This window comes from Pinus tabuliformis, chromosome J (assembly GCF_031772625.1).
Source record: "Pinus tabuliformis cultivar Carrire ecotype Pingquan chromosome J, CPIR1, whole genome shotgun sequence".
NCBI classification, from domain to species: Eukaryota; Viridiplantae; Streptophyta; class Pinopsida; order Pinales; family Pinaceae; genus Pinus; species Pinus tabuliformis.
In genome coordinates, this window is record NC_142295.1 from 1,279,792,486 (window position 1) to 1,279,936,664 (window position 144,179).

Genomic DNA, 144,179 nt, shown 5'->3' on the forward strand with positions numbered 1-144,179 from the left:
GAAGCAACAGGACAAATTCTCTACAACAGGGTAGAGAACTTATTTTTTATCATGAATGAGATCAAACATTTGTTTGATGTGCCTCCAAATTTCTATAAATACACAGAGGCAGATGAGACTTTAGAGGAAATTATGAGACATCAATTGCCCACACAGGAATGGTGGACTAAGATCATACAGATTATATTATAGACAAGAAGCCATTCACTAAGTTTTGCATAAGAAAATATAAGTTATCATGCACAGGAAACTTTTGACAAAATCAGCATGTATGAAGAAGAATGGGCTGAGCCAACTCAGCAAAACTATTCGGCCACCAAGGCAACACTGACAGTCACAGGTGACAGGGCCAAAAAGCTACAGGAGGACAGAGCTACAAAGACACGTCATTCGTTATTTATAACAGAGCGTTCAACCGACTCAGTGACTTCCAAAGGTCAAAAAGTCTTCTGACAAAATTGAAGAGCATTTATGTTGTATTCAAGGCTGTAATAACTTCTTATCTGTTGTTTTGTACAAGTTGGTGAAGATATTTATTTCTCAGATGACTCAACGCTTCAGATATTTTTGTATCACCGTTTGTATATATTCCCCCCTCGCATAAGTTTGCAGGGGTGGTTGTTGATTTCTCTTCCAGATTTCTTATGCTGTAAAATTTCAGAGAATTAAGACAAAGCTGATGGAATTTCTAAAGCTCTGTGTTATTTGATGCATTGTGGTGTTTAGCTAAATGTTACAGGATTCCTGCGTATCTCATGGCTCAATAAGTTTTCTTTAAACTCTTTGTTATGTGTTTTGTCACTTTCTCATAGCTCATTCATGTTTTGTGTTTCACAGTTAATGGCAAGGAAAAAGAATAGTTCTAGGATTTAATCACAGATTACCCTGAACTCAATCTATGCTATTATAAATGTTTTCTTCAGTTACAGTAATAAAGGTGTAATTCTTAATTGCTGCACCTCTACACTATATCTTTCACAGTGATTATTGTTTCAGGAAATTCAAGTTTGCTTCCTGTGCAGTGTATCTCTTTCCCACACTCCCATCACACTTCACCATCACAATCTCAAGTTTGCTTCATGAAATATCTAAATGGCCCTGTAATTTCAGCAACTCAACTCAATATTTCAAACAACCTGCAGCCACAGACTCCATAACCCAATGGATTAGAAATATCTGAAGGTTTCCACATTAGGTACAGAAAGATATCCCTCAACCAAAACATAAAACCAAACCCTGAACTCATAACTAGCCTAAAATCTTCACAAACAGAGACAAACCTTAAAGAGAGAGCCCTCTCTGATTACAGTTTGGCTAGAAGCTGTAATCCAAAGATTGGTTAGTGGTTACCCCGGCCGTATTCCCTTGGGAGTCAAAGGGAACAACCTGGGTATAACATAATTGGCGACTCCACTGGGTACTTCCTCAAGATTTTCTAATTTATGTATATTTCTTGAAGCTGCTTCAGTCACTTTTGTGCTAGCTTTGAGATATACACAGTAACTCCAAAATCTTGTCTGGCCCTTATAGACACATAAATATTCCAAAAAACATACTCAAAAATAAGTTCAGAAGCTGGCTCCCAAGAAGAATCTGCGATATACAAGGTCAAATCCTGACCCCAACCCACCAACTGCTTTTGAAAATCCTAACACAATCCCTAAGATCATTAGGAAGCAACAAGGACAGGAAACTCTTGCTGATTCAAGTCCTGAGACAACTTATCCAAATCCTGTTCCCACTCCAATCAAGGTGCTATTTCGATCTACCCTTGATTCCCCCAGTTCACCTTCCACATCTAAAAGCCCTCCTTTCACACCTCCATCCACTGCACATTGTCCCTTGACCAACACTCTAGTTTCTACCGTTCCCACTACCCCTGTTGTACCAGTCATTCATGTCATCCCAGTTATCCCTCTCAACCCTATAAACCCTGCTAATATGGCTAATAGATATGCACCCTTGCAGTTGCCTGCTAATGCTGCAGCTCTACCTCATGACTACCAATCCAAGATCTCATATTTTGACTCCACTGGCCCTTTCACAGCAATTCAGCATGCCAAGAGGATGCAAGACCATTTTGAGAACTATGAAATAGATGATGATAGTGTGAGAATGAGAATCTTTGTTCAGAGCTTGACAGGGGATGTAAGAACTTGGTTTAGATCACTGGCTGTAAATACCATCACAACTCCTGATGAGCTTTATCAAGCCTTTACTAATAGATGGGAGAAAAAGAAAGATCCCCTGCACATACTTGGTGAATATGATACAATCAAACGAGGTCCTCAAGAGACCGTTTTGGAGTATTGTGCAAGATTCAACAATGTATATAACGCAATACCACAGAATTTAAGACCTCCTCCTGATTTAGCCTTCTACAAATTTCCTGATGGTTTTGACCCTGATATGGCATATCAATTGAAGGAAAGAGCCCATGAAACCCTTGAAGATGCCCAAAAGGTTGTTGTCACAGTAGAGGCTAACCTGGTTGCCAAAATAAACAGGGAAAGATTGGAAAAGAGAACCACCTTCAAAGAAGAACCCTCAGCCTTTGATAAAAAATTGGATGCAATACTCACTGGTATGAAGAGATTGGGGGACAGAGTAGAATCAGTTGAGAGAAAATCATCATGGGAAGCACCACAAAATAACCCTATCAGGAATCCCAATTTTAGGAGAAATCAAAACCCAAACGCTGGCAAGCCCGTTTCTGATCTAGACATAAGACCTCCTTTCCAGGAAAATTATACTGAGGCATCCACTTCGGATGAACAAACAGATGACACCCACATTAACCTGACGGGCCTGAATGATGAGCAGCAAGTTTTTCTAAGTCATGAGGAACATAAGGATGATGACATTCAGCAATTCCAAACCAGATCAGGTGAGTCATTTGACTTTAAACAAGGCTATGACACAGCTGTTTATGAAGTTCATAAACAATATAAGCTAAGAAGCAGAACTATAAATGTAACACAGCCTGAAAAAACAAAGGATAGCCAGCAGCCCAAAAGAGCCATAGTCACAGAACCAAATGACACAACTGATACAGTTACAAATGAAATAACCGTTCAAGAAATCACTGAACCATTGCCTTCAAAACAGAAGCCTATGGCTACATCACCCTTGCAGCCCAATCCAAGTAACACTTCTCAAGAGATGAGTAAGAAGGACAAGCCTCAAGATCAAGATAAGAATCAAGAAGAAAACCTAGTGAACAAGGAAAAGGCTGCCACCCACAACACCAAGATCCAATCTGAAAGACCCTTTGACTTAGAAGCTGAAATTGGAAAATTGAAGGTAGCTATTCCTCTTTCAGAACTAGCCAAGCATGACATTTATAGACAACAAATCAAGAAGTCCCTTCAACTGACTCGTAATAAAGATAATGTAAATGTGTTAGATGACACCCCAGAATTGCTTTTCGGTCCAAAAGTTGATGGAAAGACAGCTGTTACAGGTATCTTACCTTTTTATGTCAGTGTGCATGTTCATGACAAGGTATTACACAATGCAATGTTTGACTCAGGTGCCTCTCACAACTTGATGCCTAAATCAGTCATGGAAAGATTGAATCTAGATATTACAAGACCATATAAGGACCTATTCTCATTTGACTCCAGCCAAGTTAAGTGTTTAGGTCTCATAAAAGATCTTTGTGTTTCACTCGTCCAATATCCCAATAAGACAATCCTGATGGATGTTGTAGTTGCTGATATCCCACCTAAATATGGGATGTTGTTATCAAGATCATGGGGGGCTAAACTCCAAGGTTCCCTACAATTAGACATGTCGTATGCAACCATCTCAGTCTTTGGTCAACCCAAGAGGTTATATATGGAGTCACTTATGAAATACATGGTCAGCAGTGAAGAAAAACCTCAAAACTTTCCCATATATGTTGTCCATTCTGATATAGATTCATATATTCTCTTCAATGATAATTCAGGTCTTATAAACAATGATGAGGTCAAAACACTCAAACAAAATCAGGACATTAATGAACAAGCTGCTGCCCCAGGAATAAAGCTGATCCAATCAAGTGATGAGAATGTCCTAAAAGACAAACTAAATGAAAAACCAGAACTTCAACTCACAATCCCAGATCACAGAGAAGTTATTAGGTCTCCCCTAGAACAAGAGATCTCATGGTTCCTTGAATTTGATGGGTCAGTCAACAAATTAGGGGCAGGAGCTGGAGTTTGGATACATAATAAACAAAACAGTCATGCAGAAGGCCGAGCCTATAGGTTAAACTTCAGATGCACCAACAATATGGCAGAATATGAAGCTCTCTTGCTAGGCCTTAAGCTAGTAAAATCCTTACAAGCCATAAAAGTTTCAATTCTAGGAGACTCAGACCTAGTTATCCAACAAGTAAAGGGTAATTTTGTCACCAATGACAAAAGACTGAGATCTTATAGATCTGCTGCTGCTGAACTACTACAGTCCTTCACTGAATTTCAAATTACCAAGATTCCTAGAACCCATAACCTGCATGCTCATAGCCTGGCTACATTTGCAAGCACTTGTAAACTTCCTTTTGAACCCCAGCATTGCTTTACAGCCGAGGTAAAACATAGACCTTCTATCCCAAATAATGTCAAGGACTGGCAAGTATTTGAAGATGATACACAAATAAATAATTTCTTGACCTTACAACAAGAGTTTGCAGGACTAAATATTGACACTGAGGGAGCAAGTCAATCAAAAATACTTGAAAGAGCAAGTCAATCACAAATACCTGATCAACAGAACCACAAGCCAATATCACCTAAAACAGCCAACCAAATCCTACATCCAACAATTTTTAACAAAGACAACATACAAGAAATTCAACAAATCAATTGTGAAGAAGTGGTTGATGCTGAGGCTGAAGTTATACAATTGAAAGACAATTTTCTTCCAACAGGCCTAACTCCATTGGAGGACATGTTTGACTCAAATGATGTCCCTGGAAAACCAAAAATGCAGCCCCTTAACTCTACCATTGAAGAATGCAACATTGGAACCATTGAGAAACCCAAGATAATAAAATTATCTGCATCCCTACCCCCTGATAAGAAGCCTAAATACATTGACCTTTTCAAAGAGTTTCAAGATGTCTTTGCATGGAGTTATGAGGACTTAAAATCCTATGACACCTCTGTTATCCAACATACCATCCCTCTCAAGCCAAATCAAAAGCCATTTAAGCAAAAATTGAGAAGAATAAACCCTATGCTTCTCCCTGCAATTGAGAAAGAAGTACAAAAAATGTTTAAAGCTGGTATCATAGCACCAATCAGGTTTTCTGATTGGATCTCAAATTTGGTGCCCACAAGAAAGAAAACTGGTGAAATAAGACTTTGTGTTGATCTTAGAAACCTAAATCAAGTGTCCCTCAAAGACAACTATCCCTTACCTAAGATGGATCACATTCTCCAAAGAGTGGTAGGAGCATCAAGGATTTCATTACTAGATGGATTCTCAGGCTTTAATCAGATCCTAGTACACCCTGATGATCAAGACAAAACTGCATTTACAACCCCTTGGGGAACTTTCAAATATGTAAAAATGCCTTTTGGATTGAAAAATGCAGGGGCAACATTTCAAAGAGCAATGGATATTGCTTTTGCTAAAGAGATTCATGACTTTCTTGTCATTTATTTAGATGACCTCACACCTTTCTCAAAATCAGACCAAGAACATTTGAAGCATTTGAGACAGATCTTCCTAACATGTAGGAAATATGGAATTTCCTTGAACCCAAAGAAGTCTCTATTTGGTTTGGAAGAAGGTAAGCTGTTAGGACATATCATTTCAAAGGATGGCATCAGAATTGACCCAGACAGGATACAAGCTACCTTACAAATGCCCCACCCAAGAAACATCAAAGAATTGCAAGCCTTTTTGGGAAAGATCAATTTCTTAAGAAGGTTTATCCCAAACTTAGCAGAACTGATCAGATTATTGAACAACATGCTAAAAAAGGATTCAAAAGTAAAGTGGACAGTAGAAGCAAATCAAGCCTTTGAAGGTATAAAATTGGCCCTTACCTAAACTCCAGTCCTAACAAATCCTCAATTTGACAGAGAATTTATCATTTTCTCTTTTGCCTCCCAGCATACTATTGCTGCTGTTTTATTACAGAAAGATGACCAAGGAAATGAGAAACCCATTGCTTTCTTTAGTAGAGCTCTTAGAGATGCACCTCTGAAATATCAGATCATGGAAAAGCAAGCTTATGCTTTGATCAAGGCCATTAAAGACTTTAGGATTTACATCCTTTATTCCCATGTTATAGCTTATGTGCCAAGTCCTATTGTAAAAGACATACTCACTCAAGAAAACTTAGAGGGCAGAAGAGGAAAATGGATTGCCAACATTTTGGAATTTGATATTGAGATAAAACCTACAAAACTAATAAAAGGGCAAGGTTTGGCCAAACTAATGACAGAAGCAAACTTCCAAGCCTTAGACATAAACCAGCTGGACAATGAACCGGAGCTGGCGACTCCAAAGATCAATGTAGCCTTTGAACAATCCCCTTGGTATTCTGATATCTGTTATGTGTTGCAAAACCTGTGTGCTCCACCAGGATTGTCCAGAACTAAGTGTAGGTTCCTAAAAATGAAAGCTTCAAAATTTTGTGTCATGGATGGCAATTTGCTTTGGAAAAACCATGAGGGTATACTGTTAAACTGCTTGATTGAGAATGAGACTAACAGTGTCACCAAAGAATTTCATGCAGGTGACTGTGGTGGACATCTGTATTGGAAGTCCACTGTGGATAAAATACTGAGGGCTGGTTACTATTGGCCCACTGTTTTCTCTGATGTCAAGAAATTCACCACCTCATGTCATAAATGTCAAGTGTTTGAGGGAAAGAGAAAGTTACTGCCACTTCCTTTGAAGCCTATTGTAACAGAGAGACCTTTTCAACAATGGGGCTTGGATTTCATTGGGGAAATTCATCCCTCATCTTCAGGCCAACATAGATGGATTCTAACAGCTACAGACTACTTTACTAAATGGCTTGAAGCTGTTCCATGTAGACAAGCAAATGATTCCACTATCATTCAGTTCCTTGAGACCAATATCCTTGCTAGATTTGGCTGTCCTGATAAGATAATAACAAACAATGCTGCTGCCTTTAGATCTAAGAAGATGGTGAATTTCTGCCACAAATTTCACATCACCTTGGGCCATTCTACTACATACTATCCCCAAGGAAATGCCCTTGCTGAATCATCAAATAAAAGCCTTGTAAACATCATAAAGAAGGTGTTGGAAGAAAATAAGAAGAATTGGCACAAGAAACTTGTGAATGCCTTATGGGCAGATAGACTAACAACCAAGAGATCAATTGGGATCAGCTCATATGAGTTAGTTTATGGATTAGAAGCCAAATTTCCTTCATCACTAGGGGTCCCTGTTATGAAATTACTTCAAGAAAGTCAAGCTGAGCCAAATGATATGCAAAGAAGGATCAATCAAATAATATGTTTGCAGCAAACTAGAGACCAAGTTTACAGCAGAGTTCAAGTTTTACAAGAAAAGTTAAAGAAAGCTTTTGATAGAAGGACCAAGGCAGAAGATTTCAACGTTGGTGAGAAAGTCCTCAAGTGGGATTCAAGAAGAGAAGATAAGGGAAAACATGGAAAATTTGATTCCCTTTGGAGAGGACCATTTGCTGTCCAAGCAATACAAGGAAACAATACTTACTTCCTTAAAAGTCTTGATGAAGCTGATTTGGATGAAGGTCCTGTGAATGGCAGGATGTTGAAGCACTATTTTGACTACTATCCATAAGTACAGCCTGAATTTCCCTTGTACATATTCAGGTGTTTATATTACTTTCTGTTAAAATGTAAAAATGCAGTTTCTCAAGTTTTATTAGTTATCAACAAAAGGCAAATAAGTTCATAGATTTACCAAGATCGGAAGAGTACAATTTGGCATTTCAAAGCAGCATACTTCAAGTTTTGGTAAAAGAAGTCAAGGGCCAAGGCATTCTGACCTGCTGTTCTTGGCCTTTCAAATGGAAAAGCCATCCCCATGTGGAGCCACTGTTAGCTACCTATACCAATAGGTTTCATATTTCATGATTGGCAAAGAAAGTTCCAAATATGCTCTGCTTTGGTGATACAAAGATCCCATATTTCCAAAAGGAGACAATGTGTGTATATAGCTTCATGTTGATTAAGTTTTGATGGGTGGTCCAACAGCCTAATCTGGATCATGCCATGTTTCAATTTTTTGTTGTAGAATAGAGAAAGAAGTCTGTCCAAACTATTTAATCTTGGCAGACCAGTAGCTTAGGTAGAGAAGTAAGGTTCCCAACTGCTTAATCTAGGACCTTGGAAGCAATAAGGGTAGTTCTAGATAGAAAATCAAAAGAAAAAGCCAAGAGAAAAGAAAAGGCAAAGAAGGGTCTGCAAGTCTAAATGCACCCTCCAAGAAGAAACAAAAAATGCTAGGCAAGTAGATGGGTAGGCAGATGGGGTTGCCGAAATGGCATTTCTTTCAAATGAATCTTGCTGGTCTAATACACAGCAAACATCAGTGAATAGAGCAACTCCTTTCACCATCATGTTGCAGTAAAGCAAAGGAGCATGACTAACTTCCTTTCCCCCCTTTTTCACATTTATTACAAACATCCCTTCATCAGTTGTGTTCATGAAAGAATTTAAGGTTTTATGCTGGTTCTTATTCCTTTAAAAGCCACATTTCTTGTCTAAATTTCTTTTCATTTTGATCTACTCCCTAAGCTAAGTTGTTTTCATATAAACTTAGTGACTTCATCCCTCATCCACTTCTTCCATTCATATTAACCCCTGACTTCTTATTATTTAAATCCCCTATGTTACCCTTTCCCTATTATTATAAACACTATGGTGTATAAACCCCAAGCATTTTATAAATATCCCTTCCCCTTGGCATTATAGCCATATGTTTACAATCAGGGATTAAATTGACATCCAGTCAGTCTAAGAATCCAAACCCTACCCCTTCTCCCCTTTCAGAAGTCATATTAAACCACTTCACCCTTCATTTGCTAAAAAAACCTTGCAAAAAACCCATTTTCACACCTAACCCGCTTCATTTGCAAAATATACATAAAAACCCACTTTTCCCCTTTATCCTAAGTTCTGGGCGCTATGCGCGTTTTTACAAAATACATTGAAAAATCATGCAAATCCGCCAAAGTTCTAAGGTCCCCGCCGGGCGCTTTTACCAAAGAAAATATTATTTTATTCCCCGCCCATATCCGTATTGACCTGGCAGCTTAACGATCCGTCGACCGTCGGATCTGGCCCTTTTCATCCAACGGCCCTCATCAATATCGGAACGGGCCCGACGTCCGTAAGATAGCTTCCGATATTTGTCAGAGGGTGACGTCAGGCCTCTGCCACGCGTCACCCCCACATCGTATCGGAGCCCCCTCTGACAATTCAACTTCCGTATAGAGGGCGGTGCGATATCAAACCGCTTACCGCTTCCGGTTTCCGTTAACCCGCTATGCTAGCGTCACTGCTACGTCATCGCCGCCTCAGCGCCCCCGTTCGCCATTTGCTCCACCTTTCCGCCACCTCATCATCCCCGTGGACCACTCTTAAGCCGCCACGTCAACTGATGACGTCATGCTGACGTCATCCGACCTTGACCCCACCTGATGACGTCATGCTGACGTCATCCAAAAAAAGCACCAATGTTCCAAAAATCCATATTTTGGCCAAAAAACCGAGTTTTTTGCACTTTTTACAAAAACGACTGTTGTTTCTTCTGCATGCATTTTACGTCCAAGCTCTCACCAACCTGCTGAATTCGACCTGGAGACTATTGGCGCACCAAACCCACCTTCATTTGTCACCATTGCCGCAGTGTACCAGGTATTTATTTGAATTATCCTCCCTGCGCCTAAGTTTGTCCATAATTCTCCAAGGATAACTTAAAACACTGAAAAACACATAATTACCGGCAGATCCTCTCTGCCTAGTCTCCATTTACAACTGTAAGGTCGAAATTCAACTGCTAAGCCTTGTTTACCCGAGGTTTCACAAAACCTGCATGCTGTTCGCGTAATCGTGAACGGAGAACCCGAGTTGCACTAATTCACTATGAAAACAGAGTTGTGAAGGCCAAGCATTATCCCTATCAGTTCTTATGCAGTATTTCAAATTGCTGCCATTGCCATTTTACCCTCTGTTCCTTGCAATTCACCTCTCTATTGCAAAAATACCCTTTTGGTATTGATTCTGTTCATTAACACCAGTGCACATACAAACAGAGCCCTAAAGCAACCATGGATGCACCAGTAGCTCCTGTAGCCCTGAATATTGCCCCATTAAACGCCCCTCAGAAGGAATTGGAATGGAAGCCATTAGCAGACCTGAATTATCAGATATCAGAAGAAATGCTAATGCACAACAAGTACCGCATTCACTTGTTGAATGAGTTGAAGATTAAACATGAGTGCGGAACAGATGTATTGGGCATTTGGGATTCTTTCCTCCCTATCTTCAAGCTCCCTCAAGTCACACAGTTCCTTGACCTAATCCACCTCTGTGCTGACTGCTATGATGCCACTCAGAGGGCTGTGATTGACCCTTCAGGCTCAACAGTTTTCTATGTCACCCCTGAAGCCATCAGAGAGATGCTGCACTTCAAAACTGAGAAGAAATTAGTCCCTCTATCACTGATGGATCTGATTAAGCAAGGAGCTAAATTGACAAAGGTTCAGATCACCAAACTAAATCAGTTGTACATTGGGTCTGACACCGTGAAGTACCCTCCCATTTCTCATGTTTACCTCAACCAATTGGGCAGGGACCTTATAGATATGATCAGTCCCATTCTGGGCTATAATTCTATTGATTTTGTCGATGAAACTGTGTTGGTGATGATGCTCATGTTTGCCCCGGGCAAGTCTCCAATCTGCTATGACTATGCCACCTACATATCTGACAAAATACATGAGCAACTAATGAACTTATCAAGAGAAAGGGTGTTCAGATACACGTCCTACATCTACCACCTAATTTTGTATTATCAACATGAGAAATTCCACTTTGCTATGAAGAAAGTGGACGCACGAGGAAATCCAAGGTCAGTGGTTTATTGGTCTTCTGTCTTCCACCACAGATCTTGTTCTCCATATACTTACTGTGAGTTTATAGACCTCTTCATCCACCCAGCAATGTCTTTGCTTATGAGCTCACCTCCTCCAAGACTAACTGATGAGATGCAGAGAATCCTTTAGTTATCTAAGGTATACAGCATTGGGGATTGGTATTATTACCAAAACCACACAGTCATCAGGATATATGGGTGCGAGTTGCCCCCATACAGATTGCCCAAATATGTGCCTATGAGATTGTTTGCCCTTGAATATTTCAGGCAGTTTGGGAATGCTGATGTGCTACATTTTTCAGGCAAGGGCAAGAAGGCACAGCTCAAGGTAAGAAACCAATTACGCCACTTCATCTACAACAAAAGTGAAGAAGGTTGGCAAGAAGCAGACAGAATGCTAGAATCCCTTGACCTACAGACCAGTTTCCTTTGGAAACCTTATGACCCCAATCACTTCATAACTTTAAGAAGGGTCAAATATAGGCTGTCCGGTTATGACCATGTATGGTTGCCTCACATAGAAAAGTATGCAAATCAAATAAAGTGGAGGAGAGGAACCTTAGAGGAGGCTGCCACACAAGAAGAATTAAATCAAAGAGCAGTTAAAAATCTCCAAAAGATGGCTGACTTGGAGCTTTGTTCACAGGTATTTGCTCTTCCAAGCACTCTAGTGGGAGCAGCTGCCTCATCCTCCACAGCACATCAACAAGCAGCCAAAGCTACTAATCAAATATCTAGCAAAGGCAAAGAGAAAGAGATGGAGCCAGAGCAGCCACCTAATGAAGAGGTGCAGCATGAGTAGGAAATGCAGCGGCAGGAGGGGCAGCAACAACAACAGGAAGGGCAGCAAGAAAATATATCACAGGCCCCAATTTCCACTGAGCAGCAGCCACAACAAATTGTGCCTCCTAGGCAGGAGACAACAGTGGAGGCCTCAGTCCTTCAAACCCCACAGAAAGAAGATATCAGTAGAAAGAGGGACAGAGAGACTCCCCTCACAACAACAACAACTCAAGGGGAGAAAAGACACAGAATGAATCCCCTTTGAGAAGAAGAAATGCCCATAGGGAAATCTTCGGGCATGGGCCCACCAAGTATGGAAGCCTCAGCAAGTTCCTTTCAGCAGGAACAAGAGAGGATAGTGGGAGGAGAAGTCAGCTCCTCAAGCCAGCAGAGAGAAGGTGAACTAGGCATCAAACAGCAGTTCATTGACATAAAGAGGAAGAATGAGCCAATAAAAATACAGCTATATAATCATTTGTTGAAAATGGCTCCCACTAACCAGCAAAGACTAATGTCTGCATATGATTTCAATGAAGGCAAAATGATCATGAGCCACTTCATGCCAACTGCATTGCAACCACAGTCCCCTGCAGACTACTTAAGGACCAACCTTGAGGTCCTTGCCAAGGACATCCACCCGATGGATCAAATTGAACTACATAAGCAAACGGGTGAGATGGTGTATGCCTCCTTGGCAGACAGGACTTTGGTGAACTACAGGCTAGAAAATAGCCTAAACAACACCACTACCCAACTTGAGTTGGAGAGAGCATCCTCTCAAGCAAAGGGCAACAGGATCAGGGCCTTAGAAGATATAATCATAGAAATTGGGCATGATCCCAAGGACATCAAGGGCATACAAGCATTACTGAAATTGAGGGATGCAGACATGGCAGCATTGAGGAAAATGATCAAAGTCCCAGCAACTATTCGCCCTCAAACTGAAGAAGTTGCCCAGCTGAGACATGACCAAGATGCATTAGCTTTGCTGGTCTCATTATACAAACAGCTGATCCTAACACAGGAGAAATTAGGAGAATCAGAGGCTGCACAGGCTGCACTGCAGGCAGCATTACAACAAAAAGAGGGAGGACAAACATCTCAGCCTCCTCCAGAGATAATCAACCTGGAGGAACCTCCTAAGACTACTGCACCATCTACATCAACGCCAGCACCAACAACAGAGCAGGCTCCAAGCCTGGATATGCAGAAACTAAGGAATGAAATCCAAGCCCTGGAAGCCCAAATGACAGAACTAAATGAGGCCAGGGAGAATTAAGCCAAGGTAAATGAAAAATATGATAAATCAAAACAAAATGTGGCTGAGAAAGGAAGAGAGATAAAGGCTCTCAAAGAGAGGATAAAGGAGCTGGAGAAGGAGCTCACACTTGATAAGGTGACAGCTGAGCTCAAGACAGTCCTATGGGCCAACATTGGCCAATCCATCACTGATTAATGGCAATATATTGAGACTATTCATGAGCAAATAGAGCTCATAGGGAAAGCACATAGAGAAATCCAGAGAGCAAAGGCATCTCTAGGCAATATGCCTGAGGTTGCCAACAGAATGATCAATGTGCTTAACAACAGAACAAGTGCTCAGCTGGCGACAATGGGAATTACAAGCAAAACCGAGACCATCCAGCTGATAAAGAGGGTCCTGACATTGAAAAGCCTAGTGCAGACATTGGAAAGAAGAAGCCAGGACATGCAGACAGAGGTTAATAAGTTTATGGACAGATTTGCAGCATTGCAAAGCAGAGGTCTTCCTGGCTTACTGAACAGGGCAGGAAGGCTACTTTCACATGAGCAGTATGCCAAGAGGGTCAACACATTTGCCACAAATCAAATCACTGAAAGGCCCAGTACCTCTGAAGCAACAGGACAAATTCTCTACAACAGGGTAGAGAACTTATTTTTTATCATGAATGAGATCAAACATTTGTTTGATGTGCCTCCAAATTTCTATAAATACACAGAGGTAGATGAGACTTTAGAGGCAATTCTGAGACATCAATTGCCCACACAGGAATGGTGGACTAAGATCATACAGATTATATTATAGACAAGAAGCCATTCACTAAGTTTTGCATCAGAAAATATAAGTTATCATGCACAGGAAACTTTTGACAAAATCAGCATCTATGAAGAAGAATGGGCTGAGCCAACTCAGCAAAAATATTCGGCCACCAAGGCAACACTGACGGTCACAGGTGACAGGGCCGAAAATCTACAGGAGGACAGAGCTACAAAGACACGTCATTCGTTATTTATAACAGAGCGTTCAACCGACTCAGTGACTTCCAAAGGTCAAAAAGTCTTCTGACAAAATTGAAGAGCATTTATGTTGTATTCAAGGCTGTAATAACTTCTTATCTGTTGTTCTGTACAAGTTGGTGAAGATATTTATTTCTCAGATGACTCAACGCTTCAGATATTTTTGTATCACCGTTTGTATATATTCCCCCCTCGCATAAGTTTGCAGGGGTGGTTGTTGATTTCTCTTCCAGATTTCTTATGCTGTAAACTTTCAGAGAATTAATACAAAGCTGATGGAATTTCTAAAGCTCTGCGTTATTTGATGCATTGTGGTGTTTAGCTGAATGTTACAGGATTCCTGCGTATCTCATGGCTCAATAAGTTTTCTTTAAACTCTTTGTTATGTGTTTTGTCACTTTCTCATAGCTCATTCATGTTTTGTGTTTCACAGTTAATGGCAAGGAAAAAGAATAGTTCTAGGATTTAATCACAGATTACCATGAACTCAATCTATGCTATTATAAATGTTTTCTTCAGTTACAGTAATAAAGGTGTAATTCTTAATTGCTGCACCTCTACACTATATCTTTCACAGTGATTATTGTTTCAGGAAATTGAAGTTTGCTTCCTGTGCAGTGTATCTCTTTCCCACACTCCCAGCACACTTCACCATCACAATCTCAAGTTTGTTTCATGAAATATCTAAATGGCCCTGTAATTTCAGCAACTCAACTCAATATTTCAAAAAACCTGCAGCCCCAGACTCCATAGCCCAATGGATTAGAAATATCTGAAGGTTTCCACATTAGGTACAGAAAGATATCCCTCAACCAAAACATAAAACCAAACCCTGAACTCATAACTAGCCTAAAATCTTCACAAACAGAGACAAACCTTAAAGAGAGAGCCCTCTCTGATTACAGTTTGGCTAGAAGCTGTAATCCAAAGATTGGTTAGTGGTTACCCCGGCCGTATTCCCTTGGGAGTCAAAGGGAACAACCTGGGTATAACATAATTGGCGACTCCACTGGGGACTTCCTCAGGATTTTCTAATTTATGTATATTTCTTGAAGCTGCTTCAGTCACTTTTGTGCTAGCTTTGAGATATACACAGTAACTCCAAAATCTTGTCTGGCCCTTATAGACACATAAATATTCCAAAAAACATACTCAAAAATAAGTTCAGAAGCTGGCTCCCAAGAAGAATCCGCGATATACAAGGTCAAATCCTGACCCCAACCCACCAACTGCTTTTGAAAATCCTAACACAATCCCTAAGATCATTAGGAAGCAGCAAGGACAGGAAACTCTTGCTGATTCAAGTCCTGAGACAGCTTATCCAAATCCTGTTCCCACTCCAATCAAGGTGCTATTTCGATCTACCCTTGATTCCCCCAGTTCACCTTCCACATCTAAAAGCCCTCCTTTCACACCTCCATCCACTGCACATAGTCCCTTGACCAACACTCTAGTTTCTACCATTCCCATTACCCCTGTTGTACCAGTCATTCATGTCATCCCAGTTATCCCTCTCAACCCTATAAACCCTGCTAATATGGCTAATAGATATGCACCCCTGCAGTTGCCTGCTAATGCTGCAGCTCTACCTCATGACTACCAATCCAAGATCTCATATTTTGACTCCACTGGCCCTTTCACAGCAATTCAACATGCCAAGAGGATGCAAGACCATTTTGAGAACTATGAAATAGATGATGATAGTGTGAGAATGAGAATCTTTGTTCAGAGCTTGACAGGGGATGTAAGAACCTGGTTTAGATCACTGGCTGTAAATACCATCACAACTCCTGATGAGCTTTATCAAGCCTTTACTAATAGATGGGAGAAAAAGAAAGATCCCCTGCACATACTTGGTGAATATGATACAATCAAACGAGGTCCTCAAGAGACCGTTTTGGAGTATTGTGGAAGATTCAACAATGTATATAACACAATACCACAGAATTTAAGACCTCCTCCTGATTTATTCTTCTACAAATTTCCTGATGGTTTTGACCCTGATATGGCATATCAATTGAAGGAAAGAGCCCCTGAAAGCCTTGAACATGCCCAAAAGGTTGTTGTCACAGTAGAGGCTAACCTGGTTGCCAAAAGAAACAGGGCAAGATTGGAAAAGAGAACCACCTTCAAAGAAGAACCCTCAGCCTTTGATCAAAAATTGGATGTAATACTCACTGGTATGAAGAGATTGGGGGATAGAGTAGAATCAGTTGAGAGAAAATCATCATGGGAAGCACCACAAAATAACCCTATCAGGAATACCAATTTTAGGAGAAATCAAAACCCAAACGCTGGCAAGCCCGTTTCTGATCCAGACATAAGACCTCCTTTCCAGGAAAACTATACTGAGGCATCCACTTCGGATGAACAAACAGATGACACCCACATTAACCTGATGGGCCTGAATGATGAGCAGCAAGTTTTTCTAAGTCAAGAGGATCATAAGGATGATGACATTCAGCAATTCCAAACCAGATCAGGTGAGTCATTTGACTTTAAACAAGGCTATGACACAGCTGTTTATGAAGTTCATAAACAATATAAGCTAAGAAGCAGAACTATAAATGTAACACAGCCTAAAAAAACAAAGGATAGCCAGCAGCCCACAAGAGCCATAGTCACAGAACCAAATGACACAACTGATACAGTTACAAATGAAATAACCGTTCAAGAAATCACTGAACCATTGCCTTCAAAACAGCAGCCTGTGGCTACATCACCCTTGCAGCCCAATCCAAGTAACACTTCTCAAGAGATGAGTAAGAAGGACAAGCCTCAAGATCAAGATAAGAATCAAGAAGAAAACCTAGTGAACAAGGAAAAGGCTGCCACCCACAACACCAAGATCCAATCTGAAAGACCCTTTGACTTAGAAGCTGAAATTGGCAAATTGAAGGTAGCTATTCCTCTTTCAGAACTAGCCAAGCATGACATTTATAGACAACAAATCAAGAAGTCCCTTCAACTGACTCGTAATAAAGATAATGTAAATGTGTTAGATGACACCCCAGAATTGCTTTTCGGTCCAGAAGTTGATGGAAAGACAGCTGTTACAGGTATCTTACCTTTTTATGTCAGTCTGCATGTTCATGACAAGGTATTACACAATGCAATGTTTGACTCAGGTGCCTCTCACAACTTGATGCCTAAATCAGCCATGGAAAGATTGAATCTAGATATTACAAGACCATATAAGGACCTATTCTCATTTGACTCCAGCCAAGTTAAGTGTTTAGGTCTCATAAAAGATCTTTGTGTTTCACTCGTCCAATATCCCAATAAGACAATCCTGATGGATGTTGTAGTTGCTGATATCCCACCTAAATATGGGATGTTGTTATCAAGATTATGGGGGGCTAAACTCCAAGGTTCCCTACAATTAGACATGTCGTACGCAACCATCTCAGTCTTTGGTCAACCCAAGAGGTTATATAGGGAGTCACTTATGAAATACATGGTCAGGAGTGAAGAAAAACCTCAAAACTTTCCCATATATGTTGTCCATTCTGATATAGATTCATATATTCTCTTCAATGATAATTCAGGTCTTATAAATGATGATGAGGTCAAAACACTCAAACAAAATCAGGACATTAATGAACAAGCTGCTGCCCCAGGAATAAAGCTGATCCAATCAAGTGATGAGAATGTCCTAAAAGACAAACTAAATGAAAAACCAGAACTTCAACTCACAATCCCAGATCACAGAGAAGTTATTAGGTTTCCCCTAGAACAAGAGATCTCATGGTTCCTTGAATTTGATGGGTCAGTCAACAAATTAGGGGCAGGAGTGGGAGTTTGGATACATAATAAACAACACAGTCATGCAGAAGGCCGAGCCTATAGGTTAAACTTCAGATGCACCAACACTATGGCAGAATATGAAGCTCTCTTGCTAGGCCTTAAGCTAGTAAAATCCTTACAAGCCATAAAAGTTTCAATTCTAGGAGACTCAGACCTAGTTATCCAACAAGTAAAGGGTAATTTTTTCACCAATGACAAAAGACTGAGATCTTATAGATCTGCTGCTGTTGAACTACTACATTCCTTCACTGAATTTCAAATTACCAAGATTCCTAGAACCCATAACCTGCATGCTCATAGCCTGGCTACATTTGCAAGCACTTGTAAACTTCCTTTTGAACCCTAGCATTGCTTTACAGCCGAGGTAAAACATAGACCTTCTGTCCCAAATAATGTCAAGGACTGGCAAGTATTTGAAGATGATACACAAATAAATAATTTCTTGACCTTACAACAAGAGTTTGCAGGACTAAATATTGACACTGAGGGAGCAAGTCAATCACAAATACTTGAAAGAGCAAGTCAATCACAAATACCTGATCAACAGAACCACAAGCCAATATCACCTAAAACAGCCAACCAAATCCTACATCCAACAATTTTTAACAAAGACAACATACAAGAAATTCAACAAATCAGTTGTGAAGAAGTGGTTGATGCTGAGGCTGAAGTTATACAATTGAAAGACAATTTTCTTCCAACAGGCCTAACTCCATTAGAGGACATGTTTGACTCAAATGATGTCCCTAGAAAACCAAAAATGCAGCCCCTTAACTCTGCCATTGAAGAATGCAACATTGGAACCATTGAGAAACCCAAGATAATAAAATTATCTGCATCCCTACCCCCTGATCAGAAGCCTAAATACATTGACCTTTTCAAAGAGTTTCAAGATGTCTTTGCATGGAGTTATGAGGACTTAAAATCCTATGACACCTCTGTTATCCAACATACCATCCCTCTCAAGCCAAATCAAAAGCCATTTAAGCAAAAATTGAGAAGAATAAACCCTATGCTTCTCCCTGCAATTGAGAAAGAAGTACAAAAAATGTTTAAAGCTGGTATCATAGCACCAATCAGGTTTTCTAATTGGATCTCAAATTTGGTGCCCACAAGAAAGAAAACTGGTGAAATAAGACTTTGTGTTGATCTTAGAAACCTAAATCAAGTGTCCCTCAAAGACAACTATCCCTTACCTAAGATGGATCACATTCTCCAAAGAGTGGTAGGAGCATCAAGGATTTCATTACTAGATGGATTCTCAGGCTTTAATCAGATCCTAGTACACCCTGATGATCAAGACAAAACTGCATTTACAACCCCTTGGGGAACTTTCAAATATGTAAAAATGCCTTTTGGATTGAAAAATGCAGGGGCAACATTTCAAAGAGCAATGGATATTGCTTTTGCTAAAGAGATTCATGACTTTCTTGTCATTTATTTAGATGACCTCACACCTTTCTCAAAATCAGACCAAGAACATTTGAAGCATTTGAGACAGATCTTCCTAACATGTAGGAAATATGGAATTTCCTTCAACCCAAAGAAGTCTCTATTTGGTTTGGAAGAAGGTAAGATGTTAGGACATATCATTTCAAAGGATGGCATCAGAATTGACCCAGACAGGATACAAGCTACCTTACAAATGCCCCACCCAAGAAACATCAAAGAATTGCAAGCCTTTTTGGGAAAGATCAATTTCTTAAGAAGGTTTATCCCAAACTTAGCAGAACTGATCAGATTATTGAACAACATGCTAAAAAAGGATTCAAAAGTAAAGTGGACAGTAGAAGCAAATCAAGCCTTTGAAGGTATAAAATTGGCCCTTACCCAAACTCCAGTCCTAACAAATCCTCAATTTGACAGAGAATTTATCATTTTCTCTTTTGCCTCCCAGCATACTATTGCTGCTGTTTTATTACAGAAAGATGACCAAGGAAATGAGAAACCCATTTCTTTCTTTAGTAGAGCTCTTAGAGATGCACCTCTGAAATATCAGATCATGGAAAAGCAAGCTTATGCTTTGATCAAGGCCATTAAATACTTTAGGATTTACATCCTTTATTCCCATGTTATAGCTTATGTGCCAAGTCCTATTGTAAAAGACATACTCACTCAAGAAAACTTAGAGGGCAGAAGAGGAAAATGGATTGCCAACATTTTGGAATTTGATATTGAGATAAAACCTACAAAACTAATAAAAGGGCAAGGTTTGGCCAAACTAATGACATAAGCAAACTTCCAAGCCTTAGACATAAACCAGCTGGACAATGAACCGGAGCTGACGACTCCAAAGATCAATGTAGCCTTTGAACAATCCCCTTAGTATTCTGATATCTGTTATGTGTTGCAAAACCTGTGTGCTCCACCAGGATTGTCCAGAACTAAGTGTAGGTTCCTAAAAATGAAAGCTTCAAAATTTTGTGTCATGGATGGCAATTTGCTTTGGAAAAACCATGAGGGTATACTGTTAAACTGCTTGATTGAGAATGAGACTAACAGTGTCACCAAAGAATTTCATGCAGGTGACTGTGGTGGACATCTGTATTGGAAGTCTACTGTGGATAAAATACTGAGGGCTGGTTACTATTGGCCCACTGTTTTATTGGTCTTCTGTCTTCCACCGCAGATCTTGTTCTCCATATACTTATTGTGAGTTTATAGACCTCTTCATCCACCCAGCAATGTCTTTGCTTATGAGCTCACCTCCTCCAAGACTAACTGATGAGATGCAGAAAATCCTTTAGTTATCTAAGGTATACAGCATTGGGGATTGGTATTATTACCAAAACCACACAGTCATCAGGATATATGGGTGCGAGTTGCCCCCATACAGATTGCCCAAATATGTGCCTATGAGATTGTTTGCCCTTGAATATTTCAGGCAGTTTGGGAATGCTGATGTGCTACATTTTTCAGGCAAGGGCAAGAAAGCACAGCTCAAGGTAAGAAACCAATTACGCCACTTCATCTACAACAAAAGGGAAGAAGGTTGGCTAGAAGCAGACAGAATGCTAGAATCCCTTGACCTACAGACCAGTTTCCTTTGGAAACCTTATGACCCCAATCACTTCATAACTTTAAGAAGGGTCAAATATAGGCTGTCCGGTTATGACCATGTATGGTTGCCTCACATAGAAAAGTATGCAAATCAAATAAAGTGGAGGAGAGGAACCTTAGAGGAGGCTGCCACACAAGAAGAATTAAATCAAAGAGCAGTTAAAAATCTCCAAAAGATGGCTGACTTGGAGCTTTGTTCACAGGTATTTGCTCTTCCAAGCACTCTAGTGGGAGCAGCTGCCTCATCCTCCACAGCACATCAACAAGCAGCCAAAGCTACTGATCAAATATCTAGCAAAGGCAAAGAGAAAGAGATGGAGCCAGAGCAGCCACCTAATGAAGAGGTGCAGCATGAGCAGGAAATGCAGCGGCAGGAGGGGCAGCAACAACAACAGGAAGGGCAGCAAGAAAATATATCACAGGCCCCAATTTCCACTGAGCAGCAGCCACAACAAATTGTGCCTCCTAGGCAGGAGACAACAGTGGAGGCCTCAGTCCTTCAAACTCCACAGAAAGAAGATATCAGTAGAAAGAGGGACAGAGAGACTCCCCTCACAACAACAACAACGCAAGGGGAGAAAAGACACAGAATGAATCCCCTTTCAGAAGAAGAAATGCCCATAGGGCAAACTTTGGGCATGGGCCCGCCAAGTATGGAAGCCTCAGCAAGTTCCTTCCAGCAGGAACAAGAGAGGATAGTGGGAGGAGAAGTCAGCTCCTCAAGCCAGCAGAGAGAAGGTGAACTGGGCATCAAACAACAGTTCATTGACATAAAGAGGAGGAATGAGCCAATAAAAATACAGCTATATAATCATTTGTTGAAAATGGCTCCCACTAACCAGCAAAGACTAATGTCTGCATATGATGTCAATGAAGGCAAAATGATCATGAGCCACTTCATGCCAACTGCATTGCAACCACAGTCCCCTGTAGACTACTTAAGGACCAATCTTGAGGTCCTTCCCAAGGACATCCACCCGATGGATCAAATTGAACTACATAAGCAAACGGGTGAGATGGTGTATGCCTCCTTGGCAGACAAGACTTTGGTGAACTACAGGCTAGAAAATAGCCTAAACAACACCACTACCCAACTTGAGTTGGAGAGAGCATCCTCTCAAGCAAAGGGCAACAGGATCAAGGCCTTAGAAGATATAATTATAGAAATTGGGCATGATCCCAAGGACATCAAGGGCATACAAGCATTATTGAAATTGAGGGATGCAGACATGGCAGCATTGAGGAAAATGATCAAAGTCCCAACAACTATTCACCCTCAAACTGAAGAAGTTGCCCAGCTGAGACATGACCAAGATGCATTAGCTTTGCTGGTCTCATTATACAAACAGCTGATCCTAACACAGGAGAAATTAGGAGAATCAGAGGCTTCACAGGCTGCACTGCAGGCAGCATTACAACAGAAAGAGGGAGGACAAACATCTCAGCCTCCTCCAGAGATAATCAACCTGGAGGAACCTCCTAAGACTACTGCACCATCTACATCAACGCCAGCACCAACAACAGAGCAGGCTCCAAGCCTGGATATGCAGAAACTAAGGAATGAAATCCAAGCCCTGGAAGCCCAAATGACAGAACTAAATGAGGCCAGGGAGAATTTAGCCAAGGTAAATGAAAAATATGATAAATCAAAACAAAATGTGGCTGAGAAAGGAAGAGAGATAAAGGCTCTCAAAGAGAGGATAAAGGAGCTGGAGAAGGAGCTCACACTTGATAAAGTGACAGATGAGCTCAAGACAGTCCTATGGGCCAACATTGGCCAATCCATAACTGATTAATGGCAATATATTGAGACTATTCATGAGCAAATAGAGCTCATAGGGAAAGCACATAGAGAAATCCAGAGAGCAAAGGCATCTCTAGGCAATATGCCTGAGGTTGCCAACAGAATGATCAATGTGCTTAACAACAGAACAAGTGCTCAGCTGGCGACAATGGGAATTACAAGAAAAACCGAGACCATCCAGCTGATAAAGAGGGTCCTGACATTGAAAAGCCTGGTGCAGACATTGGAAAGAAGAAGCCAGGACATGCAGACAGAGGTTAATAAGTTTATGGACAGATTTGCAGCATTGCAAAGCAGAGGTCTTCCTGGCTTACTGAACAGCGTAGGAAGGCTACTTTCACATGAGCAGTATGCCAAGAGGGTCAACACATTCGCCACAAATCAGATCACTGAAAGGCCTAGTACCTCTGAAGCAACAGGACAAATTCTCTACAACAGGGTAGAGAACTTATTTTTTATCATGAATGAGATCAAACATTTGTTTGATGTGCCTCCAAATTTCTATAAATACACAGAGGCAGATGAGACTTTAGAGGCAATTCTGAGACATCAATTGCCCACACAGGAATGGTGGACTAAGATCATACAGATTATATTATAGACAAGAAGCCATTCACTAAGTTTTGCATCAGAAAATATAAGTTATCATGCACAGGAAACTTTTGACAAAATCAGCATGTATGAAGAAGAATGGGCTGAGCCAACTCAGCAAAACTATTCGGCCACCAAGGCAACACTGACAGTCACAGGTGACAGGGCCGAAAAGCTACAGGAGGACAGAGCTACAAAGACACGTCATTATTTATTTATAACAGAGCGTTCAACTGACTCAGTGACTTCCAAAGGTCAAAAAGTCTTCTGACAAAATTGAAGAGCATTTATGTTGTATTCAAGGCTGTAATAACTTCTTATCTGTTGTTCTGTACAAGTTGGTGAAGATATTTATTTCTCAGATGACTCAACGCTTCAGATATTTTTGTATCACCGTTTGTATATATTCCCCCCTCGCATAAGTTTGCAGGGTGGTTGTTGATTTCTCTTCCAGATTTCTTATGCTGTAAACTTTCAGAGAATTAATACAAAGCTGATGGAATTTCTAAAGCTCTGCGTTATTTGATGCATTGTGGTGTTTAGCTGAATGTTACAGGATTCCTGCGTATCTCATGGCTCAATAAGTTTTCTTTAAACTCTTTGTTATGTGTTTTATCACTTTCTCATGGCTCATTCATGTTTTGTGTTTCACAGTTAATGGCAAGGAAAAAGAATAGTTCTAGGATTTAATCACAGATTACCCTGAACTCAATCTATGCTATTATAAATGTTTTCTTCAGTTACAGTAATAAAGGTGTAATTCTTAATTGCTGCACCTCTACACTATATCTTTCACAGTGATTATTGTTTCAGGAAATTGAAGTTTGCTTCCTGTGCAGTGTATCTCTTTCCCACACTCCCAGCACACTTCACCATCACAATCTCAACTTTGTTTCATGAAATATCTAAATGGCCCTGTAATTTCAGCAACTCAACTCAATATTTCAAACAACCTGCAGCCACAGACTCCATAGCCCAATGGATTAGAAATATCTGAAGGTTTCCACATTAGGTAAAGAAAGATATCCCTCAACCAAAACATAAAACCAAACCCTGAACTCATAACTAGCCTAAAATCTTCACAAACAGAGACAAACCTTAAAGAGAGACCCCTCTCTGATTACAGTTTGGCTAGAAGTTGTAATCCAAAGATTGGTTAGTGGTTACCCCGGCCGTATTCCCTTGGGAGTCAAAGGGAACAACCTGGGTATAACACATCTCAGCTCATGAAATGGATAGAACAAATGAATTCTTCCTTAATTAATGAATATTCACTTTTAGTAAACTTGATGAAGGCATAACAATTTTTACATTGACATTCAATTATATGTATAAATGAAGCTGCAACAAAATATGATATAAGTAACAGCAAACTTCATTAACCATTCTCTCAAAAACTACAAACCAGCTTTTATTGAAATTTGGCAAGTAGATTTATAATATATGAATGCCTTTATGATCCAAAAGTCGGACTGTTTTGATGCACGGATCATGAGATATAAACAAAATGGTTGTAGGTGAGAGTGCATGATTTCCGAAATTTTATGAACCAATTTATCTTGAAATTATCTAGGTATGTGTATTTTAATAGTATGTCTGTGTTTCCTAGAGATCACAAGAATTGAGTTCATAGTTTTAAAAATATTATGGAAATCAATTTCTACACTGAAATTGTATGCCTTACATGAGAAAGAAAATAGAAAATATTCATCATGCGTAGCAATTCCTCCCCCTCTTTGAAAAATTAGCATGCCCTCATGCGATGCTAGAAAACAAATAGAGGTGGTTGCTACTATCTGTTGAATTCTATGCTTGGTGTAAAACAACATGGAATAAGGGAGGTGTTGAGAATGAATAAGAATAGCAATGGATGATAAAGAATATGAATGGCATGGTCATAAGAAAGAAATGAATGAAAGCAACACTCCCCCAAACTGAAAGATGATATGTCGTTGAAAAAGGGGAAGTGGTAAAGATGTGGAATGAAGGATGATAAATAATGCTCAAAATGGATTTCTATGAAATTCTCCTAAATTTGTAATAAATCAGAAAATTATGCGATTTTACCTCAAGTTTTACCTCCGAAAGTGTGGAATGACATATATGGACTGGCATGTGTTGAAGCTGATGTAGGCAGAGTTGGTGCTGAAAGTGATGCAAAAGGTGGAATCCAGGTAAGCACATCATGTCTGAAGAATTGTTCACGTTCGCGAGCCTCTATTGTTAAGTGCAATAGTGTGGTCATGCGACGAATAGAATTCTGCCGATACTTGTTGTTCTCCTGTAAACAAAGCACTATTTTGCATACAATGTTCTTGAATCCATAGTGTTAGCTTTGAATAGCAACAGATAATATGCATGCAAAATTTCAATTAGAAAAACTTATGTATACATGCAATACTAATATGTTGTCAAATCAACATGGTATGGCAAAGTGCAGTAATCATATCGCATGCAATCCCATAATGCATACATTCCCCCCTCCAATTGGAAAATGGGTTCCATAACCATAAAGCATATGAAAGGGGTGGTGCTGACGGCAAGGCAATGGAATGAACAATATATCAGTAAATGAAGCAAAGTACACTTATCAATGATAGGACGGTGAAAGTTATGGTTATATTGAGAGCAAAGTGTGTAAAGATAGTTATGAATAAGAGATAGGACGCTTTGGATTGATGATAGTTTATGCAAAACGGAAAAGGACAACAATATGCTAAAAAGATGCTTTGTTGACGGTATTCTAGCTGAAAATGATGTGATTGATTATAAAACAATTTCTCATGCATAAAGGTTCAAAACAGGGAAAAAGTTAAGGAAATAACTTCTCTGATAAAAAGAAAAAAACAAGAAAAGGGTATTATAATAATAATTGACGATAAGATATAACCTCAATACCATAAGCAGAGCCGCTGCTGCCAGCACGCGTCCATAGCCTCGGCAGGGTTTCTTTTTAACCCATATGAGCCAGGATCCTCAATTTATAAATGGGGAGTTACAGTGCTGTTCTACAGAAGAGATCAGTGTGCTGGCGTGGTAACCAGATAATCACACTTCCATTCACTGGGATGTAGCAAAAGTGATCAGGCCGGCTCGTGATCAGACCTCCTGTTCCAAGGATAATTTGGCTATTCAATGGATCATAACCCTGGTTTGGTGGCCATAATGGGAATGTCACTTTGTTACAACCTTATGAACATGGTAGGCTGGCTCGTAATGAGACCCCCTATCCTCCATCTACGAGCAAAATTTTGTTATTATTACACATTTTGATGATAAAAAAGAGGGAGGCTCAGTACTCCTAAGAGCAGGGATGGTGGAAGAAGTTGAAAATGTCAAATACAAAAAAATATACCCATAATCTCATTTATTACAGACAGAGAAGATTATAACCAGGAAGGATGGAACCAGCATGGTATTAAGATGATCAATCAATATCATTTTCAACAGAAAACAATGCAGTAAAGTAGTATATAAATAATTGTATCCTTTTTGAAAATAAACTATCATCAAGGAGTTGTCCTGTTAAAGATCATAACGTGAATGATATTAACTCGCTTCAAAAGAATCCATAATTCTTGTCCTCATAAAAGTAGTTTACTTCATGCCATAAAAGGGAATCAGTAAATTGTGGTTGAGATGAACTAGGAGTAATCCTACAAGAGGAAGGAAAGGGTTGCTCTCAAAAATATTCCCAAAGTGTTTCTCTTTTGAATGAACAGCAAAAACACTCAAAAAAAGTGTTATTCCTTGTAGGGAACAACAAAGGAAATGCACACAAAAAAAACAAAAATACACACCAAAAAGTGTGAAAATGGAAATGTCATTCCTGTGGAAAAAGGAACAGCAAAAACTAAAAGTGTTGTTCCTTTAGAAAAGGAACAGCAAAAACGCAAGTGTTGTTCTTTTGGAAAAAGAACAGCAAAAATAAAAAGTGTCATTCCTTTGGAAAATGAACAACAAAAACACAAGTGTCGTTCCTTTGGAAAAGGAACAGCAAAAATGAAAAGTGCAGAAGTGTTGTTCCATTCGAAAAGGAACAGCGAAACGTGAAAGTGCAAAAGTGTTGTTCCATTCAGAAAGGAACAGCAAAACGTGAAAGTGTAGAAGTGCTGTTCCATTCGAAAAGGAACAACGAAACGTGAAAGTGCAAAAGTGTTGTTCCATTCAGAAAGGAACAACAAAACTTGAAAGTGCAGAAGTGTTGTTCCATTCAGAAAGGAACAACAAAATGTGAAAGTGCAAAAGTGTTGTTCCATTCAGAAAGGAACAGCAAAACGTGAAAGTGCAGAAGTGTTGTTTCATTCAGAAAGGAACAGCAAAACGTGAAAGTGCAGAAGTGTTGTTCCATTCAGAAAGGAACAGCAAAATGTGAAAGTGCAGAAGTGTTGTTCCATTCAGAAAGGAACAACAAAAATGAAAAGTGCAGAAGTGTTGTTCCATTCGAAAAGGAACAGCGAAACGTGAAAGTGCAAAAGTGTTGTTCCATTCAGAAAGGAACAGCAAAACGTGAAAGTGCAGAAGTGCTGTTCCATTCAGAAAGGAACAGAAAAACGTGAAAGTGCAGAAGTGTTGTTCCATTGAAAAAGGAACAGCGAAATGTGAAAGTGAAAAAGTGTTGTTCCATTCAGAAATGAACAACAAAACGTGAAAGTGCAAAAGTGTTGTTCCATTCAGAAAGGAACAGCAAAACGTGAAAGTGCAGAAGTGCTATTCCATTCGAAAAGGAACAACAAAATGTGAAAGTGAAAAAGTGTTGTTCCATTCAGAAAGGAACAACAAAACGTAAAAGTGCAAAAGTGTTGTTCCATTCAGAAAGGAACAGCAAAACGTGAAAGTGCAAAAGTGTTGTTCCATTCGGAAAGAAACAAAAAATGTGAAAGTGTTGTTCCATTTCGAAAGGAACAACAAAAAGTGAAAGTGCAGAAGTGTTGTTCCATTCGGAAAGGAACAACAAAACGTGAAAGTGTAGAAGTGTTGTTCCATTTGGAAAGGAACAACAAAAATGAACCATGGAAAAGGAACGGCAAAATGAACCGTGGAAAAGGAACGACAAAATGAACGGTGGTAAAGGAACGGAAAAATGCACAAGCATGAAATGCAAGCACGCAAAGAATGAATTAGCTGTTCACTGTATTGATGCTGATGATGGGTCACAGTTTGAATGAAGCAACACCTGAAACACAAAATATAAGAGAAATCAGAAAGGAAACAACATTTTATTTAAAAAACAGTATGTAAATAAGTAAATTAAGTTACAACAGCTAGGATGTTATGTAAAAAAAAATATCTCTTTGAAAAGTGTTTTGGCAACAGTGACAAGACATGAATCTTCAAATGGAAATCAATTCTTTATTTCTTCTATTATGAATCCATTGGGTAATGAGTTGGATGAAATTCCTTTGTTTCATTTAAAATTTCTTTCAAAAATCACTCGTCCATAAATTGATCTTCTTTATTTTCCCAAGACCTGCAAAAAACGAGCATCTACCTGCAATAAAACATTAAATCATGAAGAAAGAGAGGTGCGCGGGCTCCCCTAATCCAAGAATTATATAAAAAAACTAACAAGTAGTTACTCTGTAGAACAAATCCACATAGAAAATAACAAAGTAAAATTTATTTGTTACCTGCGGGAGAGCAGTGGCCAATCATACTAATCTACAGTGTTTTAATCACAACTTCTTTGTTTTTCGTCGAAATGGAGTGATTCCAAAGCCAAATGAGATCTAATTCAAAGGTTTATCTCCAGTAGAAACAGGTTTTAAAGATTCAATGATATGATATGTCAAGTTTAGTTAGAATAACCTGCATAATAGAGTCATTGTCGATTACCCGGCTTAGACCAACAGTTGATATTTCAAGCGTAACTTTTTCGTTTGATGTCAGATTCGAATGTTTCAAATTGGAAATGAAAATAGATTCATTTATTTATCTCCAATAGAAGCAGGTTTTGAATACAAGAAGAATTGATAGGTCAAATACTTTAAGGAACAGCTGGAAAGACAAAGTTTTAAGAGTGCTGATTTACGATAGACAGTCAGTATTTTGATTATAAATTCCCCATACGATATCAAAAATGAGTGATTCCAATTGAATTGTAAACTAGATTCATAGGGGAACCTACCATATAAACAAGTTTTAAAAATATGGTCATTTAGGCCTCCAAAAATTGACTGTCCCAACTCTGTTCCTGAGCTGCCTACTAGACATCCGGTCAATGTTTTGGCTCTAACTTTTTCGTTTCAAATCCAAATTGAATGATTCAAATTGGGTTATAAAGTATACATCAAGGGCTACGTAGGGTAGAAACAGGTTTTAAAAATATGGTCATTTAGGCCTCCAAAAACTGACTGTCCCAACTCTGTTCCTGAGCTGCCCGCTAGACATCCGGTCAATGTTTTGGCTCTAACGTTTTCGTTTCAAATCCAAATTGAGTGGTTCAAATTGGATTAGAAAGTATACATCAAGGGCTACCTAGGGTAGAAACAGGTTTTAAAAATATTCCCTTTTGGTCCCTCAAAACATGACTGTCCCGACTGTTTTTGCAGAAATTCCATCAAGCCCACAAGCCAAAAAAATATGATATTCAAGCATTTTTTTCAAATTGGTGATAAAAGTGAATATGAGTGTTTGTAGAGCTATTATTTCCATTATAAGTCATCTACATACACAAATGAATTAAAAAATTATCACCAATGTTGATTTGCATAGCATGTTGCAACAAAAACACTAGTTTTACATGGAAAAACAAAATGCATTTATTTATTCCCTTATTTATTTTATTTTCTACACTAACCTATTTTGATTTGAAAAATGAATATGACTACGTATATGAGTACTTCCAGTGGAGCCATTTTCGAAATAAGGCTTCATGTATACACATACCCAAGTTTGAAAAATGCATATTAATGGAAATTAGGGTATGAGAAGCCGACTTCCCTTGAAAAGATGATATCAAAAATTGTTGAAGCATATAGTGATGTTGCAAACAAATGATGGAGTGAAACCAATCTTCAATGTATCCGTTACTTTCTTGATTTCTCATATCCATCAGATCATGAAGTTCTTGAGCTTTTAAAATAGCTTGTAGATACATCCTATAAGAAACATCATTTTCTTTCATAGCTTCTACAATTTTTGAATTTGAAACATTCTGAATCTCATTGTAAGTTTTCTCTAATGGTGCATGTGAGATAGAATGGGTGGGAAGGGTGGGTAAATTTGGCAGTTCAACATTGTAAGCATGGTGTACTGGCTTATTATGGTGAGGGTGTGGAATTAGTTGAGCAGGAAAATGTGTAAGGAATGGAGCATTGTGATGATGTGGTTGATTGGGTTGAGTGAATGAATTAGGTATGCAAGCAGGATGTTGTGGAAGAGCTGGTGAAAAATATGGAGAATATGTTTGTGCTACAAGATGAGGGAGAGTAGTCATGCCATCATAAGATGAACCATGCCCAACTTGTAAACAAGATTGGTGGTTACATTGAAATTGACATGGCTGCCCTAACACATTAGTATTCCATAATGGATTATGCAAGTAAGAGAATGAAGAGGAAGTGTTTTGAAACATACCTGTAGGCCATGATTTCCATGGTTTTGACTTTGTTGCATCTTAATCATCTCTTTGATATGCTACTTCCATCCTAGATAAGGAAGAACAACTATCTATGGACTGCTCCTTTTGGTCATGAGTGGAAAACACTTCATCAAATTCTTGATTTTTCCGAACCTGCAAAGCATCCAATTTTGAGCTTAGAAAGCTAATAAAATCAACTTTAAAATTTTCAAATAGAGTATTGATTTCAGCTCTTATGTCTCCTATTCTTGTAGCAGATTTGGAAAAGAAAGAACAAACATCTCTAGAATTCTTACCAGCCTTGGAAATTCCTCTTGAATACCTTATGCACAATTCACAAACATCATCATATGACAACTGGAAAACAACACCTTTTCCTATCAAATTTAAAAGTTCTAAAAATTTATCTTTGATTCCTTTAAGAAGGATTGTTTTTAAGATCTCTTTTTCCAAATGCTTATATTTTGATTTTTGAAGGTTGTAATGAAATCGATCTACATAGTCCTCCAAACTTTCATCTTCCCCTTGTATCATATCGAAAATATCTTCATTGGCTTTGCAATAGTCTTGGTACTTCTTCAAAAATATGTTCTTCATGTCCTCCCATGTTTGGATGCAATTCCCACCTAGGCTGATAAACCATCGGAGAGCTGCTCCTTTTAGAGTAAGAGGAAACACTTTCAATCTTTGATTATTAATACAATAATCATATCCTCTACAAAGTATTTCAAACTCAAATAAGAATGTATCTGGATCTTCATTTGCTAAACCATGAAAATTTGGTAAAGATGGGGGAATTATGTGCATTTGTGTCACTCCTCCTAGATCTTTGATAGGAAATTCAAAACTAGAAACGTGAGCCATTTCTTACCATAATAGAAGATGTTCTTCATTTGTTTCTTCAAGGCCCCTTCTTCAAATGTTCCTGTGAATCGGTTAGTGAAATGGGTGGTGCTTACATCACCACTTGAGAGAAATCATGAGATTTTCTTTTCAAAATTTCTATTTTTTTTTTCTTTTAATTCATTCACACAAAAATTCAAACATCGATTTCTACCCTAGGATCTTTGACAGTCCTGCTGGAAAGCGGGCGGTGGAGCAGGGCTTTTACATGCTCCGTACACAGGTTCTTACCTTCCATTTTTAATACCCAATTCTCTCCTAACAGGCACTCATTAGATGCACACTACTCTTTAAAAATGGCTACACTCTCCCCGGCAACGGCGCCAAAATGTGGAGCGATAAAAAGGTGTCTTTTGAACTCCTAATTACCTTCACATTAATTATCAACCCAGGGACAACTTTTTATTTCAAGAGTGTACTCAGTCTAAGGCGGCTATTTACTCAAGAGTAATGTTTTGTAGTATAGTTTTTAAAAGCTACAAAAGTAAATGGCTACATGTCTATAACTTAACTACTTCAAAAGGCTAAATCACACCAAGCATTGCATCAGTCGAAGGTTCGGTAGAAATAACCCATCCTTTTCATAACTGATGAGAACAAATCCGAGGTTTGGGAGCTAGGTAGCAGATGCTGGGGCTCACTACAACCTGAGATCGTCCTTGATGAATGTAAATGAAATGGAAAGTAAAGGAAATAACAATGAAATAGAACAGCACATCAGCCAAGGGTTTGGTGACAATAACCCATCCCTTTCATAACTGATGGGAGCAGATCAGACGTTTGGGAGCCAAATAGCAGAAGCTGACACTCACTACAGCCTGAGTCTGTCCTTAAGAAATGACAAGTAAATGAAACAACAAATCAACAATCTTGAAATAGACCAGCAATTGAAATGGAACAGCAATTCAGAAATGAAACAACAACTAAGAAATTATAACAGCAGCTGAATTTAATAAGCAACAACACCTTAGTCTACAAAATCAAATGCAGTCAATCATATCCTACAGAAATCAAATGGCAATCCCTTGTCTCTAAGAATGAATCAAATAGCATGCAGAAGTAGAACACCATTAACTAATAATGAATATGAAACAATGATGGAAAGTCAAATACAAATGCATAATAACTTAACACACGGCACACCTCAATAGAAATCTGATCTTGGTAATCCACTTGCCAGTCTTAGTTATAAATAATACGACTGTATTTTAGAATGGAGCAACAACGTTCAACAATTGCAAGGAAATATAATTTCTAAGATGAATTCAATAATACCAATGGTCAAATGTTACAACACAGACATTTCATAATTGAATAGCAACGGTATCCTGTAAAAACCATTTATATCAGCACTTAAAGAAACAGCAATGCGTTGCAAAATCAATATGATATTTCTGTCTCAGAAAATGACATTACGTGACAGATCTGTGATGTAAAATAATAGAACATACCAGATTACCAAGTAAAACTGATAAGCAAACCACGCATAAAACAAAAGAATATAATATACAGTAGCAGTAGCAGCGTACTCCACTAGAGGCTGGGCCCTTAGCCGCTAGCGGATGCTGCTGGGTTACTTCAGATGAACAGAATGAACAACAACTCCCAAATCATGTATTAATCATCAAATTATGAAATCATTACAATAGCAAAAGCTTGAGGATTACCACATGCAACAATCCCTTCTTCTTCCTATCCTATCATGAATCCTTGCTTCTGAATCTCTAATTCAAATCATCAATTCTCCATTCTCTTAGCCATCCCCAATCATCCTCTTTCATCTCTGTTTTCATTTAAATAGAGGGATTAGAGAGAAGTTACAAATAGAGATAAGTACAACATGATTTACATTACAAAATTGGATTGTTTCCAACCAATTGATAAACAAGAAGATATATTTCCATCCAGCTTTCAACAAGAACAAAACGAATTTGGCTTTGCAGCTGAGATTTGGAGGACGGCCGCAACAACAAATCTGAGAAAATCGTGCTCAAATAACCCTGCGTTTCTCTCAGCACAAGCTGAATTTTGGCAAACCATTCTTTACAAAAGTTAATTGGGTCCGTTCTGGACAAAACCCATGTTCTGGATTTTCCAGATTCATCTTCATTTGCTCAGAATCTCAACCGCAAAACTCTCACTTCTTATTCCAGCGAATTTCTGAGTCGGCACTTTTAATGATCAAATCTTCAATCTGGAAATTATCTTGAAGGCTAAAAATGATGAACAATGTTATAATTGATTTATTAAAACTATCATTGATAAAATCATGCATAATTATCAGTTTATTAGAAATAAAGGAGAAGAAATAATATTCATTCATAAGAGCATAAATCATTATGAAATGGATTTAAATAATAAATTATAATAAATGACATGATGAAGAATAGTAGAAATGGGTGGAATAAGTGTTCAAAAGTGATAATAATAATGGCATATTAACGGCCCAACAAATGGTATTAGATACCTTTCGTCGCTTGGCATAGTTTTGAAAGAACCTAGTATTATCATCCCCAGCTTTTAACCATATAGCTCTACTCCTCATCCTCTGGGATTCCTCGCGCTCCTTTAGAATGTTGGCTTTCTAATTTTCCAGCTCAATCAAGTGGATCTTATCATCCGCAAAGATGAATCCCAAACGCTGATCATCCAGTAATGAGCTCAGCTCAGATTCAATATGAGTGAGCTGTGAGGTTTCTCGAGAGTGCTTCTCCCTGGCCCAATTAATAGAGAGATGTTTAAGCTCAGAGAGATTATTGCAAAAACCTTTTGCGAAGGACTCTACTCGATGAATGGGGTTTGCAATCCAGAAATCAGAGACCATCTTGATGTAAGCAGGGTCTCTCAGCCAGACGTGGTTGAATTTGAAAGGGGCTTTTAGCTTTTTGAATGGCCCCTACATTTCCAGATATATAGGAGAATGATCCGATATGCCCCCTGTACCCACCCATTGCTTGTAGTGATGCAGTTGCTATAAGAGCAGACCTTTCATTAAAAATCTGTCGAGTCTATGAGCCAGTGATGCATCACCCACCCTTCTGTTTCTCCAGGTGGGTAGAGGTTTGTGCATGGGGACATCAATAAAATTGGTCTGTTCCAGCAGATTTGTCATATGATCAGTGATAACATCTATTTGAGCCGCAGACCCCCATGATTCTCTGAACCCCAAAGAAAATTTTAGATCCCCTCCGATAATAGTATGATCAGAGTCCAGAAGAGAGAGGTTTAATAAATGCTGCCAAAATTGTTCCCTCTGTATACAGGGTCCATATACATTCACAATCCGTAGAATCATGCCAAGATTAGCAGAGAAAATATCTAGTCCCAAGAATCCTGAACCCCCCCAGGATGCATCAACCCTGATGGTTCGAGGGTTGTATCCTATAGCCAGTTCCCCAGATCTCCCTGCAGCATCTAGGGTGACGAATGTCCAACTCGGGATCATAGATTGAAGGGAGTGGGAGATATGATCAGCCATACCAAGAGTTTCTTGAAGCAGGATAATGTCAATCGGTTCAACCTCAATGAGCCTCCTCAAGGCTAGTTTCTTGGAGGCACTAGCCAAGCCCCTGCAATTGAAAGACAAGCACTTCATGGAGGGACACCATGCGGGGTATTTCCTGCTCTAAGGACCCCATCAATAGTGTATTGACAACCAGAGGCAACTTCCGCCCCAACTCACCGAATAGCCTTGGAGAGATCTCACTTCCTACGCCTAGATTACAGAGGAATAGCACCAAGAAATGTGAGACCTAGACGAGTGTGACGAACCTAGAAATCCTTGGAGTGGGATCTGGAGTGAAGGAAGTATTGGTGAGGGGGTGAAACCCCGGAGGATGACCACGAGACAGAATATGTAGAAGGAGAGGATAAAGAGGGGGCAGTAGTGACAATAAGAGGTGGGGAAGACATGATACATTGAGCCATGGATGTCTGAATTGATGAAGCAGCCACAAATGAGGTAAAATCAAAAGATGTGAGAGGAGGGTTCAGAGAAATACCCGAAGCTATCGCAGCTTCAGCTGCAGAACGAGCCCTGGTCAGCGGCGGCGAAGATTGTCTGAGTCCTATATCCACTGTCTTGGAGATAGGAGAGATTGCCACAAGTGAAGGACCCGAGGGAGAGGGGCGTGAACCGACCGGAGAATTTACCCTGGAAGGTGCAGGCGTAATCTTAGGGGAGTCCTCTGATTTCTGGTTGAGAGGGCAGTCTTTGAAGAGATGTCCCACCTTGTGACATCGTCTACAGCGAAACAGAACCCCTTCGTAGTCTAAGATCTGGACCCTGATATACTTCCCCCACTGAAGAGTTATCTTTTCCTCTAGGCCCTCACGAGTATCCAAGTGGACCAAAATGCGAGCAAGGGTTTTGTTTTTCGATTCCACAAAAGTACGATCATGGTCTAAATATGTGCCCAGAGCATTTCCAATCCTGATAAAAAGTTCCTCACACCAGAACTGTAATGGAAGTCCTCGCAAGCACACCCAAAGCGGTTCAGCCCCAATTTGTTCACATTCAGGGTCGAATAATGGGCTCCAGTGCCTGAAGAAGACTGGGGCCATCTCGATGTGCCAGTACCAAATCCGTGTAGTTTTCCTTTGCAAAATGTAGGGAGAACCATCCTCTAGGTAAGACATGTACTTCTGGCAGTTCTTTTAGTAACCCACCCCAAATCTCCTTAACCCATTGAGTCAGCCTATTGGTTGAATACGCCCGACCATGCACATGCCCAACCAACATAGTGCATGCCGTGATAGCAAATTCACCAATAGCCGAGGTCTCACTGAATCTGATGGTAATATCCTTTGAGGTTGCCTTGACGCACTTAGACTTCCTTTTGCTGGTGCGAGGAGCCGATGGGTGGTCCACCAAAGGGTTTGGGATGCCTTCCAGAGGGTTGTGTTTTGCAGGTCTAACCTTAACCGCAGGGGTCTCGAAACAACCAGACGGTCGAGCTCCCGAGTGAGGGGGATGTGCCGCAGCGGTAACCGGGATGTCCACAGGGGGAATAGTGAAAAATGATGAATGGGGATCGAAGGAGGGCGAGGGAGGGGTATGCGAGGATAAAATGTGGAGGGTGCTAGGTGAAAGATGAGGGACTTTGAATCCCGGAGACACGACAGAATGCGATCCGTTGAGAGGGGGTACAGAGAAGTGTCGAGGCAAAGAAATGATGGGCGAGGAAATGGGCGGAACCGGGATAGACAGCAAATAAGAGGTATCAGTCGTCGGAGTGAGAGTGAAGCTAGGGTTCCCAAAAATAACGCGGTCCAGGAATGGCTCCTCAGAATAATCTACCTCTTCAACCTCCATATTGTCCCCCATATTCCAGCTAGAGGTCGATAACTGAAAGCGACAGGTGTGAAAATGGACATGGTAGGGGAACAGTGAGCGGCACCAGAACAGGAATGACAGACTGCAGTAAACTATAAAAACCTAGGGTTTTACCCTAGACCCGCACGGACAACCTCCATCCCTCGTGAAAATCATCTTGCTTTCAATTCGAATTTTTACAGCTGTTATTTATGTAAATGACATCATATTTTGAAGAAATGTAAAACCTATGAGTCAAGGATTTACCTCAATTATGTAGCAAGAATTTGAAATGTCTCTAATTGGTGAACTAACGTGCTTTCTTGTTCTTCAAGCTAAACAAACTGAGAATGGTATCTTTGTTTCTCAAACCAAGTACCTCAAACATATTTTGAAGAAAAACGAAATGGAATACTACATGTCGGTATGCACACCAATGGTAAAAAGATGAAATATTAGTCAAAATGATGGTTCTCCTTTAATAAATCAACCAAAATATAGATCTATGATTGGAATCTTGCTCTAACTTATAGGCACAAGGCCAGACATTATGAATGTAGTTGGAATTATTGGATGATTTCAAGAAAATTGTAAGGAAACTCATCCCCAAGAACTTAAGAGAATATTCAAGTATCTACAAGGAACTCAAGATTTTGGTTTATGGTGTCCCAAAAATGCAAAATTTGTACTTCATGCTTACACAGATGCAGATTGGGTAGGTAATATTGATGATCACAAGAGTACTAGTGGAGGAGCATTCTTTTTAGGACCCCACTTGGTGTCATGGTTCAACAAGAAAGAAATATCCATTGCTTTATCTACCACTGAGGAAGAATATGTTGCTACTACATCTTGATGTACTCAAATCCTATGGATGATCCAAACATTGTAGGACATTCAAGTCACTTATCCTCAAACTTTACCTATTCTCTATGATAATACTAGTGTCATAAATATCTCTAGGAATCCTCTCATGCACTCTAGAACCAAGCACATTCCAATCAAATATAATTTTATGAGAGAACATATGCTTGAACAAAAGGTATAATTTCCTTCAAAGGAATAAGTTGAAAATATATTTACAAAGCCACTTCCATGTGATTCCTTTGAATAGCTCATAAAAAATTAGGAATGATTCCTACTTCACCACTTTGCTAATTTTTATGACAAGTCATGTTTAGGGGGAGATGTGATTGTAAATTACTACAGTTTACTTTCTTTATGTGGATGATGTGAAGAACAATCATGTATGTATGTGGTTTCTAAGTTCGACAAATGCATATACATCTCATTGATTGATAAAAATGGCACAAATTTAGGGGGAGCCTCTTATATGTATTTCATGTTTGGCATTCTCTTTCTGACATTAGTTTGTTGTAGTGTGTAGGTTTAGGGGGGATATCTCTAATAATCCTAAGGTCCCTTGTTGGAATTATGATTCCATAAGCATGTCTTGTTGCATATATTTCCTAATGTCTGGATAGTTCTCTGTTACAACTCGAAATTTCTATGTTGTTTTTCTATCTCTAGTTTTCGATGATGTGTGGATTCCAAATGATAAATTTATCTATTGATATCATTGATGAAGAGGATGTGCCCACTATGGTAATTATTGATTATTGGTACCATGTTGATGAGGATGTTCATGTTTCTTTTATGTTCCTCTTATCAAATATTCATGTTGCAGCTTCCTAAATGGTATATGGTGGTTGCTGGTGACTATCATGATCTTACAACCTCATTGTTGAGGTCTTGATTTTAGTTATATATGTCATATTTTTCCCTTGATGTAAACATCATGTAAAGACCCATGTTATAGTCATTGTAAAATTCAATCATCTATGGGATACTGGGATCAAGTCATGCTTTGTATGTAACCCCATTATTTTGGGAAATTGATGTAATGTTGGCTAAAATATGTAAACCCATTATGTTGGTTAGTTGATCCAATAATGAGTCATTAGGCATAAGAAATGTCATTTTTAAGTAATACAGTCTTTTACTCTATTGAATATCTTTAGAAGGGTCAATGTATGCTCAGGGGGAGCATGGTCAGCATGTGGTTCTCATATTCAACAGATCAGACCTATAGTGATCTTCTCTACATAATTTTTATTCTGCATTGGTTAGCCCTTTTCCCTTGATTTCGAAGCGGGAGAGAAGCATGGTGTTTGGATGAGTATGTTTGGAGACGCTTGGTAGGAAATCTTAGTATTTACAGGTGTGTTTGTAGGTGTTTACAAATCGTGACCAAACACCAAAGTGGTTGCCACCAAGTCCAAACAAGGAGATTGTTGGCTAATGTGTTGTCCTTGATGGAAACCTACTTGATAAAGACATCAATATTATGAGAATGGAGACTGGTACAGATGCTAGGGGAGATATGGCTAGATAAATGACATTTGAAATTCATATGAATCTTAAATCTGAAGTTTTGGAAAGTATACACAGATCCTATGCAGAAGGGTTGCATACACACACAAGTATGGAGAAGAAAATTCATGTACATTATCTACACCATGGTTATCTAGATAATGTTAGCACAAGGAGTTACTCCTAGACTACAAAAGGAGTAAGCCTTAACATCATGATTTCATTTCAAAATTTAAAACGGTTTTTTGAGTGGTGGGATGGCTTCTGAAGGAGTTTTGAAATGATTGTGTTCCTCTTTAACTTTCATACATTTGGCTAGTTGTGGTAAGCATAAATTGCGTGCTTAAGTCAGTAATGTAGGAGAGCAGAGGAAATAGAACATGTAGCCGATAAATATCCTAAGAAATTGAGTATCTTAAGGCAATCACTTCAACTACATAAACAACCTTGTAACAAACTTTGTTTCTTGTCAAGGAAAATAACAATTAGAAAGTAAGAAAACGTATAAAGTATTTCACATATCCTTTGTGAAACCTTCACTAACAATTTCTACTTGAACTGATATTATTATTTACATAAAACTAGATAGTAAATAAGTCATCATTAGATCCTCTTAATGATTTCTCACTCATACTATACTAATTGTTGTAATTTATCATTTAAAATATTAAACAGGCCTGACAAGGAAAACAACAACTAGAAAGTAAAAACATGTATAAAGTATCCCAAAAACCCTTTGTGAAACCTTCACTAACAAGTTCTACTTGAACATATATTATAATTTATAGAAAGATGGATAGTAGATAAGTCATCATCAGATCCTCTCAATGATTCTCATGTATACTATACTAGCTACTACAAATTTATAATTCAGAAAATTGAAACAAGGAAATAGAAAAACCACACATTAGATATAACTTGAATCACAAAATCCTCTAGCATGAAGTGCAAAAAAATCTATTTTATTAAGTTGAGTCTTCAGGTGAACCAACCTCCCCTTGAAATGATATTTACAAAAGATATATATATATATATATATATATATATATATATATATATATATATATAGATATATATATATATAGATATATATATATAGATATATATATAGATATATATATATAGATATATATATATATATATATATATATATATAGATATATATATATATATATATAGAGAGAGAGAGAGAGAGGCACCAACTCCAACTCTCCGAAATTGTTGTTCCACTATTTCCTTGTTACATAGGTGTCTTTTAGATATTAAAAACATCTCCCATCGAAATGTAATAGAAAGTACAACTGTAGATGAGAAGAAGAGGAAAAATGACACTTTGTTGCTGGAAAAACTGACTGGCTGCCCTTTTTGCTGTTGATTTTTCTCTTTATGGACTTGAATATTAAATGACCATATGGCTTCATTAAATACAACCTTCAACAACCTCATAACTATCTCATATACATCATCTTCCTTATTCATATTGTTATGGGTTGTTGTCTTTCCAAAAAAGGCCTGGAGGTTTTTGTTGACAGCTGTATATTTATGTTAAAACAAGTGCTACCAGAAATTCCAATAATACGTGTAATAGAGAAGAAACTGGAAACATTTCCGGAATTTCGGGTAGGATAAAGTTTTCACTTCAAAATTTTAACAGAAAATACTTCGAAACATCTGTATATGCTTGGATATTCTAAGCTTTAATCTTCACATTCAAAAGTTTGACTTAATATACAAAAAGGTATTTTTTAAGGAAAATTACTCTTTCATTTCATGTGAGTTGTAGCCTCTACAATCTTATCCAAGTTTGTTTTATTTTTGGCAGAAAATTTTGACCTTGTGATTCTCATTGTTCTTCTTTAATGATTGTCTCTTTCTTCTCCACTTCTTTTTGGACCTTTCTTCTTTTGGAAGGCTCTAATGGCTGGTCCATGGGAACTTTACCTGCGTTCTTCCTCAAATATCTTCTGATTTATGTGATTGAAGGATCCTAAGTCTGCAACTATGCATGTTGTTATTCTATGACTATTACTTCAGTCAGTAAACTAGGATTATTTAGGAATTTTGATTTCAGTCTGTATTTGTTTCTTTCCCTAGTATCTCTCTTCCTAGCTCCAACAACTAGTTTTATTTCTTCTTTCTTATTTTTACTGGTCACTTCATACCCTGCTTCTTTCAACAATTCCTCATTAGAATCAATAGGCTAGTTTTCTTGTTGTTGTTTATGTGCTTATGTAATTTCAGGATGCACCTGCGCTTTAGATTTCCCTTCAGCTGCAAGTTTTCCTCTCTGAGTTCTTGTGTGAACCTTAGGAAAAGGTCTAATAGGAGGAACCATTTTCATGCTCTTTTTTTTTTGGGCAGAAGAGCTTTCACCTTGCTCCTTGTTCTTTTCAAATTCAGTAGCTAAAGGCATTTTTTTTTCTACTTTTGTTACCTCTGCTTACACTTTCCTTCTTTGCCTTTCTTTTGAAATGTCCTTCAGCTGATGTAGTTGATGACCTTTCTGTCTGAATCTATGTTGAAGAAGGTTTAGTAGTTTCTTTGGGTTCTGGTGTAGGCTGGCCTACCTTGTAAAGCAAGAAATGTTCCCAAGTTTGGTTTCTCTTTTTTAGTTCTTCTTCAACGAGAACCTTGATAATTTCCTGATGATACAGGCCATATTCTGATGCTTCCTGGTGTGCTTGAATTCTAGCTGCCATTTTGGTCAGACTCTTCAATATGAAATAGAGAAAATTAAGAGTCCTCATACCTGCAAAATGGAAAAGAAACCTCATATGGTAAATAAATACTACTGTATACCTTCTCTCACAAGTGAGAAAAATCTTAAACAGTTTGATTGTTTCTTCCCATTCCTTCTTAAGATAATTGCTAGGAGTTCCTTTGGCCCAATTAGTATCTCTATATTCATCTCTAATAAAAGTATTGATATCTCCTCCTTTAATGATTTTCCCCCTAAATCACTTTTCTCCTTCCTAGGGAAGGTTGAAAGCTTTTGCAATTGACTGTTCTGAAACCTACAATTTAAAACCAAAGATGGAAGCTTCCTGTCCATTGAAAGTTTGAGAAAACTCTTGGGCTACACCTTGATGTGAGCCTCCTAACCTAGTATAGAGTGGATACCAGCCTACCTCAATAAACAGTGTTCTAACACTTCGATTAACATCAACTAGTTCAGCTCCTTGAGGTTCGATTCTCTTAAGCTTTCCACCTTTCCTAGAGATTGATGCCATAGATATCTTCTTGATTGTTATGATGAATAGGTGTCAAAGTATGGAAGCTTACCCAACAGAAATTGCAATTAGCTTGAATTAGGTTGCCTGAAAAAATGGCACGTGTTCTTAACCACCTCAATTACTATCTCCTTTGTTGCACTCCAAAAATTCGAAATAGTGAAATTTCCTCCATTTTCAAATATTTGAAATAAAGTTTTGGTTCAATCTCCTATCCATATGATTCTTCATGATTAAATTAGATTTCATGTCATAATAGACAACATGTAATAGTAATGATGAAGTCAAGTTGCTTTGGAGAGTCCAGCTAATCTGCTACAGGTGGTTGTATGAGATTTTTTGCAAATCTGGCAATTTTTCTGCTTTAATTCGGACTGGCCAGAAATTCAGTAGTGCATTACGTAGAATAGAAAGAATGACTGTTAGAATCCAAACATAAAGCTAATACTGATGCTGTAGACATGTTTTAACTTTGGAAACACAGGTTTATTTAAGATCAGTGGAGTAAGCAATGACTGGCTATGGTTGTGACTGACACCTAGCTAATTCGATCAACCAAATTGATTAACCACTACCACTTGACTTGAATTAAAGTTTTTGATGTATCCAATCTTGAAATATCATGATTTGGATTAAATATTTTGCCATTATGACACGTGGACAATCGAAAATGTTTGCGTTTTTAGCTTTATTTTTTTTAAAACGGGAGACGCTACTGGAAATTCTAGTAGCATCGAAAAATTTATAAACCAAAAAAATAATGAAAAGACTATCCGAAAAACATGGGAGACTGTCTAAAAAAGAAAATCAGGCGCTACCGGAAATTCCAGTAGCGTTTTAATTTTTTTTAAATTTACAAAATTAATCCTAAAAAATAAAAAGTTTAAAACCTACTCATGACTTAGCCTAGATCTGTGCTAACAGATACCAGGGTTCTTTACCATGGTATTGGCCCATAGCAATGGGTACAACAATGGTTATTTGATCCCGTCAAAGAATACCAACAACATTACTAAGGGATTGGCCTAAGGTATTAACTAAGGCTAAATTTGTATAAATAGATGGAGATCAAAGTGTTATGTGTGAAAATATTGGGTTCTCTATGAATGATTTGATCTGAAATAGGTGTGCACCAAGGAGAAATGACAAGACTCAGATCTAAAATATCTAAAATATTTTGATAGGTGTCCTTGATTGATTTACTTACTAAAAAGGTGTAAGTAGCTAATATTGAATAAATTTTGATATTATGATCTAAATGATATATTTAGCCTATAGTGTTGACAGTAAAGGTTTTTAAAAGTGATATTACATTTTCAGCAAAATTTTTGTAGATTTGTACGTAGGTATGTTTGGGCATAGTTGCGTACATATGCAGATCCACCTTTCAAAGGTAGCGTATACATTCTGCGAAATAATTTTTGGTATGTGCAGATCCATACATGAGTGTTTTTCATGGTACGTGTGTACATGCGTGGATATTCCTTGTGGAAACTGCATACACAAAATAGGGTTTTATTTAATAATTGGTGTTTACAGTTTTGATGATTGATGTTTACAATTGATGTTGTCTAGTTTTCTTGCTACTATCTCCCAATGATGTATTTATAATAATTGAAGTGACTTGGTATAGAAGTTTGACTGAGTGTATGATCTACAATTGGTTCAAAAATTTGTGATTGATTCAGTGATCTATAGTTAGTGGAATGGTCTGTGAATGGTTGGTGATTAATGATTTAGTGTTCAGTATTTTGAGATTTGTATGTAGGTATTGTTAAGAAAAAATGTGTATGTATGCAAGACTTATTTAGTAAAATCATGTACATAATTTGATATTTGTTGTTTTTGGTTGGCTTTTGCAATCATTCACTTGATGCTACAGAATTTCAATTGATTTGCAGTGTCACAGTGTCTTAGATTCAATGCTTTAGTTGATTTAGGTCTATTGTTAATATGAGTCTAATTTGAAAATTTGATGAAAAGTGGCCTACATGTTATGTAATGATTGTTTGACAGGTGGATCTAGTTTAAAACATTCTAAAAAGTTGTCCACAAGGACCTTAGGGTTGCAGCCTTCACAAAGGGGTTAGGAGCTCCCTTCTGGTAGGGGCCGGTAAACTAGTTCAGGGGGTTGTAGCTCCCTTCTAGTGGGTGTTGGAGAATGAGAAAAAATTGCAGCCTTCTGTAAGTTGGTGCCTACATACTCACAAGAGTATGCATCAGTAAAAATGTAATATTTTATTTATATTTAAAGAAAGAAGACAAAGATAGCACCAGTGGTGGTTTTCTCTCACATTGGATTTCCACCTAAAATCTTGGTGTTCTATGTGTGTTTGTTGTGATTTATTTATGTTCTTTACTGCATACTGAAAGTAATTAATCTATTGATGCATTGATTGAAGATAATTATTTGATAGAGTTCATAAATATTAGTAAATTAGATATTCATTGGTTTCCTTCTATAAAGTAGCGTACATATGGAGGTTTCCTTAATAACCTTAGCATATATTTTTTGAAATATAAAATTTGGAAGTTTTGAATTTAAAATACTGACTCAGCCCCCACCCCTCCCCCCCCTCTCGGTACTTTTCCCAACACATAGTGCTTTTACACCTCTAATAGGAGTCATAACTCATATATTACAATATTTCATACCCTTTTGTATTCACACTATTGGAGTTTGTGATTATGCCATGCTACATGCATTTGATAAAATTGTTTGTTACTAAATTACATTCCCTTCCACAACAACCTTTATTATATTTTTCTACCTACTATAGTTACATTCAGAGCCACAATCAATGTTCTCTAGGTCTCCCATGTGGTTCACTCATCATATCAATTATTAACAAAATATAAAAGTGACAGATTTGTATTGTAGGGTGTAATATTCCTTCCAAGGGAAAACCTTTAAAATTATTATGTACATAGTTCTACAAAAAATTCATAATGTGTAGGGATATTCCACCTAGGAGTTTTCCCTCTACGATTACAATCAAATTATACTTAAATAAAAGTCAGAATTTATGATGCTTTACGTAATGATGACAACTTAATCTTTTTCTGTATTATATGCACACAAACATGCATGCAACGGTAATCTTCACTCTTGAATGTAAATTTTTCAATTCCCATTAATTTAACATCAAGAAGTTCCATAAAAAAATCATTCATTGAAATAAAAAATACTCCACTTCAAAACAAAGTCAGGAGAGCTGGTAAACCCCAGTAACAATGTATTCGGCCAATGATAATTCCTATGGGAATGATATTGGAAATTTCATGTTCCTCCCCACCATCAAGTTTCTCTCCAAGAAACTCCCCCCAAGCCTAGGCTCCTTGATACCATATCGGTTTCTCAATAAAGAAAGTTGTCCAAATTGTTTTCACTTAGGCATATTTAGTATTTTCTTGCCAATAGATTTTTAGTAGTTCCCTAATTTTAAGGTCTACCCACATTTTTTCCTAGGCCTTTTTTTTTATACGATAGGAAAAAGATCTTATTTTTCCTTCATAAGAACGCTTTTCTCTCCACATGTGCTTATGCTTATCTTTTTACCGAACCTACAATATCTCTCTAGATAAGCTTATCATTCCACCCAACATAAAATTTCCCTCCAACTATGTTGTTTCCCTCGTGGTAATCTTTCTCCTGGGAATTTTGGGACAATTTGGGAGGGTCCATTTAGACTTAACGATAACAAATTCTTGGATGAAAAGGAAGCGGACAATACTCATGTGTTATTTCCCATGTCATTTCCAAAGGAAATGAAACATTTATGTATTAATGTAAACTTTATTTATATAAGTCAGTTTGACTTAGTCTTGGCACCAAACCAATATTTACGCTTCAATATTTCCAAGAAATATAAAATAATAAATTTTTCAAAAGAATTGCACGAAGGTATCACTAGTTTAAATATGGTTAGTTAATGATTACATCAATGGTTGAAGAAGGTTAATGAGGTAGACCATGATTAACAATGTTTACCATGGTTGAAGAGGGTTAACTATTGTTGGTTGAGGCAAAACATGCTTGACCTTGGTTGAACATGATTAAAAATGATTAGCATCACTCGCTAGGGATTAAAAGGATATATTATATTTAACCTTAGTTGATTATGGTTTGTTTCGATCTTGGCTGACAATTATTGACAATGGTTATTGAGGTTGACTAACGTTGAATAGGGTTGACCATGGATTACGATGGATGACCAATGTTGACCATGGTTAACCATTAATGTATTTTTATTACACTAACCTAACAATGTAATAATAATGTTGAAAACTATAATATTGTTACATTAATATTTACCATGGTTGACCATGGTTAACCATTATCAACCATGGTTGACCTTAGTCATGAACATTATTGTAACATCAACCATGCTTGAAAATGGTTTACCATTGTAACACCAACCATTATCAACCATGATTAAGATGTTCAACAATGGTTGATCATTGTAAACCATGGTTGATGTTATATTAATGTTAAAAAATTGGTTACATTAATTGTTGAAGAGGGTCAACAAGGTTGACAATGGTTGAAGAGGGTTGATGAGGTTGATCATGGTTGATTATAGCTGGTTATGGTTAATCGTGGTTTACCATGCTTAGCATTAGTTGGTCATGGCCAACCATGGTGGATCAAGGATGAAGAGGAGAGATTATGGTGGAGTAAGCATAACCATTGATGATCATGTTGACCATGGTAAGGCATGGATGAGTATGGTTTGAACATGTTGTCCATGGTTGACTATGGTTGAGCTTGTTCAGCATGGTTGACCATTGTTTATCTAGTTTGATAATGTTTGAATGTGGTCAACTAAGGTTGAACTTCATAACCATGGTTGAAGCTATTAGAAAAAGGTTGAGTATGGTCAACTATGTGTGAATATGGGAAACATGTTTGACCATGGTTTTCAAAATTTAGCTATATATGAATATGGTTTACCATGTGGGATATGGTTGAATGTTTCTGACCACATACACCACTCAGTGATGTTTGACCATGGTTGATTATGTTAAGCATGTTAACCATGGCCAAGAATTGTTGCTAAAGTTCCAATTTATTGATTTGAGAGTATACACCTATATCTCTTAGGTTTACTTCTTAGTGATGTGACCGTATGTGAATCAAAATGTGCAAAAAGAGAAAAAAGTCCTTGTAGTGTCACTAGTCTCAAGGAGATAAATGGGAAAAAAACTAGAGATTGGGAGTTAGGCTTATGCTCTAAAAATTTCAAAAATCAATTCCTTATGCTACTCTCCAAGTTAATTCAAAGAGTTTCAGGAAACGAAAATACCATAGAAATTTGAACAATCGCCCAAATTCTCTTATCTTGGAATTTATATGGGTTCCTTTCTTGGAAATTCTCCTGATATAAACAAATGTCCAACTCCCTCCTCCAAGTCAATTTTGATCTTGAAACAATTTTATTTGGCTCTAATGAGACCAAAATCCTGTATAGGATGGAAAAATAAGAAAAAATATTTTATATATTTAAAGGAAGGAGAAACATTTATAACATTAATGTGAATAAAATGTAAAATATTGGGCTTACTCGGTAGGGGAACCGTTGTCTAAAGTTCTTTTCATTCAGGCCCACCCAATACTATGTGCATCTAAAGCATGATCCTAATATAATATTCCAAATAGGGATATGATATGGTACCCTATCATTTCTAAGGGCGATCTCCTTTCTCATGCCAAGATGAGTGTTACCACACATAAATATCATTTCTCTCCACACGATTTTTGGTCATGTGAGGTGGAAATTTGCATCAAAAATATAATATTAGAGTGTGCCTATTCCTGAGCTGCAATATTCTGATGTTAATTGGAGTAACCATGACCCATTTTTGACATCAGGTCAACATATGGAATTGTACCTTTAATCCATGCCACCTTTGATTTTAGCACGCCTGAACAATTAAAGGAAGAAGTGGATTCTATGCTCATAAACTAAATATTAAAGAATTTTTAAGGTCTAAAATGGGCCCCCTAAGGAATATTTTAAAATAATAGTGGAAATAATAAAATAATATTAGATTACGTCATCACATTTTAGAAGGAAAAGAGGAAAAAACATTTTTTTAACTCATATTTTCAACTTTTCTCCCCATCATTTTACTCAAATTTTGAGCGGGAGCACTCGTTGGATGTTGGATTTAATTCTTCCTGCAAGGAGTACCCATTTTTCACACTTTATATGGACCCCACTACGTGAGAAGTTGTGATTGCAATCATTTTTTTCATGTATTTCTCATTTTTCATGTAGCAAGGTCCATCAAAAGTATGAAAAATGGGTACTCCTTGGATGAGGAATTAAATTTTGTATACAAAAACTTCTACCACTCAAAATTAGAGTAAAAGCATAGGGAGATAAGTTGAAATACAAGTTGAAAAAGTAGTTTTCATTTTATTTTTTTAATCATTTTACTTTTTTACTTCAAAAATGGTGAATCATCCCCCATGGTTGAAATCATAATCTTGAATCCTATTGATTCTTATAGATTTTATTTTGGCTGTACATTTTTTTTTGAGTTCCATTTTAGACCTCAAAATTTCTATAATATTTCTCTAAACTCCTACATGGTGAGGATAAGGGGAGTCCTCCATTTTGACCCTCCTTGTTTGGAATGGTTCCCCTTTAATTTATAATTTCCATTCATGGTATGATACATGGTGATCCGAATTGGATCCATGAAGAATAATCAAAAGAACCATGGATGTACCAGGTTGGGACAAACTTCAAAGAATTCAAAATAGTGATCAAAAACACCTTAAATTAGTGGCAGTGGTAGCCAGTGTCGAATGACGAGGACCTCAGTCAAAGTGCACTCACTGAGGCCCATGGAGACTGAACGAGAGGCGAATTAGCCCCTGGGAGACCCAGATCGGGAAATAGAGGAGGTTTTTGATGCGAGATTAGCGCTTCACTAGGTGAAAACCCTCAAAATGGAGAAGCCTCGAGCGCTCGATCGCATGGAAGAGCTGCGAACTATGGGGAAAAGGAGAAAGCTAAAAGGCGACACCCGCTCTAAAACCGGAGGTATTGATCGGGGCACCCTCAAATGGTAAGCAGATTTGGAGAAATTGGAGTGATCCCACTCAGTGATCAATGCATGGCAAGCATAGGAGAGAGAAAATTGTCATTCCTCGCACACTAACGGTCGAGCAAGTCAACTACATGAAATGAGCAGATGGTGTTGGATCTAGGGGATCTAGATCAAATAGTTGACATCGCGCCCGATGGAAAGACCAGATTTAACGAGGGAATAAGCCATGATTCAGAAGAATTTAAGGTCTGCTTTGACTACCATGGTGGAGGAAGACTCACTCCATGACGTAACTAAAGAATTGAACCAACGAAGCAGGCTGGCACAGTTTACAGGAGGACATGTGGCCACTCCCTGTGAGCTTAATCATGTTGCCGAATAAGGAACTCCAAGTGCAGCTACAGAAGGTGATCTGATGGAGGTGGAAGAGGAACTAAATAGCCCTGAGTTCGAATGGCCTTAAAGTCATGCACAGGTAACTCAGAAGGACACCAGAACCTTGAGAGGAGGATAGAACACAGAGAGGAAGACAAAAGACAAAGACGTGAAGAAAACAACAAAGCAAAAGCAGAAAGAAGACAGAGGGCCGAGCTGACTAGAGGCAGCGTTCAACACCAGAGAGCTTGAGAGATTCAAGTCATCCGGGAGAGGATCTGTCAGACCAGAGAGGTCAAAGAGCTGGTAGGAAAAGTGTCTATGCACTCCTGTGGCTTGGGGAATCCAAGAACCACCCTGCCAAAGCAAAACTGCTTCAAGAGACTCATATTGAGCTCCTGCATTGTAATTATCTGCTTAAGACACAATAAAATAAGGCCACCACTGAGAGCTGGACAGAGATGTAGCCCTGGAGAATAGGGTGAAATCCTTATTAATTTCTTGTGTTCTTGTATTTGCTTGCTGTATTTCTCTGTTGTCTTTCCATTTCAAGTGTCTGTGTATTTGTAATCTGATCAATCCATTGCTTAAATAACATAGACACACACACCAGCACATGAGTCTGTAATACCTTTATTTAATAAATCTTTAACTAAGGTCACTCATAGGATGATTATCAGATCAAGTGGTATTAGAGCTTTAGGTTGTAAGGTTAGACAAGCTTGTGTTGGTTTAGTTGTTGAATGCTCACTAGATCAAAAGCAAATTAGGAGAAGGAAGGTTGGTCAAAACTAACCCTGAAATTGGGAGAGTCTATCCTCGGAAGACAATGTCAAAGGAAGGTTCTGTGGGTCTGGACCCTCAATTCATAGAAAGTTTCCTAGCTATAAAGTCTATGGTAGAATAAATGTATAAGGACTTTAGAAAGCATAAGGATGAAGATTCATCAGGTACTAAACAAGATAAAGAAGAAGATGAGTCTCACTTCCATGACCACTCCAAAGGAAAAGGGAAAGAGGAAAGCTTTCTCACACCTCCTAATAGACCTATGCATAATAAGAAATCATCTTTGATCAAGCTATATGTTAAACTTGATTTGCCTATATATGATGGAGAGCTAAATGCTGAAAAGTTGGATAATTAGATTAGACAAATTGATGTGTATTGCGGAGTACAGAACATCGACTCAGACAAGAGCAAGATTCAGTTGGAAATCCTATGCCTAGGAGGTGTTGCCTTGGTTTGGTGGGAAGGAAGAACCCAAGCTGATATGAAAAGATATGGTAAGAATATCTCTGTCTAGAGTGACTTTGTTTTTGCAATCAAGAAGTAATTCTATTCATTGGCCTACATGCAACAAGCCATGATGAGTTGGCAAACTCTTTGACAGTTGAAGGGGAAATGTGTGCAAGGGTATACTCAAGAGTTTAGAAAGAGAGCATTGATTCTAGGGATCTCATTAGACTCACCAAAGACTATTTTGAAGTACATTGGTGGTCTACACAACTACATGAGGCATACCATCCTCATGTTCAATCCCACTATTATAGATGAGGTATCTGTACAAGCTACTCATCTAGAAGCTAGAGGAAAGAATGGAAATCCAGAAGTTGGGGGACCATCCCAACCCACTACAAGAAAGAGCAAGGAGAAAAGTAAAGCTTCATGCACTCACTATAAAGAGGATGGGCATGATGATGAGCATTGTTGGATTCTGCATCCAGAGCTAAGACCTAAGAAGTCCGAGGGCAAGAAGAAGAAGACTGTTGCAGCTATTCAGAAAGATTTGGGGTCAGACTCAGGAGATGAAACAACTATTGCAGCCACAGGTATAAAAGGTAAGAATTCTGAAGCATCTATTAGTAATTCTTTCCACTCTGTTATTCATGGAGAAAATTAGAGAAAAAGACATGAGCTTTTCCATATTCGAGTTGTTTCCAAAAATCAAAAGATTGATACTTTGTTTGATAGTGGCTCACAAGTAAATTTGATTTCTGAAGAAATTGTAAAGAAATTGGGATTAGCAACTACAACTCATAAGAAGCCATACCCATTAGTTTGGTTGAATGATAAAGCACAACTACAAGTGACTAGACAGTGCAAACTCAAGTTTTCTTTTGGGTCAGCATTTGTAAATGAGGTTGAGTTAGACATAATTCATTTGGATATATGTGGAATTGTTTTAGGAAGTCCTTACTTGTATGATAGGAAGGCTATCTTCTTTATAGCTGAGAACAAGTATCTGCTTGTTAAAGATGGAATCGAATACTTTGTAAGAGCTCATAAGCTTAAGAATAATTATACTCTCATAAACTCAGGGCAGATGAAAAGAATGATAAATTCATGCAAACAATTCTTACTGATGGTTGTAAAGGAAAAGAAACCTGATAAAACCAATGTATTTGAGGGCTATAATGCTGAACAACAAGCTGATATGGAAAAGGTTGTTTCAAAGTATGATTTCTTATTTCAAGAACCTAAAGGTCTGCCACCCAAAAAGGGAATAGTACATGACATTATTTTGCAGCAAGATGTTCCACTAGCTAACATTGGAATGTACAGGTTGTCTGCTTTAGAGAATGTTGAAATCAAGAAGCAGGTGCAGGAGTTGCTCGAGAAAGGGTTCATTAGGCCTAGCATATCACCATGTGAGTCGCCAATCGTTTTGGTGAGAAAGAAAGATGGCTCTTGGAGAATGTGCATTGATTACCGAGCACTAAATAATATAACAACAAAAAACATTATCCCCTTCCTTGCATAGATGACCTTTTAGATCAATTAAAGGAAGCTGTTTATTTCACCAAGCTAGATTTGCACAGTGGATACCATTAGGTCAAAGTTGCAGAACAAGATGCATGGAAGACTGCTTTCAAAACAAAGCAGGGATTGTATGAGTGGCTGGTTATGCCTTTTGGCTTAACTAATGCTCCAGCTACTTTCATGAGATTAATGAATGATGTACTCGAACCTTTTCTTGATGATTTTGTTATTGTGTATTTGGATGACATTCTAATATTTAGTAAAATGTCGAAAGAACATTTAAAGCATGTTAAGCAGACACTAGATGTTTTGAAAAGAGAAAAACTTTATGTTAAACTCTCAAAATGTGAATTTGGGAAGAGATCTCTAAATTATTTGGGTCATATAGTAGGGGGTGGTGAATTGAAAATAGATCCCTCTAAAGTGGCATTCATTGTAAACTAGCCTAAACCCAAGTCTACTACAGAAGTGAGAAGCTTCTTACGAGTAGCACAATATTGAAGGAAAGTTCATTTCTAACTTTTCCTCAATTGCAACTCCGTTACATGCTTTAACAAGATTGAACAAGGTGTTTCAGTGGGGAGGAAAACATCAGAAAGCCTTTGACACCTTGAAAGAAAAGATTAGTACAATTCCTGTATTAGCACTACCAGATCTACAAAGACCATTTGAGATCCAAACTGATGCCAGTGACTATGTCGTGGGAGAAGTGTTGACTCAGCACGGTAAACCCATATGCTTTTATTCTGAGACTTTTAATCCCGCAGTAGTTAACTATCCTACATATGATAAAGAATTGTATGCATTAGTTCAAAGTGTGAAAAAGTGGAAACACTACTTAATGGGCAAAGAGACAGTAATACATACTAATCATCAACCACTTCAATATCTCCACTCCCAAACTAAGTTGTGGCAATCAAGACACTACAGATGGATGGTTTTTCTATAATAGTTTCATTTAGTCATCAGATATAAAAGGGGCATACATAACAAAGTTGCAAACATGTTATCTAGACCCATTATAAATGCATCTACCATACTTAAGCATAATTTGAACTACATGAAAGCTACATTGAATAGTATGCTCAAGATATGGACTTTAAAGATGTATATGCAACTTTGAGTCAAGGCAAAAGAGTAGAAGAATTGGATTATCATGTGAAGGACTGACTCTTATATCATTGTGGGAAACTCTGCATTCCACAAACTGAGAGAGTAAAGATAATTAGGGAAGCACACTTTTCTCTGATATTAGGTCACTTTTGGGTAAGTAAAACAGTTGCACAGCTGTAAAGGTTTTTTATTGGCCTAAAATGAATGATACGGTTTCTAGATATGTAAGAGGGTGTGTTATGTGTGCTAAAAGCAAGCCCAGCAACTGAAAACTAGCCTTGTACACTCCATTGCCAGTTCCTTCTCACCCTTGGGAAAGTGTTTCCATGTATTTCGTTGGAGGACGGCCTAAATCTAGGAAAGGTCATGATTATCTATATGTTGTTGTGGATAGGTTCAGCAAAATGCATATTTTGATACCTTGTAATAAACAGATTACAGCTGAACAGACTGCAAAATTATTCTTTGAACATGTATGGGTTGATTTTGGATTACCCACTTCTATTGTATCTGATTGAGACACCTGATTTGTGGGGAAGTTTTGGTAAAGTCCGTGGGAACTAATGGACACCAAATTGAAGAAAAGCACAAATTTTCATCCACAAACTGATGTCCAGACAAAAGTAGTTAACAGGATAGTGATCCAGTTACTGAGAGGATATTGCAGAAAACATCCTAAGCTCTGGGATGAACATTTGTGTTATATGCAACATGCTTACAATAGAACAAAACATTCTTCTACATAGAGATCTCCTTTTGAGACCTATTTTGGTTTCACACCAAGGTCTCCTTTGGATTTTGTCTTTGGTAAAGATACAATGGTTGATGGACACAGTGATGTGGACAGGCCAACTAGGTTCATTGAACAAATCTAGGAGATCCAACAGGCAATACAAGAACAGTTGGAAAAGGGCCAATCCAAATACAAGGCTAAGCATGGCAAGCATCAGATGGAGCATAGTTTCCAAGTTGGTGACCAGGTCTGGCTATATATCAGCAAGGACAGGATGCAAGGTGAAGGTAAAAAGCTAAATCCTATCAGGTATGGACCCTTTAGGATACTTGAGAAGATTGGTGAAAATGATTTTTGCCTTGATCTACTAGCTTACATGCACATCTACTCAGTCGTAAATGCAGATGGCTTGAAATTGTTTGAATCTTCAATGATTGAGGGCCCTGAAGAGTAGAGTTAATTTCCCTTTATCGATGACCTGCTACCTGAATATCTTGATGAATTGCAGGAAGACACAGTGCTGGACAGGAAGGTGAGGACAACACGTAGGGGAGATGTTGAGTACCTTAGAGTTGGGCTCAAAGTTTTAAAGCTAAGCATTGAAAAGTGGATTGAGATTGGGCAAGTGAGAAAACAATACCCTCACTTAGCTGATGCTTAAAAACTAACTTTTGGTGGTACAAAGGCTTTTCAGTGGGAAGGTTGTGATTCGAATTGGATCCATGAAGAATAATCAAAAGAACCATGGCTATAGCAGGTCAGGACAGACTTCAAAGAATTCAAAATAGTGATCAAAAACACCTCAAACCAGTGGCAGTGGCAGCTAGCATGGAATGACGAGGACCTCGGTCAAAGCATGCTGACCGAGGCCCATGGAGACTGCGCGGGAAGTGAAATTAACCTCTAGGAGGCCCAGATTAGGAAACAGAGGAGGTTTTTGAAGCGCTAATCCTGTATCACTGGGTGAAAACCCTCAAAATGGAGAATCCCCGAGCACTCGGTTGCATAGAAGAGCCATGAACTGTGGGGGAAAGGCGAAAGCTAAAAGGTAGGACCCACTCCGAAACCGGCGGTATTGATCGGGGCACCCTCAAACGGTAAGTAGTTTTGGAGAAATTGGAGCAATCCCACTCAGCGATCAACGCATGGCAAGCAAAGGAGAGAGAAAACCGCCACTCATCGCATGCTAACGGTCGAGAAAGTCAACCACGCAAAATGAGCGGATGGCGTTGGATCTAGGGGATCCAAATCGGACGGTTGAGATCGCGCCTGATGGCAAGACTAGATTTAATGAGGGAATAAGTCGTGATTAAGAAGAATTTGAGGTCTGCTTTGACCACCATGGTGGAGGAAGTCTCATACCACGACGTAACTGAAGAACTGAACTAACAAAGTAAGCTAGCGTAGTTTACAAGAGGACATGTGGCCACTCCATGTGATCATGACACTGAACAGGGAACTCCAAGCGCAACTGCAGAAGGTGATCCGATGAAGGTGGAAGAGGAACTTAATAGCCCTAAGCTCAAATGGCCTTGAAGCCATGCACAGGTAACGCAGAAGGATACTAGAACCCTGAGAGGAGGACAGAACACCGAGAGGAAAATAGAAGATAGAGAAGTGAAGAAAATAGCAAAGCAAAAGCAGAAAGAAGACAGAGGGCCGAGCTGACCAGAGGTAGCGTCAAGCACCAGAGAGCTTGAGAGATTCAAGCCATCCAGGAGAGGATCTGTCAGACCAGATAGGTCAAGGAGCTAGTAGGAAAAGAGTCTATGGACTCCAGTGGCTTGACGAATCCAAGAACCACCCTGCCAAAGCAAAACTGCTTCAGGAGACTCATATTGAGCTCCTGTATTGTAATTCTTTGCTTAAGACACAATAAAATAAGGCCACCACTAAGAGCTGGACCGAAGATGTAGCTCCTTATTAATTTCTTGTGTCCTTGTATTTGCTTGTTGTATTTCTTTGTTGTCTTTCCATTTCAAGTGTCTATGTATTTGCAATCTGATCAATCCATTGCTTAAATAACATAGACACACACACCAACACATGATTCTGTAATACCTTTATTTAAAAAATCTTTAACTGAGGTCACTGTTACACAGTAATTTGTCACTGTCTCCCTGTCAGTCACCCTACTGTGTCAGGAATTCACAATAATCAAGTTCATGCCTTCTAAGCTGGCCAAAAAACCCACTTTTCCAAAGTTTTCCTCATCAGCGCGTCTGTTTCTAAAATATCCGCGATGACTGGCGCTTCATTACAGACCGCGTGCGCTGCCAGCGCGGAAGCACACGACTTTCTCGCGCTGATCGAATTTCATGACCAGCGCAGCCTCTGTTTGTATTTACTCACGCTAACATGGCCCTTTCCATTATGTCTTTGTGACGTTAGCGCGCCAGACCAGTTATGCACCCGTGCTAATCCAGTTTGGGTGAATTTGTTCCAACAGCCAGCCTTCCAGATAACTCCAGACCTGGTTGTTCGCTTTGGGAGTATCACCTCCCTTCTATGGCATGTCTGTTCGACCCTTTGCAATTAATTCCCTTGAAGATAAGCTCATCCTTCCACCATTCAAGGAGACTCCTTCTCCTATATAAACCTCCACCATTACCATGAGCAGCTAGTTTGGAATAGCTTGGATTGTGTGGAGCTCATAGTGCTCAGATTGCTGCTACTATAGGTAGTTGGTGTGATAAGTGTGGAAGTGTTTGGTTGCTTAGGGAAGGTTGTGTTGTGTTGCTTGTGTGAGAGAGAGAGTTTCTTGTCTTGGGAGAATCATTTCCAAAGGTGAATGCTTAAGAGACTTGCTGACTGGCCCCTCCTGAGAAGGATACCGACGTCAGAACATTTGGTTGTACTCTTCTCTGCTTGATTAATAATAGATGACTACTATTATTGTTCCATTCTCATTTGCCTATGCAATGGTTAATGTGAATTACATCCTTTCTGACTGATGTATAGTTTCTTTTATTAGATTTCACACTTGTGTTTGTTTCCTCTTCGTGTGTGCAGGTATCTATTCGCAGAGATCGCGGAGGATCGTGACCAGCCAGAGCGGAGGAGCGAAGGTGGCATCTCTTCATCAAACGACAGCGCTGGAATCCAAGTAGGTGTTCTTTGCCTACCTTTTAATTGCAATTAGGAACTTGCATAGTAGCATTGACTGATTGTTGCTAGACCCATTCTGGGCTAGTAGGGATCGCCTCTATCCGTAGAGGGGATTTGCCTGTCCAACAATTTGGCGACTCCGCTCGGGAGTTCAGCGTTTTGTCTCTTGTGTCCATTCTTGTGTTAAGTTTGATTGTTCTCTCTTTTCGAGTTTAGGGATTAGTTCTCTTTTTTTAGACTTCCTAGGTCAATCTGAGAGGTGTATGAATCGTTTAAAGATTTCTGGCCTTGGTTTGGGAGTTCTTGGCTTGTTTTTGCCTCTTTTTAACCTCAACGCGGTTTATATCAAAACAGTTGCGCTGACAGCGCTTAGCTGTTTCTTTAAACCTGTTGTCATCGCGCTTTCACATGAAACAGTCGCGACGGTTCTGAAATCGAACCAGCGCGCTTAGTCCGTGTCCTTCCGCGCTGACAGTGCCAAGTTGCTACGTGTGACCTAGTTTCAGTGCACAGTTGTTGAAGGCTACCCGCGCTGATCCTGTAAAATTGAAATTGTCTCAGTTTTGCCTCCTGAATCTGTTGGTTTGGCTGTCTCCAGCTCTTTCTACTTGGTTTGTGACTTGATATTCATTGTTTGAACTGTTGCACACTTGCTTGCAAAGCCTTGTCGAACGAATTTCATTTTTTGCGCCCCGCGACCTAGTGCCATCATCCAGTTTTCACTGGACCAACCTTGTTTTGTTCGCTTGTTCACTTGTTCGCAAAAGTTCGTTGCTACTTGCCTTTGCTACTGCGTAAACCTTCCTTTTTCGCTTTCTTTGCTTGGCTGTTTAGGTGATTGTCTTTGAACCAGCCCTTCGGTTGTTTCGGCCACTCTTCGCCACCCAGACATAGATTACAATTGCTTAGGTTCAACCAGCTCTTTTCACGCTTGTTGTGCGTTCCATTGAGTGATTTTTTGTTTTCTTTACCCAGTGTTGCCGTCTCTCAAAATTCATTGTAAATGCATTATGTCATTGAAAAGAAAATCGAACTAAAATCTTTTGCATTCAATAGTTAATCAAAGGAAAGAGCATTTTGTTGATTTGCATTCTCAAAAGAAAAGTTTCATTTCTTTGTCATTAGCTGCATTAGGTTGTTTGATTGTTTGATTTCATTTTGTTTGATTGAAAGCTCTTAACCTTCTCATAGTTAGAATTCATCGAACAAAATGGTATTCTTTGGCATATAGCTTGCATCTGGGGAATTGTGAGAGATCACACGATAAGGCCTGAAACTGAAACTTAATTCAAGATCAACCATAAAATAAACTGAATAAACCTAAAAACGCATTGGAACTTAACACAAATATCTAGAGGTCTAGGTTAGAGACGTGTTCCGGCGTCTTTAAACATAGTCACTATTGTTTCACATTGTGGTTGGGTGATTCCTCCTTCTGTGACTCGATAGTGGTCTAACACGGACTGTGCTCCCACGTATCATCGCGTATATAGGGAGACCCCACTAGGCTTTTATCCTTGATCAATAGGAAGCCGAGTCTGCCGCCCTGCGAACCGTAACGCACCGAACATAGCATTCGGGAAGATTGACTGCAGTACGGAAAGTCCTTGGTTCTCATACGATTGCCAAGGTGTATAAGCAGTTTTATGGATTGCTTGGTAAATCCTTTGCCTAGAATCTCCAGAGCAGTCACTTTTGATCCTTTTCAGACTCCCTAAAAGAAAAGGTGCCAGTGAGCGTCTTGTCACTTCGTGCTCATTAAACATTCGAAGGAGACTAGAGTCATCTTTTCATCCTTTTCTCGACTCTTGAAACATGAAAAGGTCAAGTTTAGTTCCTGTGTCTTAAAAATTTATTCGGCCACGTTAACATCACCTGGTTAGATCTTGTGTGCGTTAGCTCGAGTAGGTTTCTTTTTGTTTGCCATGGCAACTTTTCCGGGGTTCACCAACCCAAGTTCCCCTCCTGACGGGAATCCTGGTCATTTCCCTCCTCTCGGGAATGTTGGTGCTCCTTATATGGCAATGTTATCCCTTCCGGGGTTAACTGTCGGGTTGCCTGTTTGGTTGTTTTCAACCTCTTTGGTCCCTACCGTGTCGGCTGCTAGTCCATCAGTCCCTCCACCTGAACAACATCATGTTGATCCTAAGGTGGATCTCTCCCCTTCGACGCCTACTTCTACGTCTTCCTCTTGTACTTCGCCTGGTGAAAGTCTCGATTCGAATAACCAGGTGGCTAAGAAGAAGAAGAAGAAGACGAAGAAGAAGAAGGCTCCCAAGGGAGAGGCTAGAAGTACAGCTCTTACTCCGAGTACACCTGAAGTCGGGCCACCTTCCGCTCCTCCGCGGAAGGTTAAGTTTCCTTGTCGATTATGCAAGGAGGACCATCTTCTTCGCGATTGTCCTGGCATTCCCAGGGTACTAGAAGTATGGTCTCGCGATGCGGCCCGCCCCTCATCGTCCACTGAGGCTCACGGCGATGTTCCCCTATCGGCTCACAAAGGTAAGGGAAAAGGGAAGATTCAGATCCCCTGTAGACTTTGTGAAGGCAATCATCCCCTTCACCTTTGTCCACTCATGGATAAAGCCTCCAGTGTCTTGGAAAGTCTCCCAGCTCCCTCACCCCAACTCCCCGTTGGATATCAACGTCTTTCTGCAGCTGCAGATCATCCACCTCTCGACAATGAGATTGGTTCACATTCTTCTCTTGTCCAGGTCCCTCTTCCCGAACCCAGCTGTCCCCAGCCTGTTCCAGACCAACCATTGGTCGGAAAGAGTGTTGACTCGAGTCCGCCTCTCACTCACTCTGTTTCAGAAGAGAATCACGCCCATGTTCTTCTCGTCTCTTCAGATTCTCCTGAGTCTCGCAATGACTCTCCTAACCCAGCTGCTCCCGAAGGTTCTCCTTCGGTTCCTTTAGCACATGGGGGCAATCATACGATTCCCCCACCAAGTAGTCTGGTCGCTTCCTTTGATTGGAATCGCCTGATCGCCGGTCGCCTTCCATCCCATATGCCTTTCCAGATCACAGTACATGCCTGTGCTATGGCAGTACCTGGCACTGTTTTGGATGAAGCGGCGTATGTCAGTCTTATGCCGTACACTATTTGGCAAGCCTTAGGTTCCCCGCAGCTTGGGCCAGTCACTCAGAATCTGTTGGCCTTCGACGGAGGAGCCTGTCCATCTCTAGGAGTTCTCCTGAAGTTCCCTATTACTTTGGGAGGCAAAACCGTCTATATAGACGTCTTGGTCACCCAAGGTGTTTTAGACTTCAGTCTTCTCCTTGGTCGCGACTATGTTTACGCCATGGGGGCCCTCATTTCTTCGCTTTTCCTTGTGGTTTGCTTTCCACACGATGGAAGAATTGTGACTATCGATCAATTGTCGTTCGTTAGTCCCCCAATGCCTCCTGCGCAGTTGTTGTCCCCTCCTAGTTTTTATCCACCAGTTGTATCTTCCCCACCACAGATCAACTACGTGGCCACCTACCCCGTGCCTGTATCCAGTGATGACACCGTCATGCATAGTGTCCTGGGGGCATTGGGCCCTGACTTCCAAGATGTTTCCCTTCCACCGGGAGTGACACTCTTGGAAGCACCGACTTCCTGTTCATTATGATGCAGTTCGGTTGGAGCATAGTTCTTTTCCTATGTCAAGCTCCTTAAAAAATGAAACTAGGCTTGGTTGGAGCATAGTTCTTTTCCTATGTCAAGCTCCTTAAAAAATGAAACTAGGCTTGGTCGGAGCATAGTTCCCTTTCCTATGTCAAGCTCCCTAAAAAATGAAATGGGGTCTGGTAGGAGCATAGTTCACTTTCCTATGTCAAGCTCCCTAAAAAATGAAATTGGGTCTGAGTGCAGCATAGTTCCTTTCCGGTGTCAAGCTCCTTCAAAAATGAAACTAGGTATTCGAGCATAGTTCCTGATCTTGTGTCAAGCTCGTTAAAAAATAAAACAAGGGTTATGAGGATAGTTCTTTTACTGTGTCAACCTCATTAAAAATGAAACACCTCCCTTTCCAAATCGAGTCTTTCGATTAAGATCTCGTAAAATACAAGTCGAGTCTTTCATCGATCTCGAGAGTGAACCTTCATTCCATCCACTTTGTTGAATGCAATGAAGCTTGGGGTGCATGTACCTTGATTTGCGTCATTATGCTGGGGGCATGCGAACTTATAACAAGCATAGTTTTTCGTTTCAAGCTTGTGTAAACATGAAACCAAACCCAAGCAAAGTTCTCCATGGTTCAAGCTTGTGTAAAAATGAACCCATACTCGATTTACATCTCGTGATTGCCATTTTTATCCGCTGAATTCTGCTAGATGAGCCTTGGTTGTTTCATTCCATTGCTACCATCTCCTTGGCCGATCATATGCTCTCACTTGGTTGTTTATCCTTTCCTGAGGAACCGCAGCAATGAGTGGTTTTATTAGCTAGCCTCTTGACCATTACATGTTTTGAGCAGTTCCACCATTGCCGGAACCAGTTGCTACCCTTTATACCACTCGTTCCTCTAGGACGAGTCGCCTTTAAGCTCTTTTCTGACTCGTAAAATATGAAAAGATTGCCAAGTATTTTTTCCTTTTTGACTCGTTAAAGAGAATAAAAATGGAGGTCTACTTTCAGCTCTTTTCCGACCGTTTAAAGACGAAAAGATAGCCGAGTCTCCCTTTCGGCTCGTTAAAAGGAACGAGAGGCGGTCATTTTAAAGCTCTTTTTTTCGACCGTTTAACTTAAAAAGATTGCCGGGTGTTTGTCGTTTCGCACTCGTTATTGGCTCTAAAACGACGTGCTTCTTACCGTTTTTTTACTTTTTCGGGTCGAAGGCACTATTTACGAAAAGTACTCCTCGATCATACTAGTCGGGCGGTTCTTTTGAGCATTGTTTTATACTTTTTTGGGCTCGAGAGACACAACTTTACGAAAAAGGACCCCCCTGGAGTTTCCTTTTCCGCTGTCTTTTCAGACTCTCTAAACAAGAAAAGACGCCGAGTTTTTCCTTTGTCAGGCTCGTTAAACACTTGATGACATCGGGCATCGTCGAAATGACACTCTCCAAGCATATGCTATCCCTGTCAAGCTTGTCATCCAAAAATAACTGGGGTACCTGCCAGAAATGGTGGGGAAAATGGAACTGTGATTGTCGTGTCAACAGTATGTCGCTCTTGAACACGGCACTGTTCTGCATTCGTGTTGGGTTGGAATTTCTCATTTTGTTTCACAACTAACCTCCGTGGGTACGGGTTATCCTATTTGACCTCTCATTTGCTCATTGCCTCATCATCATACCCTCTGCTCATTTGATGTCAAATACTGCCAAATCCACTGTCGTGCCGCCGATATGTTCAAGAGAAGTTGACCTCTGCAATAATACAACCTCATCTACTATCTCACACAAATCATTTTACCTCTGTCTCGTGTCGATGATGTGGGAAACATTATGGCCCACCTTCGATCAAGGTCCCTTCCTGTCGACTTCAACTCAGTATCCGAGAAGGCGACTTAGAGACTCCCTTCAGGTGCCTTAGAGCCTGCATGCCTCAATGGCAGGTTCTTTGTGTTCGACGAGAGGTTTTCATCATTGGCTTCCGATCGGATGATTCTGCGGTTGTTCGACACCAGCTCATTGATTCACACGTCGCAGATTGTACCTATAGTACCTTGAGGACCATTGTCATTATTGGTGGTACCTCTCGCGTCTGTTAACAGTTCTCATCATTGACTGGTAATCAGACGATGTTCATGCATGTTTGACTTCGGCTCATGTATTCACATGCTTGGACTTGTACTTTGTTCGGGTCGGGACGGAGCGCAAGACCCTGGATCTCTGTCTGTCATGGTCCAGGTTGCGATTTTGTGGATGATCATTACATGACTCATTGATGGATGGCTGCGCCCATACCTGAGTCTTCATGGAAACTTTCAGATGGCTGCGCCCATGCCTAGACTGCATGTACTTGATTATTAGAGGTGTTCAGTCCTTCCTGGTGGTGTTCCAGTTCGGCAAGTTTTGTAAAGCATTTCACCCCTCCCACTCTCTCGGTCTTCATGCTTTAGGGGGCATCTGTTACACAGTAATTTGTCACTGTCTCCCTGTCAGTTACCCTACTGTGTCAGGAATTCACAATAATCAAGTTCATGCCTTCTGAACTGGCCAAAAAACCCACTTTTCCAAAGTTTTCCTCATCAGCGCGTCTGTTTCTAAAATATCCGCGATGACTGGCGCTTCATAACAGACCGCGTGCGCTGCCAACGCGGAAGCACACGACTTTCCCGCGCTGATCGAATTTCATGACCAGCGCAGCCTCTGTTTGTATTTACCCGCACTGACATGGCCCTTTCCATTATGTCTTTGCGACGTCAGTGCGCCAGACCAGTTATGCACCCGCGCTGATCCAGTTTGGGTGAATTTGTTCCAATAGCCAGCCTTCCAGATAACTCCAGACCTGGTTGTTGGCTTTATGAGTATCGCCTCCCTTCTATGGCATGTCTGTTCGACCCTTTGCAACTACTTCCCTTGAAGATAAGCTCATCCTTCCACCATTCAAGGAGACTCCTTCTCCTATATAAACCTCCACCATTACCATGAGCATCTAGTTTGGAATAGCTTGGATTGTGTGGAGCTCATAGTGCTCAGATTGCTTCTACTATAGGTAGTTGGTGTGATAAGTGTGGAAGTGTTTGATTGCTTAGGGAAGGTTGTGTTGTGTTGCTTGTGTGAGAGAGAGAGAGTTTCTTGTCTTGGGAGAATCATTTCCAAAGGTGAATGCTTAAGAGACTTGCTGACTGGCCCCTCCTGAGAAGGATACCGACGTCAGAACATTTGGTTGTACTCTTCTCTGCTTGATTAATAATAGATGACTACTATTATTGTTCCATTCTCATTTGCCTATGCAATGGTTAATGTGAATTACATCCTTTCTGACTGATGTATAGTTTCTTTTATTAGATTTCACGCTTGTGTTTGTTTCCTCTTCGTGTGTGCAGGTATCTATTCGCGGAGATCGCGGAGGATCGTGACCAGCCAGAGCGGAGGAGCGAAGGTGGCATCTCTTCATCAAACGACAGCGCTGGAATCCAAGTAGGTGTTCTTTGCCTACCTTTTAATTGCAATTAGGAACTTGCATAGTAGCATTGACTGATTATTGCTAGACCCATTCTGGGCTAGTAGGGATCGCCTCTATCCATAGATGGGATTTGCCTCTCCAACAGTCACTTATAGGGTGATTATCAGATCACATGTGATGGTTGAATGATGCCTTCTTAGAGTTCCAAGAGGTAGTATTACTCCTTCATTAACCATTGATCCACAATTTGGTTATGTTTCTTGAAAATGTGGAAGATTTCGTATTTCCTAGTCCTTGATAGAAGTATAGTCACCCTTTTAGGAATATAATTAAGATGGGGAATTTTTGAAGATGATTTATTCCATAGGATCTGAAGGATAATTTGAGAATCTATAAGGATGTTTAAGTTTTGAATATCGAACTAATTTTTTATTTTCAATCCCTAATAAAGGCCATAGCCTTATTTAGGGATTGAAAATAAGGCCATAGAATTATTTAGGGATGTTTAAGTTTTGAATATCGAACTAATTTTTTATTTTCAATCCCTAATAAAGGCCATAGCCTTAGGGGCCTTTGAAGATGATTTATTACATAGGATCTGAAGGATAATTTAAGAATCTATAAGGATGTTTAAGTTTTGAATATCGAACTAATTTTTTATTTTCAATCCCTAATAAAGGCCATAGCCTTATTCCTGATTGCTTGATCTTTTCTTGAGCCATGAGGAGAAGGTTAATTCTATAATTTTGTGGGAGTGGAGAATAAAACTTCCCACTCCTACCACCCTAGGATTTGGTTTTTATGTTCCCACAAAGAAGAGAATGAATCCTTCCCTTAAGGATATCCACTTCATGAATTCTAAAGAGGAAAGTCTTATTTTCCAATTTTTAGCTTAAGAAGAATAATATTTTCTTCTAACGTGAAGACCTGAAGATGATTTAATGAAGAAGGAGAACCATTTGTTTTCTTCTATTATAAAATTATATATTATGGAGCAATGGAACACATAAAATATTGCAGAAATATAAACACAGAAAATGCATAAAACAAGAGAGACATAGATATACGTGGTTCAACCAGTTTGGGCTACGTCCACCCCGAGAAACCAGTCCTTCATTTCTATTATCCAGCAAAATGAAGAGACACAACCTACAGAAAATCCACTGTAATATCCTCTGTTTTCTCTCACAGAATACACATCTATATCCCAGCCTCAAATACGATGCCCTCATACAAAGAGAGGGGTTTCCTTCTAGGGCAAAAAACCCTAAAATAAACATAAGTTATACCATCAGATCATCCACCTAATGAGCGGCCCAGATTGACTAGAAATTACTATACTTTTACAAGGCAATTTTACATTTGTTTTTTGCTTCAGGGGCACTACCCCTGAGCCCTCGCCAGGGGACCGCTAGCCCCCGGACCCCCCAGACGGGGGCAATCCGCCACCCTGACCCCCACAAGGGGGACAAGTCCCCCCCGCACCCCCTGCGTGGAGGGGTGTAGAAACTTCCCGGGGTATAGATTCAGCTGAAACAAAGACCTCTGAATAATCATGCTCCACACACAACAATCTCCCACTTGGAGAATGATTGTAGCAACTCCACCACTGCTTCATTTGCTAGACAATGACTTCTCTTTGGACCTGGTTGTTTCTCATCTTCGTCATCATCCTTGAAGACCAATTGAAACTGAGCATATTCTCAATTTCTCCCTAGTTACAACTTTTGTTAACATGTCTGCAGGATTCTAGCTAGTGTGTATCTTTTCTAGCTTCAACTCTCCATCTTCCAACACTGATCATATGAAATGGTACTTGAGTTATATGTGTTTATTCCTAGAATGAAATGATAAGTTCTTTTCAAGATGAATGGCACTTTGGCTATCACTGTATAACATGCCCATATCATGCTCCTTACCTAATTCAGCCATAAACCTTTGTAGCCAAATCATTTCTTTACTAGCCTCTGTAGCAGCAACATACACTACTTCTGTTGTTGAAAGTGCAACAACACTTTGAATTTTTTAAACCCAACTGATAGTTGTTCCACCAACAGTAAATACATATCCTGTAGTGCTCCTCCTGTTATCTCTGTCACCTGCCATATCTGCATCAACATATCCCTGTAGAGAAATTTTTGCACCACCAAAGCATAATGCTTGATTTGTGGTACCTTTCAAATATCTGAGAATCCATTTCACTGCCATCCAATGTTCCTTTCCTGGATTGTTCATGTACCTACTTACAACTCCCACTGCATGTGCAATATCAGGCCTTGTGCAGACCATTGCATACATTAAGCTTCCAAGTGTTGATGCATATGGAACTTTAGACATATAATCCATGTCTTCTTGGATCTTTGGGCACATTTCCTTACTAAGTTCGAAATGGCTAGCAAAAGGTGTACTAACTGGTTTTTCATTGTGCATATTAAATATTTTCAACACCTTTTGTATGTACTCATTTTGAGACAATGTTAATTTTCGATTTTTCCTGTCTCTAGTGATTCTCATACCAAGGATTTGTTTTGCAGCTCCCAAATCCTTCATTGCAAATGAATTTTCCAATTTTCTTTTGAGCACATTTATTTCCTGCATGTTAGACCCTACAACAAGCATGTCATCTACATACAGTAACAATATAATATAGCTGCCATTATTTTGCTTTTTTAGATAAACACAATGATCAGAGTGGCATCTAGTATAACCTTGTTCAGACAAAAACTTGTCAAAATTTAGATACCACTGCCTTAGAGCCTGTTTTAAGCCATACAAGCTCTTCTTCAACCTGCACACTAGTTTCTCCTTCCCTTTTACCTCATATCCTTGTTGCTGTTGCATATATATCTCTTCCTCCAAATCCCCATGGAGAAACGATGTCTTTACATCTAACTGCTCAAGATGAAAATCTTCAGCTGCTACTAGACTTAAAATAGTTCTGATTGAAATCATTTTAATAACAGGATAAAATATTTCATCAAAATCAATACCTTACTTCTGTGCAAACCCATTCACCACAAGTCTAGCTTTGTACCTTTGTTTTCCTCTGTCTTCTTCCTTCAACCTGTAAACCCATTTATTCTTCAATGTAGTTTTTCCTACAGGCAATCTGACTAAGTCCAAAGTCTAGTTATGCATTAAGGAGTCCATCTATTCTTCCATGGCTACCTCCCACTTCTTCCTGCTTTCAACCTGCATTGCTTCTTCATAACATTCGGGTTCACCAGAACCAGTCAAAAATAAATAATATAATTAAGGAGAGTATCGTTCAGGGGGTTTTCTTATCCCGGTAGATCTTCTAACACCACTTTCAGGTGTTTGGGGTGCCTGTTGCTGTTGTGGTGTTTGTTGTTGTTGATTATTATTATTTTCAGGCACCTTTACTTTTTCAGTGATTTCATCAAGAACTGGGTATTCCTTGTTTTCTTTTTCCTATTTCTTTTCCTACAGCTAATTTTTATACAAGACCTTTTCATTGAATATTACATCTCTGCTCCTAATGATTTTGTGATTTTCATATTCATATAGGCGATAACCAAAATCATTAACACCAAATCCAATAAAGGTACATTTCTTTGACTTTGCCTCAAGCTTTGTTCTATTTTCTTTATCAATATAGACAAAGGCTTCACAACCAAAAGGTTTTAAAAAGAAGTAGTTTACCTTTTTACCTGTCCATGCTTCATCTAGAACACCACCATCCAAGGAACTTGGAGGCCCTCTGTTTATTAGATAAACAACAGTATCCACAGCATCTGCCCAAAACTGTAAAGGCAATACTGCATGTAATCTCATGCGCCTTGCACACTCCATGATTGTTTTGTTCATCCTTTCTGACACACCATTTTCTTGTGGTGTTCTTGGAACTGTCTTCTCTCTATGAATTCCATGCTCTGAACAGTACCTATCAAACTCTTTGGTACAATATTCACCTCCATTGTCTGATCTACGATACTTCAATTTCTTTCATGTCTCAATCTCAAGCAAAGCTTTCCATTTCTTGAAAGTATCAAATACATCAGATTTATTCTTAATAAAATAAATCCAAGTTTTTCTAGTTGCATGATCAATAAAGGTAACATAATAATGAGAGCCACCGAGAGATGATACCTGAGCAGGTCCCCATACATCTGTATGCACAAACTCTAATTTTTCTCTCTTCTTTTCTTTCCCAACTCTGAGAAATCTGACTCTCTTCTGTTTTCCATAAATGCAATTCTAACAGAAGTCCAAATCAACATTTGTCAAACCTAGAAACAAATTCCTTGAGTGAAGAATCTTCATCCCCTTTTCACTCATGTGTTCGAGCCTATGATGCCATAATGCTGCATCTACTCCTTTGGATGTTGAAGCATTAACAGAGTTAGAAATACCATTGCATAAATACAATGTACCAACCTTTTCGCCTTTTGCTATTACCAGGGATCCTTTGGTGACCTTCCAAGCTTTATATGTGAAAGTTGTCACACAACCTTCACGGCCTAATTGCCCTGTTGAAATCAGATTTTTCCTTAGATTTGGAACATGCCTTACCTCCTTTAGTAGCCATTGGTTTCCATTCTGCTGTTTTACAAGAACCTTACCCATTCCAACAATTTTACAGGGTTTATCATCACCCAAACGAACTTGTCCAAAATCTCCTTGAACATAGTCATGAAAGTATTTCTTATCAGGTGTGGCATGGAATGAGGCCCCTGAATCTACCACCTAGGAATCAGTGATATTTTCTAAAGAATGAATCAAAGCATCTTGTAACACCTCACCTGTCACATTTGCTTCATGATTATTTTCTTGTTGTGCATCTCCTTCTTTTCCCTTCCGAGGTCTATAGTATTTATTTAGGTGTCCTCTCTTTCCGCATTTCCAGCACACTATCCCCGATCTGGACTTGGATCTGCCTCTCCTTGATTTACTATGATATCCTGAGCTCTTTCCTCTTTCCATTTTTCTTCCCGTGGACTCTACACTCAAAGCATTACCCGATGTCTCATCGGAGCTTTTCCGTCGCATTTCCTGGCTAAGGATATCACCGACAACATCATCAAACTTTAAAGTACTAGATCCAGAGATAGAGTTACTGATGGCCATTACTAAACCATTCCAACCTTTTGGTAATGAGCACAAGAATAACAGAGCTCTAACTTCATCTTCAAAGTTTACCCCTATAGAACTTAACTGACTTGTAATTGTATTAAAAAAATTTAAGTGATCTGCAACAGATCCACCTTCCGACATCTTCATATTAAATAATCATTTCATAATAAATACCTTGTTTGATGCTAAGGGATTTTCATATAGTTTCGACAATTCCTCAATCAAACACTCCGTCGTTGTTACACAGTGAGGCACAACCGTATTGTTCTGAGTGCCTTTCTATTGAGAAGGTTCCATTCTTCATCTGTCATAGCCGTCGGCTTCTTTGTTTTTCCGCTCAATGGTAGGTACAGATCTTTCTAATATAGATAATCTCCCATCTACATCTTCCATAGTGAGAAGTTTTGCCCGTTAAATTTCTCAACCCTAAACTTACCATCTTCCACCATTTCTCCCACTCGAATGAGGAACCCTTCTTTCCTGCGAGTTTATTAGCCAAATAGACCTTTGGCTCTGATACAGCTGTTATAAAATTATATATTATGGAGCAAGGGATCACATAAAATATTGCAGAAATATAAACACAGCAAATGCATAAAACAAGAGAGACACAGATATACGTGGTTCACCCAGTTTGGGCTACGTCCACCCCGAATAGCCAATCCTTCCTTTCTATTATCCAGCAAAATGAAGAGACACAACCTACAGCAAATCCGTTGTAATATCCTCTGTTTTCTCTAACAGTCTCACCTCACTATTTCTCGCTCACAGAATACACATCTATATCTCAGCCTCAAATACAATGCCCTCTGATAGAAGGAATTACTCCCCTAGGGCTTTTTGGGTTGAAACCCTAGCAGACTGAAAGTTATCTATTCAAAGAAACATGCATTCATACGGCCATTATGCTATTATAAGCTAATTCTATGATAAGGGTACGTACCTTTGGTCCTGCGTTTGAGAAGGCCTTTAGGGTCCAAACCGTTCTTGGAGTTCCCTTCTTCTCTTTTGTCCTGCAAAACAACCAATTCAAAGAACACAGTAGTATATGGACAAAAAATTATAAAGAAATCATCTTCATGTTACAAACAAAGGTAGTTAGTTAAGAAATCCAAACAACCTTTTATATATGAATTCTAAACATGAATATCATTAACATAAAAAAGATTCATTTCGGGAACCAAGACATGTGTTTCTTTTATGATAGACAAATAAAGTACATAAAAAGGAATATTTTCACCTGAGTCACCTTCAGCATGCTCCAAGCAAAGCTTCCTTCCGGATCCGTTCCAGCCTCAAGCCTCTAACAAACTCCTTCCATGACTCTCTCCATGATGTCATAAATGGTGGATGAACATCAGCACACAAGGAAATAAAGGTTTCCTGTACAAAATGGGGAAAGTGCAGAAGGCACAAGGGACTTCAGACTTGGTCAAGGGAAAAATCTCAGTATAACCTTTCTCTCTCCTCTCTCCTCCCTTAGGCCTTCCCTTTGAGGTCTTTTTATACCATCTCCAAAGTAGTTTTTTAGTTAGGAGTTGGTTGGGAATAGTTGGGAAACGGGCACTAACAGGTGATCAGTAGGTAAAACCCGTGATCTCCGCCCGAAAATAAGGAGCTTTATATTTTTTTAAGTGTTTTAATACATACACGCGGGTTGGCTATACACATACCTGCGTATACACGCGTTTAAGTCAGGGCAATGTCGCGTATAAGGGATAAAACACTGTTTTTTAAATTTTAGGACTAGGTCTGGAAGGAGGGGTTGCCCTAGGCCATGAGTACAGCATCACAAACCATAAGAGTGAGATTTGGAGCTATAACAGATGCCCCCTAATATATGAGGTCAGAAGGGGTACATGATGGCCGAAATATATTATGCGAGTACATGGAAAGGAAGTCTGTCAAAAACCGAGGAGGACTTCACCAGAATTTAGCCTGCCAAGCCACCAAAGGAGATCAGAAAGAAACACTGTCTGAGGTGGGCATACCCATGCTCAGAAAAAGTAAAGCATGTCCGCATATCAAGTACAAGTGGATCCACTAAGTATACAAGTATAAATGACTGAAAGATACATAATGGATCATCCGATCATAATGAACAAGTACATGTCTGAATATCACATATAAGACTGTCAATGATGCTGAAAGATGCAACTGATCACTGATATCAAAGACTGATCCCTAAAAGGTACCAACTGAACATGATGGAATAGGATGGTACTACACTGCAAACTCAGGTGCCAGCATATAGAATGTCGCCATGACTGACTACAACATATAAAGTGGAGTGGTATCAACTAGCAGCAACAGGAGCAACTGTCAAGTGAACCAATGAATGTTGATACAACCTGAGGTCTTCACCGACCGCCGTGGTACATTTCTACACCATGGGAATAAATGATCTGAAGTCGACCATGTGAGAAAAATTTTGATTACCAGTCATTGATGTATACCGTTAACAAACGTGAGACTACTCACCGATAATGATAATGAGCGTCAAGGTACCCAGTACAATCTCACAAGTGTGAATAGATGAGCTGGAGTCGAACACCTGTAAGAATCTATCGATCAGGAGACAATGATGGTTTCCCACTGTCGATAGCGAAGGATCTGCCACTAATGATTGCAAACCCCAAGGTACTGCCAAATGGACTCTAGATCTTCACCCCAGAGCAATGAGTCGGAGTCGATAGGGAAAGATCTGCTAGAAGGAAGGCATTAAGGCATCCTTCATCAATCTAGCGCGAGTGTAACCCGTAGGCCAATAATGTGGAAGGAATCGGACGAAAAAGATGTAGTAACCCAACCGAAGTACGTTTCCGGCGTACACAAGATGTGGCTAGCGCGCGGCAGAAACCCTCTAAACCAACCAATAATGAAAGCTGACACAGAGGCGAGGTATCCACCAATAGGGTCAAATGGAAACCAAGGTACTGCACAAATCCCAATGTGTGATAATGTAAGCTGATTTTGAACACAAGGGAAACCACTCAGTCAAAGACCCATCATACTGATTGATGCTGAGCACAAGGTGACCTATCAATAATGAAAATAGGGCCAGGGTGCGGCTCTAGGCCTGTCCTCAGAGTAAGATGTCGTCGTCGATAAGGACAAGACCCGCCAGCAAGAAGTCAATGGGGACCTTCTCAAACCGGCACGAGTAAAGGACCAATATAACTGATGTGATGATAGACATGACACTGACAAACAGGGATGGCCGACTGAAAAATGAGTCAAGAGACACCGCAGAGAGGCCGACTCAGGTTAACTTCCCTTGAACAAAAGCACGACTCAATGTGACTATGTGGCAGCATATGATGACTCTGTATAAGTTCGCTATGCAGGAGGCACGAACAAACCCTCCATGTGATTGGAAGAGATAACCAATCGGTGGAGAACTGACTCAATAACAAGGTTATGGCGTACCTAAGTCAAACTAAATCCCACCCATACGGAGGATACTTTGTTTTGAGTGCTTTGTTCAAGGGCGACACGACTGAATCTAGCTGCCAACAATAAATGGAAATAATGTCCCGTTCCCGCTTTTTTTGGAATATTTAACTTTTTTGTCTTTTTCTGTTAAACTGGAAAAAGAATAAAAGAATGCTATGGTACAGTGGAAAGAACGAGTGTCGGTGAAACAGATGATCTAGTTCTTGGGAAAGGAACATTCCTATGCTCAATGCAGGGAGGTGAAAACTGGTCAGTGACACTCAAAGGTATGTTCCTTCCACGGGTCAAGGTGTGTCAAGATGCAGAAGTCAAAGGTATGCAAGGTTGATTTTGCAGATGTCATGGTCAAAAGTTGGCTTAAACACGAGTCCAAGTGAAGCCGGCTCTAGGCCAAAAGGTGCAAGCAGTCAACATGCAATGCAGTAGTACAACTCAACACAAAGGAGCCTCTAGGGTATATGGCCAGAACAAAGTGGAGAAGCTAAGAGGAATGAGTCTTCAACGCATAAGTCATGGCGGGACTACAGAGGACTCCCAAGCCTACTCAAAATGGAGCAGCATGGGCAACAAATGTCAGTGAGGTGCTAACTAGGATGCCCATGTAAAGGATGGTTGTACCATCGTGTCATGATTTAAAGAATCAGCGAGTGAAGATGGCTTACGAACCATAACACGATGGGATCGACCCTATGGCAGATGTATCGGTCAAATGGAGGCTAGTATGCATAATGCAACGGAAAAATGGTGTCCCTAACCTATATGCCAGTGAGAACACAATACCTGCCATGACGGGTCAGTAGTCATGGAACCGTCTCGAACTGTCGAAAAACGTCCAAAATGTCCTGAAAAATAAACCAATCTCGACATTCCAAGCTCCCAAGTTAAAAGTCACATGAGGCCAAACAAAATAAAATTTTGAAAAAATTTTGCATTTTCAAAACTTATAAAAAGCATTTTGGACTCACCATTTTTACCATTTGAGTTTGAGAGCAAAAGATTTGGAGCAAAAGGAGCAAACTTCCCACAGCCAGATTCAACCGTTCAAATTCGTCGAATACCTCCAGGTAACCCTTATACTTAACTTGCAATTGATTGTGACTGGTTTTAAGATCTTTGATTGATGTTTCACCGTTGAACTTTTGTCAAAAATTCGCTCGCGGCGTATACGCGGGTTGGTAATATTGAACCCGCGTACACGCGGGCCCTATACGCGACTGTGTGCACAGGGACCCGCGTATACGCCGCGAATCATTTTAAACAAAAACTAACGGTTTAAACTCGATTTTTTCTCAGGATGCCTATCACGTGGCGTGAAAGAGAACATGCAGCGGTAGACAATGAAGTTATGAACAGTCCAGAAGCATTAGATGCACTCCGAGGATGCGGTTTGCTTAAATTTTTCAAATTGCCAAATATGAAAGCGAGCACGCGTTTGCTGGAGATGCTCATTGATAATTGGGATGTTGATGAGGAAGCTTTTATGATCGATCAGATGCCGCTCAGGGTAGAAGTGGAGGATATCTATTTTATCACGGGCCTTTCCTGAAGGGGAGAGGTAGTACAGTCCCGGGGCAGGACACGAAATGCCCTTTCAATAGAGGACTATGTACAGATATACTGCCCGGGACATCCCAAGAAGGTTGGGAGCCAGATTTCCATCACACGTGTGGTGAGTTTATCACTTAGGATAATCCTGTTTACCATGGCTCGAGTGAACGGATCATCCTCTCTGCATCAGGCATCACGGCAAAACATGAGCGTGGCAGTTGACTGTCTCACTACTGTGTTCGACTGGTGTACTCCTCTTCTGGCCATCATGAAGAGCCAGCTCACTTCTATCAGGAGGGGTCAGACTAAAAACTTTGGATATGGGAGCATCTTGTGTACTTTCTTTTTCGAGAAGGTTCCCGCACTCCACCCCAGGGTAGCAGTTTCCATCAGCACCCCACGCGATCCACGCATGGGCCGGTGGGCTGATCTGATGAAATGTCTGGGGGGTGGGGAGGTCCCAAGGACTGCCTTTGACGATGACTTCTTCACCTGGTGGGATCAGCAGATCATCGCCGTGGATGACTACCCCTATGCTGGGCTGGATTTCCGAGGAGATCCTGATCTAGCATTACCACCGAATGCAGCATGGGGCGAGATTGGTAAGATTTTTTGATTTTATGATTTTTTGGATTTTTCAAATATGATGAATTTTGAAAAATATTTTTGATGAGATTCAAATGACTGATATGATGATCATGTTCCAGACATCGGGCCGGTACGACCAGATGGATTCCCGCGGCATGGACGGCGTGGCCGAGGAGCCGAAGAGGCGGCTGCTGATACAGAACGGACTCTGAACAACGTCCAGCGACACTTGGCGAGACTGAGCTGCCGAGTACCGATGGCCGTCATAGAGGACCTTCCTGAGGATATGCAGCGTCATGTGGTTGGCATGCCACGTGACTGGGTTCGCATTTTTCGGCGTGTGGCCAATGCTATAGTGACATACTTAGATGCTCATCCTGAGCCGAGGCATTAGATATGCCGGACATGATTATGGGCATTTGAGTCCCAATTTTGTATATTTTTTGGACACACATATGTACACTCGAGACGTTTTACGATATATATATATATATATATATATATATATATATATATATATATATATATACAGTTTGACTTTTTGATGCTTGATTTTATTGTGATGAATGATTGATATGCCAGTCTAATGCTTGATTAGCGATAGAATCAGCTAACCAATTATGAGATCTTGGAATATGCAAATAATTAATATAAGTAAATGATCTTTGCAACAACTTCACCCTTAAATACTAGCGATATAAAGATGGATCCCGTACCCGATAAATGTTATTTAATTGAGACACTATCAATTGAGAATCAAGATATACTACCAACGAGTCGATCCCATGAGAGATTGCCTCAGATAATAAATTAATAACAGCAGTATACTCGGCAATATTGTTTGAAGCAGGACCGATGCACACGCCTCTTGATGCCATCAATTGACCAGTTGGATAATAGAGTACCCAAGCTGCGGAAGCAAGATTCCGAGTGTGCCGGCTAGCACCATCGACGAACCCAAAATAGACCAAATCATCCATCAACACCTGCCACAGCAGACCAAAAAGTGCTGATATCAGAAAACTCGCGATGATATATGTACAAATATACATAAAATACAAAGAAGCCATTGCCTGGTCAAAACTAAGCAAAGTACTTCTTTAGGTAGAGCCCATTTCGGGGCTCCACCAGCTTGTTTCCCTCGAAATCAATTAACTCATACGATCCTTCTTCTAAAACTCATTTAATAATGAAAGGACCGTACCACATAGGCTTAAATTTGCCTGCCCCCAAGGCGTCCTTATCTTGGTCATAGACCAGGACAAGGTCACCTTCAAAAAAGACTCGAGGACGGACAGACTTATCATACTGCGTTTTAACCCTTTTCTTATGGGCCTCATTCATCGTGGCGGCATCTCGACGCTGCTCATCGAGATGTTCCAAGTGAACTAGGCACTCTTCGAGACTCGAAGTCTCAGGAAGAAGCTCAACAGCCAACTTAAGAGATGGAATTTCACATTCAACTGGAAAGATAGATTCCATCCCATAAACCAACTGAAAAGGAGTAAAACCAGTAGCCGTTTTGACGGAGGTTCGGTATGCCCAAAGAGCCGAATACAACATAATGTGCCAATTGGACCAATTTTTATCGATTGTCCGTTGGAGTATCGTCTTAAGAGTTTTATTGACTGCCTCGACCTGTCCATTGGCCTGAGGATAATAAGGGGACGAATGCTCTTGGCGGAAACCTAATTTAAGAGCCAATTCGGACATCAGTTGATTCTGGAAATGACTGCCATGGTCAGTGACAATCTCTCTTGGGATACCGAATCTTGAGATAACCTGATTGAAAAGAAACAAAGCTGTTGTGTCACTATCATTCTTATAAGTAGGCATGGCCTCAGCCCACTTCGTAAAGTAGTCTACAGCCACGATAATGTACTTGTGATTTGCCGCTGAAGGCGGATGACAAGTTGTAAAATCAATACCCCACTTAGTAAAGGGACCGACGGTGACAACGGGAAAAAGGGGAGCTAGGTGCGCGCGCATCTTCCGAGTAAAAATTTGACACGGGTGACAGCGTTTGACCGCTTCCACACAATCTTTAAAGAGTGAAGGCCAAAAGTAGCCGGCACGTAAGATGTGCTGGGCTGTACCAAGCCCTGATAGATGACCGCCACAAGCTCCACTATGGCAATCATTGAGCACAGAATCTGCTTCCTCTAAGGTTAAACAGCGCCGAAGGATTGAATCAACCCCTCGACGGTATAATGTGTCACCAATGATAACATAGTTTTTAGCCAGGTGACGTAATTTTCGACGTTCATCCTTGGAGAAAGTAGAGGGAAACTTCGAAGTCTGGAGATAGACAATGATATCTCCATACCAAGGGTTGAGTGAAGAGATGAGGAATAAATGTTCATCGGGAAAACTTTCCTCATAAATAGTATCCTCTCCACAAGGAAGCTCAGAAATTAGCTCCGCGAAAACCATGGATTTCTTAGACTTGGCAGACAAGAACTCGAGATCGAATTCTTGCAAAATGACCATCCATCTATTATATTTTCCCCCAATCACTCGCCTACTAAGGACAAATTGAAATGGATTGACCGCCACTAAGACAAAAGTTTTGCGTAGCAAGATATAATGACGGAGCCTCTGGACAGCATGGACAACTGCCAAGGCCAACTTCTCAACCTGAGAATAGCGAAGTTCAGGACCTATTAAGCCTCGACTCAAATAATAAATCACGTGCTCGGCGAGAGCATCGTCCTTCTGAACCAGAACCATACCAATGGTTGATTCTGCTGCGGCGAGATATAAAAGGAAGTCTCTACCATAATCCGGTGGACTCAAAAGCGGGACAGAGACTAATGCCTTTTTCAAAGCATCAAACGACCATTGCGCAAAGTCATCCCACTCAAATGGAACTCCTTTCCGTAGCAAACGCATAAACCCTTTAGTGATCTCGACATAGTTTGCTATAAATTGTCTTAAGAAATTAGCCTTCCCTTGAAGACTTTGAAGTTGTCGAATTGAGGACGGGGGAGGCAACTGAATTATTGCCTCAACCTTGAAGGGATCAACTCGAATCCCTTCATTAGACACAATGAACCCTAACAACCGACCGGACGTAACTGCGAAAATGCACTTGTTGGGATTTAACTAGATTTTATAAAAACGACATCATTCAAAAAACCAATCGAAGATGACTAGGATGATCGGTTCTCTTTCGAGAACGAGCAGCGAGATCATCCAAGTATGCCTCGATGACATGTTTGATGTCATGGAAAGCATATGACATGGCCCGCTGAAAAGTGGCTCCAGCATTTTTAAGACCAAAAGGCATCTTTCTATATGCAAAGGTACCCCAGGGACATATAAAAGTTGTCTTATGTTGATCTTCAGGACAGATAGAGATTTGATTATAACCTGAAAAACCATCCATGAAGGAAAAAATTTCATTACCCGCACACTCGTCGATAATCTGATCAATGAATGGCGTGGGGTAATTATCTTTCGGACAAGCCTTGTTTAGGTCCCTAAAATCGATGCATACTCAGATTGTTCCTTGCTTTTTGTCCACAGGGACTGGATTAGAAACCCAATCAGTAAGAGGAACAGGGTATATAAAACCTGCCTTTAGCAGCTTCTCAACCTCAGCTTTGATAGCTGCAGCTTTCCTAGGGTTAACCGGCCGAAGCCTCTGACGAACTGGTTTCGCATTTTGATATGTCTTGATCTCATGTTGAACTATAGAAGGATCAATGCCAGGCATTTCTTCATAAGACCAAGCAAATACATCACGATATTCCTTTAACAGGTCGGTGTAGATTTGAATTTCTTCAGGGGAACACTCAATTTTGATGAAGATATTCTCGATGACGTTAGGGTCCCTAGAGATGTTTATAGGTATCGTTTTTGAAATTACTGACATATTACCTTCGGCACGAATGTGTGCTGGAGCCAAAGGGTTTGACACCATACAAACATCACTAGTGAGGAGCTCGGAGAATCTAGATTCGACTTCTTGCAATGGAGGAAGAAAGTATGAACGATGGTGTAAGTATTCCCAAGGACGATCTATACTCATCATTACTTCGAGGATTGATTCTTCAGAAGGTAAAACCGAATCCAAGCAGTCCAAGGCAGAGGTAGAATCAAGGCTCCAAGCCAGGGCCACATGACCATCTAACTCCTCTTCGGAAAAAGGAGTAGAATGGTTGTCTGCAGAGTCTACGATAGACTGATATCTAAGCTCAGCTGCAGATATAGGGAATGCCATTCCATTTACTTGTCCTTCAACTAATGTGGTCGTAGGTGAAGGCAAGGTCCAAGGGTCTGAAAAATAACGAGTTCGAAAGAACTCTTCTCCAGGAGACTCCTTTGATGATGAAATAGCATTGATTTTAGCGAAAGGAGAGGGAAGATCAAATGTACCCATCAATGAGGAATACATCCCTACTCCTAAGTTCTTAGTTGGCGGGCGAGGGTTATCCACTAAAGGGACAGTAGAGTCAGAGCTTGCTTGAGGATCGACTGGACAATAGTCCAATTGATCAACCTTAATGATTTTCCCCTCATGAGGAAAGCAAATGACACGAAACAGAGTCGAAACAACGAAATCCATCTCGTATACCCAGTTCCTTCCTAATAGGAGATTATAGTCTAGGTTAGCGTCTACGACCTCTACTTCAATATTGACGACCTTTCCCCCAACACATATAGGAAAGGCCAGGATAATCCCATGCGGCTTATGAGAATGACCATCAAATGCAGTCAAGATGGTGGGTGAAGGAATAGCCGAGGGTGATCCAATAGCCTTCCAGCATGACATCGACATAACGCATGTGGAAGCTCCTTCATCTATCACGGTGCAAAAAATATTGATTTTTCGGTATGTAGACTTTATTTCGAAAGCCATATGATGAGGGAGTCACTTTTTGACATTTAACATGTCAAAAGTGAGCACTAAAGAGTTAGCTGGATCGACTGCTCCAATTGCGGAGAGTAAAGCACTTCTCTGAGCCGGACATGACTGGAGAACCTCTAAAGCGGACATAGCGCACGGACTTTGAGCCAGATCCTCCACAATGGAGTAATTCTGGGCGGCCCTAGCATTAGGATTAATCGTCGCGCATTTAGCGGAACCTTTCGGTATCCGTGGTATAGTCTCGACAGGGGGTCGCTTAATATGAAGGTTAGTACTTTCAGGAACAGTCTTGTCCTTGGAAGTTTCGGCTTCACCATAATCACGTGACTGAGTAGCCACATGGACATTAGAACCCATCATGAAAACATTTGACGATTTTTCCCCTTCCTGGTTGCCCCCAGCGGAGGTTCCAGGGTTTGAACTCGCGCCAGCAAGAAGTTGCTGCCCTTGGGGAAACGGGTTGGTTAACACAGCTTGAGAACTAGAAGTCCCTTGCTGTCCTAACAAGTGTTGAGCGTCTTCAATCTTAGGGCAGAGATGAGTTAGATGGTCTCCACTGCACAATTTGCATGGAAACTTAACTTTCTTTCTTGACTCATTTCTCCCACCACCAGCGTTTTTGCTGGATTTATTTGCATCAGGCTTCCCATCCTGGTTCTTTTTCTTACCTCGTCCTTTCTTTTTCCCATTGGAATTTTGATTTCCTTTGGGGTTATCAGATTTGACGACATTTATTGAAGAAGTTTGGGAAGCGGGGGGATTAGACGATGTGACTTGGTTGTTAGAAGCAGCTTGCAAGGACAACTGCTGCAATTGATTCAACAAGTTCACTGTAGTTGTGTCTACTGACCCAATGATACCATCCGCGTGCGGACCTGGCTTCAACTTAGCTACGTCTAGGTATCATCTGGCAAGTATTTCTGTAGGATCCCAGATTGAGAGTAGATCAATTCTAATTGCTGGGCCCTAAAAATGGCTTGCTCCTCAGAATAGACTCCAGACATGGAGACATCTTTGGAGATCTCGGGTTGTAAAGACTTCAAAAACCACTCGAGATGGTACTCCGGAGGGATTTCGGCTTTAATGAGCCTCTTTCTCCGTCTCCATTCCTGAATATGGTCAGAAATGTGGGTTGCCTTATCCTGACGAAAGGTGGCCAGAAGTTCAGTTCCGGCATCATAGCGGATAGGCAACTGAAAATGATTTAAGAAGATATTGGCTAAGTCAGTGAACGATGTAAAGCTGCCCCCTGGCAACTCTATATACCATTTGGTTGCATTACCAGTCAAGGTGCACTGAAAGAGTCTCAACCTAATCGAGTCATCGATAAGGGAGTTAGATGAGCACCACAAATGGAATGTGGTTACATGGTCGCCTGGGTCTTCACCACTCTTCCCTTCGAATTTTGGAATGTCCGAAGGGAGTTTGGTTGGGACCAGAGCCCAGGCCGGATTGTACTTGATTGGGTCCTTTGTTAACTTAGTGAGATCTGGCAACTTCAACGTTGCCATAAACGGAAGCCTAGGTGGACCTTGGGGGTTCCACCCGGACTGGGCAGAACTTCCAAAGCTCTGAAAAGATTGTCCTGGAATTTGAGAGGCACCAGGTTGCCCGAAGTAACCAGTAGAACCGGCTGAACCAAAAGGCAAGCCTTGTGGTCCAGCAAAATTCGGAGTTTGACCAACTCCGGCCGTATAACCTCCATAACCAGCAAAATTTCCTCCGAAAGGATTGTAAGGAGTTGATAACCCCTGATACGGATTCCAAGCCGAAGCTAGAGGAGGAATAGTTTGAAATGAGCTAACCGTGGAGTACGGCCTATTCCCTTGTTGGCCGATAAACGGATTCCCAGTTCCCGCGCTACTAACCCCAGGGTTATTCCAACCTTGGAAAGGATTGTTGCTTTGTCCTACAGAAGAAAAAGGCATGGATCCTACCATCGGGTTGGAATGTGGTATATGACCACTTCCAAAAGGAAAACCTTGGAATGAAGCCGATCCGCCCATCATGGACGTAGCGGCACTAAACGGAACCGATGGAATACCCTGTGAGTGGGTGCCAAATGGGAAGAATCCATTACCAAAAGCATTGGTTTGGGCATTTCCACTCGTGGACGGAATGGAGGTAGACCCAACTAAAGATGTGCTAGCAAAAGATCCAAACAAGGAAGCAGAGGAGACGGAAATGGTTCCTCCCCCTTGCACTGATGTTGGGGTTTGCATAGTCGTAGCACTTGTAGAAGCCATGCTTCCAGTAGTGGTCATCGATGGTAAGCGCGTAGCGTAACCTGGACTTGACGGTCTATGCGTCGGAGTCCCAACGTATTGCAGTACATTTGGATGACTAGATGGTAGTGGGGAATTTGGAGTCGCTAACGACTCTGAAAGTTCTTCTACCTCTATGTTATTCTCCGCTTGAAAGAGAACTCGAGAAAGGACTGGAGTGTCCCTCTCTTGTTCAGAAGTGCCAGGCCTTGCTTGGCCGCTAATGCCCCCGAGAGGAGGATCAATCCCCGATGCATCAACTGGCGTGGGACGGAACCCACCGGTAGTATTGCCTCTGTGCCTTCTAGGAGAAGGCTCTAAACTTGGTGGCGAAAGACCACGAAGTCTTCGAGACCGTCTTGGAGATCGGTCAGCCACTTTGAATTTTTTGTTATAATCTAATTAAAGACTCAAAAAATTGAAAGCTAGGCCAACTAGGAGCACAAAGCACACACTATAAAGTCCCTAAAGATATAGCCAGTCAAACAACTTCCAAGTATTTCAGCTTCGGGTGATTAAGACCGGACACCAAAATACGAGAAAGTGAAATAAGGGGCCTTCCCAAGATAGTCTGGGATGATGAGGGCCCAGTCCTATCAGCGAAGGTATCAGAGGAAGTTACGCTGACCTCCTAACAACAGCCTGCGCCGGTGCAAGCCCCCAAGCTTCGCAAGGGTGCCCTCCAGTAGTACTGTCGAGAGTGATGCAACGTCAACCTCAGGTGCCACGGGATTCCCCTCCGCAGCCACCTGTGTAGTTCCCTAGGAGCAGCAACTATGGATACCAACTCGTCGCAGAAGCTAGGCGGAACAGTCGTGAGGTAAGTTCGAACAAGTAGGAGAGGCGGTATCTCTCTTCCCTGTCTTCACAGACCCTCGTGCTTAACTCCCAGATCCAGAGCTTTCCTGGTCTTCCTAATGCTATTGGATTTTCTCTCGCTATTTAGACTCCTACATTTGACGTTTATATGGCCTTGGAGAGTTAACTCTCCACTCGCCTAATCCAAGGCCCTAAAATCCTAATCTTGTTGGTGTAACTGACTAAAACAAAAAGTTCTAGTGAATTTTAGTTAGCGCTTGATTTTATTAGGCTGTTCTTTAAGTCACAAGGTAACAAAAGTGAAACTAGTGGTGTTTTTTGACGCAAAAGAAATTAATAAAAACTTAACTACATGCACATGCACTTTTTCGTTTTTCGATGAAGAGAAATTTCTATAGGGTTCAGAGGTACTTCTAATAAAACAAAAAAAAATTCTTTTCGTTAATTCACACTTCACACTCACAAAAGTTAACAAAGCTATATATGCCTAAAAAAGGGGATGCAAATCTATCCTAATGCGACAACTATATGTGGATGCAAGATTTAAAACTACTCTAAAAACAAAAAAAATGAAAGTTGCTTGCTTATCAATCTTTATCTTGCCACTTAAAATGCCTAGATGGAATATGAGATGTTACCATTCATTTCATCTAAACACTAAAAACAAGTACTAAGACAAACATAAAGCACTTTCACTTTACTAAAAGGAAACCAAATGAAAAGCAAGTTCAAGAAAGCAAAACTAAGATTTTCAAAAGATTTTCTTCAAAGCAACAAACAAAAGAGTCTTTTCAAAAGATGCTCTCAACACTGAAACTTGTGATTGAAGAATAGGCAATCAAACACTTTTGCGAATTGACATCACTCAATGGATGAAAACTCAACAAAAATAAATGTGTTTAAAATCGCTCTTCAATCAAAAGCAGCAATGAAAGCTTTGGCAATGAAAACCAAAAGATCAAAAAGACAAATTCCAAGAAAGTGTCAAACAACAACTTTCATGAAAGAAAGAAGTGAATGGTCACAAAAAGCGATTTTGTCAAGCAAACAAAAAAGTCACCAAAAGCAAGATTAACACAAAGATTGTGATCAATCTCCCTACTCTGATGAATCAGAGCAGCCAAGATTCCTAGCAAGAAATCTTGCGTGCTTTAGCAAAAAACGATGACGCTTGAAATCAACAAAAAATAAGACCAATACTCCTTATACTCAGGGAGAAATCAGAACAAGATGCTCGCTGTAAAACAAATAACTGATACTGGAAAATGATTGTTTCAGACTGACTCAAACCACCAGACAAACCTTCAGAGACTAAAAAAATTTATAAATCTTGAAAATTACAATATATACACGACTGTACTGAAGTACAGATTGCATGTATACGCGACTGTATCTGAGGAAACCTGCGTATACGTGGGTTTACTCAAAGAAACAAGCGTATATACGCCTCTGTATCTAAGAAAAATAGCGTATATGAAAACCTTCAAGAAAAATAAAAAACAAACTGAAGAAATTGGCAAAGCTTAAAGTTCAAGAACAGACCAGATAGTAACAGCAAGCAGACAAGGCAGCTGAGCCCTGATTGGCTTGAAAAACACCCAAACTAGGAACAACAAGAGTGTTGTCCCCAGTGGAGTCACCAATTCTGATAGATGGAATTACTCCCCTAGGGTTTTTTGGGTTGAAACCCTAGCAGACTGAAAGTTATCTATTCAAAGAAACATGCATTCATACGGCCATTATGCTATTATAAGCAAATTCTATGATAAGGGTACGTACCTTTGGTCCTATGTTTGAGAAGGCCTTTAGGGTCCAAACCCTTCTTGGAGTTCCCTTCTTCTCTTTTGTCCTGCAAAACAACCAATTCAAAGAACACAGTAGTATATGGACAAAAACTTATAAAGAAATCATCTTCATGTTACAAAGAAAGGTAGTTAGTTATGAAATCCAAACAACCTTTTATATATGAATTCTAAACATGAATATCATTAACATAAAGAAGATTCATTTCGGGAACCAAGACATGTGTTTCTTTTATTATAGACAAATAAAGTACATAAAAATGAATATTTTCACCTGAGTCACCTTCAGCAGGCTCCAAGAAAAGCTTCCTTCCGGATCCATTCCAGCCTCAAGCCTCTAACAAACTCCTTCCATGACTCTCTCCATGATGTCATAAATGGTGGATGAACATCAACACACAAGGAAACAAAGGTTTCCTGTACAAAATGGGGAAAGTGCAGAAGGAACAAGGGACTTCAGACCTGGTCAAGGGAAAAATCTCAGCATAACCTTTCTCTCTCCTCTCTCCTCCCTTAGGCCTTCCCTTTGAGGTCTTTTTATACCATCTCCAAAGTAGTTTTTTAGTTAGGATTTGGTTGGGAACAGTTGGGCCACGGGCACTAACAGGTGATCAGCAGGTAAAACCCGTGATCTCTGCCAAAAAAAAGGAGTTTTATATTTTTTTAAGTGTTTTAATACATACACGTGGGTTGGCTATACACATACCCGCGTATACACGTTTAACTCAGGGCAATGTCACGTATAAGGGATAAAACATTGTTTTTTAAATTTTAGGACCAGGTCTGGAAGGAGGGGTTTCCATAGGCCATGAGTACAGCATCACAAACCATAAGAGTGAGATTTGGAGCTATAACACCCTCATACAAAGAGAGGGGTTTCCTTCTAGGGCAAAAAACCCTGAACTAAACATAAGTTCTACCGTCATATCATTCACCTAATGAACGACCCAAATTGACTAGAAATTATTATACTTTTACAAGGCAATTTTACATTTGTTTTTAGCTTTGGGGGCGCTACCGCCGAGCCCCTGCCGAGGGACCGCTAGCCCCTGGACCCCCCAGCCGGGGGGATCGCCCCCCCAGACCCCCGTCAGGGGGACAAGTCCCCTCCGTGTGGAGGGGTGTACAAACTTCCTGGGGTATACATCCAGCTGAAACAAAGACCTCTGAACAATCATGCTCCACACACATCTTCTTCATCCATACATTTTCTACAATATGAGGAATCATATTTTGAATTACAATGCTTCCCTCTCGATGAGAGGTCTCTTAAAGCCACTTGAGGGCGTGCTTTTTTATTTTCAAATATTTCTTTGTTTCTGTAGGAAAATTTTCCAACAATTGTTTTTTTAATAGAAGCCAACATTAGTTAAAAAATCCTTTTCCTTTGAAAGTTCCCTAAGTATCATTTATTCCAAGATTCAAAGATTTGTCTAAATGAGCTTTTCCACTATACTCGCGCTAATAATGAATGGAGAGATCAATTCCATACTTCCTTTGAGAAGCTACAAAATAGGAAGAAGTGAGGCAAGTTTTCTTCAAAAGAGTAGCACAATGATCAAGAGGGGATTGGGATGTTCCTTGGGGTGAAAGGAGAGAAATATTCCCTTATTTCACCATGCAGTTGGATTTTTTCCAACCTTATGAGTCTTGTTTTTGAAGGAGATAATGATAACATCTTGATAATATTTATTTTAGGTCATGGGTTTTTTCATTAAAATTTACCGGAATGTTATTCGAATTCTACCCTAATGATATTCCTTCTTTGTCCATAGAGTTACATTAGTGAGAGTATATTGACCTTTAAAAGCTACCCAAGATATAAGTAGGGATAAATAAGGGAAATCTCCCAAGGGTCAATTTCCAATGATGATTTGTCTCCATATGTCAATTTTTTTCCTATTCCTAGGAGGCCAAGACAAATATTTTTTAATTAGAGGAATGAATGCTATGATTAGTTTCCAAATTGGGGATTAACCTTTCACCAACGTTGGGTATTCTAATCAAGTCATTCTTCTCGAAGAAAAGATCTTGTTGAATATTATATTTTCCATCACTCCTCTTGAGGTTGCAGAAGTATCCATATCAATTTAGCTACCATTTCTTTTATCATAAAGGATGTGTCTCATATTCCCAATCCACCATGAAAAAGAGGGAATTTTATCACTTCCTAATATACTAAATGGAAAATTTTGGAAGAGAATTTCCCCCTTTCCATAATAATTTACTTATATTCTAAATGATTTTGGAGGTGAAACGTAAGGGAGACAACATTGTGGAGAGTTGAAATAAAATAAAGGAAGAGAGTATGGACTTGATTAGAACCACTATAATCATTGATTTAAGTCACATTGCTACCCACGGATCCATTTTTCACCCAAAATTTCAAAGTATTGGATACTAGGCATGAGAAGAGAGAGAGTTGAAGGATATATGGATGCCCAAATACTTGAAATTATACCAATTATCAATTACTTTGAAGCCTAGTTGTTTTGCAGTTTGTCCTTGCTTTCCTTCCCTACATTATATGTGTATATTCAAAAATTTTCTTTGTTGAGTGACCCTCCTAAAGATGAAAGGAATCCCTCCAACACATGTTTGAATATTTTGGCTATTGTGGTTGGAGCTCCAATTACCAAAATGGTGTCATCAGTGACTGGAAAATGAGTGATGCTTTTGATATTAGATGCATATCTGGTAGCTGGGATATCTTCATTGTTGCATTCAAATTCTACTTGTCTACTAAGGGGGTCCACCATGAAGATGTACAACAAGAGTTACATGAGGAATATTTACTTCAACCCTCTCGTAGCCTTAAAACATCTTGCATGTGTTCCATTTACTATGGGATCAATCCATGGGTTTGTAATACAAGAAACAAATGTTTTGATCACCAAGTCATTAACATTAGACAAATTGTGAGGTAAAAATGGGCCTCAAAATAAAAATTCAAAACCAAAATCAACTTAATGAGAACTAATACAATTCATGATGATGATGTCAACCATGGGGGATGATTCACCATTTTTAAAGTAAAAAAATTAAAAGGATTAAAAATAAAAAAACTACTTTTCCAACTCATATTTTCAACTTATCTCCTATGGTTTTACTCAAATTTCGAGTAGGAACACTCGTTGGATGCAAAATTTATTTTCCTAGCCAAGGAGTACCCTAGTTGCATACTTTTGATGGAGCCTGCTATGCAAAAACCGAGAAATACATGAAAAAACATGATTGCAATCATGTGTTTTCATGCATTTCTCATTTTTCATGTAGTTGGGTCCATCAAAAGTATGCAACATTGATACTCCTTGGATGGGGAATCAAATTATGCATCCAACGAGTGCTCTTGCTTGAACTTTGAGTGAATTCGTAGGGAGATAAGTTGAAAATACGAGTTGAAAAAGCATTTTTTTCTTTTTTTCCCTCTAAAATTTGATGTGTAATCTAATATTATTTTATTATTTCCACTATTATTTTATAATATTACTTAGGAGATCCATTTTATACCTCAAAATTTCTCTAATGATCCCTTAAAGGGATTCAAAGAGGAAGTTATGGTGCACCCAGTTAAAGGTGTTAAACACATCAAGCTTTATTATCATGCCTTTTTATTTTCTTGTCTTAATAGAATGGGTTTCCTCCTAAAGTAGAAAAATGTTGTCTATAAGTTACCTTTTATGAATAAATCCTCCCTAGTTGATAGAAATGATCCTAGAGAGAAGTGGATTGATATGCATCATAATTATCTTAGATATAATCTTATAGAAGACATCGCAGAGAAATATTTGGAAGAACCTTGAAAAGGAAGAAGGTTTATGACCATGGGACAAGAGCTAAGAATGGCAAGTTGGTTTCTCCACCAATATAGCCATGATTCAATGTAAAATCTATCATTTTGCATAAATCATATTTAATTATAGTCAAATAGTTTAGGTAGAAATAAGCTAACAACCCATCTACCGTTGGGGATTTATCGAGGCCAGATTAGGTGAGGGCTCCACACACCTATTCTTCTAAAATGTGTTTAATGATTGCTTCATTATGTTGCCAAGAAATCTAATTTGGGATCTTCTCTAACATATACTTAACAATTTCCAAGTCATGGCGTTTGTTAGTTTATGTAGCTCATATAGGTTTTCTAGTATCATATAGTGTCTATGAAGCTAAGGAACACAATGGATTAATTTTCTCCAATACCCATAAAAAGTTTCTAAGGAAAAATTCCTTAATTAGAAATAATTTTCCAATTTATAAATTTTCCTAAGACTAACTTAGGAAAATGGCTTAATTAATTGGGATTAATTGAGGTAAACAGATTTTCCTCTAGTGACTTCTAAAAAAATCATTTTATGGGGCCAAGATGATCTTATCCATCGATTGAGATTATATTGTGGCCATTGATTGCTAAACAAGAGATTATAAGAGGAAATCGATGGGCATTTGGAGAACACATCAGAGACACAAATTTGTAGTCATAACAAGGTTGCAATGATAGCATGGAGTACAACAACAACATGATTTTAATAGGAAAATTGAGGAGAGAATTTCTAGATAAGTTCTTCACGAATATTATACTTGTTCTAAGAGAAGGAGGTTGAACTATTCTGCATAGAGTCTACATTAGCTAGTGTAAGATACTAGTGCAAATTTTTGGGTAGAAATTTGATTTCTAGTTGCCAAAGAAAACTTGTTGGAGGAAGTGCAACTTGTTGGAGGTAGAGAATATTGCCAGAACAAATTTCTAGAGGTAGTGTGAATTCTAGGAGAGGCTATGCACATTTGTAGTTTTTCTAGTGCATGTTGCTGGAAGGAGGTGCGAATTTCACATAGGAGAGATAAGTTTGTTTCAGAGATTCGATTTGGCCAGTAGAAATTGAGGAAAGATAATGTTGAATCTTTTCTAGTGAGAGGAAAGCAATCTATGTAATTATCAATTGTTGAAGATTTATTAATAATACAAACCTTCATTAGCTACACTAGTTTTCCCCACACTATGGATTTTTCAAGGGAATTTGTCCAAAACTATTGGTGTTCATTATTTCCATGTGTGTGTGAAAAATATTTTCTTAGTTCGAGTGGTTTATTTATTTTCGTGAAGTTTCAATAGTGTTTTATTCAGTATTTGATGCATACAAATTGCATAATACAAATAAAGAATTTGATAGGATAATAATAACTAGTTAACTTCAACAATATTAAAATTTCACATGGTATCAAAGAAGATTTGAGGGAAGAAGAGGGCTTTGTGTAGGCACAAGAAGAAATAAGACAAGGGTTTAAAACATAGTTCAAATTTTTCATTTTATTTGGGTTTTTGTTATTTCTTATGGTTTAGAAAATGGCATCAGCGGGTTTAAGGGATTAGGAAAAATTATATGGAGACTTAAGTTTTCGTGTATGGAAATCTAAGATTTCCTTATTGTTGGAACGAAATGGTCTCAAGGAGCATATGATGAGTGTGATAATTGTACCAATAGATTTAGCACAACTTTCAACACACTGAAAGGAAGATGCCAAAACAGGGAGGATAATCCTTGATGAAGTCAAGGACCATATAGTTTTGAATATTGTTTAGTTAGATAAGACAAAGAAAAAGTGCGATGCTATTTTGAAATTGTTCAAGGATCCTACAACTAATAGGAAGCTACTTCTCAAAAAACATATGAGCAATAAAAAAATGAAGAAGGGAGAATATGTTACAAGCTACCTCACCTACTTAGATTGGTAAAGGATGAGTTAGATGCAGTGGGAGATAAACTAGATGGTGATGAGATGGTGTGTATAGCCTTGAATGTCTTTACAAATCAATGGAATGTATTCATCCAAGTGATAAATGGATGAGATACATTACTAGGTTGGTATTGATTATGGAGAAATTTCACCCAGAAGGAGCTAAGACTCAATATTTTTAATGGCAATAATAGTAAGACTCAGAAGAGTGAGGAGCACTAGGAGAACATGGCTCTAGTAGGGAAAGGAAAAGCAAAGAAGGGGTCCAGAAAGGGTTGAACCCAAAAGGTTATAAGAAGAAGAAGGACCTTTCGAAGGTAAAATGCTATGGCTATCATGAGTTCAAACACTATGTCAGCAATTTTCCACAGAGAAAGATGATTAAGAAGAAGTGAAAGAAGCAGAAAAAAACTTCAATCATTGTAGATGAGCTCTCTAGTAGGATGGATTAGGAATTTTCACTTATTTCTAACCTATCTAGCTCGACCTCACAAGGATTCTAGTAAATAGATATTAGAGCATCATTCCACATCACAGGAGTCAGAGAGTACTTCTTCATCTATAAGGATGAGGACATTAGATTTTAGATCTTGATGGGGAACAAGTCCAAGTACAACCTAATTTGTTGAAAAATGCAACAAGAGAATCCTAATTTAATTTTGTCCTTGAATTAAATTAGGAATTAAATTGTAATTTTAATTCTCATAGCAACTTTTAATAGTTAAATAAGTTAATTTGACTTGATTGGATTAGGTAATTCGAGTTGGGAGTGGTTCCTAAATTTTAGGGGCCCATGTTGAGTTCTTTTGGGTTGTAAATATTTAATTCAATTTAACAAAGTTAAATTCAGTTAAACTAGTTCCAACTCGTGGAGGAATTAGTGGGAGATCCAAGAGTGGGGTGTAACCTATAGTAGAGGGGTGTAAACAATATTCCTCAACCAGTAAACTACATATTTACTCATAATTAACTCATGCATTTTAGATCAGAGAAAGACCTAGTTGTGATTGGAGTTCAGAGACAATGTATTCTCAATTTATAATCATCTGAATTGTATAGGTGGTGCATGCAATAAGAGGAAAGCCTATGATGGATTGCATAGTTATGGATGAGGAATTTCCTAATTAAATATGGGCTAATTAACTAAGAAACTGCATGCAAGCTATGGCTCTGCCTTTGTGTCTTCTGCCGTAAGGAAATAGGAGCTTCGTAGCCAATAGATTTGGCTAATTATTGTATGGAGCTTCTTTGTGAAGTAGTGAGACAGATTGAGATAGTACAAAGGTTGCTCGGGCTTGAGAAAAGCATTGTAATATTATGATATTTTATAATTAATACAATATATAGATAGCAAGAGTTTTTAGCTGTGGATTTCCCTAGAAAATTATTTTGTTATGTGTGATTGAATTCTTTCTCTTCTTTCTTCGTGATTTCATCAATGATTTATTGTTTCTACTCATGAGTAGAGTAGATTAAAGTCAATTATTTACCGTCTGTAGTTTGAATCTACAAGGAACTTCTACATGGTATCAAAGCAGAAATCATTATAGAAGAAGAGAATATGAATTTGTCTTTTGTAAGAGAAATCAAATATGTCGTATCATAATTCAAGAGCCATCATGATGTAATTCTATGGATTGAGACTTGAATATGACCTTGAGGGTAGTTAAAACTATCTTTCTTGGAAGGAAAAGATGGAGGTAGTGTTGGAAGACAACAAACTTAAGGAATTCATAGACAAAGACATTGCTAAGCCAGTTGATTATCAGGATCTGGCAAGTGGAGAAAGTGTGTGGCAAAGGCAAGAAGGATTAACCTAGAAGGAGATTGACTTCATATTGTCTCAAATCTCCATGGTAAGGAAACTCCATTTGCAATGTGGAAGGCCTTGAAAAACCTGTCTCAAAACAACAGTGACCACAAGAATCTGGAACTGAAGGAAAATCTCAGAAAGATCAACATGGAGAAGGGTAACACAATACCAAAGTACTTGACCAAATTCACCCAATGTCAAGATGAACTTGGAACTATTGGTGTTATAGTTTCTATAGATGATCTCGTGAGCCTAGCACTTCTAGGACTTCCCAAGAGTTGGAACAATTACTAGGACTCAATTAATGAGAGGGAGAAGCTACTAGAGGGGGAGTGATTATGGTCCAAATTTTTATAGGAAGAGATTCAACGGAACACCAGAGAAGGATCCTTGTCCAAGCGTGACGATGAGGAGAATTTTGCCTTATCTAGAAAGGAAATGAAAGGGAAGGGGAAGTCATCCCATTCCAAATTAGTTCTAGTCAGGGCGGTAAGAAGAAGGACATGTTGAAGAATTAATGTTTTCACTATCATGAGTTGGGACACTATGCCACAAAGTTTCTTTACAATGAGGCTAGTAGTAAGCCCTCAAGAGGAGTGGCAGGTGAATCTCTTGCTTCATAATTTGAACTAGATTTCACCATCATCGCGTACATGGTAAAATCGATGATGGGTAGTGTCTAGTACCTAGATAGTAGAGCCTCATTCCATATGACCGACAACAAAGAGTTCTTGAGTGACTTGGAGGAGAAGGACCTCAAGAAGCACATCGATATGGGAGATGATGGGAGGTATATCATGGTTGGCATTGGTATTGTTACCTTTCAGAGGGACTCTATTTCTCCTCTCACATTAAAAGATGTCATGTATGCTCCAAGTTTGAAGAAGAACTTGGTTTCAATTTCCATGTTGGATAATCGTGGCTACAATGTGATATTTAGTATGGGAAAGGCTTTCCTTTGTCACATAGCCTTAGGATAGTTGAATCAGATAGGGGTTCGAGTGAAGAGCCTCTACAAATTTGATGTAGAAGACAACGTTTCTTTGAGAACTAAAGAAGAGAAGGTGTAAAGCCGAGAAATTAGTGACTTGTGGCATAGAAGATTTGGTCGCTTCCACGATAGATCTTTAACAATCATGAAACAAATTTCTAAAGTACTTCCCAAGGGTACACCAGAGCAGAGAGACACATGAAAGGGGTGTACATTGGGAAAGTACACCAAAGCTTCCTTTCATGATATAGATAGTCGAGCGCAAGTGATCCTTGATTAACTTCACTCAGATGTGTGTAGAGAGTTCTCGAAAACATCCATGGCCAAGCATAAGCATTATGTAATATTTGTCAATGATTTTCCTTGTAAGTGTTATATTTTCTTCATGCAGAAGAAAGATCAAATGTTTACTAAATTTTGTGAATTTAAAGCACTTGTTGAGAAAGATACTAGCCAGAAATTTAAATCTCTCATTAGTGATAATGGTGGAGAATATGTGTTGAATGAATTCAATAACTTATGTGCATTAGAAGGCATTCGATGAGAGTTAATATGACCTCATAACCCACAACAGAATTAGGTGGCTGAAAGGAAGAAAATAAATATTATGGGAGCGACATGGGGGATGTTACATGACCAAGGCCTACCATTGCACTTGTGGGTTGAAGCATGCAACACAATTGTTTATTTGCAAAACATAAGCCCTCATTGAATTCTCGGGATGAGTACACCAAAAGAATATTTTTCAAGTAAGAAATTAAATGTGGCACACTTCAAGATCCTTGTTTCATTGGTCTGCTTTCATGTTACCAAGGATGTGTGGAAAATGCTAGAGCCAGCAACTGAGTTGGGCATATTTGTGGGGCACACTGATACACCTCACAACTACCGAGTGTACCTACCATCGAATAGGATGAAAATGGTTCGTAGATATGTGAAGTTCGATGAAGAGAAGGCCATGAGATGTCCCCTTGAGAGGGAGCTTTAGTTACATGCAGACGAGGAGATTTTAGCTCCAAAGGAGGAACCTTAGGATGATGTGGAGTAGCCACAGGAAGAGGAGCATAGAGTAGCACCCACTCATGTAGATACTTCTGAAGATGGAAGGAAGTGCACTAGAGAGGCTGATAGTGTATAAAAAGCTATAGATTCATAAGCTCATGTAATCTACTAAAACAAGAGACAAGAATCTAATTCTACTCTTTACAGAGGAAGCCCATAAATATCGAGAAAACAATAATCAATAGAGGAATAGAATCAAAGGCACATAACACAATAAATATATGGGGAAAACCACAGATTAAAACATGACTATCTATTTTGTATTAATCGGGAAAATCAAGATGAAATTACAATGATTGTTCTCTCTAGAAAAATCCCATCACTTAGTAAATTCAATATCCAACTCATAAGCAAGCTCAAGGCCAAATCTTAGCCTCTTCACAGGCTCTCCAAGTCTCTATTCCAATGTGTAGTTCCTATGGAGAATAGCTTGTATTTAAAGGGAAATAAAGAATCTAAAAATAGTGCAATCCCTCATGGATCAGTTCCTGATTTCATGCACCGTCAATGCAACTCAAAAAAAATCTAAAAACAATAGTATGTTGTACCTACACTCTAGTCTCAACTGGGTCTTTCTCAAAATCGACATGCATGAGTTTCTGATGGTGGAATCTTTAGTTAACTAGACTAGCACTAATTAGGTCACTAGTGTCCCAACTAACTGTTTACTCACTATTAGTTCCTGAAACTGATTGGAACTAAGTTTACTAGACCTAACTCAATAACTGAGTTAGCTAATTACAACTAATTCATAACTCATCCTTAACTCCTATAAGTTAGGGATAACATATACATGTCTTCTAAAATACTTCCAATTCGAATTTCCCAAATTAATTAAGTTAATTCAACTTAATTAATTATTTTCAAATTGCTATGAGAAGAGAATTATATTTTAATTCACAGTTTAATTCAAGGAAAAATTAAATGGGAATTTCTTGTTGCCATTTCTCAACACTCCCTCTCAACAGAATCCACTACCCCGATCATGTCTTTATGAAACTTGAATTTACATCTTGGCAATGCCTTTGTCAATATTGTAGCATCATGCTCCTCCGTGGGAATGTAATCTAACAACATGATCCGCCACAATACACAATCTATGAGATGATGATACTAGATATCTATATGCTTGGACCGATCAGGAAAAAATATATTTTCATAGAGTTTGATACAACTCTGATTATCACAATAAATCATTATTGGATCTATCTATTGACAAAACAAACCAACCAAGATCTTCCTCATTCAGATAACCTCACATGTTGCTCGATATTTGTTTCCTGATATACCAAGAAATTGCAGCTGACCCATTACTAAAGATCCCTCCTGATGTTCGCTTCCTGTCAGATGGACTCCCTGCCCAATCTGCATCAGTGAAGCCTTGAATCTTCACTCCCTCTATTCGTCTATACCACAATCCAAATTGAGTAGTGCCTCTAAGGTATCTCAATACATGATTTGTTGCCTTCTAATACAGCTTGGTAGACCTAACCATAGCTTGACTAAACTGGTTAACTACATAACACATATTTGATCGTGTGTTCACCAAGTACATGAGTGAACCCAAAAGCTACCTATAAATAGTAGCTTCCACTACTTCTCCTGAAGTAGCATCCTCCTTCCTCTAGTTACTAGCTAGAGGAGTCTCCATGGGTTTACTGCTCTCCATGCGGAATCTCCTGAGTATCTCATTGGCATACTTTCCCTGAGAAACAAATAACTCCCCATCTCCCTCCCATACCTCCATTCCAAGAAAGTAATGCATGAGATCCATGTCCTTCATCTCAAAATATCTTTCAAGGTCCTCCTTACAAGATTTGATGAGCTTCTCATCACCTATTAGTATGAGATCATCTACATAAAGTAAAATGATCAAAATCTTACCTTCCACCACTATGTGATACAGGTTCGCATCTACTTCACTCTTCGAGAAGCCCAAACCAATGAAGTAGCTATCTATCTAGGTGTACCAAGCACAGGGTGCTTGCTTCAACCCATATAATGCTCTCTTGAGTCAGCAAACATGCGACTCACGGTCCAGGGTTTCAAAACCTTTGGGCTGCTCTATGTACACCTCTTCCTCAATCATTGCATTGAGGAAGGTAGTCTTCACATCCATCTGATGGATACTCCAACCCATCTATGCAAATAGTGCCAAAATAGATTTGATTGACAAGTACCTTGCAACAGGAGAAAAGGTCTCATCATAGTCAATCCCCTCTACCTGTGAAAAGCCACAAGCCACAAATCTAGCCTTATGCTTCTTCACATTACCGTATGTAGCTTGTTTTACCTTGTAAATCCAAGAGGAGCTCACAACTGACCTGTCCTCTGGTCTCAGGACCACCTCCCAAACACTATTTTGAACTATGGAGTCATACTCATCCACCATCGCATCAACCCAGACTAGTTGTTGCACTACTTTTTGAAAGGAATATGGCTCTTTCACAACATCTGCACCCATAAGTTCCATTTATCCAGTGTACCTCTCTCGTGACCTCCTCTATATGCACTGAGAAGAGGGTGCTCCCACATTCTCCCATGCATCATCCAACAATCTGTCAACCTCTCCAATGAACCTTCTTCCCTCTCTAGAAGACTCTGCCAGAGTGGATGCCTCCACTCCCAAAGCCTATGCATGTGGTTGCTCCACATCAATCTGAGGCTCCTCAAACTTAGGAACTAAAATTTCCTCCACCATCGCATCAACCCAAACTAGTTGTTGCACTGCTTTCTGAAAGGAATATGGCTTTGTCACAACATCTGCACCCATAAGTTCCATTTATCCAATGTACCTCTCTGGTTACCTCCTCTATATGCACTGAGAAGAGGGTGCTCCCACATTCTCCTGTGCATAATCCGACAATCTGTTAGCCTCTCTACTGTGGTTTCTTCCCTCTCTAGAAGGCTTTGCGAGAGTGGATGCCTCCACTACCAAAACCTCTGCATGTGGCTGCTCCACATCAATCTAAGGCTCCTCAACCTTAGGAACTAAAATTTCCTCCTCCATATGTAGCTTAAGCTCCCATGATGCAAGTGTCCCAATCACCTATGCCACAACTCCCTCGCGTCTCGTCTCAACATCTTTTCTGATTTTGAACTCAAAGCAACACAATCCTCTACCTATATCTTATATAGATTTTCAAATCGAATCACTATCTTCTTTACTTGACCTTGGCTATGTGTCGAAGGAATGCCTTTCCTTTCAAAAATACCACATCATAGCCTCTATCCTCAATCATGGAAACAGATACCAAGTTCTTCGTCAGTCCAGGTATGTGCATATCATTCTTCAAGGTGAGTGGAGATGCATGCTCCCTCTGAAAAGTAATAGTTCCCACACCATTAACACTATACTTACCATCATCACCCATCTCAATATGCCTCTTGAGATATTTCTCCTCTAGTTTACTGAATAACTCTTTGTCGCCAGTCATGTGGAAAGAAGCCCCATTTTCTAAGTACCAAAAACTTCCAATGATTGAAGACACCATGCATGCAATGAGGGAAATATCCAATTTGAATTGGGAGGCCAAAGCCTCACCTGCCGCTCCTCTTGAGAACTTCTCCTTGGACTTCTTCAATGGAAAATTTGTAGAAAAGTAACCCATCTTGTGACAATGAAAGCATTTAACTTCTGTCACATCCTTCTTCTTACCTTCGTGATAAGAATCTGAATTAGAACGAGAAATTTTACCTTTCCCCTTCCTTGCCTTAACTACTAAGGCACAATTCTCTTCATCACCAGTCTCTGATGAAGATCCATCCCTAGTGTTCCTCCTAATATCATCCTGCATCAAATCCAACCATATTCATTCCTAATCTAGGAACTTCTCCTAACCATTGACAGAGTCCTGATAACTATGCCAACTCTTTGGGAGTCCAAGAAGAGAAATTCTCACCATATCCTCCTCGGAAACTGTGATTCCAACACTTCCAATTTCATCCTGAGATTGAGTGAACTTGGTCAAGTATTTTCGAATCGTCTCGCCTTTCTCCATCTTGATTTTATGAAGTTTATCCTTTAGTGCCAACTTCTTTTGATCACTACTATTCTAATACAAGTTCCTCAATGTTTTCCACATATCATGCAAAGTTCCCATTCCATGGAGACTTGAGATAATGTGGTTTTGAAATCCCTAAAGGATTATCTTACTTTCCTTTGCCACACACTTCTTCCATTCGACCAAGTTTTGTGCATTCGTAGATGTTGGCTTGGGATATTCTTGATTAATGAATTCCTTCAAGCCATTATCTTCTAGGACAACCTCCATCCCGTCCCTCTAGAATATAAAATTCAAGCTACCTTCAATGGCATGCTCAAGCCTCAACCCATGGAATGCCATCTACCAATCCTAAAGTACGTATCCAAATTCGAATTTCACCTGTAACCTAGAAACTCAAAACTTTGAAATCTCCTCTGGAGAGATGATTTTAAATCAGTGATATCTCCATCATCCGAACTCTAATTCGGTCAATTTGTTTTTTGAATTTGGGTATCTTTTCCCGAGGAATCCAAATCGACAATTTTTTTCTAAAAATTTTGCACAGAAATTATCAAAACTTCTCTGCAAACTCTCAGCCCAAAAGACAATATTTCTCTGATACCATGTAGAAAAACCTATAGATTCACAAGCTCATGTAATCTACTAAAACAAGAGACAAGAATCTAATTGTACTCTTTACAGCGAAAGCCCATAAACATCGAGAAAAAAATAATCAGTAGAGGAACAAAATCAAAGGCACATAACACAATAAATATACGAGGAAAGCCACAGCTCAAAACCCCGCTATCTATTTTGTATTAATCTGGACAATCAAGATGAAATTACAATGCTTTTTATCTCTAGAGAAATCCCAGCACTCGGCAAATTCAATCTCCAACTCATAAGAAATCTCAAGGCCAAATATTGTCCTCTTCACAAGCTCTCCAAATATCTATTCGAAAGTGTAATTCCTATGGAGAATAACTTGTATTTAAATAAAAATAAAGCCTCTAAAAATAGTGCAATCCCTCAAGGATCAGTTCCTGATTGCATACACTATCAGTGTAGCTCAGAGAAATCTAAAGAAAATAGTATATTGTCACTGCACTCTAGTCTCAACTAGGTCATTCTCAGAATCGACATGCATGAGTTTCTGATGGTTGAGTCTTTAGTTAACTAGAGTAGCACTAATTAGGTCACTAGTGTCCCAACTGGCTATTTACTCACTATTAGTTCTTGAAACTGATTGGAACTAATTTAGCTAGACTTAACTCAATAAATTGAGTTAAATAATTACAACTCATTCATAATTCATCCTTCACTCCTATAAGTTACGGAGCACATATACATGTCTTCTAAAAGACTTCCAAATCGAATTTCCTAAATCAATTAAGTTAATTAAACTTAATTAATTATTTTCAATTTTCTATGAGAAAATAATTCTATTTTAATTCATATTTTAATTCAAGGACAAATTAAATTGGAATTTCTTGTTGTTGTTTCTCAATAGATAGATTGATGCATGATGCTAGAGAGAATGTGGGAGCACCCACATCACAACATAGGTAGAGGAGGTCACCATATCGATACACTGGCTACATGGATCTGATGAGCGAAAGTGTAGAGATTCAACCATGCTCATTTAAGGAAGTAGTGAAACAAATAGTATGGGTTGATTCTGTGGTTGAGTATAACTCCATTATCAGAAACAATGTTTGGGAAGTGGTCCCAAGACCAGCAGACAAGTTAGTGGTGAGTTCCAGATGGCTTTACAAGGTAAATCAAGCAATATATGGGAGTGTGGAAAAACACAAGGCCAAATTTGTGGCCAGATGATTTTCTCAGGTGGAGGGAATTTATTATGATGAGACCTTTGCTCCTGTAGCAAGGTACTCTTCAATGAGATATATTCTAGCATTGTTAATGCAGATGGGATGGATGTGAAGACAACATTCCTCAATGATATGATTGAGGAAGAGTTGTATATTGAGCATGTTAGCACCTAAATTTGCCTTAGGCTGAAGGAAGGCAACATTCAGGGTAACCACAAACCACGCTCGGTCTGGTAGCTAGCCCTACTAGAATAGGAGAGGGCTCTCTCTGGGTCACACTTAGGAAAATAAACAATAGGCTCTGAGATGACTCAAAAATGAATACTGATTTTAGGCTAGGTAAATGGATGTGATGGAGGTATTTTGACAAATGACTGAGTTTTCTGGGATGTGTGGGGTCAAGGAACAACATGAGCAGAGAATTCAACTCAAAGACACAAGTTATTTTGTGAGGCAAGACAGGCAGAAAGTCTAGCAATTAGATTTGAAATAATATGAAGCGGAGAGATTGTTTGAGAGTGTGAAAAGGGCACAAAAACATGAATCCTTTTCAACAGAAGAAAACATAGAATGTGAAAACTATCCCAAGGCAGAGCAGCACACTGAATTCTACCTTTTTACCTAGAAAGCTTTCACTGGAAATGAATATGAACAAAAATATGAAACATAACGAAATACATATGAAACATAAAGAGGATACATTTGCTAAACTCATGCCACAGGAATCTCATGAACCAGAGCTGCAATCTTTCATTAATTCTCTGTAAAAATGTATAGTGAGTGACTGGGTTTCTCTCCCACAGTTTCACAGAAATTCCAACCCTTTAAAAAATGACTCTCAATACAATAAATAATCTTTGTGATGGGAAGGTTGATCAACCCAGGCAATGAAGAGCCAACCATCAGCAGTTACATTTAATTTTCTATGAAGTCCAATTAGAAAAAAAGCAAATATGAGCATAGGTTTTGTGGGTGGCTATTCGCCTTCATTTGGCCACTTGGATAGAAGCCAAAAAAAATTTTTAAACTTTTCCTTTGATTCTAGGAAAAGCTTATTACAAATGAGTGGGCCCACTTGGAGAAAATTTCGAATCGGAATTTCGCGAAGCGGGCACGATTTTGGCCTTTGGGTGTCTGTGCGCCGCGCCAAAAAATGTATGCGTCGCGCTGCTTTGGAGCTGGTTTTGAGGCCCTTACTAAAGTCCAAATTTAGCCCAACTGTGCTTTTTGGAAAGCCCTACCTATCTAATCTCCAACCCAAGTGGAATTTCTTAATTTGGTGCCCATTTTCCCCTCCAAAACGGAAATCTCCCAAGACTGCTTCCTTTTTGTCAAAATAGGGGCAGAGAGGTCATTTTTTGGGTGTTTTTGACCTCCTGAGGACTCAAAACTGGCCCAAACTTCTGGGCAATGCACCAAAAGTCATGATTTTCCATGGAAAATCCAAAAATGCAAACCTTTTGTCATTTGGAGCTCCCTATTGTAAGCGCGCGCCAGGTGGCGCGGCGCACAGGGAGAAAAACCCTGTTTTTTGCACAAAAATTTCCAAAAACAACGAAATTGCCCCAAATTTCTAGAAATTTGGGCTAGAGCTTCCTTATCAAGTGTTATGCTGGGCCAAAGAGGCTTTGGCCAATATTTGAAGTCGATTGAGCTCCCTTTGCCTCTTTTTCTTCTTGATTGCCTTTCTCAATTTTGCCTTCAAATTCCTGATTTGGGCCTTGCACACTTTATTTTGCGCCATGTAGTGGAAAGCCATGTGTCTTAGTAATGCATGGTCCTTTCCGGCCTTGTCCATCAACATCTCTAAGTGCATGTTAAATCTCTCGAGATTGGCCTCCCGATCTTCATTAATATCTTGCTCCAATGACGTGAGCTCAACTCTTCTCCTTTGTGCAGCTTGGCGATGCTCACAAATGTTTTGTAGCTCCATGATCACTTGCTGATCCTCCAGCTATTTGTTCCTCTACTCCAAATATTTCATGTTCCATTTGGCTCTTTCCAAATCAAGGGACAAGGCTTGAATATCTGCTTGCTTCTCCTGGATGATCTCTTTATGTTGTGCACTCGTCAGTTCTGTATCTGTACCATCATCATGAAGGACAACGAATTCAGTCTCTCATTCACCTGATGGCTCACCTGAAGGCCCCTCATCCTGCATTGGCTCCTTTCCTTTGTCCTATTCCTGTGATGTTGATGGAGGAAGCGAGGCCCCTTCCACCCTGGGTGGAGATAACACTCGCTTTGCCGCTGCAAACAAACGTCTGGTGCCTTTCTGATATGTGATGAACCGGCACACTAGCAGTCTCATGGCGCTCATACTGATGAGAAGGTTCACCCTCATGCTTAACCTCTGTAACTCTCCGTGAAGCTCTGAAGAAATCACGCGAGATGAAATCATCCCAAGTGATGCCCTGCAATCCAAGTTGGTGAACCACCAAAATCTTGATAAGAGCAAAATGATAGACATTGTTAAGTTGTTGCTGAGGTGTTTTGCGTTGTATAAAGGTGGTCATCCTCTCTATGTTCCGGAAAATGAAATACGGAATGTTCCTCATCTGTACCCTGGTGAAATGCATGAGCAACCTGATGTGATAAGAATAAAGATGAGAGAATCGCCCCTCACAGCTGAAATATTTCATAATCAATCTCATTAGTGGAGCATATTCGTCTTTTAGATACCGGAATGGGAACACTCACTTGAGATGCCTTAAGAAACTGGTTTTGATGTATGGCTCATAATGTTGTTGGTCAATCTTCTTTTTCTTGTGCCATGGTTCACCAATGTTCGGTATACCGGTTGCCAATGAGATGGATTCTAGTGTAACTGTGAAGGTGACACCAGCCAAGATAGCTTGATCTCCGTGCAAGTGTAGCACAAAAAGACAAGCCAACTCATGATGAAATTGTACACTTGCCACCTTTTGACAAAACTCACAGCATGACTGATGCTGAAAACATGACATAGCAAGAGGGCAGGCCTGCAATTCTGTAAGGGTGGTCGGTTCCTCTCTAACATGTCTACCACTTTTATGAGGCCTCCGAGGTGCCTATTCTTCCAAGAGAGAGTCACTTTGGGTTTCTACCTCATAGTCCGATGAATGCTCAGATGCCATGTCTGCTATACAAAATACCCTGGAGACAAGATGATTGTTGTGTATGAACTGTGTTTGAACTGCTCTTTTTCATGTGTTGAAATTTGCCACCATGGGGGAAATGCAACAAGGGACTGTTAGGAAGGGGAATAATATGAAGGGATTAGGGACTATGAGGAGGATTTTTATTTAGGGAGTAGGTAGTTTAGGAGATTTTATATAGGGTGGGGTTTGGGGTGTTAGGAAAATTTATATGGGCTAGGGTTTGGGTTTTACCTTTGAAAAATGTGCGCAGGGGATAGGGAATAGGATTTTAGTAGCATTTTAGGATAGGGAGAAATGGAAAAAGTGGAATAGGGAGGAAGGGAATGAGGGCAAGAAGGAAAAATGAAATGAGGGGAAGAACCTTGGCACCAACACAATGATTTTGTAACCCTAACAGCATTTGCTTTGATGATTTTAAGTGGTAGGCTTTAAGAGTATTGGTGCAACCATAAGCCGCCATTTACTATCTCATGCTAACATAAAAATGGATGAAACACTAATAGATTGACCCCACCTGGAAATTTCAAGGGATTGAAGGTGATTAGTTGTAAGTTCTGAGCAAAATCGGGCTTCTGTGTATATGCGACGTGCTCCTCCACCTGTGCGTTGTGCCCTCTATGTGCGTCGTTCCCATGTTGTTTAACACTATGCGGTTGCACCCAATGCATCGCGCTACTCCACCTGTGTGCTACGCTCCAATTCTTAACACAGTTCGGCCTTTCCAAATAACAGTTTGCTCTCCAACCTTCAAACTCGACTTTGCTATGAGATTTATGAATGTAACTTGACCCAAATGATTTATATAACTTAGAGAAATATGTTGCAAGAGTTGGATTTGATTTTTCCTTCTTCCAAAACCCATTTTGTAATGTTTTCACTTTGGCACTTTTTCACAACTAATGCAATTATGGTTTTCACACTTCTTTTTGATTTCTTTGACTAAAATGATGAAATTTTTTGGAGATTTTTTGCAGGGGTAGTCGACATGGAATTTGGCTGAGGAGACCAGAGCTGCGCTTGGAGAAATCCACTGAGAAACTTTCGAAAATTTTTACAAATGACAAACTGTTGACTTATCTTCAAAACAGAGTTTTGAAGAACAGTCATATTCTATCAACATGACGATGAAAATCTTTGAATCAAAATTTTATAAGAGCCTCCCTTTGGCCTTGCTAGCTTTATTGGACCTTGTTTGAAGACCAAATGACCAATCCCTAGACTTAATGACTGAAATCACTCCTGCCCATTAAAAGATCAAACATTAACTGTCATGGACTTTAATACACATTGGTGAAAATACCTAAGCTAGCAGGTGCAATACATGAGGGGAATGAATGGTAAGGCCCTTCCGCCAAGTTATGGCATGCCCCTAGTGGAATGCAACTGAGTGAATGGAGCAAGACACCTAAAAATGAAATGCAGAAAGAGTTTTGATCTCTGACAGAGGACTGACCAGACGGACACTAACAGAGCAAATAGAAGGATTTGAGATCTTCAACAGAGAGTCGCATGCGTGGAGACTCAAGTGAGCATTGTATGGACAAAAAAGAACCTTGTTCTTGGTACACCAAGATTGACAACTATTTCACTGGGTTGGGCTTCACCAAAAGTGAAACAGATGTGAAACTTTACCATATTGTGGTTGAAGATAAAAATTTTATTATAGTATTTTATGTCTATGATTTGATTCTAATAGGTGATGAGAAGCTGATAAAATATTGCAAAGAGGATCTTGTGAGAGAATTCGAGATGATGGACCTAGGGATCATGCATTACTTTCTTAGTATGGAATTATGGCAAGGAGATGAAGAATTGTTTATCTCTCAGGTCAAGTATGCCAACGAGATACTAAAGAAGTTCCACATGGAGAGAAAAAAACTCATGGAGAGTACTCTAGTAGGAAACTAGAGGAAGGACGATGCTACATCAGGTGAAGTAGAGGAGTCTACTATTTATAGACATCTTGTGGGTTCACTTATGTATTTGGTTAACAATGACCAGACATGTGTTTTGCAGTTAACCAACTTAGTCAAGCCATGGTTAATCCAACCAAACTTTATTGGAAGGAAACTAAACATGTGTTGACATACCTCAGAGGCACCATTCATTTTGGTCTTTGGTGCAAACAGATAGAGGGAGTGAAACTTCAAGGATTAACAGATGTAGATTGGGTAGGGAGTCCATCTAACAGAAAGAGCACATCAACAGGATCTTTAGTATTGGGTGAACAACAATTTCTTAGTACAACAAGAAGCATAGATCAGTTGCACTCAATCGGTTGAAGCAAAGTACATGGTTTCTAGTAAGGAAAATTATGAGGCTATCTAGATGAGGAAGATCCTTGTTGGGTTATTTTGTCATCAAATGGATGCTACAGTGATTTACTATGATAACCAGAGTTGTATCAAACTCTCTGAGAATCCAATTTTTCATGATCGGTTCAAGCATATCGACATCCAATATCACAATCTATGATATTGTGTGCAAAAGAGAACTATGTTGCTGGAATAAATTACTACAAAGGAGCAAGATGTAGATATTTTGACAAAAGCATTGTCAATATGCAAATTCAAGTTTCACAGAGGTAGATCAGGGTAGCGAATAATATCTTTCTTGTTGAGAGGCACTGTTGAAAGAGGAAACAATAAAATCCTAATTTAATTTTGTCCTTGAATTAAATTAAGAATTAAATTGTAATTATAATTCTCATAGAAACTTATAATAGTTAACTAAGTTAATTTGGTCTATTTCGCTCATTTAATTTAGGTTGGGAGTCTATATAGAGTCATGTAGAGTGGTTCTTAAATTTTAGGGGCCCAGGTTGAGTTCTTTTGAGTTGTAATTATTTAATTCAGTTTAACTGAGTTAAATTCATTTAAACTAGTTCCAACTGATGGAGATATTAGTGGGAGATCCAGTAGTGGGGTGTAACCAACACTGCTCAACCATTAAACTAAATATTCACTCATAATCAAGTCTTTCATGTCATATCAAAGAAACACTAGATAGGGATTGGAGTTCAGGGATAATGTACTATCAGTTGTATAATAATTATAATTATACAGGTGATGCATGCAATTAGATGAAGGCTTATGATGGATTGTACAATTATGGATGAGGAATTTCCCAATTAAATATGGGCTAGTTCTGTAGGAAACCATGCAAGGAAATAAGAGCTTTGCAGGAAGTAGAGTTGGCTAAGTATTGTCTAGAGCTTGTTAGTGAAGAAATGAGATAGATTGAGATAGTGCAAAGGTTTATCGAGCTTAAGAAAATCATTTTAATCTTCTCAAATTTTATTATTAATTCAATATACAGATAACAATGGTCTTTAGCTGTGGCTTTCCTTGGAGAATTATTGTGTTATGGGTGACTGAGTTCTTTCTCTTTTATGCTTCGTGATTTCATCGATTGTTTATTGTTTCTCCTGATGAGTAGAGTAGATTCAAGTCAATTGTTTTAGAATATTACAATATGTAGTTTGAATCTAAAAATAATTTCTAAATAATTACTAGAGGGACTGCTTTTCTTCAGAGGGAAAATGGCAAGTCGATTCTGACTCATGATGTGTCGCATGTGCCAAGCTTGGGTATGAACTTGATTTTTGTATCTATTCTTCAAGATAAATGGTATGATATACCCTTTTAGAGGGGCATAGGTGTTTCTCAACTATAAGGATTAGAGATCACCTATAATGATTGGAGTTAGGAGCGACCAATTGTACAGGTTGTAGATGGACACTCCTAAGGAACTGGTTAGCAGTATAAATCTAAGAGATCAAGGGGAGCTATGGAATAGTAGGATAGGTCATATACATCATGAAGCACTAAAATTGCTTCATGATATGGTGACAAGTGTTCAAGAGGTGAGAAAAAATCATGATGGTGTTTGTAGAGGATGAGTGTTGGGGAAGTTTTTGAAAGCATCTTTTTCCAAGGAGTGACACCATATTAAAGGGGATTCTTGACTTATTACATTTAGCTATTTTGTAAAATGTCTACACATTTTCTTAGGGGATTCAAGTAATTCACTAATTTTATCGATGATTTCTCTAGGAAGAAATGGATATACTTCCTAAATAAAAAGGATAAGGTCTTCAGTCACTTTCAAGATTTAAAATCTCTAGTCAAGAATGTGACAAGAAGGAAGATCAAGGTTATACAATTAGATAATGGAGGCGAGTACATAGGAAAGGAGTTCCAAGAGTTATGTACCACGTCAGGAATCAAGAGAGAGTTGATGATTCCTTACAACCCAAAGTAGAATGGGGTTGCTGAGAGGAAGAATCATTCTATTTCAAAGGCAAGGAGAGTGATGTTGTATGGCTAGGATCTCTAGCGCTACTTATGGGAAGAGGCATGCAATACAAAAGTTTATATATAGAACTAGGTCCCACAAAAGGCATTAGTAAATATGACAGTAGAGGAGGCATCATAGGGAAGAGTCCATATGTCATTCATTTCAAGGTATTTGGAAACCTAGCGTATTCTCATATTCTAAGAGATACACATTGTAAATTAGATTTGATTGCAAAGAGAGGGTACTTTTTTGGGTAAAATGATACCTCTCCACAATATTGGATTTTCATTCTAGGGGCTAGCTAGATTATAGTTAGGAGAGATGTCAATTTCATATAGGATAGGGCATAGAGGAAGTCTAGATATTTTTCGACAGCTCATGATCAAAGTAAGCAACCAGTAGAAGCTCCAAGGAGTGAGTAGCAGGATTAGGGGCAACAAAGAATGAGTACAGTTACTGGTATGAGAACAGGTTTAGGTGTAGATCTTACCTCAGACTTCATATAGTATGGAGAAACAAATGCAACATATCTCACAGATGCATCATGATGACATAGAGGTAGAAATTCCATCATCTACAATTGGTAGAAGGAACTGTGAGATTTAGCAGACACTCAAGGATGCTCAGGAGTTTGTAGGAGCTCCTAGTATTGAAATTATAACTAGTGTTAGTCTTCATAATGTTATGTAATTTTATCATTGATGTATTTATCATATTCATTATTATTATTATTTTATTTTTATCAAGGCACGTTCTTCATGATCAATGAGTTAATAATAGTCAAGAGAATTTATTATGAGTCAAAAGAAATTGTATTTGAGTCTTGTCCCATTTGGACATTCAAAAGAAAAGAAATTTACTTTTTCTTTTGAGTCAAAGGGTCAACACAATAATGAAGTCAGACCTCCTTGAAAAATTCGGCCTATGTGGCACCTATTCAACCCTCATGTATAGCTATATACAACAGTCAAATCAACCTCTTGGAGGACCATTCATTCATCATCACATCATCTATATATTTACGCGCCTAAACAAGAAGAAAATGAGTCTAATTCAAAGGAATGAGAAGATATTTAAAGGGGAGATAAAAGCTAAATTTTTTTATCTATTTATGCTCACACGTGTGACATTTTTGAGGAAAATATGAAGTTATTACAGGGAAAAAATTCAGCATCTATTGCAGGGCTGAAATTGTGTTTTGACCAAATTTCAAGAAGTTTGACTAGTGTTGACTTTGACTTGTTGGAGGAGACTTCAAGAAGAGGGTTGAATTGGAATCTTTTTTGGTAGTTTGGTGTTGGTATTGGTCTTGGAAATATCTAATTTTGATTTGATTCTATAAGATCAGGATTGTTTGGTTTCCCCTTATGGGGCATTTCCTTGGCTAGCAACTAATTTATAGTGTTCTTTGTGATCTTTATGTTTTGAATATTTGTATAATTGCTTGATGAAGAATACATAAAAGTAATAAGAAGAAAAGTAGTATTCACAACTAATTATCAAGAAGAGAAATCAAGCATTAAACTACATAGCCCTTGGTTTCTCAACACCTATGACGGACAACAAAGACAATTAGAGAGGTAAACTAGATACATGAAATTGGTTAGTTAGTTAGTTGATAATGAGCCTTCCATCAATCAGGAGGTTGCACGACATCAAGTGTGGTGAGACCCAATGATTGAGGATTACACCTCAATCATGGAAAACAATGTTTGGGAGGTTGTACCAAGACTGTTGAATAGATTGATGGTTGGATCACACTAGATCTTCAAGGTCAAGCACGGTTCAAATGGAAGCATCGAAAAATACAAGGAAAGGTTCGTGGCGAAGGGGTTATATTAGAAGGAGGGAATAGACTATGATGATACACTTTCTCCTATGGATAGGTCAACTTCTATCAGGGCCACGATCTCATTACTAGGAAAAATGGGACGACTGATCCCTTAGATGGATATCAAGATGGTGTTCCTCGATAGTGAGTTAGAAGATGAGGTATACATAGAGAAATCAGAGTGTTTTGTAGCACATAGAAGAGAGACCCACATGTGTATATTGAGGAGATATTTGTGTGAGCTCAAGCAGTATCCCAAGGCATGGTATTAATGCATTAATAGATACTTGTGAGGAATGGGATTTGTGAAGAGTGAGGCGGATGAGAACCTCCACTACTTGATGGTTGGGGCTGAGGTTCTCATTCATGTCTTATATGTGGATGGCTTGTTTCTTATAGTTAACTGGGGCTCATAGAGGAGTGCAAGAGGAATATAGAAACAAATTTTGAGATGAAGGGCTTACAGATTATGCACTAATTTCTAGGCATGGAGGTGTAGTAGATAGATGGGGTGATTTTCCTTACGTAAGGGAAATATTGCATCAAGATCCTGAGGGTGTTTGGGATGGAGGATTACATATCCATGTTAACACCTATGATGATGAATTGGAGGAAGGTAGACACATCTAGGGAGAAGGATGTAGACCCCAACTTGTATAGGTAGTTGATTGGATCTCCATCGATCTGGTCAACACCAGGAAAAATATATCCTATGTAGTAAAATCTCTTATTCAGTTCATGGTGGAACCAAAGGGAGTTTTGAGGTATTTGTACGGTACTATTAAGTATGGCATAACATATGCTCAAAGTGATGGCATCAGATTGGTCGGCTATATTAATGAAAATTGAGTAGGTAATATAGTGGATCTGAAAAGCACTTTAAGGTGCTACTTCAACATGGGATTAGGAGTTGTATCATTGTATATTAGGAAGAAAAGTTACATAGCACTGAGTTCCTCAGAGGCAGAGTATATAGTAGTGAGCATGGCTACCTGTGAGGAAATATATCTTTCTAAGCTTATAGTAGCCTTATTAAATCGGAGGATAGATACAACAATGATATGTTGCGACAATTAAAGTTGCATTAGGTTATTTAAGAATCTGGTGTTTTAGGATAGGTCCAAACATATAGACATCAGGTACCACTTCATTAGGGATTTTCTATAGTACATGATTTTTCAACTATAGTATATACCCATAGATGAGCATGTAGCAGATATACTAACAAAGGAATTGTTGGGTGCAACCCAACTTGGCCTAGTTTTTGGAAAAGACTCCCCGTTTTATGGAGAAGAGTGCGCAATGGAGTGTGAAGTGGGTCGTGCAGTCGAGCAGTTGTATATACCATGCAGTATAAGGGCTTCGGGATAGGGAAAGACCTCATCCTTTTGTAATAATGTAAAATTTCAATGGGTTTTGGGACCATATTTTCTTGTATTAGGGAGTCCATGGTATTGTAATGATGTACCCTTCGATGTAATGGTATATATAGGGTAAAATAATAAGAATAAAATTGATCAGTTATGATCCAGATCTATGTTATGGTCGAATTATTGTGATCTGTAGTTGGAAGAAGATGCAAGGTTCTACAATTGAGTGCAGAGAGGCCTGAGTCTACAGCTCAGTGCACAAATGACCTGTAGCTTAATGCGCAGGACAAGAAATGTTTCTTGTAGAAAGAATCATTATATTGGCAATAGTTTTTGTGGAGATAGCCCCACAATGGGGTGAACCATGGTAAAATTCGTGTCTTGATGTGTATATTTTCTTATCATCTATTGTATTGAAGCAACTTATTACAATTGCACTTTATTTCAGCACAGTAATGATTTATGGCTTTATATGATATGTTTATGTGATTAATGTAACATGGTGAAGTGATTTATGAATGATAAGAGTAAGAAAAGATAAAGATACCACATCTCCATGTCCTTTAAGGCTATAGAAACTCGGTTCTACATCCTCCCATTGTCACTTTGGGTGAGATTGTGATTTACTAGCAGGTCATTTCTGAAAGGTCTAGTGATTAAGGGTTTTGTTGGTGCACAATATAGATCGAATTTGGGTTAGCCCAAATCACAACCAAAAAATTTATGAACGACTGCCGCGAGGTCCAAGTGAAAGGTACCACATTCCATTATGCATGGTTGATATTGATAATTGCAATGTTGGCATGGAGAGAACCGGAGGATTCACAGTTCCCTCCAGTAGGTTTACATGTTTCTGAAGCTGCGCGTTAGGCCTCGTTGTGGTATACCACTCAACCGTCGCAAGCAATGGAGAACATTGTGTTTTTTGTATTATATCATATGGACTTACATATGTTAGTGAACCAACATCTTCTCATTTCTCCAATCGTATATTAGTAGAATAACATTGTTGCAAAGTTTAGGACCAATTTCCACAAAGTATATATAGAGGCTCGCAGGGACACAAAGAAGAAATGGAATCCACCAACATACTTAGTAACATAAGATGATCGCCTTGTGCTGGTACAAAATTGGACTGCATAATGGATGACTGCACTCGAGGTAGAGGTAAAAGATAGTGCGACAGAGGAGGACACCTCACAATATGGTGAAGCGAGTGGAAGAGACAAATAAAAGGATGAGAAGGAATCAAAGGAAGAGGAGAAACATCACTAGGGTCACCATGATCCTCTTGAAGGAGATGAGAAGAATAAGGAGTCTGAAAAGACAAAAACAGAACAAGTTGTCATAGAAAATAGGAAGGCACAGAGCGAAGCTACCATGAAGATGATCCGAATTGGATCCATGAAGAATAATCAAAAGAACAATGGTTGTACCAGGTCGAGACAGACTTCAAAGAATTGAAAACAGTGATCAAAACACCTCAAACCAGTGGCAGTGGCAGCCAGCATGGAACGATGAGGACCTCGGTCAAAGCGCGCTGACTGAGGCCCATGGAGACCACGTGAGAGGCGAAATTAGCCCCTGGGAGACCCAGATTGGGAAATGGAAGTGGTTTTTGATGCGCGATTAGCACATTGCTAGGAAAAAACCCTCAAAATGGAGAAGCCCCGAGTGCTCGAACATATGGAAAGCTAGAAAACCATAGGACAAAAGGCGAAAAGGCTAAGAGCTAAAAGGCGGGACCCGCTCCGAGACCAGTGGTATTGATTTGGGGTTTCTTGAATGGTAAGTAGTTTTAAAGAAATTGGAGTGATCCCACTTAGTGATCAACACATGGCAAGTGAAGGAGAGAGAAAACCACCGCTCATCACGCGCTAACGGTCGAGAAAGTAAACCACGCGAAATGAGAAGATGGCGTTGGATCTAGGTGTCTAGATCTAACGGTTGACATTGCACCTGATGGCAGGACCAGATTTAACGAGGGAATAAGCCGCGATCTACAATAATTTGAGGTCTGATTTGACCGCCACAGTGGTGAAAGACTCATTCCATGACGTAAACGAAGAATTGAACCGACGAAGCAGGCTGGCACACTTTACAGGAGGACATGTGGCCACTCCCTGTGAGCCTAATGATGATGCCAAACAAGGAACTCCAAGTGTAGTTGCTGAAGGCGATCCGACAGAGGTGGATGGGGAACTGAACAACCCTAAGCTTGAATGGCCTTAAATCCATGTACAAGTAATGGAGAAAGACACCAAACCCTGAGAGGAGGATGGAACACAAAGAGGAAGACAAAAGATAGAGAAGTGAAGAGAACATTGAAGCAAAAGAAAAAACAAGACAGAGGACCGAGCTGACTAAAGGCAGTGTCGAGCACTAGAGAGCTTGAGAGATTCAAGCCATCCAGGAGAGGATCTATCAGACCATAGAGGTTGAAGAGCTGGTAGGAAAAGAGTCTATGCACTCGAGTGGGTTGGGGAATCCAAGAACAACCCTTCCAAGCAAATCTGTTCCAGGGGACTCATATTGAGCTCCTGGATTGTAATTCTCTGCTTAAGACACAATAAAATAAGGCCACCACTGAGAGCTGGACCAGAGATATAGCCCTGGAGGATAGGGTGAACTCCTTATTAATTTCTTGTGTTCTTGTATTGCTTATTGTATTTCTCTGTTTTCTTTCCATTTCAAGTGTCTGTGTATTTGCAGTCTAATTTCTTTGTTGCTTAAATAACATAGACACACACACCAAAACATGAGTCTGTAATACCTTCTTTTATTAAATCTTTAATTGAGGTCACTCATAGGGTGATTATCAGATCAAGTGGTATCAGAGCTCTAGGCTGTAAGGTTAGACAAGCTTGTGTTGGTTTAGCTGTTGAATTCTCACTAGATCAAATTTCAAATTAGGAGAAGGAGAGTTGGTCGAAACTAATCTTGAAATTGAGAGAGTGTATGCTCAGAAGACAATGTCAGAGGAAGGTTCTGTGGGGCCAAACCCTCAATTCATAGAAAGTATCCTAGCTATAAAGTCTATGGTAGAAGAAATGTATAGGGACTTTAGAAAGCATAAGGTTGAAGAATCATCAGGTTCTAGAAAAGATAAAGAAGAAGATGAGCCTCACTTCCATGACGACTCCAAAGGAAAAGGGAAAGAGGAAAGATTTCTCACACCTCCTAATAGCCTATGCATAATAAGAAAGCATCTTTGATTAAGCTAGATGTTAAGTTTGATTTGCCTATATATGATGGAGAGCTAAATGCTGAAATGTTGGACAATTGAATTAGACAAATTGATGTTTACTGCAGAGTACAGAACATCGACTCAGAGAAGAATAAGATTCAGCTGGCAAGCCTACGCCTAGGAGGCACTGCCTTGGTTTGGTGGGAAGGCAGAACCCACGGTGATATGAAAAGACATGGTAAGAGCATCTCTGCCTAGAGTGAATTTGTTTCTGCAATCAAAAAGTAGTTCTATCCATTGGCCTACATGCAACAAGCCATGATGAGTTGGCAAACTCTTCGACAGTTGAAAGGGCAAAGTGTGCAAGGGTACACTCAAGAATTTAGAAAGAGAGCATTGATTCTAGGAATCTCACTAGACTCACCAGAAACTCTTTTGATGTACATTGGTGGTCTACACAACTACATAAGGCATACCATCCTCATGTTTAATTCCACTAGTATAGATGAGGTATCTGTACAAGCTACTCATCTAGAAGCTAGAGGAAAGAATGGAAATCCAAAAGTTGGGGGACCATCCCAACCCACTACAAGCAAGAGAAAGGAGAAACAAATGCAGAAGTGGAAAAAAAGGAAGGTTAACACTGCACAGAAAAGAAAAGCTTCATGCACTCAGTGTAAGAAGGATGGCCATGATGATGAGCATTGTTGGGTTCTACATCTAGAGCTGAGACCTAAGAAGTTCGAGGGTAAGAAGAGGAAGACTGTTGTAGCTATTCAAAAAGATTTTGGGTTAGACTCAAGAGATGAAACAACTATTGCAGCCACAGGTATAAAAGGTAAGAATTCTAAAGCATCTACTGGTAATTCTGCTCAATCTGTTATTGATGAAGAAAATGAGAGAAAAAGGCATGAGCTTTTCCATATTCGAGTTGTTTCCAAAAATCAAAAGATTGACACTTTGTATGATAGTGGCTCACAAGTAAATATAATTTCTGAAGCAATTGCAAAGAAATTGGGATTAGCAACCACACCTCATAAGAAACCATACCCATTAGGATGGTTGAATGATAAAGCATAACTACAAGTGACTAGACAGTGCAAACTCAAGTTTTCCTTTGGGTCATCATTTGTAGATGAGGTGGAGTTAGACATAATTCCTTTGGATATATGTGGAATTGTTTTAGGAAGTCCTTACTTGTATGATAGAAAGGCTATTTTCTATAGAGATGAGAACAAGTATCTACTTGTTAAACATGGAATCGATACTTTGTAAGAGCTCATAAGCTCAAGAATAATTATACTCTCATAAACTCAAGGCAGATGAAAAGAATGATAAATTCATGCAAACAATTCCTACTGATGATTGTAAAGGCAAAGAAACCTGATAAAACCAATACATTTGAGGGCTATAATGCTGAACAACAATTTGATATAGAAAAGGTTGTTTCAGAGTATGATGTCTTATTTCAAGAACCTAAAGGTCTGCCACCCAAAAATGGAATAGTACATGATATTATTTTGCAACAAGATGTTCCATTTCCTAACATTGGAATGTACAGGTTGTCCTTTAGAGAATGCTGAAATCAAGAAGTAGATACAAGAGTTGCTCGAGAAGGGGTTCATCAAGCCTAGCACATCACCATGTGGGTCACCAATCGTCTTGGTGAGAAAGAAAGATGGCTTGTGGAGAATGTGCATTGACTATCGAGCACTAAATAAGATAACAATAAAAAATGGTTATCCCCTTCCTCGCATAGATGATCTTTTAGATCAATTAAATGAAGCTGTTTATTTCACCAAGCTAGAATTGTACAATGGATACCATCAGAACAGAGTTGCAGAACAAGATGCATGGAAGACTGCTTTCAAAACAAAGCAAGGATTGTATGAATGGTTGGTTATGCCTTTTGGCTCGATTAATGCTCCTGCTACTTTCATGAGATTAATGAATGCTGTACTCAGATATTTTCGTGATGATTTTCTTATTATGTACCTGGATGACATTCTGATTTTTAGTAAAACATGGGAAGGACATTTAAAACATGTTAAGCAAACACTAGATGTTTTGAAAAGAGAAAAACTTTATGTTAAACTCTCAAAATGTGAATTTGGAAAAACATCTCTAAACTACTTGGGTCATATAGTAGGGGTTGGTGAATTGAAAATAGATCCCACTAAAGCGGCAGTCATTATAAACTGGCCTAAACCCATGTCTACTATAGAAGTGAGAAGCTTCTTAGGAGCAGCACAATATTGGAGGAAGTTCATTTCTAATTTTTCCTCAATTGCAGCTCCCTTACATGCTTTAACAGGATTGAACAAGGTGTTTCAGTGGGGAGGAAAACATCGAAAATCCCTTGACACGTTGAAAGAAAATATTAGTACAACACCTGTACTAGCACTACCAGATCTACAAAGTGTTATCGGGAAATCTAGTGTCCACTCGAAGCTGCTAGTCCCACTAAGACTGATAGCTATCTTAGAAACAAACAAACTAAAACTATTTTCGTTTTACTTTATGAGATGTATATAAGAGTGGAATGAAGGACACCAACCTCAGTCTTGCACTTGGTTCCTTACTCAGTTCATCTCCCTTCTAACAGATCCTTGTCGCTTCTCCTTCGTCTACCCAGCTTCAAAGAGCACCTGTGGAATCAAATCAGCATAATAAAGTCGAAGAACAGAGATCTACAATCATAAACAATATAGGAGCAGATGTATATTTACCACACAAATGCATATATCATCAAACATACAAGAATGTGGAGGAAAACTTGAATAGCTTTATTAATATCAAGAATAAGCAAAGAGCATTACAACCAATTGTTATGACCCAGTGTCACACTCCAGCATGAAAGCCCTTCTTTCACCTCATGAAAAGCTTAGATCACCCAACACTATAATATTCCAACAAGAAACCAACAACACTTCCTTACAAGATACAAAATTCCATCCTCTGGATCTTTAGGATGAGGGATCCATATATAGATGAAATCAGGGGGGTGAGTCAGCTTCTAGGATTTTGATTAGTGTCCTCTCTCTGATAGTTCTTGATTCCACTTGGAGATTGATGATCTCTTACTCATCCCTGGGTGAATTCAGAGAGGCAAGTGTCACAGGAGAAGTTTCTGGAAGATTCCATGATCATCCGCCTCGCAAACTGTCTCTGTCATTTGTCCACTCTCGCCCATTGCACCCCATAGAAGGGCTTTTCAGTATGCATCGCACCTCCCGTGTGCATTAGGTGGGATGCATTGCACTTTGACCATGGAGTAGGTGAGATGGTCCAGTTTTGACCAGTTCTGAGTAGTTTTTCATGGAGAACTTCTGGGAGATGATGTAATCAGCTGACCTTGCTTTTTTAGGGTATGGAACAACACCTTTAGGGACATAGGAGCCCTTGGTTTATGGACATGTTTGATTGGGGTTGCAGTGCCTAAAAATTTCTATAACAATTTCCCCCTAAATCATGAGGTCGTTAATCTCTTGATGTCGGGTGAAATGCTTTATCATGAGGATCCAAAGTTTTTTCGTGCTGGAAGGTGACCTGTAATAAGATACAATACAATACATTATCTTCATGATATTTTTCATGATCTAGCTGAGGCAAGCATTCCCATGCTCAGCTTTATAAATTCATTTTCATGTACATAAGACAGACAACTGTCTATGTGGGAGACTGACGACTCTGATAGAGCCATCATCCTTTGATTCGGATGATCATCTGTGCAGCAACAATGTACATTTGATGTCTTTATTTTCCTGAATATATCGCAGCCCGGATGGATGAAAATAGATCTGGGGTCTTCGAACTCGTTCAATCTTCACTCGGAGTAGAATTCTATCCATGTGAAAGATGCTCTGGTGTCGAACATGGAAAGACATCGCCCGATTACCAAACAATGATGTAGGCTATTCACGGGCATGAAAGGAATCACCGATAATGATGATGACCCTCAAGGTACTACAGTACAATTCATGTGGTGTGAATAAGGGACTTGGCGTCAACACAACGCATAATATTTCGGTTGAAGGCCATTGATGTAGACCTATAGCCAGAAGTGAGAAACTTGCCATTGAGGCATGCAAGCTTCAAAGTACTGAAAGGGTTGTTCCTAAGTCAACTTCTTGGAAAATGAGCTAATGTTGACAAGAAGCGACTCGCCATAGGAGGGCCTTAATGAATCCCACATCTACGACACAAAACAGAGTAAATGATTTTGGAGGTGAAAACAATCTGATGATATAGGGTTTAGGGTGGCAGTCATGAAGAATGGAGCGTGAATGTATTGCAGCAGATGAGACACAGGTGAATTCTCTGAGCGACTTCTCTTGAACATATCGGTGACACTGACATGATGGATTGGTAGCATTAACACCAAATGTGGATGGTGTGATGGACCCATGGTGATATGACCAGTGAATGGAACAACCCAACCCGACTCGGATGCAGAGTGAAAGTGTCATGTTCAAGAGCGACTTGCTACCAATAAAGTTTCTTCAAGTTTTCTTCCCAATTTTTCCCCAGTCATTGCTGACCAGTACCTCTTTATTTTTGTCAAGCTTGAGGAGGATAACATATGCTTGTTATATAATTTTCCTGTTGGGTCCCTATAATACTAGTGATTACCCCATTACTATTGTAGTTATAACCATTATTCATATTGTTGTGCCCTTATTTCCCCCATATTGTTACTATTGTGCCCCATAGAATCCGTCTATTGTTATTTTTGTGGCTTTATATTATTATTGTTAGGTCGGTTGGATTATATTGTGACTCCTTAGACTCCTATATATAGAAAGGAGGTTTTGTCATTTGAATCATCCAAGAATTGTTCATTTATGTAATGTAAAGGAGGTTTTCCCCTCGAAGAGGCTGAATTCTAAGGCGTTGATCTATCTTTTCTATCTTGTATTGAGCTGGTTTCATAACATTTGGTAGCAGAGCTTTGGATTCTAGGGTTTCGCTGCTCCAAATAGGTCATCGTGGAATTTTCACTATAACTTTTTTTCTGTGACATTTCAGAAGTTGCAAAAAAAACCCTTTTGAGAAGAAATCGTACTGAACCTTGGGTGTGAATTTCAAGAGCATTTCGCGTGATATTTGTGGAGATATGATCTGAGGAAGTTGTTGGCACCTGAATTACATTCAAAACAGGTGACCTGGGGAAAATCGTCATAAATTTCTCTCTGGGGATCGGATTGAAATTTCATAAGAAGGTATAGAAATAGGATGGACTTTAGTTTCGTGTATGAATGTTTCAGATCCAAAGGTTGAAACAGTGATTCGTGGCACGTCGTACAAGTTCGCTCTACTGAACTAGTCTATAAGCAAGTCACTGTGGGAGATTTCACATAACTCTTCCTTGGAGAATCCAATTTGGGTCAGATTTATGGCATTTGAAAGAGGATACAGAGGGCTACTACAGCTCACAAATTCAGAACTATATGAATGAAAAGTACAGAGATACATCAGAGGCAATATCGAGCTCCTACAAAGTGAAAAAAGGTGTGTAGATTTTCTTAAATTTTTGCTTAAGCTTGGTTTGAAAATTTATTTTGAAGGAATTCAAAGGGCATAGTAGAGCATTATTATCGGTAACTGATACCCCGAGGAAAGAAAATGCAAACACCTAGTAAGGAACCTGAAATCTCTAGCATGACTCATGAAGAAGAGAAAGAAATGCAACATGATATATCAAAATTACAAGACCAAGTGCAACAACTGTCCCTTGCACAAAAAGGAATAGAATCTAAGATGGATGGTTTGAAGAAAGATGTAGAAGCTAAGATGGATGGTTTAAAGAAAGGTGTAGAAGCTAAGATGGATTGTTTAAAGAAATGCGTAGAAGCTAAGATGATTGACGTGGAAGCTAAGATGGATGATTTGAAGATAGATTTGAAGATAGACATGGACGAATTGAAGATAAATATGAATAAGTTGCTACAAGAAATGGTCCCTAAGGGTGAAAGGGTACTAAAGGAAACTCATGATGAGAACAAAAGAAATGTTAATCATGATTCCATAGATGCTAATATTGGATCGAAGACTCACCATATTCCAAAAATCGATATGAGGAAGTTTGATGGCAAGGATCCTGCCACATGGATATTACAGATGGAGCAATTCTTCGATCTCAATAATGTGCAAAACAAACAAAAGGTACGTATGGCAACTTTATATTTGGAACCAAATCAGTTTGTATGGTATCAATGGCTTTGCTCTCGTAAACCATTTATCACTTGGGCAATTTTTACGGAAGAATTGATAGCACATTATGAGGATACAAAAAGCAACACTTTTTTTAGCCAATTGATAAGTCTCAAACAAAAGGGTTCAATAATGGAGCACATTGAGGAGTTCCAAAAATTGAACATAAGGGTAAAAGATATTCCAGAGGAGCATAGGATTGATGTGTTCATAGGGTCTTTAAAGGATAATATCCAACATGATGTTCACCTTTGGGAACCTGATTCATTAGAGAAGTCATTCAGGTTAGCAAAAAAAATGGAAAGCAAAATTATGGCAACCAAGAAGTATACCACTCACAACTATAAAGACGGAAGTGTTATTGCCCCTAGTCTTCCACAACCTATAAGGTTGACACCACAACAATTGGAAGAAAAACGAGCAAAAGGGCTTTGTTACAGTTGTGATAGCAAATACACTAAAGGTCATAAGTGTGCTGAGAAAAAATTATTCTACATAGATTGTGAAGAGGAAGAAGAAAAGGAGCAAGAAAGGTCAAAAGAAGAGGATATTCTCCAGGAACAAAGCCTAGATGAAGAACAAATAAATCCCACCATATCTTGTAATGCATTGGTGGGAATTACCACTCCACAAACCATCAAGATAGAAGGACAAATCAAGAAGAAAAAGGTAATAGTGTTGATTGATTCAGGAAGCACCCACAATTTTATTCATTGTAAGGTAGCGAAAGAATTGAATTGCTTCCTATATCCAGCACCAGAGTCTCAAGTGATGATTGCAAATGGAGGAACAATAAATTGCTCTGGAAAGTGCCATAATATCAAGCTATCCATGGGAGAATATGTATTGACTAGCCTAATGCTTTCCATTCCAATGGGAGGTGCTGATGTTGTACTAGGAGTCTAATGGCTACAATCCCTGGGTACAATAGCTTTTAATTTTCAAGAACTTTTCATCAAATTTTCTACGGAAGGAAAGGAAGTTGAATTAAGAGGTATTGCAGGGAAACCAGGAAAGATAACTAGCTCTAATAGTATGACAAAGCTTCTGAAAAAGGAGCAAAGGTGTAATTGCACAATTATGCTCGCTAGATGTTTCCACATTGGAATCACCTATTTCTCCAGATCTCCAAAAAGTCCTGGACAATCATTCCAAGGTATTTGAGACTCCCAAAGGTCTCCCACCTATGCGTGATCATGATCATGCTATTCATCTAATTCCAGGAAGTGTTCCTCCAAACATCAGGCCATACAGATATCCCTATGTCCAAAAGAGTGAAATTGAACGTATGGTTGCAGAAATGCTAGAGGCTGGTATAATTCAACCGAGTCAAAGTTCCTTCTCTGCTCCAGTATTATTGGTGCACAAGAAGGATGGATCATGGTGCATGTGTCCGGATTATAGGGAGCTCAACAAGCTCATTATTAAAGATAAGTTCCCCATTCCTGTCATTGATGAATTACTGGATGAATTGCATGGATCAATTTACTTCACCAAGTTGGATCTTCGTTCAGGATATCATCAAATCAGAATGAAGACTGAAGACATTCCGAAAACAGCATTTAGAACTCATGAGGGTCATTATGAATTTTTGGTCATGCCTTTTGGCCTTACCAATGCACCTTCAACATTTCAAGGTTTGATGAATTCAATTTTCAAACCATTCCTTAGAAAATTTGTGTTAGTATTTTTTGATGATATACTAATCTACAGCAATTCTTGGAAGGATCATGTTGAACATGTTGACAAGGTGCTACAACTATTGAAAGAGAAATAATTATATGCAAAAAGATCCAAATGTTTCTTTGGAGTCCAAGAGGTGGAATATTTGGGTCATATTGTATCTCATGAAGGAGTTAAGGTAGACCCTAGCAAAATTAAATCCATTAAGGAATGGAAAATCCCCACATCCATAAAGCATCTGCGAGGATTTCTCGGGTTGACAGGGTATTATCGCAAGTTTGTTAAGAATTATGGGAGAATAGCAGCACCTCTAACAACATTATTGAAGAAAGATGCATTTTCATGGACTTCGGAAGCAACAAAGGCCTTTGAACATCTTAAAGAGGCAATGTGCCAAGCACCGGTCTTAGCTACACCGGACTTCACAAAAACCTTTATTATGGAATGTGATGCTTCAGGAAATGGAATTGGTGCTGTTCTAATGCAAGATGAAAGACCCATTGCTTTTGAAAGTCGTCCAATCAAGGGAAAGTTTTTAAGCAAAGCTATTTATGAGAAGGAAATGTTGGCAATACTCCATGCACTTAAGAAATGGCGACCCTACCTAATGGGTAGACACTTCAAGGTAAAAACGGATCATGATAGCCTTAAATACTCTTTACAACAAAGATTATCCTTTGAAGAGCAACAAAAGTGGGTCACAAAGATGTTGGGTTATGACTTTGAAATCATCTACAAAAAAGGGAAGCAAAATGTGGTGGCAGATGCACTCTCAAGAAAGGATGAGGATGTGGAAGCATTGTTGTGTGCCATTTCTATTATCCAACAAGATTGGATAAACGAAGCAAGGGAGGAATGGAAGAATGATGAAGAAGTGTGGGCACTTATTCGAAAGTTAAAACAAGATTCCAGTACGTCTAGTACATTTAGCTGGAAAAATGATTCGTTATGGTACAAAGATTGCTTATACCTCTGTAAGAATTCCCAGCTAAAACAAAAGATTCTTATGGAATTGCACACTTCTCCCTTAGGAGGGCACTCAGGATTTTTAAAAACTTACCATAGGGTTAAGAAGGAATTTTTTTGGGATGGCCTTAAATTAGATATTCAAAAGTTTGTGGCTGAATGTTTGGTTTGCCAACAAAATAAAGTTGAAACAATTAAGACACCGGGTCTATTACAACCTTTATCTATTCCAAGCCAACGTTGGGAGGAGGTTTCAATGGATTTTATCGCAGGTTTACCCAAGTCTGAGGGAAAGAGTGTCATCATGGTGGTAGTTGACAGACTTACCAAGTATGCACACTTTTGTGCATTATCACATCCATTTAAAGCCAGTACAGTTTCTACTGCATTTATGGAAACAATTCAAAAGTTACATGGAAACCCAAAGATTATTGTAAGTGACAGAGATCCCATTTTCACTGGAAATTTTTGGACAGAATTATTTTCTTGTCTTGGTACTCAGTTAGCTCATAGCTCATCTTATCATCCTCAATCTGATGGGAAAACTAAGATAATAAACAAATGTTTGGAAGGATATCTTCGTTTCTTTGTATGGGTCAAATGGTTGCCTCTGGCTGAATGGTGGTATAACACTTCCTTCCATACAACAACAAAAATGACCCCATTTATGGCATTTTATGGGTATCAACCACCATCCATCACATCATATTTAAGACAAAATTCTAAGGTTCAGGCACTGGAACATCACATCGAACATCAACAACAAGTCCTCCAACTCTTAAAGGATAACCTCGTGTTGGCACATAATAGAATGAAACAACAGGCAGATCAACATCACAGTGAAAGAAGTTTTGATGTAGGTGATTGGGTATTCCTACGGCTACAACCATATAAGAAAATGTCCCTCAAGCAAGCTAAGAAGGATAATAAATTATCACCAAAGTATTATGGTCCGTACAAGGTGTTGCAAAAGATTGGTACTATGGCATACAAATTGGAGCTTCCTGCAGCTTCTTGATTGCACCCAGTTTTCCATGTTTCATTTTTAAAGAAGGTTATAGGCAACAAGCTCCCAATCCAAACAATTTTGCTAGAACTTGACGAGGAAGGAAAGATTATATTGGAACCGGAAGCAGTCACGGAAACAAGAACTCGATAGCTACGAAATCGTTCAATTTCAGAGTATCTTATCAAGTGGAAGAACTTATCCGCTGAAGATTCCACATGGGAGGATGATAATTTTATGCAGAAGTATCCAAAACTACTCAAGCGTTGAGGACAACACTTTTTTGAAGGAGAGGGGCATGTTGGGTCCCTATAATACTAGTGATTACCCCATTACTATTGTAGTTATACCCCTTATTAATATTGTTGTGCCCCTATTGCCCCCATATTGTTACTATTGTGCCCCATAGAATCCCTCTATTGTTATTTTTGTGGCTTTATATTATTATTGTTAGGTCGGCTGGATTATATTGTGACTCCTTAGACTCCTATATATAGAAAGGAGGTTTTGTCATTTGAATCATCCAAGAATTGTTCATTTATGTAATGTAAAGGAGGTTGCCCCCTCGAAGAGGCTGAATTCTAAGGCGTTGATCTATCTTTTCTATCTTTTCTTGAGCTGGTTTCATAACATTTCCCTTCGGGCAAACCCGTCACTATATTTTAACGAGCCTAGCGACAGTGAAACTCGTTCTTGCCTGTATGGACAAGTTTGTCGCTCTTCGGTTTTAACGAGTTCAACAACAAAGGTAACTCGGTCCTTTTCAATTTCAGAGGGACTGAAAGGGACGTAAAGGAAACTCCAATAATCCTTTTTCGTCATGTAATCCCTTAAGTCTGAAAAGGTATAAAATAATACGAAAGGGATGAATTTTCGGTAATTTTAACAAGCCGAACAAGACAAGCGCTTGATCTTCTTTTGTAATAATCGCTCAGGTCCAAAAGGATTAAAATATAGAAGAGGGATAGCACTTCCGGTCACTTTAACAAGCTGGAAAGGCCAATCGCTCGGCAATGTTTTCATGTTTTACAAGTCAGGTGAAAAGAGCTTAAAGGAGACTCGTTTTTTTAGGAACGAGTGATAATTTCAAGTAGCAACTGATTCCAATTAAGGTTTGGAATTTTCCAATCACGGTAGTGTTACAAGGATGGCTAACAGGATCACTCTTCGTAGCTGTTCCTCAAAAGGGGTAAACAATCAAATGGAGGTGAATGATCGGCTAAAACAGAGTGGAGGTGATGATGAGAACACAACCAGGGCTCAAAAGCTGATGATAATGTGTTCATGATGGTTGTTTACCGGAAATTGGTTCATTTTTTAATGAGCTTAAACTCTAGGGGAACATTTGCTCATTGCTTATGTTTAATTTTTAACGAGCTTGAACTCCACATAGAAACTGCTCATACCAGTATTATAATAAGGATATCTCATCTAGGATGCCATTTTTTATGGAGCTTGCACCTTACAAAGCTTTGCCTGAGATCCTTTCTTTATGCAAGTTAGGAACGACCAATCCTACGAGTTTAGAGGGTTTGAGAATCTACAAACTAAGAAAACAAATGGTCACTCTTCACTTTTATGCAAAAAGGTTTGCATGCCCCTAGGTATAGTGAAAAATTTCCGAGTTACCATATAGAAGTTCCTGTGTTCGCAAGATAATTTCCATCCACACCGCGGATAGAAACACTTCCTGGCTTAGTCCATCTAGACCAGGGTGGTTCTAAATCCCAACCTCCTAACCTTGATGAAGGAATCTTATTCTAGTCTAATCCCATTTTCCTAGATGGACGGATGTATCAGACTAGTCATATATCCTCCACGGAAACCTACCCTATACCCAAGGTTTCCTGCCAAAACAGACCAGGGTGCATGCCCCCTGGGATTCAGTCATGTCCTCCCGAATCATTCGTGCTCATCAGGTGGACGAACTGGAGATTGATGAGACATTCCTTGCGTTAAAAGACCATTTAGGGATGGTATTTGACTATTACCTATATGTGAGTCGGGATATGACAACTGGTCTACGAGCTTCACCACTCTGCCTTCATGCAGAAAACACATTACTCTAAAGAGTGAGGAGACAATGGCTCGCATGCTATAAATATAGTCGCGTCTAAGGAGTAGATTATAATCTAAAAGTCCTTGGACTACCATTACGTTCATGTAAATGATTTTCCTTCTCAATGTTATGGTTACATTGGGAAGGATCCCTAACAGTCGACTGGTTCCTTTGTCGAAGCCTGAAAGATTTCTCATCTTAGGCAGAAGCGATGGAAAGCCAAGCACTTCACAAGAAATTGAGGAAAGGATACTCACAGAAGCCCCTTCATCTATGATGGTACCAACCATGATCATTTTGTAAGCTTGTACAATGATTCAGAATGGTACATTGGCCGGTACCTGGGGTCTGCCTAGTAGATTCCAATCAAAAGAGATGACTAGGTTGCTTGGAGGTGGGACCGAATAGACGACCGGATATGACTCTAACGAACTTCCTTCATGCGGTAAAGGAACACGTAGACTGCCCCCATGTTCATCGGAGTCTGTGCTTACGAAAAGAATTTGGATGGTGTCGTTGTCATTCTCTTTGGTGATTGTGTCATCTGAAGAAGGACCTTCCGAAGACAAGATCGGGTCGACTGCCGCCTCAACCTTTTGACTTTCATCTGGCATGGTTTCAGCGGGTTTATCTTCAATGACAGATGCTTCAACCAAACACAATGGCGTGTCAGTCGGAATTTCAACCAGTGATGGACTTGGCAAGAGTTTCATATATCCGGGAGGAAGCCATTACGGTGAACTCGGACAGTCATCCAAAACTCTTTTAGCTTCGTCCAGGAAGGGACAACAGTGGAGGGCATGATTGCCTTCACACAGTCTACAAGGAAATTTACATTTTCCTTTTTTTCTAGGGACCTCATTTTCACTAGTTGATGGTGTGCTCTCAACATGATTGTTAGAGGTCGATGACACCAGATTGTGCAAAAGGGGAGACCAATCCCTTAAGATCCGAGGGATGCAGGGAAAATCTTGGTGGTAGTGGTCTCCTTTGCAAATGACACATGGAGATTTAGGCCTAGACAGTGCAGTGTGTGGATTTTTGCTAGACGATGCATGCTTGCCCCCTTTCGCCTTTGGCTCCTTCTTCTTCTTCTCTTTATTCTTATTCTCCTTCACCCTAGCTACTAAGGAAAGAGAAGTAAAATTCTTTCAACATAAAGCAGAGAGCACACACTAAGATGCACTGTCCTAAATCAATTTTTGCATGCAGTCTAAATGCAAATGCACATCCATGTATTTATTTTTCAGTTTCCTTAATGTGTGAACGACAAAAAGAAAACTAAGTACAGATCTGAGTTACTTTTCTTCGAAGCAACAGTTTAGCAATTTCTTTTCAAAACAAAAGGAAGACTATGACAACACTTTCAATTTCAACTTGAAAACTACTTTTGACACTTAAAAGAATTGATGATTCAAATCAAATACAATGGAAAAAGTGTAATCGACTATCTAAAAGAGGAAGACTTTACGACACTCTTTTCTTTGACCGAAAATGACACTTGTGACACTTTCAAATCAAAAGACGACAATTCGATTAAGCAACTTTTTGCAAAGGAAGACTGTAAATGACAAAAAAATACATAAAAAACATTCACAATTTCTTATCAATGGAGGTTGAATAATGCAAAATAAGAGAGTTTCAACAGTGATATACTGATCATAGACAAAAAAACTACTGAATAGAGTTGAAAACAATGAAGAAAAAAACCAAAATCTGGAGGCAGAAACAGTCTCGTTCAATTATCGCACCTGTAACACAGGGAAACGAGGATGCATCTCACCTGCAACACACGAGAGGTGCAAATGCATCTAGGTTTCCAATGAGAAACAGTGCGATGGTCCAAGGACGAGACTAAGCTTGTTTTTCACTCACAGTTTGTAGCTAAGTTCAGGGATTTAAGCTGAGCTAATGATAGACAGTAAACACATAGTATTGGGGCTAATCTAATGAAGTTATTTGAGCTACCACTAGGGCACTTAGGATGTTTACAAGTCAGTTGTTCAGTTCATAAACAAACCTGGAGATTGACTAAAGCAATGTTGATCTACTTTGCTCTAACTTTAGGCTCCATCTGTAGTTTATAAATTAAACAAATATAAACAAACAAACAAACAATTTGATCACCGATGGAGTTACCATTTTGTTATCAGGAAAACTAGTGTCCATTCAGAGCTGCTAGTCCCACTAAGACGGGTAGCTATCTTAGAAACAAACAATTTAAGGTCACTTGTGTTTCCCTTTATGAGAGTTAGATGAGAGAGAAGCGGAGAGTACCACCTCAGTCTTTCACTAGTCTCCTTACTTGTTTCCTCTCTCCCTTGATAGAGCTTTCACCACTCCTTTCTCACTTGTCCCACTTTAAAGAACACCTGTAGAGTCAAAGAATAAAAATACCATCAAAGCATAGATATATATAACCATAAACAATATAGGATTAGATGTATATTAACCATACAAATTCATACACAAATACAAGATTCAGAGGTATACAAGTATATGGAGGAAAACTCAAATAGCTTTATTGATATAAGTAGTAGAAGAGAGGATTACAACCAAGTTGTCTGATCTAGCGCCACGTCCCAGCATGAAAGCCCTCTTCACCTCATGAAAAGCTTAGATCACCCAACAATACAATGTTTCACAGAGAAACCAACAACACTTCCTTACAAAATACAAAATTCCAGCCTCTGGATCTCTAGGATGAGGGATCCATATATAGATATTTGCAGGTGGGTGAGTCAGCTTCTTAGATTTTGATTAGTGTCATTTCAATGATAGTTCTTGGTTCCACTTGGAGATTTCATGATCTCTTACTCATCCCTGGGCGAATTCAGAGAGGCAAGTGTCAAATGAGCAATTTATAAAAGATTCTTTGGGTTTCCACGTAACAAACTACCTCTGCCATTTGTCTACTCTTTCTCATTGCACCCTACAGAAGGGATTTTTAATATGCATTGCACCTTCTTTGTGTAACAAGTGAGATGCATCACACCCTCAGCATGGAGCAGTCTGTATGGTCCATTTTTGACCAGTTCTAAGCAGTTTTTCAGGGAGAAATTCTGGGAAATGATGTAATCAGTTGACCTTGCTCCTTTAGTGTATGAAGCAACACTTTTATGGGTTTAGAAGCTATTGGTTTATGCACATATATGATTGGGGTTGCAGTTCCCAAATATGTCTATAACACATGGAAAAATGGGATTTCTTCGGATTAAGAGAAACTCCAAATTTCTTGCACTTACTAAAAATTGTTTTAAGATGTTTCAGAAGATTCAAACTTCAAGAAAACAATAATATCATCTAGGTAGTTCATCTCTTTCATCAGTAAAACCTAGCTGAGCCAATGAAACCTACAAGACTTTAAAAAGTTTTATAATTTAATTAAAGTTTTAGAATTTAGAATTTATAAAGTTTCTAGGTCTAATTATGTGAAGGTTGTTAGCTCAATGGAAGAGCACTTGCTTTACAAGCAGGTGTTTGGTGGTTTCATTCCATCGTGCCCTAATATTAATAGGTAATGGATGCAAATTGAGATGCAATGTTGGATGCAAAGAGTGATACAAAAACAAATGCAAAAGTGGATTTAAAAAATGGATCAAAATTGAATGTAACATTAGATACAAAATGAGATGCAAAGGTGGACACAAGACATGTCTTACCATAGGATGCAAATATAGATGCAAATTTGGATGCTAAAAAGGATGTGAAATTGGATTTAAGAAATGATGTTAAAAACAATGCAAAATTGGATGCAGTAAATGATGCAAAATATGGTGCAAAATGGGATGCAAAAAAGGGAGACAAATCAAATATAAAAGAGGACGTAAAAAATGGTTCAATAAAAGATGCAAAAACAGGCACCAAAATGGATGTAAATTTTGGTGCTAAATGAAATTCAAAATATGGTGCAAATATAGGTACCAAAGCTAGTGCAAAACTAGATGCAATAATAGGTACACAACTAGTATAATAAACTAGTGTAACACTAGATGCAACCCTTTATGTAAGTCTAGATGAAAAAGCTCACACAAAATGGATGCAAAAAAATGTGCTAAATTGGATGCAAAAATATTGTGTAAAATTGATGTAAATGATGGTGAGAAAATGGAAGCAAAGAATGACACAAAATAGGAAGAAAAAAGCGATGAAAAAAAGATGCAAAAAATGGCACAAAACTAGAAGAAAAACTTGTCATAAAATCATATCAAAATCTTGGTGCAAAGTTTGACACAAAAAGTGATGTATAATCTGGTGTAAAAGAGGATGCAAAATCAAGCATGAAAAATGATGCAAAATTAAGCGCAAAAAAAAAAAAAAACTTTAAAAAATGTACAATAGAGCCAGATTTAGCGCTAGGTTACTCATCTCAATTGTAAAAAAAATCCACTAAAATATAGCGCTAAATTCGATGCAAAAAATGGTGCAAAACTAGAAGAAAAACTTGTCGTAAAACTAGATGCAAATCCTAGTACACAATTGTAAGGAAAACTTGTTGTAAAACATGGTGCAAAGCTACATGCAAAATTTTGTGCAAAATTTTGTGCAAAATTAGATGCAAAACATGGTAGAAAACTGGGTGTAAACTCTGATGCAAAAATGGATGTAAAATCTAGTGTAAAAAAGGATGAAAAATATGGCACAAAAAAAGTTACTTTAAAAATTATACAATAGAGCTAGATTTAGCACCGAGCTACTCATCCCAATTGGGAAAAAAATGCACTAAAATTTGGCATTAAACATGGTGCAAATTACCTATTTTGTTGTAGTGTTGCTTGACTCTCTTTTTAAAGGGCTAGGTAGAAATATTCCTTGTTCCACATGTCTATGTCTTTTCCTTAACTTAAAACGTCCTACTGTATTGAATCCAACCTTTTCCCTTATACCTATGATGGGCTAGGTTTGGATTTGTACCTATCTAGATGGTTAACACTGAGCTCCCCTTGTTTTTGCCTTTACAGGTATGATAGGCTCTGTAATATTACTACATTTACTTTTGCTTTCCTTTCTTATTCTCTAAAATGTTTTCATTATATACTTTGCAACTTCTCAATTTAGTTCTTAGGCTTCGAAGGGTGTCCATCCAACTAGATGAGTCTTCTTCTTTCCTTTTCTCGACTGAATATTCTTCTTGATAATGTTGGGATCTATTTGTGCCATAATGATCCATCTTGCTACTCATCCTATTTACTCTCTTGTTGTCACTTGGTATCTGTTTATGTTTTTTTACACACACATAACTGTTAACCAAAAATGTAAATAACCACAATCACCCATCACCTTGGCTTATTTGCAATGAGCATGTTGAGGTGAAACCATTTGCAACATAAAATCTCAGTTAGTATACAAATTTAAAGATAAAATACTCAATCAATAATGTTAGTTTGAAAATATTTCTGCAACTAAGTGAAAATACCTTCACTTATGTTATAGGTAACTTATAACCCTAACAACAAAATATGGATGTGTCTATGCTTCATATCTGCAACAAAATGTTAGATAAAACCCTACATAAAAAGAGATAATGCAAATAGAAACATATCACAACAAAAGAACAAAAGTGCAACAACGCAATGAAGGATTGAATGAATAATTTTATTAATGAATATACCTTGTGAGGAGTGATTATGAATTGGGCCTATAGAGCCCCCTCCATAGGATGGGTCCTTTCTTGACCTTGCGCTTTCAGAGGATTAGATTTCCAAGGGAGCCAGAATCCAAGCACGATTACAGTGGATTGATGAAGGTGATGTTGGATCCAAATTCTACTTTGATTTCTGAAGCGCAAAGTCTCTCTGATCGAATTATGGGACTCAGATGGGAGGATGGATCTTTGAAGGATGACAAGTCCCCATTGCTGAAAGTTGCTGGTTTGTTTCATAAGAAACGTTGTCCTTTCCACTTAACGTAGATATTTCACTTTTCCTCCGCATTTCATAAGCAATTACCTTTCCACCCTGTAACTCCTCTCTCAATATGCAATCAACAAAAAAGAAAACAAAAGATGTTTGAACCCAAGTGGGAGTTCAAATGCTATAAGATGATAATGAGGATGATGAAAATGGTCATGGAGAAGAATGGAGAGAAAACTATCCATTTATAACTGTTAGGATATTCCGACACATAGGAAATAGTTAAGTATAACTTGGTCTAGTATAGGGTTAGGTAAAGTGTTTTTCTTTACTATGTACATTTTGTAACTTACAATCCGACGGTCACGATATGTAGTGATCCAACGGTTCATTCTCTCCTCGGTATTATCGACACTTGATCCATGGCTTAACACCCGATTGGTCCATGATCTCTATTTAAAGAGCATGAAGGGTCATTTGTAGGTTAACCGTGCATGAGAGAAGCTTATGTAAATTTTCATTCTTTTATTAATAAATTTCCTGAAGTGGCCGTGTTGGCTCAGGCCGTGGACTGTTTCCCTCTTTGAGGGTTTTAACCATGTCAAAAATACTAGTGTATTGATCTGTGATCTATTTGTGAGTGGTGTCCTTTGGTGTTCTGTCTGAGGAACTTACCCTGTAAATTCCTACATGGTATCAGAGCTATTTGAGGGCCGTGTCCGTTGGTGATCCAAATCCGAAGCCGGTAGAACTGCATCTGACTACCGTTTCCTAGATCTACTATTTTTTACTGCTTTCGGGCCGAGAGGACTACTCTATTGTGTTGGCAGCATCTGTTCCAGTGTGGAACCCCTTTCGTTTCACGCGAAAAGGTTTCCAGTAACCCTAGCTGCGTCATTTTTAAGATCTGGAAGTATACAGTGTCTATTTGCAGTTTACAGTTATTTTCTCTCTGTTTATTTCGTTTTTGGTTTATTTAGCCTTTTTTTTACCGGATCTATACCTTTCATTTCTGCGTATGCTCTTTGCCCCGCGACTCTGTGCGATCTGGGCAAATTAGAAACAGAAAGGAAGGATTTTTCTCATGCGTATGCTCTTTTCCGCTCCGCCTTAGTGTGATCTCGGAAAATCAGAAACATTGAGGAAAATATTTAGTTTCTGGCTAAAGCTAACTTTGAGCCGTAAGGTTCGTTTTTTTTGTATTTCCATGTTGGGTTTTGTGTTTTTTGTTTTGTAGGTAAAAAGAGCTTTCTCAAAGCAAGCACGCAACCCAAAGCTTCAACCCCCCCCGTCTCTCTCAAAATTTTTGTATAGCTCACTTGGTCCAAAGCTAATTTATGAGAGTAGAGGTCTTGGGTTCAAGTCTCCATTTTGTGGGGGCGGATTTTTCATTTCTGCACATTCCCGCACTTCGTTGGCGACTTCATCAAATTTTCTTCAAAAAGCCATAACTTCTTCATGCGGAAGCCGTTTTCAAAACTGTTCTTTTTGAAACAGCCTAATTTTTCGAGATATTTCCATTGCAACACTTAGTTTTAGCATTTATAGCTTCAGTTTCTGTTAAAATGGAAAGTCCATGCCAAGTTATCCTTGACAGCACCAACTATTTCCAATGGTGGTCCTACATTGTGGATTTACTTAGAAATAAAGGTCTCTACAGAATAGACACAAGCCAAGAATCAAACCGAAAGATGAATATAAGGCAGCTAAATAGGAAAATAGGTAAAATCAAGCACGTGGGTTGATAGGGATGTCTATTTCTCGAGATCTTAGATTCCATATTGCAGAACTTGATGCTCCTGATGAAGCAATGAAACAGATTACTAAATTATTTGGAATTAAAAATGAACTTAGAGCCCATCAACTTGAAAATGAGTTGCTTACATTGGACCCCAATAATTTTTCTTGCATTGAAGATTTTTTGTCCAAGTTCAAGACCCTTAGACATCTCTTGGAAGGTGTTAAGGTTAAGAAAGAAGATAGTAACCTTATCTATTCCATTCTTACTAAGTTGGGACCAGCCTACTTTGTGTTTGTCTCCAGCTTCCATTCTACAAGAGAAGCCTTCATTTCTCAAGGACAAGACTACAAGTCCCCTTCCTTTGATTCTTTTTGTGATTTTTTAATAAGAGAACAAGAAAAACTCTTACACCTCGATTTTCTTAATCTTGGAAAATCTTCTAAAAAAGTGTTAGCTGCCTAACAGCAACCAAATCCAAAGAATCCTAAGAAGTTGTATCCTAAAAGGAATGGTCCTAAACCAAACAAGGGTCCTAAGCAATTTCAGCCTCAAAATGAAAAATCATTTCAACAAAATGATAAGACAAATAAAAACAAAGGGAAGAAGACTGATAGACATTGCAACTTTTGTAATCGAGATGGCCACTTAGAATCCAAATGCTTTAAGAAGATGGAAGCATTGGAAGCAGCAATGAAGAAGCATAACATCCATTTGGAGCACTCTTCAACTTCAACTTCATATTCAGGAATGGCACTTTCTGCATGTGGTTTTCAAGCATCTCGGTCTGGCTATGCACTAAATGTATCTTCTTCTTCTCATTCTCATGAGTGGCTCATTGATTCTGGAGCTTCTTATCACATGGCCAAAAACAAAGCCATGTTTTCTTCTTTAAATGATTGTAACACCAAAAATATATATGTTGGTGATGATAGATCTCTTAGTGTTGTAGGGACTGGAACTGTTCATATAGACAATGGTCATTTTAATGATGTATTATGTGTTCCAACCTTATCCTACAACCTTCTATTTGTATATCAGATAACTTATTCAGGTGAAGGTAAAATCGTTGAATTTTCACCTCACGATGTTGTAATTAAGGACCTAAGAGATCCTAGATAGATTTTAGCTACTGGCATTACTGATGATTCAACAAGGTTGTATAAGTTTCACAACTTTGGGTCATCAAATCTTCCCTCGGTATTTGTTGCTCAAAATGATGAAGTGAGAAAAATTTGGCATGAGCGATTTGTTCACTTAAACTATCGCTCTCTTCAGAATCTATGTAAAGAAAATATGGTGACAGGTCTTCCAATGCCATCTTGCAGAGATGGTGTTTGTTCCGGATGTGTACTCGGAAAACATCATCGGGATAGTTTTGAAAAATGTGTCTCTTGGCACGCCTCAGTTCCTTTACAACTTGTGCATAGTGATTTATGTGGTCCACTTCCAATTGTTTCATTCTCTGGCTACAAGTATTTCTTAAATTTCATTGATGATTTCTCCACGCACTTGGGTATACTTCTTAAAACTCAAGAGTGAAGTATTTAACGTGTTCTTGGCCTTTAAGGCCTTTGTTGAAAAACAATCTGGACATCAAATTCTTAAGCTAAGATCTGATAATGATGGAGAATATGTTAAAAAAAACTCCATCAACTTTTGCACTGAGCATGGAATTCAAATGCCACATACTGTTCCATATACTCCACAACAAAATGGTGTAGCTGAAAGGAAGAATCGCACCTTAAAGGAAATGGCTAATTGTATGCTTCAATCTAAAGGACTTAGTCTTAATTATTGGGCAGAAGCAATTAACTATGCAAATTACATAATAAATCGCACTCCTACTAAGGTTTTAAAGAATATCACTCCAGAAGAAGCATGGAGCTCAATCAAACCAGATGTAAGTCACTTTCGTGTTTTTGGAAGTGAAGCATGGGCCCATATTCCAGATGAGAAACATAAAGCTTTAGAACCTAAGAGTGAAAAATGTATTTTTGTTTGATATTCTGAAGATGTCAAAGGATATAGAATTATTCCACTTATGTCCAAAAATGTTATCATTAGAAGAGATGTAAAGTTTGCTGAAAATATATCGGCCTGCGAGCCTAGTTCGGCGGATGTGCCACCTCTCCCTATCTCTTCTACTTTTGAAAATATTTCTTGTTCAGATGATGAAAGCGAGGATGAAAATCCTCCCCCACCTTCTCAGGATCCTCTTTCAGATCCTCAGCTTCCAAAATGGGTCCGTGCTACTCGGGATGCAACATGTGATCTTGCCGATGATCCTACAGATCAGCGATGTACACGTTCTCAGTTTGATAGAGCCTCTTCTTTACTAGCTCAAGCTTCAGTGAACTATGATCCTGACACCTTTGCAGAAGCTTCAGGCCATCCAGATTGGGAAGCAGCTATGAATGAAGAATATCATTCATTATTGGCAAATGATACATGGAATCTTGTTCCTCTACCAAAGGGACGAAAACTTGTTAGATGCAAATGGGTTTACAGAACCAAGTATGGAAAGTTGATAAACATAAAGCTTTTCTTATTGCTAAGGGTTTTTCACAAGTTGAAGGCATTGACTACACTGAAACCTTCTCCCCTGTTGCCAAAATGAACTCTATCTGCCTTGTTCTTTCCCTTGTTGCCTCTTTCAAATGGGAAGTCCATCAGATGGATGTTAAATCTGCCTTCTTGCATGGGGACTTGCATGGAGAAATCTATATTGAACAACCTATTGGATTTATACAAACAGACTCCAGCCTTTTATGTCGGCTTAAGAAATCCCTTTATGGTCTCAAGAAATCTCCTCGAGCTTGGTATGCCAAAATGGATAACTTTCTTTTAGAAAATGGCTTTTCTAGGTGTCATTCTGACAACACTGTCTACACCAAGAAAGTGGGCAAGTCTCTTATCATTCTTTTTCTTTATGTTGATGATCTTATCCTGACTGGTAGTGATCCCAACCTTATAAACCATGTGAATACTAGCCTTAAAAGGAAGTTTGAAATGACAGACTTAGGAAACTTATATTATTTTCTTGGTCTTCAAGTCTTGCAATCCAAGGAAGGTATTTCCATCTCCCAGTCCAAGTATGCTTGTGATATTCTATGCCATTTTCACATGGAAGACTGTAAGCCAACCCCTTCTCCCATTCAGTCTGGAGTCAAACTTTCAGTCACTTGTACTTTTCCTAAATTTGATGCTACCTTATACCGTCAACTTGTAGGAAAACTTTTGTATCTAACCCATACTCGTCCTGACCTTTACTTTGTTGTTGGCCTTGCTGCTCGGTTTATGCAAAATCCACGTGAAAGTCATTGGAAAGCAGCTAAAAGAATACTTCGTTATGTTCAAGGTACAATTTAGCTTAGGATTCATTACAGTGCCAAAGCATCTCCTCTATTGGTTGGTTTCACTGATTCCGATTGGGCTGGTGACCTTGATGATCGAAAGTCTACTACAGGTTATGTGTTCACTCTTGGTTCATGACCTATTACATGGGCTTGCAAGAAACAAGGTGCCATTTCTCTTTCTTCAGCAGAAGTAGAGTATTGTGGTGTCGTAGAAGCTAGTAAGGAAGCCTTGTGGCTTCGTCAGATCCTGTCAGAGTTTGGCTTTCAGCAGCAACATCCGACTACACTTTGGTGTGATAATCAAAGTGCCATTCAACTATGCAAAGATCCACTCCAACATCAGCGCAGCAAACACATTGAACTGCACATGCACTTCATCAGAAAGCTCATTCACGACCATGTTCTTGAAGTGCAATATTGTTCAACAGATGATCAAGTTGCAGACATCTTTACAAAGGCGAAGTTCACTAAACTTCGATTTATGGTTGGAGTTCAGGAAGTTGTCACTGAGGGGGGATAGGCTCTAGTGCCTCCTTCCTTCTCCTATTGTGTCATATTTGTAAATCCTTCAATCCTATCCCATGTTTTTCTTAAGGGGGGATGTTAGGATATTCCGACACATAGTAAATAGTTAAGTATAACTTGGTCTAGTATAGGGTTAGGTAAAGTGTGTTTCTTTACTATGTACATTTTGTAACTTACAATCCGATGGTCACGATATGTAGTGATCCGACGGTTCATTCTCTCCTCGGTATTATCGACACTTGATCCGTGGCTTAACACCTGATTGGTCCATGATCTCTATTTAAAGAGCATGGAGGGTCATTTTTAGGTTAACCATGTAGGAGAGAAGCTTATGTAAATTTTCATTCTTTTATTAATAAATTGCCTGAAGTGGCCGCGTTGGCTCAGGCTATGGACTGTTTCCCTCTTTGAGGGTTTTAACCACATCAAAAGTACTGGTGTATTGATCTGTGATCTATTTGTGAGCAGTGTCCTATGGTGTTCTGTCTGAGGAATAGATTGAGAATTAAAAAATAACAAAATATTATTGATTAAATCAAAATCTAGCCATTATGGATATTTTATTATATTTTTTAAGAGCAAAAAGACATTCAAAATGATCAAATATATATATTTAGAAAGTGGTTAAATTAATTAACAAATAAAAAAAAATTATTTATCACTTTGTGAGATTCAAGAAAAATATGAATTTGAAATAATTATTAAATAATGATTTAACAATTATCTCAAAATGAAAATAGGGAATAAATAAGGAATAATAAATAAATAACGATTTATTTAATTATTCCAAGGTGATTAAGTGAAGAGTGATGAGAAATAATCATCAAATAATGATTTAATAATTATTTCTAGGGAATATTAAATAAATAATGATTTATTTAATTATTCTTAAAGGGTTTTTGGATCTTAATGAGAAACAATTTAGGAAAATTGTTCAGTAAATTATTTCCTATGGTGAAAGTGGGTTTTACATGGTAAAATTCATCCTACATGGGCATTTTGATCAACCTAGTAATAAATGGTTAGGTGAACATTTTTTAGGTGATAATAAATTCCCCCCCAATGTAAGAGTGTCAGGAGCAAATCATATGACTGAAATATGTTGTAGGTTGCACTTTCACAGGACACTGAAGGGGATTCGGAGAGAGAGAGAGAGAGAGAGAGAGAGAGAGAGAGCCGAAGCATGGAAAATAAGGAGTGAGAATGGGTGGCGAAAGGCCTACTTGTCTGATAGAAGTATCCTTTTATTGGTAAGTAAATAATCTCAAATGAGGCAGAGGAGGCATACCCATAACCCCCGAGATAAATGAGTACAAATAATAATGTTATGCCCAACAATATGGGTTTGAGGAACAAAGTACATGTTACATGATATGCTGGCATCAATGGGCTAGAAAGTGATACACGTATACAATGAGTCCCATATACATAATGTGCCTAGAAAACAGAGGCCATGAGTAGATACAATAACAACTATTGATCTGAGTACATAAGAAATAATACCCCCCAAACTCAAAGTGAGGGTGGGAGATCACAACCAAAGAATCCCTACTAAATAGTATGGGGATTTGAAGATATGAATGGACTATCGGAAGGAGAGATGAATGTTGTGGGCTCTGTAACTGATAGAAACCAAGCTAGTCAAATCATTAGAACCACATCTGAGGCTAGATTATAATCTGCTTTCATCTGGTCATGTGGGGGGTTACCTGAAGGTCCACCCCCTCATGAGGTCTATAACATCTCACATATAGTTGGGAAATGCTGGCACAAAGTCCTGGATCAATGGACCATCAAGTGTATAATTATTGATCATGCCATAATTAGTTGGATTTGAGCATGTGAGGAATCACCAAGTCAAAGGGAAATGATGATTCCCTTTGATTGATCAAGGGCACCAAACAATGAATGCTAGAACCAAGGTACATTGCCCTATAAACCACTCTCATAGAAAATAAAAAATAGAAAATAATATGAAAAATAAGAGTAAGGCAAGGAATTTATGACAATTATGAGGCCCAACACAAGGAACATCTGCTACTGCACAAAACTCTGCATACAATTCACAATACAATGAAGGTACACTGTCATCCAATCTTCTATTACATCCAATATTTGTACATATTAATTAAGGAAATCTTTGTTTCTTAAAATTGCTAACTATTTGAAGGAAATTGAAGCAATGTGATGCTTGTATCCTAGGAAAACATAGGAAAAAACCAATTCATGATTTTTCTTCCACAACATGTATAAAGTTTGAACTTATTCTTTCTAATTTGTGTGGCCTTACACCTATTCGTTCTACAAATGGAAATACATATATGATGAATTTTATTGATGATTACACTAGGATGTGTTGGGTATACTCGTTGAAAAGTAAATCAAAAGATTTTGAAACTTTCAGAAATTTTCATGCATGAATTAAAAAATGATGCACAATCACATATTAACCCTATTTTTACTAATAATGAAAGGGAATATACTTCTAATCAATTTGAAAACTATCTTCTCCAACTTGGTATTCAACATCAAACTATTGCTCCTTACAATTCTCAACAAAATGGTGTAGCTTGAAGAATGACCAGGAGTATCATAAATGTGGTTCATTTAATGATGTTCCTCAAAAATGTATATTTGATGTTTTTGTATGATGTACTTTTATGTGTGGTGTATATAAAAAACAAATTTCTATCTCATGTTTTAATAAACAAGATCATTAAATTTGGCATGGCCACATTCTTTCGATAAAGCATCCCAATAGTTTTGGTTCCACCTGTTATGTCTTGATTCCTAAGAGACAAAGAAGAAATATTAATGCATGGAGTCAAAAGTGCATCTTCCTAGGATATTCAGATACCAACAAACCATTTCATCTCTACAATGAGGTAAATAAGAAGTTTATATTTTCTAGAGGTTATTTTTCTTGAATCTTCAAAAAATGACAATATTGTTGAGCAACGGCTTAATCATTTGGATATATTCAATCTTGTAAAATATTATCATGAATTTGATAATTAGATTCCACATCTTGAAGGGGGGATCCTTCTCTTGGATCAATCTATGGAGTATCCTTCTGAGGCACTATCTCCCCCTCATGAAGTTTCAACCACTCCAAATGAGGAAGACCCTTTACGAAATGTGATTAAGAGGATAGGAAGGCTAAATATTGATGTATCAACATCTTAATCAACAAATAAAATTGGACCATCTCAAAAAGGTCCCCCTAAATGGCTCACCAAAACACTTGAAAATGTTCACCCTAATGTGGTTATAAAGACAGAGTCTAGAAGTTTCACCAGACAAAATGGAGGTGATGTAGATGATTCTAATTCAATTGATGATATGGATGTTTCGTATAATTGTGAATTGAATTTGTCTACTAATTTTTAACCAACTTCATTTAGAGAAGCTACTTCTCATAATGAATGGAAAGAAGCAACGTAGGAGTATGATTCTCTCATAAAGAATGGAACATGGAAGGTCGTGGGTGGACCAGGGAAAATTTTAGGGGCGAAATTTCATTAATTGACTATTTTTTGGACATTTTACGAAAACAAAATTGCCTATTTTATTAAAAGATCGCCTATTTTTCACATATATATGATTAAATGCACGAAATTCACCAAAAAATTACCAATTTTAATAGAAAATTTCATGGTTTTTTTATTGAATATTCACCTATATTCTATACGTATGAGTTTTCAAGCCAAAATAATCACCTATAATATTATACATATGCATAATATTTGAATCCTTAAGAAATAATCTATGGTGGACCCTCCATTTGGAACCAAACCAATTGGTTGCATGTGTGTCTACAAGAATAAGTATAAATCAGATGGCTCACTTGACAACTACAAAGAAAGGCTCATGGAAAAAAGATTTGCATAGAAATAAGGTGTCAATTAGGAAGATAGCTTTTGCTCCACAACAAATTGGGCTGCCATTGGAATCTCTTTGCCTTGGAAACTCAGAATGGACGAAAAGTCAATCACATGGATGTGAAGACTACTTTCATGAATGGAGAATTGAAAGGAAATGTCTTCATGTCTCAACTAGAAGGCTTTGTTGTGAATGGACAAGGATATAAAGTATGCAAACTCATAAAATACTTTTATGGCCTAAAACAAGCACTGCAATCCTGGTATAACAAATTGACTGAGCATCTTGTGAAATTAAATTTCAAAAACTTTATCTTGATGTTGCAACTTTATTTCTCAATAAATTTAGCAAAAATATTGGCTATCTTATATTATATCTAGATGATTTGTTGATAATAGGGAATAATGAAAACTATATTGCATCCATAAAGAAAGAGTTGAAGAAAGGATTTGAGATGGTAGATTTGGAACATCTTCACGCTAGTACTTGGGAATTGAAGTGACCTAACATATAAGTTATATATTTCTCTCCCAAAAGAATTACAATGGAGAATTGTTGAACAAGTTTGGCATGGTTGAGTGGAATCCTTTGTCCACTCTAATGGAACAAAATCTAAAGCTCACATTTAAAGAAGAAAATGAATTTGAGGATGCAACTAGGTATAAATAGCGGGAAGTCTTATCTAACTCACCACTACAAGAGTAGACATTTAATTTTCTATTGGAATCCTTTCTTAGTTTAAGAAAAATCCCTGTGAAGGGCATTGGTCTACTGCAAAAAAAGTTGTAAACTCCTTGAAAGGAACTCAAGGATTTGGACTCAAATATTCAAAAGTCGATAATTTTAGCTTGATTAAATATTCCAATTCATAGTTTGATGGATATAAGGAGAATAGGGTGTTTAATTTAGGCTACATTATGAGGAAGTTATGTAAATAGTTAGTTCTAGCAGATTCCACAACATAGGAAAATATGTGGCAGCTACAGAAGAAACTAAGGAGATTGTGTGCCTTAGGAAAATTCTTGAAGACTTGTAGGAAAAACAGATGAACTATATTGTCCTTCTAATTGATAACACTCCTTCAATTAAAGTGCTCAAGAATCTAAAATTCCATGTTCGAACTAAACATATCAACATAAAGTATCATTTGATTTGACATCATGTAGAGGCAAAGACTATTCATCTATGACATTATTCCACAAATGACCAAATTGTAGACATCTTCACTGAAGCACTTAAAAGAGAATATTGAAAGATTCAGAATGATGTTTGGACTCACAAACACCCCTTTAGATTAAGGGGGGAATGTTAGACACGTAATCCTCAATGATTGAGTGAGAAATTTGTAAATATATAAATTAGGGAAAATTTAAAAATTATAATAGGAAGATATCTTCGAATACGAATCCTAAAGGGCACACCTTATATTATATAATGATGTTTACATTAATGCAAATCAACGTTTAGGAGTCAATCTTTGTCCTCACAACCACTATTATTATGAATATTCTAAAATTGAAATATACATCGGTACTTATGAATTATAGTGGTAGTCATTGAAATTAACCCATATAAGACAAGTACCTAAGAGTTATAGTAATAGTGATATAAATAAACCCCACAAAACATAATACAAAAGTGTCCTAACACATATTATTGTAGTGAAAAAAAAAAAAAAAAAATCCCCAAAAAACCACGATAACTCTTGACCTATTAAAAAAAAAAACAACACACGTTACACTAATAATCAATCTAGCATGGAGTTGATGTATCTTGTGTTCATTAAAATAGTCTAAATTGTGCATAACATAACATTCACCTTAAAAACGATACACGTTACACTAATAATCAATATAGCATGGAGTTGATGAATCTTCTGTTCATTAAAATAGTCAAAATTGTGCATAAACACTGAAAATAACACTGTACGCACATAACGCATAATTTAAGAATCGATGAAACCCGTGTCAATTAAAATATGATTTATTTGCTGTCTAAATTTTGGGAAATACCTTGCAGATGCCCAATCTTTCATCTATTTTTAAGCCGGTCTTCTGCATTTATATTCTTATTTATCCGTGATATCATTTATTTGCCCTAAAATTTTAGGGAAATACATTGTAGATGGCCCAATCTTTTTCATTTATTTT